Below are 144,179 nucleotides of genomic sequence, written 5' to 3'. Positions count from 1 at the left end.
TCTCTCCACAGTGAAGAGAGGTCTCAAGGAGAGAGGAGAGTGGGCCCAGACATCTGCATCATCCTCATCATCCTTCAACATGGAACTCAGACCCCGAAGCTGCACAGTGTGGGGTATCTCTTTGCTTCCATTTTTGTCCACAGGTACCATCATTATAGGTGAGAGGCTATGCCCTTCAGGCCTAACCAAAAAATAAAAATAAAAAAATAAAAAAAGAAAGAAAAAAGAAAAGAAAATAAATGAAAATGTAAATAAAATGGAAATACATTACCCAGCAAAGATTTCATAAGAAATAAAAGAATACAGGTTTCCCCCTCTATGTAGTCAAGTAAATACTCCCTTAGCCTAATGACACTCCCTCCCCCACCAACACACACACCCAGAAGGCACTTTTAGTACATGACATCCCATAATGGCTGTCCCCTGTGCCTGTTTAATTCCTTTTCAATCAAAGGTAGTACAAACAAGTGCCTAGGGGACAGAAAGTAACAGATCTTTCAAGTTCTTATATGATATATAACCCACTAAGGTCAGAACTCTGATTCCAGCAGTAATGTTATGAGAAGTCTCTGGGAGTAGGCACAGGAACACAACATTCTATTCTTTCACAGAAGTCAAAGGAAGCTTAGTCATTCTCTTTAAACATTATATTTTTTCTTTATGATTCATCACAGATTAGAAACAAAATGTATTAAAACTTCTTTTAATCCATATCAAGATCTATTAGTGCAACTATTTCTTCATAATTTATATGTTTACAATCAGTAATCGTATCTACATATATGCTCTTTTAACTTTTGCCTCCTGATCCATTTGTCCCTGTCCTGGTAACACATTAATAACACCCAAATGGTTTTTATGCCTTGAAATTTAAACTGAGTTCAACTCAGTTTTGTACTTACCCATTTTCAGTACAAGCCATGTAGAAATAGTGTCAAGCTTACTTTCATGAGGTGGAAGAACAAATCAGCTGAACACCAGCACCAGCCGACTAGTCTGGAGAAGTGATCTTTGCTTTTGCCTCAGAGATCTTTGACAACTGGGAATGAAGGCAGGAACCAACTGCTTTATTCTACTCCCAGAGTTTTGTTAGTGAAGTCATCAGTTGCTAGGCAAAGGAGTGAGGAAGGCTGACAACAGGGAAGGGGGAGGAATAAATCTGTATACTCCTTTGAAGCTAAATGTGGAACTGCTTTCGACCCAGTAACAGTTGGACACAAAAGACATTTCCTAAGTCAACTATGCTACAAACCGGTCAGGATGAGGAAATATTTCAAACAGGGTTTAAAAGTCATGGAAGCTTGGTTTATTTCTCTTTTTAAAAGTTTTACTAGTGTTTGTCATTCTTTGACTTGTCTTGTTTTTATTTAATGAAGCATTATTTTTTGTCTAAAATTATTTCTGGATACTTTTATACAAAAGATTTGTCAAATATCCAACTTGATGTGCAAACACATATTTTATTTATTAATTATTATTACTTTGTATAATGTTCAATGATTATTATTCAATATGATCATCTCTTTGGGGAATCATGTTACTCTAAGAAATAGAGGTTAGTGAGCAAAACTGTCAAGTTTTGACAATGAAATAAAGAAGCATTATGAAAATCTCCCATGATAATTATTGTGGATTTTGCTTTTGTGTATTATACTTCTTTGCTTCATACGGGATTATAGTTCATCATCTCTCTATGTGTGTCTATATGACTGTGTTTTTCCTTTAATTGAGCCAGAGAGATGTTTTAGTGTGGAAGAAGTGTAAATGCCATAATGTGTATAACTGTTTCATGAATAGTTGACGACACTTTGCTTTGCAACTCTTACAGGTGGCAGTTTTAACTCTTCCAGCAGAAATATCTTCCGCATTGCCTATTTTTTTTTACAAGGCATACTTTCCTGTGGGTTAATTGCTGTACAATACAGAGGCTATGAGATTACCATGATTGCTAAGGCCACATATATAGACCAATTCTTCCACTGTACCTAAAATTCATGTTGTAAAACTAGACCTTGGAATCTGCCTGTTCTTTAACTCAAAATCAGTTAAGTATATCCTGCTATATTTTAAGTATTATATACTTCATTTTTTCCTTCATGAAAGATAAAAGACATTCAAATATTATGTGTTCTGATATTTGTGCCTAAGGGAGACAAGAGGAGGGAATAATATCAGTACACAGTGCCAGTAGAAAGGGATGGCCACTGCTGGAAGCAACATAATTTATCATGGAAAGGATCTTTGGGGGGTCTCTCAAGCCCCATCTTCCTTATCTCTGTGTATACTATTAAATGCTTTTATACAATTGACAAATGAAAGTGACATGCTCTCAACACATTTCCCAGGGGGATCTGTTCACTTGCCCAGCATAGGTTAGTATTAAGAATCCTTTTGGTTCCCAGTTTCAGTTTATGCAAGTGTTAATTTCCTCACGTAACAGAAAACATGCTATTAGCATTGTCATAGATTTTTTAACTTCATCTTGTATTTATCAAGCAGAGGAAAATATAACCTTTAATATTTACTAATTCTTGGTAATTCATATTTGCATATATACTTTATATGTGAGAGATTTTGTGGTTTCATCTGAAAAATGATAGTAAAAGCTCTGCAAACTAATATTTATTCAATAAGTTATAATATTAATTTTGTTTCATGAAAGAAAAACATAACTAACAAAAACCAAGTAAGTGAGAAGATTGCTAAAGCCTGTAACACCACAAAAATGTAAAGTCCATTAGGTAATAACTAGTATTATACTTTAGAAGTTGTTTTTCCATGTGTACTGACAGTGTTTAATTATTGCAGGTATTTACTAACGTGTAGATAATAAAATAACACATAATCTCTAGTACTTCAATGTATTTATTTTTTTCTAGAGAGAAAATATGCTATCTATAAAATAAATAATATCAGATTAATTAATTTGAGTGAAATAAAAATCTGATAACAATAATTTCATGATTTAAAGCAAAATAGAAACCTATGCTTCAGATCTATAATGTGGTCTAAAATAGTTCCCATACAGCATATGTGTGATTAGAGGCTTTGCTCTCATTCAAAGGCTGGATATATTTTTATGATCATATCTGGTTAAATGGGTAAAATAAAATTTATGAACAAAACAAATGAAAGAATTGAGAAAATATTAAAATTTTATAGCTCAGATTTTTAATATGAACTAAAGCTTCTATTTGATATAAGAAAAATATAAAGATCTACTTGGACCATCTAGAGATAGATGTTAACAACACATTCAGTAAAATTTTGTAGGTGATAGTGCATTTAATAGCAGTGAATTCTAAAATTGAACTTAATTAAAAGACAAGTTAAATTAAGTTGATTAAAAATTAAATTAATAAAAATTTTAAAAGCCTAGAATCCTCTCTAACATATCTGTAAGAAAATAAAAACAGAAACAAAACTGCCAAGCTACCCAAACAATCCAGTTTCTTTGAACAACAAGTCATAACATTGATGTTTCTCTATTACTTGCTAGATGAATACTCAGAGAAGGTGCAAATGAATAATAAAACATGGTAATTTGACAAAGCCTACCATTGTTGTGAAATCTGCTAGGCTCTCTAGGACTTTCATTACCTTCCCTTCCTGTCACAGCTCCCAAACCACTCTTATCTCTCAAAGATTCTGTTGAGATGCTAATTGAGGACAGTATAAGTATATGTTTGCTTTTGCATACTAATTATGTCATCATTAAAATTTTACTTTTCTGCCAAACTCTAGTTGTGTGTGTGTGTGTGTGTGTGTGTGTGTGTGTATGTTTGTGTGTGTGTTTGTGTGTGTGTGTGTGTGTGTTGTTAAAGAGACTTTGCAGCTAAATAAGGTTTGGCAAAGTATTATTTAAAATATTCTTTTTCTCTTCAGCTTCAGAAAATATTTCAAGAACTGGAAACACAAGGGTTAATTTTTCTGTTGCAGTGGGGCTAATAAGGTGATGGGAAGGTTGGCATGTTGATCTCCTGGGAGGCAGTTGTCAGAAAATCCTATCCTTTAACTCATCTTCAAATGTGTGCATGCCTGTAGAATGGTTTCTAAGTTTAGGATGTCTAAAAAGTACTCCTGGAAACTAAACTAGTTATTTTAAGAGCAAATGACTATTTAATTCTCTACAAAAAAAGCACAGGAGTCATGAAAGCATGGCATTAACCCAGAATAGGCTACAGTGTTTCTTGCCTGTATGTTAGTGTTCTGCTCTATAACCATGGGTCATGATTCTCTCCCCTCTGCTGCCAGTTGTTCTGGTTTTGCTGTGTGATGAGAGATGGGAATGAACAGGTGAGAGTGAGTCTCTCACCAACACTATAGGCAAAAGCAATTTTCAATGCGTTCCTCACTCTGCATCAGTTTAATGCTTTGCTTCTCCCCTCCCTCTCTGTGTATAGAAGCATAAAGAAGAACAAAAAATAAAATAAAATAAAATAAAATGAAACAAGTTTTTCTTCATTATGTATTTCTTTCTGACTGTCCTAGAATTTTCTATATAAACTAAGCTGTCCTTGAAAGCAAAGCAATCTACCTGCCTCTGCTTCTTGAGTGCTGGGATTAAAAGCAGACAAGACCATGCTTTGCCTAGGAAATTTATTTTAAAACACAGTTTAGAATAATCTATGTATGCTTAATCATATATTGAAATTTTATGTTTATCTACCTAATGTTTATATTAAAAATAAGGCATTTGTTACTAATATATCCATTTTATAAATATTAGAAACAAAATTGTATACTGATAATAAGAATCTTCTGATATCACAGATAATAAATGGCAAACAGCATTCAAAGTCTATTGAACATCAAAGGAGACACTTCATTGTTGCTACCATATCCGACCAGCAGAAAAGGAGCAAGGACACAAGTTCTTCTCAAAGCGGTTTATTTAGGAACCTTACAGCATGCCAGTGAAAATCTTTCTGTCTCCTTTCTGTCTCTCTTTCTGTTTCTCTTTCTCCCCTCTCTCCACCCCCAAGCGCAGTCCTTTTATCCTCTCTCAACTCCACCTCCTCAGTCCATGTTGCGTGGCTGCAGTTCATAGGTCTGGGTCATCTGGTCTGATCTCTCATCATGGGTGTGCCTATGCAGCTCGCATGGTGGGAGTGGCTAAGCTGGGGGAGGGGGAGTCAGGTGCTAGTCACAAGACTTGGCTGGAGACCCAAGTACCATCTTTGGACTGCAGCCACACCCGCTCTCCACACCTCATTCTTTTTACCATGTGGTTCTCATAAATCATATGGATGTGTGCTTTAGCATATGTAATGTATGGTCTTATAGCTATTCATCTAGAGGTAGTTCTTCAAAGAAAAAAATAATACAAGCTTAAATACTTATACCTCCATGTTATGTCTCTGTAAATATGTAAAAAGTCACTTAAACCTTGTACAGTTGGTGATATTTCAACTAGACAGTAAGAACTGCAGGCACTGCCAAGAAGAAACTGAATTGGAGTCAAATGGAAGAATTTGGGCATGGCAAAACATTAAACAAATACCCATGGGGAATAAGCAGCGGTATCATACTAGAATTACCTACATTAAGATGAAATGAAACTGAGAATAGGAGAAAATTCCAACAACAGAAACATGTTGCAGGTTGGTACAGGAAGAAAAAAACTGAGTCCAGCAAGGACAATGCAGCAACTGTCTTAAAAATGAATAAATAAATAAATAAATAAATAAATACATTTTTTCTTTTTATTGTTTCTGAGTTTGACATATGTATAAACATGTCTTGATCAAATTTATTCATCATGTCTTCTCCAGTTTCTTATAAAAATATTTTGAAGAAGCTGGATTTTAGAACCAGTGGGTCACAATGCCCTGTAAGTCAAACAACCTTTTCCCAGGGGTTGCCTGAGACCATTTGCATATCATCCATTTACATTAAAATTTATAACAATTGCAACATTGCAGTTAGGAAGTAGCAATGAAAGTTGCTACAGGGTCACCATAACGAGGGGAACTCTATTAAGGTTTGTAGGGTCCCAACTTCTAAGTCTCATTAGGTGGACTGACAACCACTGTTCTGGAGAGTTTGGTGTTTAAAATCACTGACTACTATTAAAGTACCAGAATTTGATTTCAAGCAACCACATCCCTGATTTCAACTATCTGTCCTTCCATTTCTTAGCATTTAACACCCTCTTCTAGGTGACACGGGAACCTAGGTATATAGATAGTGTGCTATCATACATGTAAGGCAATACACCACACATAAAATAAAATTACATAATTTTAATCATATCAAATATTGTACTAGAAGTTAAATCTTGAGAGGTAAATTTAAAGGATCATCCTGGAACAACTAAGCTTATCTTCATGGTTGAACGATGCAGATGGAAAGATTAGAGTGAAAGGGAAATATCTCTGTGTATAGATGTGTTTATTGTGTTGAATTAGATGACTTTTTCTATCTATTGATGTGTTAATGGTAAATCAGAAGAATGTGTTTATAAATTAGGTAAACTTTAAAATAAAATAATGCTTTATATACATATTTTATAGACATAAATTAAGATAAACACAAGCATAAATAAAATGAAGGAAGCTAATTTACAAAAATATTGTATGAAATTCTCAAGGAATGAGAGCAACAGTTTTAAAGAAAAATAATAAAAATAAAAATGCATTCTCCAATTAGAAGTTAAAAACCTTACTGTTTAAGGTAACCACTCATGGCATAAATTTCTATTGGTATCATACAGACAGGCTTAGATAAAAATATAGATAGAGAGGTCAATGCTATATTAAAATTAATTGCTAAGTAAAAACTCTGAAGTCATACTTAAATCCACTAGTATTTTATTTGTAAAAGATATTTTAGACTAATTTCTTCTTGTTTACACTGAAGACATCAAAATTCATGTTAATATATTTTAACAGTTCACTAAACATTAATCATTCGGATGAATTTGTTTAGATATTTGATGACTCTAGACTTAAAAATGCTTAGATAAAGATTGCAACTGAGTTTTACCAATTAGTAAGCATGAAAATTGAGATATAAACATTTGTGAATAATATTTGCCTTATCTATAAAGTAACATATGAAGAAAATTATATTAAGTGATAAGCGCTATGTTAAAGGGCACTGCTTATAGTAAATGATTAAGTATAATTTTTACTTGGACATGTATGTATGTGTTTATTTTCACAGATGATAATACCATAGAAATCTGTTTCGGTGTAGAGAGAATTATGCATTATATTGAATATTTTGGAAATTGTAAATTCCCTCACATGTTAGGCTAATATCCCTACGTGTTATAATTCCTGAACAAGAAGAGTATTTCACGTTTGAGTATCACCATGTACATTGCAACAGACTTCATCCACGGGTAATGTCATTTTTCATTTCCTTTATCATTAAGATGAGATGAATTGACCACATTAAAAATATGATGTGAACTGGGTTCAACTTTATGATCACTGCTGTATATATTTCATCAACTGTTATATTTAATAGACTAACCCTATTTAAATAAATACATTGCATTTTTATTTTACTACTTATTTAATAGGGCTTCAGAACTGTTTGTTTCACAGCAATTATCATGGAAGTTTCTAAGGTAATTAGAAAACCTTGGAGGGTGGGGAAGGAAGGTTGTCTGGATTTCAAATGGTGAAGACTGGCTAATTTCTCTCAATGATTTGTTTCTTTGTCTCAGAGAAAAACAAGCTGTTCCACCCTTGCTATTCCAAACCTTTCTCAAGTAGTCAAATAGATAGCTTGTTGGAGTAGGCCTGACACTTTTACAGACTGACTGTAATTTAGTGTGGAAAAAAGTTGCTGATGAAACACAAAATTAAAACTTTAAGAGACTGATCTTAATTCTTTTCTGAACTATTGTGTCTGCCCATGTTACTAGCATAAATGTTTATTTAAAAGGCTTTGATGAACACAAGACCCTGCAGTTATCTATTTATAAATGAAGCCATTTCTTTGTTTTAATTAATGCAGGTCTTCCAACAACAGTTTTTAAGTGTAACAAATTGACACATGTTTTTATTTAAAGGAAGAATTCATTATCAAAACACTATTGTGGAGAGCCAGGTAATTGAAAAGAGCAATGAAGAAAAGCCATGGATAATAGGAAGATTCAATTGTGGTGAGGAAAGTCTCAACAGCTGTATAATAATTTAAGAACCAATGTTATAAACATACATTTTTGAGGACACTTGGCCATCTTACATAATGTTAAATGAGAAAAATTAAGGTGAGGGACAGCGTGCTGAGTATAAATGATCTTTATTACATTTGAGCTTAAAATTTTTTACTAGTTGCAAATTAACCATGTCATTCTAGCAAATTTCCATGGTCTACCTGTGATACAATGACACAATTGGTATGTTCTGGGCCCTGTTATTTTCAGTTTAAATATTCACTGTCTCTTTCCATAAAAAATAAATAAATAAAAATAAAAACAAAACAAAAAAAAAAAAAAAAAACAACAGATGTTCCTAAATTTCATATGGAGTTACTTCACAATAAAACACTATTATAAGCAGAAATCAACTAAAATACATTTTATAGATCTAAATGGTATAGAAGCACACTAAACAGTAAACTGCAATTTTTATGAACACTAAATGTCACTGAAATCATTTTGTCTTGGCCAAAAGGAAAGTACTTTTCAGAGCCTTATCAGGGGAATTGTTGATCTTGGTGTGAACAGAAGAGGTTCTGAATAATCCAAAGTAAAAGCTTTAGCATTTGCAGGTCTAGGCTGTGATTGATTTAAACACAAGTTTCAATATCCAGGCAGCCACATGATATAAGAGCTGGGATATAAAACTTGGGTCTTTTGCAAGAGTACTTTGAGATCGTAAGTGCTGAACCATCTCTTTTAACCTGTCAAGTCATCTTGCATATTTTCAGTAAAATGAGCCAAGCCAGTAACAAAGAACAAGCATAGTTAAACATGAAGCTGAAAAAGTCAAGTGTCAATAGCCAGGGGGTGTTGCAGAGTGATGCAGTCAAGGCATCCATCTTTCTGACAGTTGTAAATGAAGCAGCTAAATAATCAAAACCAGAACAGGGCAAGAAAATAGAAACATCAGAAGACATCAAAGAAGACACCGATTGGAGCCTTATGAGCAATAAAAGTTTGCAGGAAGCAAATAAATAAATAAATAAATAAATAAATAAATAAATAAATAAAATAAAAATTCAAAGGCCCTAGTTGTTGCAACAAATTTCAAAGAGCTCTCAATTAATTAGCAACAAGAATACCAGAAACCATGTAAGAACTACAACACTAAGGCATTACAAATTTCTATGTCCACATCAGAGGTATAACACTGGCTGCTACCAAGTACTGAGGAATCTTCAAACTTAGGCTGGTCTGCATGCTACAAAAGTCCACTAAACACCAAAGCCTGTGGAGCTATAGGACAAAAGCCCAGACACAAACCCCCTGTTGTTGATGATGCCAAGACATGCTTGCAGACAGGACAGGCATGGATGTCCTCTGAGAGGCTCTACCAGCAACTGATTGAGACAGATGCAGATACTTACAGCCAACCATTGGGCTGAGGCAGGGGACCCAAATGGAAGAGTTAGGTGAAGGGACTGAAGGAGTTAAAGGAAATGACAACCTCATAAGAAGAACAACAGTATCAACTAAGCAGACCCCTCAGAGATTCCAGAGTCTAATCCACTAATCAAAGAGTGTATCTTTGCAGGTCAGTTGCCCCTGAAACTTGGAGCAGAGGACTGATTTGTCTGTCATTGGCGGGAAATGAGTTTGGTCCTGTGGAGGCTTGATTCCCCAGAGAAAGGGGATGCTAAAGGGGTGAGGTGAGAGTGAGTGGGTAGGGGGCATCCCTGTCAGGGGTAAAGAAGAAGTGTTGGGTAGTGGGGCCACATGGATGGGGAGTTCAGAAGGGAGACAACATTTGAAATATAAATAAATAAAATAATGAATAAAAAGGAAAGAAAAAACAAAGAGATTGACTAATACCTCAGGTATAACACTCTGTGGAGCAGTGCTTCTTGCAGTTCCCACCTGACTACTGCCTATATTTGTCACTAGTACCCACTAAGAGAAATTATATTCCTTTAGTATACAACTTGATTCCCTAACAATGAAGGTTATCCATGTTTGAGTGGCAGACAAAGTGACAAACCAGAGAAAGGTTTGACAGAATGAGCCAAAGATATGATATTCTCAGCTATCATGGGAACAGATAGGAAAGAGAGATGAGGATAGAAAGGAGGAGAGAGAGACAGAGAGAGAGAGACAGAGAGAGAGAGAGAGAGAGAGAGAGAGAGAGACAGAGAGAGAGAGAGAGAGAGAGACAGAGAGAGACAGAGAGAGACAGAGAGAGACAGAGAGAGACAGAGAGAGAGAGAGAGAGAGAGAGAGAGAGAGAGAGAGAGAGAGAGAGAGAAGAGAGAGAGACAGAGACAGAGAGAGAGAGAGAGAGGGAGGGAGGATGAGAAGATAGTTTTTCTGGGACAATTTTAGTTTTACAGAGACAGGTTGCAGGGGAAGACAAAATGAGCCAAAAAATAAATGGAAAGGAACCAGAAGAATAGAACAGATTTCCAGAATTAATTTGTGCCAAGCAGAGTAATTCAATCAGAAACAGAGGAAGTCAGTTTGAATCAGTTAGATTGGAAAGGAGTTTGGGCTAAAACAACTGACTTAAATGAGCCTAAAAGAGCTAGAAAGGATAAATTGCATCTGGAATAAACCCCCAGTACAACAATTAACAGTTGGCAAATAAAAGTTAGATGACAGGGGTGGAAGCGATCACTGAGTGGCGGCGGCTGCTGATTGTGTTCTAAGGGTCGGAGTGGGGTCGACGTTTGCGCTGCCAGGACAGCTTAGCTCATCTCTCCTCTTCCATTACCCGTGGCGCGGAGGCTTGGGGAGGCGGCTGCGTCAGCAAGGGCGGTGGCGGCGGCGGCAGCTGCAGTGACATGTCCAGCATGAATCCCGAATATGATTATTTATTCAAGTTACTTCTGATTGGCGATTCTGGGGTTGGAAAGTCTTGCCTTCTCCTTAGGTTTGCAGATGACACGTATACGGAAAGCTACATCAGCACAATTGGTGTGGATTTCAAGATACGAACTATAGAGTTAGATGGGAAAACAATCAAGCTTCAGATATGGGACACAGCAGGCCAGGAAAGATTTCGAACAATCACTTCCAGTTATTACAGAGGAGCCCATGGCATCATAGTTGTGTATGATGTGACAGATCAGGAGTCCTTCAATAATGTTAAACAGTGGCTGCAGGAGATAGATCGCTATGCCAGTGAAAATGTCAACAAGTTGTTGGTAGGGAACAAATGTGACCTGACCACAAAGAAAGTAGTAGACTACACAACAGCAAAGGAATTTGCAGATTCCCTTGGAATTCCATTTTTGGAAACCAGTGCTAAGAACGCAACGAATGTAGAACAGTCTTTCATGACGATGGCAGCGGAGATTAAAAAGCGAATGGGTCCTGGAGCAACAGCTGGTGGTGCAGAGAAGTCCAGTGTTAAAATCCAGAGCACTCCAGTCAAGCAGTCAGGTGGAGGCTGCTGCTAAAACCCGCCTCCGTCCTTTTCTCACAGCAATGAATTCGCAATCTGAACCCAAGTGAAAAAACAAATTGCCTGAATTGTACTGTATGTAGCTGCACTACAACAGATTCTTACCGTTTCCACAAGGTCAGAGATTGTAAATGGTCAATACTGACTTTTTCTTTTATTCCCTTGACTCAAGACAGCTAACTTCATTTTCAGAACTGTTTTAAACCTTTGTGTGCTGGTTTATAAAATAATGTGTGTAATCCTTGTTGTTTTCCTGATACCAGATTGTTTCCCGTGGTTAGTTAGAATATATTTTGTTTTGATGTTTATATTGGCATGTTTAGATGTTGGGTTTAGTCTTCTGAAGATGAAGTTCAGCCATTTTGTATCAAACAGCACAACCAGTGTCTGTCAGTTTCCATGCATAAAGTTTAGTGAGACGTTATATGTAAGATCTGATTTGCTAGTTCTTCCTGGTAGAGTTATAAATGGAATGATTACACTATCTGATTAATAGTTTCTTCATACTCTGCATATAATTTGTGGCTGCAGAATATTGTAATTTGTTGCACACTATGTAACAAAACTGAAGATATGTTTAATAAATATTGTACTTATTGGAAGTAATATCAAACTGTATGGTGATAAGTATTGTTTTAATTTCTGTGGTTGAAGGGAAATAGAGCTTTGCAGTATACTCAACAGCCATGTGTGTGCAGCACGGGCACTGTAGGCCTGTCTATCTTAATATGCAGTATCCAGGGTTTGCTTTCCAGTATCAGGTCTGATGAGTGACCTAGAAGCTTCTTGTGCGGTGTAGAGACTTCACCAACTTCATTGGTTCAAGGAACAGAAACTGTATGGATTGTTTCCTAGTGCTTCATCTCCAGCCCAAACCATCTGACCTGGCTCCACCAGCAACACTTTCTCATGCCCCTGTGGTAGAGATGGAGAGCAGCACATGCTTCTTCACAGCAGTGATCTGGTAATATGTGCTGTTGTTTCCTCATGCTCAGTCTGATGACACACACACCCTTTTTTTATTTTGGCTTTTGGAGACAGGGTTTCTCTGTGTATCCCTGCTGTCCTGGAACTCTCTCTGTAGACTAGGCTGGCCTTGAACTCAGGGATCCATATGTCTCTGTATCTGAGTGCTGAGATTAAAGGTGTGTGCCACCACACCTGGCTCTTTTTCCCCCCTTTCTTTTTGAGACAGGGTCTCACTATGTAGCCCTGGCTAGCCTGGAACTTAAGTATACACAACAGGCTGGCCACCCACAGAGATTCACCTGGCCTTTTCCCCAGAAGTGCTGGGATTAAAGGCATATTCCAGACTGCACCAATTTTTTTTGAGACAATGTCTCACATAACTCAAGAGGCCTCAAATTTACTTGTAACCAAGGATGGCCTTGAACTGATTCTCCTGCCTCTACTTTGAGGTGTCACCTTTATCCTTTCCAATTATATAACTCATGTTGGAGGAGAGAGGTTAAGCATTAGAATAGAAAGCAGGAAATGCTGATTGCCCTAATTGTAGAAATTCTATTCCCAAATTAACTGAAAACATGAACACTAGAAGAGAATGATGGGAGAAATATATTTATTTCAGTAAAATTTTGCATGTGTAAAAGTTTTGTTAACTAGGACTTTCGAGATCCTAGACTTTGCTTTTGTCTTACTATGGGAAACAACGTCTCTTGTAGACACTAGCATTTTAAGGTGACAAAGGTCAGAGATTTTTTTTTTTTGGTTTAAGCAGCAGCCAAGCATTCTTCAATTGGGAGCTTAGGGTGTGGCTGTTGACAACACATTTTATTATGGGGTCTTTAATGATAAAATATCAAACTAAAAATAAGCCAAAAATTACAGGTTTATTTTTCACTAAACAGACAATTGAAATACATGGTACAAAAATAAGTGGTAAGATCATTGTAAAATGAAAAATGGACAGAATAAATATTCAATTTAATTTTCCATCTAAGAGAATTTCACAATAAAATCATAGTTTACTTTGTATTATAAAAAAAAAAAGTTAGATGACAGAACTCTTTCTCAATCTCAATACATTATGAGTATAATTATATTAGGACAAACCAGTCTTAGAATATGTGTTGTTATAACAATGACAAGATATAAAACAATTAATATAAATTGTCATTAATATTCACATACTTTATGAAAATATGGGAAAGACTTAAAGACTATGCAGCTTGCTATGTTGGCCTTTTCTTTAGGAATCTATGAGATTGATTTAAACAGGCTAAAAATGAGTCACATGTAAATGAATTGTTCTCATACCACACCAACTAAAATAAATGGTACCAAATGTATTCTGGATTTATTGTAATTTGGAGAAGATAAAGCTAAATATCCTCAGGTAAATGCATAATTATTGAGTGTTGGCCTAATTTCCCCCAGATATTAACTGAAAGAAGAGATGCATTAGAGGTAAATAATCTCTTTTCAGGATTTCAATATGAAGCAGAACTAAAGCTCTATTTTGATAGATATAAATATGAAAATAATAAAGAACCCTTTCATATTAAATTTCTTCCAGTGGCTAGTTTCATTGGATTTTCATTGTTATTCTTGTATCTTTCTGTGACACAGTCCTGTCTATCTGTCAGAACTCAACAGAAAAGATTTTTCTTGTAGTAGATAGTCCTCAACACTAAGGGTCACAAGTCGACAATGTGCAGGAAATGAGAATCTTTTGAGCACTCAACCTTAAAAGGGATGTCTTTGTAGAATCTCTTCTGTCAAAGCTTAAGGATCTATTTGGAAGAGAAGCCATAAAGATTTTCAGAGTCAGAGGTAATAGGTAACTCCAAATAAAAGGAATTTTCAAGAAACAACAAAGGTGATACACATATAATCTCTTAGTAATTGTGACAGCATGCAGAATGCCTGCATAAGTACAATCAAGACAAAAATCCCATCATAGATGAGTGGCAGTAGGTATAATCTTCTGCTCCTAAACAAAAAGTCATTGGCAATTGATAACTGTTGGGAGTCGAAAAGTAATTTCCTTTCACTAGAGCAACATTTGGTATATTATTACACTCCAAATGAAGCCACAAGCCCATGAGAACTTGCTCAAAATGATCAGGACTCAATATTTTTTAGAAGAGAACAAAAAACAAATTACATGATTAGGAAAGTGGTAGACAAACATGCAGGAGTTGGAGGGATATAATGACCATCATCAAAAATGATATATGAATTCCTTGAGAATAAATTAAAACAAAGTTTAATAGAAAATAAGTTTTTATAGAATATGTTTTAATTACAAGTTCATCTCAACCATCTCCTTCCAGACAGTCCTCACCTCTTCATCCATCCTCTCTCTCTCTCTCTCTCTCTCTCTCTCTCTCTCTCTCTCTCTCTCTCTCTCTCTCTCTCTCTCTCTCTCTCTCTCTCCTTTCTCTTACTTTTTCTTTTTAGCAAACATGTGGGAGAGGGTGGTTGGGAGAGGGGCAATGGGATGGGAGAGAGGAAGGGATTGGGGGAAAGGGGATAACACCTGAAATATAAATACATACTGTCCAATTAAAAAAGAAAAACAGAAAAAAACAAAAAAAAAACAAATAAATAAAAACAAGTATAATTTAAAATAAATAAATAAAAAGAACAAAAAAAAAACCCTCCAAACCACAAAAACAGAAAATCAGGAACCACAATAAACAAGCAAAAATAAATAAAGTAAATAAAATGCCTAGACACAGCACTATGAAACAAAATATTTCTCCAAGAAAAATATCCTTTAGTTTTATATTGGCCATATATTGGTGAGAATGGGTCCTGACCTTAAATCTTGATTGTATAGCCAGTGAGACTCCATTAGATAAAACTAAAATTTCCTTTGCAAGGGGTTGTCAATTCAAGATAATTTCTGGGTTATGGGTTCTTATTTCCACTTCCCTTCACAGCTCTGGGATCCTATCGTGCTATGACCTGTGTATGCCCTGTGCATTATGGCACAGTCTCTTTGAGTTTGTGGTGCATTATCCTTGTTTTGTCTAGTAGGCTTTGTTTCCTTTGTGCATTCCATCCCAGCTGGCTCTTACCATCTTTCTATCTCTTCTTTAGCAAAGTTTCCTGATCTCTACGGAAAAAAAAATCCGTAGGGACATCACATTCAGGACTTAGTATCCCTACATGTGTATTGTCCAATTGTGTCTCTTTGTGTATTGTCCAGCTGTGAGCTCTATATTTGATCCCATCTACTACAGGAGGAAGCTGTTCTGATGATGTCTGAAAAAGTCACTTATTTATGTGTGTAGCAGGATGTCATTGGAGGACATTTTATTCTTTGGTTCCTTTAGCAGACAAGTAATATTGAATTTTTCTTTAGGTTTATGACCTATGGAGTCTCAAGTTCTTGGCCACTAGAATAGTTTTGGGCTTGGATTATGTCTCTTGACATGGGTCTAAATGCCAATCAGATAGTGGTTGGTTAGTCACACAATCTTATTCTACCACAATATCATGTAGACAGGTCACCATTGCAGATCTCCTCTGCTGGTCTGCAGAGTACTTTTCTCTACCATGAGCACCAGCCTCTATGGGTGAGAGCAGCAGTGAGGCACCAGGATGACTTCTCTGTGTCCAATGAGATATAAGTGTTGCTTCTACCAATATAACCTTAATATCAGTTTGTGGAACTAAACAATACACTTGGAAATGCCATGGATTTTTTTCTGGGTTCCCATGGTACCCCTTTGGGACAACAGCTCAATAGTATTATTTTAAAATTTTACTGAAAGTGGAAAAATACTACATTCATGAAATCTAGCTATATTCAGGTTACTCATATTTAATAAACTGAAATTTTTCCCTTCATATGTAAGAAATAAAAGGTGAATCATTTTTCCAGTAGAAAATTAACTCAGACATAAGATATCTTTGTTTCTTCCTTTTCTCCATGGCTGGATTCATTCATTTATATGTACTTATGGATGTTACATTTTGATTTTTCACATGGTTTCCTGCGTCTTTTTAACGGTTCAAATTCTTTTGAATGAGAGCCATGTGTTCAGACTCAAGTACTTCCTAGGGAGCATCGGATTATATGATATGTGGCATATGCAGTTATTGAACGGTTAGAAATGAATGCTGTTTCAGGCCATTGCAAGATATTAAAATACTCAAAATAAAAATTCAACATCTTAGGCAGATGACAATACCTTTTTATAACAATAACATGAATTATTTTTACTAAAATTTTAACTGATTGGATCTTTGGGGTATTAAAAGATTCACCTCCTTAACAAACTTGTAGATTCAGCATTGTTGAGAAAGGGGCTGGAGAAAGTTTTTTCAAGGCTTTCTAACTGCTCAGTTGAAAAAAAAAACTGTTTCTATAATACTGTTTCTATGTTTACTGTGCATCATGTTTCATAATTATTTGGTTTCCATAATAAAAATAATCATTCTGATTTATCTGCTTCTCCAATCTGTGTTTCCAAGAAACATTCACTGAATTGGAAGAAACAGCAGGGGAAAGAAGTTTTAATTATGCAAATATGAAATTCATCAAAGGGAGTGCATTCCAAGGTAGATTTGATAAAAGCTCAGGCTGATTTTCAATATTTACTGCTTGATACCAAATTAAATTTCAGCTAATATTTAGTAAGAGGATTACAACATTTAAACAAATAATAACTTTACACAGGAAAACCTAATTAGATTTGTTTAGCCATGTGCCTGGGATCACTTGCAAGAAAGAGGTTTGGACCTGCCAATAGAAAGTGCTCAGTATTCATCGTATTGTATTCTTTGTTATTTGCTAAGAGAGGTCACATTTTAAAATCTTGGGAATATTATATAGTTTGAGTATAAATCCAGCTGAATGTAGTCACCTGGCAATATACAAGAATATATCACTATATAGCTGAGAAATTACAAAAAAGGAAGAACTTACTTTATGGTACTTAAAGCGTAAAAGAAAATTTATTAATAAAATATACCACTGCATGTCATCAGCATCTTAATGTGAACATTAACATCATAATAAACATCCTCCATGCATCTATATAAAATATTAAATTGAATAACTCACTATCAATTAGCTTTGAGGAAGGATCTAAAATTGTTATACACATAATTCATATAAATATTAATATTCAGAAACAGAAATTAAAATAAAAAACCCAAGTTCCTAGATAACTAAATATATTACAAAGAAATATCCTAAAAATATGATCAGATTGATAAAAGAAAGATCCTGTAGTAAATTTTGGACTAATATTCAACAAAGAGAATTTAAGAACTAATAGATGACTTCAGTGAAAACATGGTTTTAGATAGGAGATTGCTGTTGCACATGAATTCACAGTGGCTTTGACTATCTATTCAACACCCACTCAAGATCATATCAGACAAAATCTCAGCGTAGACAAGAGCAAGTTAGGAAGTCCTGCCCTTAGCTAAGGTACTATTGGCAATGGATAGCTGCTACACAGGGGCAGTCAGTTTGTTTTGTTTTCCAGGAATGTCGCCACTGAGGTGGTATCCATGCTTCAATAGATAGTCTTATACCTATACATATAGAGGAAGCAACAGTTGGACTTAGAGGGTTTAGAAAGCACAAAGTACACATGAACGTGAACTTGGAACTACATAACTCTGGAGTCCTATTTGCTTATGGTAACTAGTGGGATTTCAATGCATGCTATCAAACCTCTAAAAGAATTAAGTACTGACAAAAATATTCATATAATATTATGCCAAAATGCCTTTAAAAATCTGTATATGTATCCCTCTTTTTTTAAAATAAAATGGTAAGAAAAGAAAAAAAATGGAGGAGAGGTCATAAAGGAAGATGTTAAGTTTGATAATTTGTTTTGATAAAACATAAAAATTAAGTAAAAATTAAAAAATACACTTTATGCACAAAGCCTCTGCCTTGTTCCAATGCTACTTTTATAAATATGAACCCAATAATATTTCTCACACTCTACACTCACCCTCACTGATTATTTGATGCCTCGATTAACCCAGGTCTCTGTCAAACTCTATAGACATGTGCTACCTCTCCATACTTGTCAGTTGCACATTTCCATTCATTCTTATGGCCATCTGGCTGGCCAACTCTCAGCACACCTGATTATGAACCCCCATTTCCCTCCCTCCATCTGCCTCTTATGACTATTTTATTCTATCTTTTAAGTAATATTCAAGAATCCTCAATTTAGCCTTCATTCTTGTTTAGCTTCGTTGCATCTGTACAGTGTAGCATGGATTGCATGTATTTTACGGCTAAATCCCACTTGTTGTGATATATATATATATATATCATGCATAATCATTAGGAACTGGGTTACCTGTCACAAAAGAACAGACATAATATGCAGTCCCTGATAATTGGATACTAGCCTCACAAAGCTCCGAATACACAAGAAACAACTCTCAGACCATATGAAGCTCAAAAAGAAAGAAGACCAAAATGACCTAAATGTTGGAATAATTGGTCTAGGAAAACAGAGAGTGGAGAAAAATCTGTTAGTAGCCCACCTGTTTTTCTGGCAGATATTGTCTGAGGTTAAGGAGGAGCCATCTGTTTGATTTGGGAGCTATGACACAATGACAAGTGTAGGGGTTTAAATAGGAAAGGTTTGTGGAATACGTTTTATTTGTTTATTAATTCATAGATTCATTCAGTCATTTGTATGTTTATTTCTTTAAGGAAATAGGAGATAATTTATTAGGGAGCCATTTAGAGTGAGCATATCCTCAGGACACAGATTTGGTTTACCTCACAATCCATTTACCCAACATGGAAGCAGTTTCATGAAGCTTTACAGAACAAATAAATTTATAAAACCAGGTAAGTTTAAAATACCTTAGTAGTTACATCATTCAGATGGATACAGCAAAATGGGGAAAGCTTTCTGTGGGCTCAAGGAGCCTTCTGATGACCTTCTTACATTTTTGGGTGGTGGAGGTTTATTGTCTGCTAATTTAAAAGTTTCTATTATTTTTAAATCTATTATTCACAATTATATTAGTTCAGATACAGGGGTAAGCAAGGAATAGCTGTTCTGTAGCAAAGAGAGTGTATATGTGAAGTAAGTATTTCTTGAATGGATAAACCATTCAATTTCAGAAACAAGAGAATAGATGCAATGTATATTTTTCAGAACAGACACTGTATCTTTCTTATTCTATTTGTAAAGAAAGCTTCATATTAAAGATTTTATAACATATGATTGGTTGAAATCTGTGAGACTTCATTTGCTTCTACTTAAATTTCAGGCTTCTAATTTCAATCAAAATAACTTGATCTCTTGGGTTGATTTTTACCTATAACAGTAACACTCATAGAAACATTTGCTGTTGGAATAGCAAAAGCTAAAGCTCTTTAGCCAGTCACTTCTTTAGTATTATTATTTTAATTCATTTTACTTTTTCAGTTTCTATCCTTTTCTTTGCTCCCTTCCGATTCCACCCTCCCACAATCCTTCCACCACCCTCTTCTCCTCTGAGATAGTTGGCCATGCTGAATATTCCCCAACTCTGACATCTCAAGTCTGTGCAAGGCTAGGCACTTCTTGACCGTGGAGGAATCTATACAAGGCAGCTCAACTTGTAGAACTTATTCCCGCACAGGCAACTGCTTTTGAGATAAGCCCCATTCCAGTTGTTCAGGACCCATATGTAAATAAAGCTGCACATCTGCTGCATGGGAGCTGGGAGGCCTAGGTCCAATGCCTACATGTCCTTTACTTGGTAGTTCAGACTCTGAGAGCCCTAAGGGTCTAGGTTAGTTTATTTTATTAGTCTTCTTGTGGAGTTCCTATCTCTTTCTGGGCTGCAATCGTTACTCTTATTCTTCCTTAAGAGTCTCCAAGTTCCATCCACTGATTGGCCATGGGTGTCTGCATCTGTCTAAGTCAGTTTCTGGGTAGAGCCTCTCAGAGGACAATCTGCTCATGTCTGCAAACATAAGATCAATAGTGTTAGGCATAGGTGTTTATTTATGGGATGGGTGTCATGTTAGGCAGGTTATTGGGTGGCCATTCTCTCAGTCTCTGTTTCATTCCCTGTGCCTACAATTTTTGTAGACAGGATAAATTTTGGGTTAAAAGTTTTATGTGTGCATTGGTATCTCTATCACTCCACTGGGTTTCCTCCTTGCCTACAGAAGGTAGCCTCTTTAGGTTCCATATCCCAAATGTAGTAGGTCACAGTTAAGGTCATATCCATGGATTCTTACTAGATGGGAATATACAGATAGTTTCAACCTCTAAAAATCACAGGTACTAGCCTAGACTACCATACCTAGGTAAATCTAGCTTAACAGAAGACACTATAAGGAAAACCGCAACTCTAGGAGGATAATCACACCTAAGAAAAGTAAACTTTCAAAAAATTACACAGGAAGTAAGTAATTCTATTCCAGGAAAAATAAGGGCATTATACACACACACACACACACACACACACACACACACACACACACACACATATACACACACACACACACACACATACACACACACACACACATACACACACATTACCAACACCAAAATAACAATAATTGCAATCACTGGCCATTAGTATCTCTCGACATCAAAGGACTCAATTCACAATGAAAAGACACAGGCTAACAGAATGGCTGTGAAAACAGGTTCTATTATTTTGTTGTGTACAATAAACATGCCTCAGCAATAAAAATAGACATTATCTCAGAATAAAGGTATGAAATAAAATTTTCCAGGCAAATCAACCCAAGAAGCAAGTGTGAGTAGCCATTCTAATATCTAGTAAAATAAACTTCCCACCAAAATTAATCAAAAGAGATAGGGAAGGACACTTTTATACCAATTAAAATGTATTAGTATACTTTTATGCAAAAATACCTAATATCTGAACATTTATGTTTGTTCTTTAAAATAAAGGTGTTCAATTAAAAAATCTCTCAAGATGCTATCTCAGTTTTAAACATTTATGCACCCAAGTTTGTTTAAAAAATGTTGCTAAAGCTTAAATTTTATATTGAACCCCACACATTAATAGTTGGAGACTCCAGCACACCATTCTCACCAATTGACAACTCATCCAGACAAAAATTAAAAAGCTGAATAATGAAACTAAAAGACATTTTTAATCAAGTGGATATAACAGACATCTATAGAATACTTCACCCAAACACAAAAGAATGAACATTCTTCTTAGTACCTCATGGACACTTCAATAAAATTAACCACATATTGGATCATAAGCAAGTATTGAGAGATACAAATAGAACAGGGCTAGGTCCATCTGCCACCTGAAAACAAAAGGTTAAGGCCTGGTGAGAAGGAAATCTGAGCAGCCAGAAAACAGAGAGATCTCTGCCAAGTGAACACAGAAAGTACACCCCTGCACTGCCTGATCCAGAAACCAGGAACCCAGCATTGGAACCTCTGTTCCCACGCAGCAGCTTTGGGGAACAGAACAGGGCTCAGACCATCTGCCAGCTGGACCAGTGGAGATACAGGGAGACCAAGTGCCCAAAGAAAAGAAAGAATACTAAAGCAATAAAGGGAAAAGGTCAGGTAACATATAAAGGCAGACCAATTAGAATCAAACCCGATTTCTCAACAGAGACTATGAAAGCTAGAAAAGCCTGGACAGACATCATGCAGACCCTAATAGAGCACAAGTGCCAGCCAAAGCTGCTATACCCAGCAAAACTATCAATCACCATAGACAGAGAGATGAAGATATTTCAAGACAAATCTAAATTTACACAATATCTGACCACAAACTTAGCACTACAATGAATTATAGGTGGAAAACCCAATACAATGAGGCAAACTATATCCTAGTAAAAACAAGAAAACTCCTAAGCAAGAAAACCAAAAGAAGAAAGAGACACAGACACAACTCAATCTAAAAAAGCAATAATAGCAGGAAACAGCAACTACTATTACTTGATATATTTTAACATAAATGGGCTCAACTCCCCAATAAAGAGACATAGGTTATCAGACTGGAAACATAAACAAAATCCAGCATTTTGCTGCATACAGGAAACTCATCTCAGAGACAAAGACAGACACTATCTCAGAGTAAAAGGTTGGGAAAAAAAGTTCCAAGCAAATAGCCCCAAGAAGCAAGCTGGAGTGGCTATTCTAATATTGAATTAAGTAAATTTCCAACCAAAAGTTATCAAAAAAGATAAGGAAGGTCACTTTTTACTCATTACAGGGGAAATCTGTCAGGAGGAACTCTCAATCCTTAACATATATGCTCCAAATACAAAAGCACCCAAATTCATAAAAAAAAACCTTACTCAAGCTCAAAAAATACATTTCATCCCACACAATAATAGTGGGAGACTTTAGTACCCCACTCTAGCCAATGGACAGATCATGGAAACAGAAACTAAACAAGGACACTGTAAAACTAGCAGAGTCTATGAACTAACTGGAATTAATAGATATCTACAGAACGTATCATCCTAAAGTAAAAGAATATACCTTCTTCTCAATACTCCATGGCACCTTCTTGAAAATTGACCACATAATTGGACACAGAACGAGCCTCAATCGCTATAAGAAGATTGAAATACTCCCATGCTTCCTCTCAGATCACCATGGTCTAAGTATGGTCTTTAACAACAACAAAGACAAAAAAAAAAAAAAAAAAGCCCACATAAACATGGAAACTAAACAACAATCTGTTAAACAATAGCAGGAATAAAGAAGAAATGAAGAAAAAATTTAAGGATTTTCTAGAATTCAATGAAAACGAAAACACAACATACCCAATTCTATGAGATGCAACGAAAGCAGTACTGAGAGGAAAACTCACAGCCCTGAGCGCTTCCAAAAAGAAACTGGAGAAAGCATACATCAGCAACTTGACAGCACAGCTAAAATCTCTAGAACAAAAGGAAGCAGATACACCAAAGAGTAGTAGACAGCAAGAAATAATCAAAATTAAGGGAGAAATAGACCAAATAGAAACAAAAAGAACCATTGAAAAAATCAAAAAAAAAAAAAAAAAAAAAAAAAAAAAAAAAAAAAACAAGACATGGTTCTTTGACAAAATCAACAAGATTTATAAACCCATAGCCAGACTAACTAGAGGGCAAAGAAAGAGTATACAAAGTAACAAAATCAGAAAGGAAAGTGGAGACATAACAACTGAAACTGAGGAAATTCAAGAAATCATCAGATCCTACTACAAAAGCCTATACTCCACCAAGTTGGAAAATGTGGAGGAAACGGATGAATTCTTAGACAGATTCAAGATTCTGAAGTTAAACCAGGACCAGGTAAACCATCTAAATAATCCCATAGGCCCTAAAGAAATAGAAGAAGTCATCAAAAGCCTCCCAACCAGAAAAAGCCCAGATCCAGAAGGGTTCAGTGCAGAATTTTATCAGACACAACACCAATACTCTCCAAAATATTCAACAAGATAGAATCAGATGGAATACTTACTACCTTACTCATTTTTTGAGGCTACGATAACCCTCATTCCTAAACCACACAAGGACCCTACAAGGAAAGAGAACTTCAGACCCATCTCACTTATGAACATTGATGCAAAAATACTCAACAAAATCCTTGCAAACCGAATCCAAGAACACATCAAAATGATCATTCACCAGGACCAAGAAGGCTTCATCCCTGGGATGCAGGGATAGTTTAATAAAAGAAAATCCATCAGTGTAATCCACCACATAAACAAACTCAAAGAACAAAACCACATGGTCATTTCACTAGATGCTGAGAAAGCATTTGAAAATATTCAACACCCCTTCATGGTAAAAGTCCTGGAATGAAGAGGAAACCAAGGTCCATACCTAAACATAATAAAATCAATATACAGCAAACAAACAGCCAACATCAAATTTAACGGTGGGAAACTTGAAGCAATCCCACTAAAATCAGGGACTCGACAAGGCTGCCCCCTTTCCCCCTACCTATTCAACATAGTGCTGGAAGTCCTGGCTGGAGAAATTAGACAGCAAAAGGAGATCAAGGGGATACAAATCGGAAAGGAAGAGATAAAAACATCACTCTTTGCCGATGACATGATAGTGTACTTAAGTGACCCCAAATATTCCACCAGAGAACTCCTACAGCTGATAAACAAGTTCAGCAAAGTGGCTGGAAACAAAATTACCTGGAACAAATCTGTAGCCTTCCTATATTCAAAGGACAAACGTGTAGAATGAAATTAGTGAAAAGATACTTTTCACAATCGTCACAAAAACTATGAAATAACTTGGTGTGACCCTAGCTAAGCAAGGGAAGGACCTGTATAGCAAGAACTTCAAACCTCTAAAGAAAGAAATCGAGGAAGAGCTCAGAAAATGGAAAGATTTCCCATGCTCATGGATTGGAAGATCAACATTTAAAAAATGGCCATCCTACCAAAAGCAATCTACAGATTCAATGCAATCCCCATCATAATTCCAACCCAGTTCTTCATTGAGTTGGAAAGATCAATGTGCAATATCATATGGAATAACAAAAGACCTAGAATTGCAAAATCCATCCTCAACAACAAGAAAACATTTGCAGGAATCACTATCCCTGACCTCAAGCTATATTACAAGGCAATTGTGCTGAAAACTGCATGGTACTGGTACAGAAATAGGCATGTGGATCAATGGAATAAAATAGAAGATCCAGAAATGAGCCCTCATGTATATGGTCACCTGATTTTTGACACAGAAGCTGTAAACATTCAGTGGAAAAAGGACAGCCTATTTAACAAATGGTTTTGGTCCAACTGGCACTCAGCGTGCAAAAGAATGAAAATAGACCCTTTCTTATCTTTTTGTACAAAGCTCAAGTTCATGTGGATCAAAGGTCTCCACATTAAACCAGGTACACTGAAACTATTAGATTATTAGATGAGAAAGTAGGGAAAAACTTAGAACTGATAGGCACTGGAGAAAATTTTCTGAACAGAACACCAATGGCTAGAGCTCTAAGGTCAAAGATTGACAAATGGGACTTAATGAGATTGCAAATTTTCTGTAAGGCTAAAGACACTTTCAGAAAACATAACAGCAGCCAACAGAGTGGGAAAAGATCTTTACCAACCCCACATCTGATAGCGGCCTAATATCCATGGTATACAAAGAACTCAAGAAGCTAGACACAAGAGAATCAAAAAACCCTATTAAAAAATGGGGTTCAGAGCTAAACAAAAAGTTCTCAATTGAGGAATATCTAATGGCTGAGAATCATCTAAGAAAGTGCTCAACATCATTAGCCACCAGGGAACTGCAAATCAAAACAACCCTGAGAATCCACTATACACCAGTCAAAATGGCTAAGATCAAATTCAGATGACAGCAAATGCTGGTAAGGATTTGGAGAAAGCTGAACACTTCTCCACTCTTGGTGGGGTTGTAAACTGGTACAACCACTCTGGAAATCAGTCTGGCAATTCCTCAGAAAATTGGACATAATACTACTCGAAGACCCAGTTATTCCACTTCTGGGCATATACCCAGAGAAGCTCCAACATACAACAAAGAAATATGCACCACAATGTTCATAGCAGCTCTATTTATAATGGCCCGAAGCTGCAAAAAACCCATATGTCCTTCAGTAGATGAATGGATACAAAAATTGTGGCATATTTACATAATGGAGTACTGGTCAACTATCAGAAACAATGACTTTATGAAATTCCTAAGAAAATGGATGCATCTAGAGAATATCATCCTGAATGAGATAACCTAGTCACAAAAGAACACATGTAATATGCAGTCACTGATAATTGGATACTAACCCCAGAAAGCTCTGAACACCCCAGAAACAACTCACAGAGTATATGAAGTTCAAGAGAGAGAGAGAGAGAGAGAGAGAGAGAGAGAGAGAGAGAGAGAGAGAGAGAGAGAGAGAATAAAACAACATTATGATTAATCTTTATATACCAAGAAAACTTTTTCTATTTCCAGGTTACATCTTGTTTTACATGTACTTTATTCTCATTGTAACTAGTAAGCTCTTAGTGCACACCATCACACATTTATAAAACCAAGTACTGACAAAAATGTATTCGTATATTTTATGCAAAAATGCTTAAAATCTGTACATTTATCTTTGTTTTTTAAAATAAAGTTGTTCAATTAAAAAAACAACAACAGACTTTGGGGAAACTAAAAAAAACTCATTATGTATAACATCAAAAGCCTGTAGTTATCAAAATTCGAAATATTAATGAAGTAGACAGTTTTCTAGACAGATTACATTTACCAAATTGAAATCAAGAATAGGTAAACTATTTAAATATGTCTATATCACCCAAAGAAGGAGAAGTCATCATTGAAAACTCCCCACTCCACCCTCCAAATATTTAAAAGAAGAAAAAAATAAAGAAAACTTCTGATCCAGATTATTTTATTGCAGAATCCTGTCTAACATTCAATATTTTAATACAGTAACCACTTTTGGAAAATATCAGAAAAATAAGATGCTAGCAGAAAAAGCTAAATTAATTTAAAAATAGCAGCTATATTTCAAGCTATAATAACCAATTAAAATATAGAAATTAGAAAAACTCATCATAAAAGGATATTTTGATTAACTATGTCATTGAAAATAATTAAATAGTGGCTCAGAGTTGGTTGCTATAGCAAAATCCTTTCAATAGTTCAAAATCACCATCCCCTGAGTACTTTATTGACATTTAAGACAATATAATCTATTTGAAATCCTCAGTTAATGTATAAAAACTTAGGAAATAACTTTGTGAATCTAAATGGGCTATTTGCCTTTCTTGAAATCTAGTTTTTTTCTAAATATACAATAATATTGCTGACTTTCCTTGTTGATGTTAGAATTCAATTGTATATATAAAATATATACCAGTGTTTACTAAATTGTAATCATTCAGTGATCATGTTTTAAATCCTAGCAGAAATTTTTCAAAATCTTAATAAATTCCATTCAATAATACTTGTTTTGAACATAAAATACACATTGATTATTTTGAGGGACCTTATTTAAGTTTGCATCGAAAATGCTCCCTAATGTGGTATCAATGTAGTTTCCAATGTAGTAATAGTTCTATTTTTTTTTCTTTTTCTTTTTTTTTAAAACGACTTTATTTTGCAAAACAAAGATAAATGTAAAAATTTTAAACATTTTTTGCTAAAAATTATACATTTTTGTCAGTACTGTTTTTTCAGACATTAAAATAAATTTTACATAAAACCATGTGAATATGTTTTTTAGTCAGTACTTGATTTTTTTCAATGGCTTGACAGTATACATTGAAAACGTACTAGTTGCAATAAGCGTAAAGTACATGCAAAACAAAACGCAACATGGAAATAGTCAAAGTCTTCTTGTTTTGTGAATATATGTATATTTTTGGTTTTCTTTATTTCTTGGACTTCATACAGTCTGTGAGTTGTTTCTGGGGGAGTGCAAGCCTCTGGGGTTAGCATCCCACTATCAGTGACTGCATATTATGTCTGTTCTTTTGTGACTGGGTTATCTCACTCAGGATGATCTTCTCTAGATGCAGCCATTTTCTTAAGAATTTGGTTAAGTCATTGTTTCTGGTGGCTGAGTAGTATTCCATTGTGTATATGTACCACAATTTTTGTATCCATTTGTCTTCTGAAGGACATCTGGGTTCCTTCCAGCTTCTGGCTATTATAAATAGAGCCGCTATGAACATTGTGGTGCATATATCGTTGTTGTGTATTGAAGTGTCTCTGGGGTATATGCCCAGAAGTAGAATAGCTGGGTCTTCAGGTAGTACTATATCCAATTTTCTGAGGTATCACGGGACAGACTTCTAGAGTGGTTGTATTAGCTTGCAACCCCACCAACAGTGGAAAAGTGTTCCTCTTTCTCCTCAGCCTCGCCAGCATCTGCTGTCATCTGAGTTTTGGATCTTGGCCAATCTGACTGGTGTGAGGTGGTATCTCAGGGTTGTTTTGATTTGCATTTCCCTGATGGCTAAGGATGTCGAGCACTTCCTCAGGTGTTTCTCGGCCATTCGGTATTCCTCAACTGAAAACGTTTTGTTTAGCTCTGTACCCCAGTTTTTAATAGGGTTATTTGAATCTCTGGTGTCTAGCTTTTTGAGTTCCTTGTACACCTTGGATATTAGGCCTCTATCTGATGTGGTGTTGGTAAAGATCTTTTCCCATTCTGTTGGTTGCCGTTTTGTTTTCTTGACGATGTCCTTAGCCTTACAGAAGCTTTGCAATCTCATTAAGTCCCATTTGTTAATCTTTGACCTTAGAGCTTGAGCCATTGGTGTTTTGTTCAGGAAATTTTCTCCTGTGCCTATGTGTTCTAAGGTTTTCCCTACTTTCTCATCTAATAGTTCCAGTGTATCTGGTTTAATGTGGAGATCTTTAATCCACTTACACTTGAGCTTTGTACAAGGAGATAAGAACGGGTCTATTTTCATTCTTTTGCATGTTGAGTGCCAGTTGAACCAGCACCATTTGTTGAATAGGCTGTCCTTTTTCCATTGAATGTTTACTGCTCCTTTGTCAAAAATCAGGTGACCATATACATGAGGGCTCATATCTGGATGTTCTATTCTATTCCATTGATCCACTTGCCTATTTCTGTACCAGTACCATGCAGTTTTCAGCACAATTGCCTTGTAATATAGCTTGAGGTCAGGGATAGTGATTCCCGCAGATGTTTTTTTGTTGTTGAGGATGGATTTTGCTATTCTAGGTCTTTTGTTATTCCATATGAAATTGCACATTGATCTTTCCAATTCCATGAAGAACTGGGTTGGAATTTTGATGGGGATTGCATTGAATCTGTAGATTGCTTTTGGTAGGATGGCCATTTTTAAGATGTTGATCTTTCCAATCTATGAGCATGAGAGATCTTTCCATTTTCTGAGATCCTCCTCAATTTCTTTCTTTAGAGGTTTGAAGTTCTTGTCATACAGGTCCTTCACTTCCTTAGTTAGAGTCACACCAAGGTATTTCATAGTTTTTGTAACTATTGTGAAGGATACCTTTTCCCTAATTTCTTTCTCCACATGTTTGTCCTTTGAGTATAGGAAGGCTACTGATTTGTTTTAGTTAATTTTGTATCCAACCACTTAGATGAACTTGTTTATCAGCTGTAGGAGTTCTCTGGTGGAATTTTTGGGGTCACTCAAGTACACTATTATGTCATAGGCAAAGAGTGATGTTTTTATCTCTTCCTTTCCAATTTGTATCCCCTTGATCTCCTTTTGCTATCTAATTGCTCCAGCCAGGACTTCCAGTACTATGTTGAATAGGTAGGGAGAGAGTGGGCAGCCTTGTCGAGTCACTGATTTTAGTGGGATTGCTTCAAGTTTCTCGCCATTAAGTTTGATGTTGGCTGTTGGTTTGCTGTATATTGCCTTTATTATGTTTAGATATGGGCCTTGGATTCCTGTTCTTTCCAGGACTTTTAACATGAAGGGGTGTTGGATTTTGTCGAATGCTTTCTCACTGTCTAGTGAGATGACCATGTGATTTTGGTCTTTAAGTTTTTTTATATGGTGGATTACATTGATGGATTTCCTTATGTTAAACCATCCCTGCATCCCAGGGATGAAGCCTACTTGGTCATGATGAATGATTGTTTTGATGTGTTCTTGGATTCGGTTTGCAAGGATTTTGTTGAGTATTTTTGCATCAATGTTCATAAGTGAGATTGTTCTGAAGTACTCTTTCCTTGTAGGGTCTTTGTGTGGCTTAGGTACGAGGGTTATTGTAGCCTCAAAAAATGAGTTGGGTAATATTCCATCTGATTCTATCTTTTGGAATAGTTTGGCGAATATTGGTGTTATATCCCCAATAAATGTCTGATAAAATTCTTCACTGAACCCATCTGGACCTGGGCTTTTTTTGGTTGGGAGGCTTTTGATGACTTCTTCTATTTCTTTAGGTGTTATAGGGATATTTAGATGGTTTACTTGGTCCTGGGTAAACTTTGGGACCTTGTATCTGTCTAGGAATTCGTCCATTTCCTCCAGATTTCCAAATTTGTGGAGTATAAGTTTTTGTAGTAGGATCTGATGATTTCTTGAATTTCCTTAGTTTCAGTTGTTATGTCACCACTTTCCTTTCTGTTTTTGTTAATTTGGATACGCTCTCTTTGCCCTTTAGTTAGTCTGGCTAGGGGTTTATCAATCTTGTTGATTTTCTCAAAGAACAAACTCTTTGTTGATTTTTTCAATGGTTTTTTTTGTTTCTCTTTGGTCTATTTCTGCCCTAATTTTGTTTATTTCTTGCAGTCTACTCTTTTTGGGTATATCTGCTTCCTTTTGTTCTAGGGCTTTTAGATGTGCTGTCAGGTTGCTGATGTGAGCTCTCTCCAGTTTCTTCTTGGAAGCACTTAGGGCAATGAGTTTTCCTCTCAATACTGCTTTTATTGCATCCCATAGGTTTGGGTATGTTGTGTTATCATTTTCGTTGAATTCTAGAAAGTCCTTAATTTCTCTCTTTATTTCTTCTTTGACCCTGCTATTCATTAACAGAGTGTTGTTTAGTTTCCATGTGTATGTGGGCATTTTGTTGTCTTTGTTGTTGTTAAAGACCAGCCGTAGACCATGGTGATCTGAGAGGATGCATGGGAGTATTTCGATCTTCTTATATCGATGAAGGCTCGTTCTGTGTCCAATTATGTGGTCAATTTTTGAGAAGGTGCCATGTGGTGGTGAGAAGAAGGTGTATTCTTTTACTTTAGGATAGTATGTTCTGTATATATCTATTAATTTTAGTTGGTTCAAAGTCTCTGCTAGTTTTGCAGTGTCCTTGTTCAGTTTCTGTTTCCCTAATCTGTCCATTGGTGAGAGTGGGGTGTTAAAGTCTCCCACTATTATTGTGTGGGGTAAAATGTATTTTTTGAGCTTTAGTAGAGTTTCTTTTATGAATGTGGGTGATTTTTTATTTGGAGCATATATGTTAAGGATTGAGAGTTCCTCCTGACAGATTTCCCCGGTAATGAGTAAAAAGTGTCCTTCTTTATCTTTTTTGATAACTTTTGGTTTGAAATTTACTTCATTCGATATTAGAATCCTACTCCAGCTTGCTTCTTGGAGCTGTTTTCTTGGAAGTTTTTTTCCCACCCTTTTACTCTGAGATAGTGTCTGTCTCTGTCTCTGAGATGAGTTTCCTGTATGCAGCAAAAGGCTGGATTCTGTTTATGTATCCAGTCTGATAGTCTATGTCTCTTTATTGGGGAGTTGAGACCATTTATGTTAATAGATATCAAGGAATAATTGTTTCTGTTTCCTGCCATTTTTGCTTTTTTGGGTTGAGTTGTGTCTGTGTTTTTTTCTTCTTTTAATTTTCTTGTTTAGGAGTTTTCTTGTTTTTACTAGGCTGTATTTTCCCTCCTTGTATTGGGTTTTCCACCTATAATTCGTTGTAGTGCTGGGTTTGTCGTCAGATATTGTGTGAATTTTGATTTGTCTTGAAATATCTTTGTCTCTCCAAAGATGGTGATTGATAGTTTTGCTGGGTATAGCAGCTTGGGCTGGCACTTGTGCTCTCTTAAGGAGTGCATGATGTCTGTCCAGGCTCTTCTAGCTTTCATAGTCTCTGTTGAGAAATCGGGTGTGAGTCTGATTGGTCTGACTTTATATGTTACCTGACCTTTTTCCCTTACTGCTTTTAGTATTCTTTCTTTACTTTGGGCACTTGATGTTTTTACTATTATGTGTCGGGAGGTATTTCTTTTCTGGTCCAACCTATTTGGTGTTCTGAAGGCTTCTTTTATGCTCGTGGTCATCTCATTCTTGAGGGTAGGGAAGTTTTCTTCTATGATTTTGTTGAAGATATTTACTGTGCCTCTTAGTTGATACTCTTCTCCCTCTTCTATTCCTATTATCCTTAGGTTCGGTCTTCTAATTGTTTCTTGTATTTTCTGGACATTTTGGGTTAGGAGCTTTTTGTTTTTTGCATCTTCTCTGGCTGTTTTGTCTATGTTTGCAATGTTGTCTTCTGCCCCCGAGATTCTCTCCTCGATCTCTTGTAAACTGTTGGAAATGCTTGCTTCTGTGACTCCTGATTTATTTTTTTGGTGTTCTGACTCTAGGGTTATCTCTTTTAGCGCTTTCTTTATTGTGTCAATCTCTGTTTTAATTTCCCTCTTCCATTTCTTTATTTCTTTGGTTCTGTTTTCCTCTAGTTCTTTGAGTTCTTTGAGTGTTTTTCTTGTTTCTTCTTTAAAAGCTTCTGAATCTTTTTGCTTTTTCTCCCTTTCTTGTTTAAGTAACTCTATCAGCGTCTTGAGGCATGATTTCAGGTCTGTGTCTTCTTTCTCTGGAGTGTTTGGAATTCCTATGTTTGCTACTATCGGAGAGCTGGGTTCTGGTGTTGCTAGATTGTCTTGGTTTCCTTGGGATATACTCTTTCTCTTTCCTCTTGCCATTTTGTTGTCAGTGATATGTTCTTGCCTTTCCCTTGTATCTGGTCTGTGTCCCTGGTACACTTTCCGTGTGCACTCCACAGAGATCTCTCTACTCCCTGGCAGCCCAGGTTCCGGGTGGCAGCCGGGCCAGGCTCCGCTCTGTGTACTGAAGTTGCCTCCGGGTGGGAACAGAAGTTCCTAAGATCTGTTCCTGGTCACAGATGCTCAGCCTCTCCGAGCCACGTTTCCGGCTGGCAGGTGGGCCAGGCTCTGCTCTGTGTCCTGAAGTCATCTCAGGGTAAGAACAGAAATTCCTAAGATCTGTTCCCGGTCACTGGATCGGGGAGGACAGGGCAGGTCAGGGCAGGGGGTGCCCTTTCTGTGTGCACTCTGCAGAGATCCCTCTGCTCCCCCGCAGTCTAGGTGTCCCACTCACCAGTTGCTCAGCCTGTTCGAGCCGCCTTTCCGGCTGGCTGTTGGGCCAGGCTCCGCTCTGCGTCCTGAAGTCGTCTCCGGGTGGGAACAGAAGTTCCTAAGATCTGTTCCAGGTCACAGTTGCTCAGCCTGTACGAGCCGCCTTTCCGGCTGGCGGTTGGGCCAGGCTCAGCTCTGCGTCCTGAAGTCGTCTCCAGGTGGGAACAGAAGTTCGTAAGATCTGTTTCAGGTCGCAGTTTCTCAGCCTGTACGAGCTGCCTTTCTGGCTGGCAGTTGGGCCAGGCTCTGCTCTGCGTCCTGAAGTCGTCTCCGGGTGGGAACAGAAGTTCCTAAGATCTGTTCTAGGTCACAGTTGCTCAGCCTGTACAAGCCGCCTTTCTGGCTGGCGGTTGGGCCAGGCTCCGCTCTGCATCCTGAAGTCGTCTCCAGGTGGGAACAGAAGTTCTTAAGATCTGTTCCAGGTCGCAGTTTCTCAGCCTGTACTAGCCGCCTTTCCGGCTGGCTGTTGGGCCAGGCTCTGCTCTGTGTCCTGAAGTCGTCTCTGGGTGGGAACAGAAGTTCCTAAGATCTGTTCCCGGTCACTGGATCGGGGAGGACAGGGCAGGTCAGGGCAGGGGGTGCCCTTTCCGTGTGCACTCCGCAGAGATCCCTCTGCTCCCCCGCAGCCTAGGTCTCCCACTCACCAGTTGCTCAGCCTCTCTATTTTTTTTTCTATAAAAACAGGACACATATATATTGATAGCCAAGCAACTAGATTTAAATATTCAGTTGCTTAGGCAATACATATTTCCTATTTGATATGGTAATGTAGATATTGTTAGAAGAAGAATACACTTTCTGCTATTTCATGTTTCTATAGAGGTCTGTTTTGAGGAGCTTGGCTAGATAGAATCTTTTAGTTGTTTAGTTGAAAACATGATATTAAACATTTATGAATTCACCAAATATTAATTAAAGATGTCCTCTCAATCTGTAATTTTTCTCTGCCCCTAAGGAATCAGGTAGCACTGACAAACCTAACAATACATAAGTATAAATAGGAAGAAAGAGCAACTGTAGAATCTACCTTTAAGTGAGCTGTGATATTTGAAAGGAAAATAAATATGTCCTCCACACTGCTAGTTTTCAATCAGTAGATTCAAACCCTAGCTATTATGAATGTTGAAAGCTAGTGAATTTTCTTGAACCTGAGGAACTACTTGCTCCCTAGTTGCTGGGCAGGTATTGAATAAAACTGATGTTCAACACAATTATTTCATGCAGCTTTCTCAAATACATGTAAATAATGTGGTTAAGATAATATTCTTTTGGTAAATTTTAACAAATAATAAAGCTTATTTTAGACTATGTAGCTCCTAATATTATCTTTTATTACTTCTTTTAGAACTTATACATATGTGCGAGTATAATTTTTTCTTGGAAATTTTATGTATTTACATTTAAAATGTTATCCATTTCCCAGTTTCCCTTCCAGAAACCCCCCATCTCATCCCCACTCCCTCTGCTTCTATGAGAGTGCTCCTCCTCCCACTCACTCCCTCCTACCTCACTATCCTGGGATTCCCCTACACTGGGAAATCAAGCTTTCACAGGACCAAGGGCCTTTCCCCCTATTGATGCAAGACAATGCCATCCTCTGCTACTCATGCAGTTGGAGCCATGGGTCTCTCCAGGTATACTCTTTGATTGGTGGTTTCATCCCTGGGAGCTCTGGGGTCTGGGTGGTTGATATTTTTGTTCTGTCTATGGGGTTGCACACACCTTAATCTCCTTCAGTCCTCCCCTAACTCCTCCATTGGAGACCCCATTCTCAATCCAAATGTTGGCTGAGAGCATCTGCCTTTCTATTTGTCGGGTTCTGGCAGATCCTCTCAGAAGACAGCTATATCAGGCTCCTGTCAGCAAGCACTTCTTGGGAACAGCAATACCCCTTGAGTTTGGTGAAGGAATATGGGATGGACCTCAGGTGTGACAGTTTCTGGATGGCTTTTACTTCAGTCTCTGCTGCACACTTTGTCCCCATATTTTCTCTAGAGAGGAGCCATTCTAGGTTAAAAATTGGAGATGAGTGAGTGACCCCATTCCCAATCCACAGTTCTTGCCTAACCTCTGGATGTAGGCTTTATAAGATCTCCCTCCTCTTTGCCAGGCATTTCAGCTAATCTCATCCCCATCTGGTCCTGGAAGCCTCTTGCTTTCCTGGCATTTTGGACTACTGGAGGCTACCCCTAGTTCCCATCTCCCATTGCTATGCACCTCTGTTCAAGTTCTTGATCCTGACCCTCTGTATGTGTTCCCTGACACCTTCCATACCTGATCCTGGCCCCCCTTTTACCGTCCTCCTTCTCTCCTCCTCCCAAGTCCCTTCCACCCTCTATCTCCTGTGAGTAATTTGTTTCCCCTTCTAACAAGGACTGAAGCATCCACATTTTGATATTTCTTCTTCTTCTTCTTCTTCTTCTTCTTCTTCTTCTTCTTCTTCTTCTTCTTCTTCTTCTTCTTCTTCTTCTTCTTCTTCCTCTTCTTCTTCTTCTTCCTCTTCTTCTTATTCTTATTATTCTTCTTATTCTTCTTCTTCCTCTTCTTTTTCTTATCCTCCTCCTTCTTTTTCTCCTCCTACTCCTCCTCCTCCTCTTTCTTCTTTTTCCTCTTCCTCTTCTTCATTATTATTATTATAATTAGAGACTCTCTGTGTTTACATTTGAAAGGTTTTCCCCTCTGTCCACCCCGCTCCCATCTCTCCTCCCCCTCTACTTGTCTTCATGAAGATACACTAGCTCCCAATCACCCTCTCCACCTCAATGCCTTGGCTTCCCCTACATTGGGAAAATGTGTCCTCACTGGACAAAGGCCTCTTTTCACATTGATGCCAGACACTGTTATTCTCCTCTACATATGAAACTGGAGCCATGGGCCTCTCAATACATGCTCAGTGGTTGGTTTTCTAGTCCATGGGAGCTGTAAAGGATTTGGTTGGTCGACAGTGTTGTTTTTCCCATGAGGCCACAACCACCTTCAGGTCCTTCATCCCCTGATTCCCTAGGACCTTCTTAAGGGTCCCTGACCTCAGTCTGATGATTAGCTATAAGCATGCTCAGCTGCATGACTCTGGAAGAGCCTTAAAGAAGCACCCCTATCTGGTTCCTGTCAGCAAACACCTCCCAGCATCAGAGATAGTGCTTGGGCTCAGGAGCCCATGAACTATCCAATCTTCAATCCCTGATCTTCCACTTGATCCTGTACCCCCTTTTGTGCGAGTGTTTTGTTCTCCCTTCTAAGAAGGACTGAGGCTTCCACAATTTGGCCTTCCTTCTTTTTGAGCTTCATAAGGTCTATGAATTTTTTCTTGTGTATTGTTATTATTTATAAAACAACCTATTCACCAGCAACAGAAAACATTCTTTTTAAGTTCATGATGGATATTTAACCATTCTATTTTTTTACACTACATTCCCTTTCACAAATTTAAAATAATATAAACAATGTACTCCTTCACAGAATAAAAGTATTATGGTATAAATATAAAAAAGTATTAATCTATTACCAAGTAAGTAAACCTAAAATGTATACTAATTAAATTTGCAATGAAGTTAACTGATTAAATGATATGTACATCAAAGGATACAGTTGAAGATAAATTTAAAATTTAAAAGAAATTTTAAGTACTTGATGGCTGTAAAAATAATAAGGAATACTTGTGCACTATTTACAGAAAAAACCATTTTATGTATAAATATATTTTATTTAATGTAACCATTAAAAAAGATTAAAAACATTTACTATAGGAAATAAAAAACAAGAATAATTTAATATTCAAAGGACCAGCAGATACAATATAAGCAAAAAACTTATAGCCTGTTTAGCTAAGGTTTAAAATAAGTACATATTATATAGGAGTAGATAATCTTAAAAGGCACATTTCTCCTTTATAAACTTAGAAAAATATCATCTTCTAAATGCTATCTCCTATGTTCTGAGTGCTTTGCTAAGACATGCTCTGAACCACTGAGGAAGAAATTATACTTATTTCACCAAAACCCTTTATAAAATTAAGAAGAAAGTATATATATTAACTCACATTGTGATGACAGTATTATAATCTGTATAAAACATGTGGGGGAGAGGAACTATATCAAAAACGTACTACTGTAAAAATATGCCATTTGGGAATATTGGTAATGCCAGTGAATGGAACTTAAAAGAAGAACAGGTACATAAAGATAACTCTGACCTTCATGATGCTTTTTACAAGAAGCAGAGGAAATTCCGAGGTGAAAAGCATTCTCTTCATGCTGTATGGAATGGGAAGGGCCAACTTAAAAAGTTCTGTACAGTTTCTTAAAAAAACCATCCCAATATGTTCACTGTCATTCTTGATACTCATGAAGTTATTCATAGCTAGTTACAACTTTTTTCTTCTTAGCTGAATTAATGATTTTGTAATCTTAAAACATATGTAAATCTTCATAGTAATCAGGTAGAGAAAAAGTTATATTTCATTTATTGTTGGCTGCTCTGGAAGCATAACTACCCTAATTAAGTTAACAGTACTAAAGTGGTTTTCATATTTACTGGAAAATATTCCAGATCATGTAAATACAGACAACCTTTAGTCTGGCTTTCATTATTTTGTTGTCCGAAAATTAGCACTTTGTATAAGAGACTCTTTAAAAAGATACTTTCAGATGTAAATATGCAAGTTTGAAATACATTCCTGCTTCAATTATGACAAAATTAAAAAATATATAAGATGTTTTGGCTAAAGATCAATAAGCTTTCTGTGGCTTTACCATGGAAACAAGAGGAGTACCATCAAAGCAGGTATAAATGATGCAGTCCCTTTCAACATCCAACGTTTCTCCCTGATATATCCTCCAAAATCAATTTCTCTTGTTTACAATGTATTTACAGTATGAAGAAATATAGAAACCTCACAGAGAAAAGCGATGAGAACCTTTTGTTTTCACATTCTAAGCAGGTCAAGCTCCTAGTAGCCTAACACATGGCTCTCTAGTACAGGGAGTAGTACCTCCATTTCATTCAGGACTGAGAATATGCAATGAACTTGAGTCAACATAGATTTAAATGGAGAGAAACATACTAGGATATTGCTCAGTGATGGTCAGGTTTTTAAAGTGTGTGTGTGTTTCTGTCTGTCTGTTTTGGAAACATATATAGAGGTCAGAGAACAACTTTGTGAAATTTCTTCCCTCCTTGCATGTTTATAACAATACTGGGAATTAAATTCATTCAGCAGACTCAATCAAGTACTTTTTACCCACTGAGCCCTAGAGTTTGTTCTTAAAATGCATGAGTCCCGAAGGAAAGAGTAAGAGAGACAGAAACAGAGACAGAGACAGACAGACAAAGACAGAGAGAGACAGACAGACAGAGACAGAGAAAGAAAGACAGACAGAGACAGAGAGGCAGACAGAAAGAGAGAGAGAGAGACTAACAGACTGACAGACTGACAGACAGACAGACCAAGACACAGAGAGAGACAGAGAAACAGAGACAGAGGGAGGAGAGAGGAAGATGATTTGTAATTCGGAATTGGCTGGCAGGGTAAGTGAGGAGGGAACATCCTCCTGGGGACAGCAGGTGTGGGGAGGAGGTATGTGATATGGAATAGTCAGGGAGGACTGGGAGGGGAATAAATTCTGGAATGTAAAAATTAAATAACATGCTTAAAAAAGAAAAAAAAAAACACTGTAAATCTCATTGAAAATGGGAGTTAAATAGTAAGTAGTAAATAACAGCTGCTAGAGAGGTCAAGGAAGGAGAAATAAGAAAAGGATCCATAACAGTAGCATAAATGATAGAAGTCCTAGTGAAATATGGCGTTCTGATGTGGTTATAGCTATTTTATACTTCTAAAACATCGATGAGAAGATTTATTTATTTACACCATAAGAATTGATAACTATTTGAGAAGATATTTGTCAAAATAGGTCTAAATGTTGTACGATATACATTTATATTAAAACATCACATATTATCCTAAATATCTAAAGAATTTCACATTATGCATCTATTAATAATAAATTACACTGCAATATGCAGTAAAATGTTTACAAATCAACTTTTTAATAATATAAAAGCTCTCAGAACAAAACTAATACTTATGCAAACAGAGTAAATTACTTCTGTACAGAACTTGGGTTTAACTCTTAAGTAATGAAGAATCAAATTATGTGATAAGTTTGTAAAGATTATCATTATTTAAACAGAAGTTTCATGTGTCAATTCTTGTGCTTGATGAAAGTTCATTACTTTGGGTATCAGAAAATCTCACTTTGAGAATTTCATATTTGTTTACTTGTTTGTTTTAAAGAAACAGAATTAAGGCTACAGTGATCTTTTTGCTGTTCTTCAAGGGTATTTGGTTTATGTAGCCAGTATATAAGAATAATACATTTACAGTCCTTTACAATGATCCCTAACACTCAAAGATAGGGAAATGACTCATTCAGAGAAGAGTCAAAATGTCTAAATATTTCAAGGAGCAAATTGTACAGTTTTTAGCAAATAGAAAGCACAGCTCAAAAAATTTTCAACAATAACGTAACACCAACACGTATTAGTAAAGTACTAACATAAGCTGTCAAGTATGCGAAACAACAAAACCACATTTGTCACTAATATAATTAGTATAGACAATAGTAATTCAATTTTAATTTTCACACTGACTTGTATATACATATAATAAATTTTAAAGATTTAACTGTTTAGCCAAACAGTTTGAAAACTGCTGTCTTCATAAGGAGAAGCCGAATTGTATATATATATCATCATTACAGATAATATTCCATACAGATAACTAATATGTAATTGAAAAATTGAATGAATGAAAAATGAAAACCTCTGACTACATATTGGAATATTATACTGTTAAAAAGAAAGTAACTGTTAAATCATGGAAAGGCTGAATTTACCCTTTCCACTTATTCTAAAATTACAAAAAAAAAGTGATTCAGCAAAAAATTTTATGTTAGAAAGTCCTCTTGTAAATAAACAAATAAATAAACCAGCACACTAACACATACTTTATAACTGAAGTTCTGACAAAATTATAAGTGATTTAGTTCTGACAAAATTATAAGTGATTTAATAGGTGAAGACGAAGAGTAGTGTTTCCTGGTACCGTAAAAGCTATCCATCTGAGAGGTAGGCACATCTGCAGTCAGCTTCTGAAGTGTGTGTTATATGTGTTCAACAATAGGAACATATTATTTACTTCTAGGTAGATAACCTAGGACATCAAGAGGAAGCTGTCTATTTAGGGGATCACTTGAACAGCCCTGTCTAGCAAACTAAAAGATGTCTTCCCATGCCTGATATTGGAGTTTTGGTAGGTAATCCTTGGTTCTTGGATTCTCAACTCAGATCATTAAAGTTCATTAAAGTTCATTTATGTGATGGATCCTCAGGTGTAGCAGTCTCTGGATGGCCTTTCCTTCAGTCCCTGCTCCACTCTTTGTCCCTGAATTTCCTCCCATGAGTATTTTGTTTCCCCTTCTCAGAAGGACTAAAGCATTCACATATTGGTCTTCATACTTCTTGAGCTTCATATGGTCTGTAAATTGTATCTTGTGTATTCAGAGCTTTTGGGCTAGTATCTGCTTATCAGTGAGTACATACCATGAATGGGTTTTTGTGACTGGCTTACCTCACTCAGGATGATAGTCTCTAGTTCCATCCATTGGCCTATGAATTTCACGGACTCATTGGTTTTAATAGCTGAGTGGTATTCCACTGTGTATCTGCACCACATTTTCTTTATCCGTTCCTCTGATGAAGGAAATCTGTGTTCTTTCCAGTTTCTGGTTATTATAAATAAGGCGGCTATGATCATGGTGTGTCATGTGTCTTTGTTATATGTTGTAGCATCTTTTGGGTATATGCTCAGGAATGATATAGCTGGACACTCCAATATGCAGCCACCAAATCCAGTCACTATTGCTGAAACCAAGAAGTGATTGCTGACAGGAGCCTGATATGGATGTCTATTTAGAGGCTCTGCGAGAGCTTTACTGATACAGATTAAGATGGTTGCAGCCAACCATCAGACTGAGCTTGGGGACCCCAATGGAGGAGTTATTGAAAGGACTGAAGGAGCTGAAGAGGTTTGCAACCTCATAGGAAGAACAACAATATCAACTAAGCAGATGCCCCAGATTCCCCAGTGACTAAAGTACCAACCAAAGAGTACACATGGAGGGACCCATGGCTCCACCTGCATATGTAGCAGAGGATGGCGTTGCCTGGCATCAATAGGAGGAGAAACCCTTGGCCCTGTGAAGGTGCGTTTCCCCAGTATACTGAAATGCCTGTGTGTTTAGGTGGGTCTGAGTGGTAGGGAGGGGGAACATCCTGATAGAAGCAAGAGTAAGGGAGATGGGAAAGAGGGAAACCAGGAAATGTGATTTTTTTTGTAATGTTAATACATAAACTATCCAATAATAAATGAAAAGACTGCATAGGTATATTTACACAAAGAATTATATTTATTAAAATTTAAGAAGGTATATATCTTATAGTATGATTTCTTATTTTTTTCAGAAACCATTTTTAGGTTTATGTTAAGGCAATTCATGATTAGACAGGGAGAGGACGTGGGAAAAAGAAGAGGAAACTGAAGAGGAGGAGGCAGGGAGTAAAAAGGGAAGAGGAGGAGTCAGAGGAGAGTGAGGAGAAACAGAAAGGGAGCAAGATGATGGTTCAGGGCAAGTGAGAGAGATTTTCTTATGAGGGGAATAGAGAGTTTAATGGTAAATCTGCCCAAAATAGACCTCAATTTGTTTTCCTAATTACTGAGTGGTGTTTTCATTGAATGGGTTTATTTGGGTTGAAGAGAAAAATGCAACAAATTGGCGATTGGGTTGAAAAGTATATTGCAGCAGTTGGCGCCCAACATTTGGTTTAAAACCTAACTAACCTGAGTCTAAAGTATACTGCTCCCTGACCCCAGCCCCTAGAACAAGGATCTGGGCTGTACCAGTGTTGGACTGAAAGCTGACTGGGTCTGAGGGGCCTACAGAGAATGGCAAAGAGGCTCCCTCCCTCAAATCCTAGACAGAGAGCTACAGCCAGAAGCAGTAATCAGGAAACACAGGGAAGAACATAAGTCTCAGGGCACAACTGCCTGTGAGGTAGCCTGAGACCAGCATACAACCAAGCGCTGCCAGCTGCAACCAAAAAAGGCAACTCTCTGGGACTAAAGAATTGGAGAGGACTGCAGTGTTCTTAATTGAACAAGAGAAAACAGGTACAAAGAGTTCCAGATCTGGTATTTTGATACTTAAAGATGAGAAACACAATAAATACATTTTGGGCTTTATGGGATGATATCTTGGATGGTCTGACAGGGATGAATTTTAAGGAAATAGACAACTTATCATTTACCATTATTGTGATCATTATTTTCTTGATTTACTATGTCCTCTCAAGAGATAAAGCCTTAGATAAAAAAAATTCCTTGCCTTAGAAAAGAAATTACAGGTAACACTAGAACTAAAGGATCCAAGTTTCATAGGTCAAAATAAGCAACAGAAAGAGGAGGATGAAGTCTGGGAACAAAAGCTAGTGGAGAATCTAGAAAAAAGAATTCAATAATTCACAGATCAGACTGAATGGCAAGGTGAAAGAAACAAAATCTGGAAGCAAAGTCTAGAGGATAATTTACTGAAGCTCGCAAAGCAGAATAAGGCAGATGCTACAATATCAGAATTGCAACATAAAGAGAAGCTAAGATTATGGAAGCAGGGCTCAGAACAGAAGATACAGGAGATTATAGCAGAAAGTGAAACTTGAGACTTGGCAACACAGCCTAGGAGAAACATTAGAAAGGAAGACACAGAAAATTATAGATCAGAATGACAGACAGAAAGATGAAAATAAAGGTGGGAGACAGGAGCTAGAGAAAAAGTTAGAATAAAATACATAGCAGCTTACATATCAGACTGAGCAGCAGAGAAAATAATGAGCTTTGGAAGCAAGACTTGGAGAATAACTTTTTTAAATTAATCAGTCAAAAATTAATGGACAGTAGACTATCAGAGTTGCAATATAAAGAATAACTCAAAATGTGGAGACAGAACCTTGAACAGAGAATACAAGAACTCAAGGAGCAGGAGGAGGCACAAAAGGAGAGATATGAGATGTGGTTATGGAACTTAAGGGAGGAATTTAAAATTTCAATCAATGAAAATATTTAGGTAGAGACAGAAGATAAAATTATAGAAAGCCAACCAAAAGTTGTGAGAAAGGAAACTTTAGTCTATCTGGTTAATGTACAACAAAGACCTCCAGACAATGACCATCCACAAGGTTATGAAATAGTTGAGTGACAACCTGTGGTTATACTAGAACTGAGGAAATTTAAGGAAAGTGTTACTAATTTTGGAATGTACTCGCCATTGGTAAAACAAATCCTGATTTCTTGGGCTATTAAAAATAGAATTATTCCCCAAAACTGGAAAAATATGGCAAGAGCAATACTAGATCCTGCCACAAATCTACAGTAGTTTTCATGGTGGAGAGAAGAGGCAAGGGGGACAGTATTACAAAATAGATCCTGGGTAGAGAGATTTACAAAATTGACAAGGTCAAGCATAAATATCTAATAAGATGAAGCAGTTTTTTGAATATTATAATATAAAACATGTCACAGGCATATCACATAATCCTAAAGGACAAGCTATTGTGGAGAGATCTAATCAAACTCTAAAGGAGATGCTTAATAGGCCAAAGGGAAATAGGCAAAGCCCCCAGACATAGATTATATAGTGCCTTATTAACCTTAAAATTTTTAAATACTAATGGACAAAATAGCACAGCTGCTGACAGACATTAGATTGTGGAAAAAAAAAAAAACACTGAATTAAACTAGCCTGTTTTTATTAAGGATATTCTAACATCAGAATGTGAAATGGGGAATTTATTACACTGGGGGAGGGGTTATGCCTATGTTTCCACAGGAAAAGTAACGCTGTAGATTCCTTCCAAGTTGATAAAGACCAGACATGACCAAGGGAGACCTTCTGAAGACCTCGCTGACCAAGAAGAAAAGGGAGACTGACACAATCAACAAACAGGTAATATATATGTGGTAATATTTATATCTCCATATATAGAGAAAGCTCTGGAACTGGCTGAGACTAAAATGTCTATACACAGCCAGTAACATTTATTGGGCACAAATTTCTCATGACTTTTTTTTTTTTAATTTTTTTTTTGATTTTATTTTTTTTATTTTTTTTAACGACTTTATTTTACAAAACAAAGATAAATGTACAGATTTTAAACATTTTTTACTTAAAATTATACATTTTTGTCAGTAATGTTTTTTCAGACATTGAAATAATTTTTACATAAAACCATGTGAATATATTTTTTTCGTCAGAACTTGATTTTTTTCAAGGGCTTGACAGTATGCATTGAAAACCTAATAGTTGCAATAAGCGTAAAGTACATGCAAAACAAAACGGAACATGGAAATAGTCAAAGTCTTCTTGTTTTGTAAATATATGTATATATTTTTTTTGTTTTCTTTATTTCTTGGGCTTCATAGAGTCTGTGAGTTGTTTCTGGGGGAGTGCAAGCCTCTGGGGTTAGCATCCCACTATCAGTGACTGCATATTATGTCTGTTCTTTTGTGACTGGGTTATCTCACTCAGGATGATATTCTCTAGATGCAGCCTTTCTTAAGAATTTGGTTAAGTCATTGTTTCTGGTGGCTGAGTAGTATTCCATTGTGTATATGTACCACAATTTTTGTATCCATTCATCTTCTGAAGGACATCTGGGTTCCTTCCAGCTTCTGGCTATTATAAATAGAGCCGCTATGAACATTGTGGTGCATATATCTTTGTTGTGTATTGAAGTGTCTCTGGGGTATATGCCCAGAAGTGGAATAGCTGGGTCTTCAGGTAGTACTATATCCAATTTTCTGAGGTATCACCGGACAGACTTCTAGAGTGGTTGTATTAGCTTGCAACCCCACCAACAGTGGAGAAGTGTTCCTCTTTCTCCGCAGCCTCGCCAGCATCTGCTGTCATCTGAGTTTTGGATCTTGGCCAATCTGACTGGTGTGAGGTGGTATCTCAGGGTTGTTTTGATTTGCATTTCCCTGATGGCTAAGGATGTCAAGCACTTCCTCAGGTGTTTCTCAGCCATTCGGTATTCCTCAACTGAAAACGTTTTGTTTAGCTCTGTACCCCAGTTTTTAATAGGGTTATTTGAATCTCTGGTGTCTAGCTTTTTGAGTTCCTTGTACACCTTGGATATTAGGCCTCTATCTGATGTGGTGTTGGTAAAGATCTTTTCCCATTCTGTTGGTTGCAGTTTTGTTTTCTTGACGATGTCTTTAGCCTTACAGAAACTTTGCAATCTCATTAAGTCCCATTTGTTAATCTTTGATCTTAGAGCTTGAGCCATTGGTGTTTTGTTCAGGAAATTTTCTCCTGTGCCTATCAGTTCTAAGTTTTTCCCTACTTTCTCATCTAATACTTCCAGTGTATCTGGTTTAATGTGGAGATCTTTGATCCACTTACACTTGAGCTTTGTACAAGGAGATAAGAACGGGTCTATTTTCATTCTTTTGCATGCTGAGTGCCAGTTGGACCAGCACCATTTGTTGAATAGGCTGTCCTTTTTCCATTGAATGTTTACTGCTCCTTTGTCAAAAATCAGGTGACCATATACATGAGGGCTCATTTCTGGATCTTCTATTCTATTCCATTGATCCACATGCCTATTTCTGTACCAGTACCATGCAGTTTTCAGCACAATTGCCTTGTAATATAGCTTGAGGTCAGGGATAGTGATTCCCGCAGATGTTTTTTTTGCTGTTGAGGATGGATTTCTTTCGCTATTCTAGGTCTTTTGTTATTCCATATGTCTCATGACTTTTTATCACATGCCATTCTTTAAGATGGCATGTATACAGAAATATATTATGTGATCAAACTAACCTGAAGAAAGTTATCTTTATTAATCTTCATTAACCAATATGTACACCCTGCACACTCCATGTGAATGTCTTTACAGAACTATATGATTTGCTTGTAAGTTTTGTGTGCGCATGATAAAAGAAGAGAAAGACAGCCCTAAAAAGATCCACACTCTGGAATATTGAGATTCTTGGACCTTCTATTCCTCCTCTATGTTTGATTCTACCTCAAATATTTTGAAGCTGTTTATTTTCAAGTTTTACTTCCAGAACTTTTCCAGAACTGCTTGGCTTGCCTGTTCAGCCTTTCAGACTGTCATAGTCAAGATGTCATCTAAGTAGTAAACTTTCTCAGCACATAGTGACTGGAAGGCAAGCTCTCCTGTGACAAAGTTAGTTTTCCTATTTTCCCCTGGGCCCCCTGAAGGTGATTCTTCACCCCAGTTCAGCTGGAAGCAGATAAGAGAAGATCTTCTTCCCAATTTCTTATGTGGGGGTGGATGGTTCTGGTTATTTTTTTAATTTTGGATACATTACAAATGCAGCTTTGGACATGGAGGGAACTAGAGAGTTTAAACTCAGGGATGGCTACCTTTCCCCTTTTTCTTTATCCTTCCTTCTTAGGTGGGGAAAACAGGGTGGAGGAGATATTGGGTATATGGAAGTTAGAGACATAATGATATGTTAGTAAATTTATTTTCAAACAAGTTATTACATAGCTATATCTTACATTAATAGAAATCTTTGTAATTGATACAAGGTTGAGGTTGTACTATTGATTTAAAATTGAGATTAATATTGTTACTTTCATATAGGCATTGTGCCAATACAATACATTTTGGAATATAAGACTTCGATCCAGCCTTATAACTGTTATTATACACTGTTTCTAGTTGATTAATCAATGCTAGCTAAAGGATAGACAGTAAACTCATAGTTTAAGTCACGAATGTTTTTTGTAGTTAGATAGATTTCAAGAATGTCAGAAATCCACAAATAATGACAAAGAACTTGAGCATCTCTACCTTGAGGTGAGGTAGTTGGTGACTGAGCAGCCATTGGGCAAAAAACTGCCAAATGTATAACAGACTATTACTGTCCAAAAGAAGACACCTTGTGCAGGATAGTTGACTGATAATCTTTGCCAAACCAAAGATATCAGCACTTCAAGATTTCTGCATTTTTAGGTCTGTCAGTGATCCTGGGCGAGAAGGCTGAAGACATACTCTCACATGTTGCTAATATGGGACTACTGGTGGAGATTTGTCTCTACAACCTCTGTAAGTTCTGGAAACCCTTTTAGGCTTCCTATGTTTTTAGATATTTGGTCATTCTCAGATTTCTGATGGAGTTGAAGACTAACTTAGTTTGATGGCCTGCCCAAGATAATTAACTTTGAGAAAACATAGTCATTTAGAATATTTTCAAGTGATAATAGTCATATATAGCTTAAAGGCAAAGTTTTTTTTTGTTGTTCTGTTTTTTAAAGTAAACAAAAAGTGATATGTAGATTTATGTTATGGCAATACATAATTAGACAGGAAGAGGAGGTGGGAAATAGGAGAGGAAACGGAAGAGGAGGAGTCAGGGAGTAAAACCGAAAAGGAGGAGTCAGAGGAAAGGGAGGAGAGGACAGAACGGAAACAAGTCAAGTGAGAGGGATTTTCTTAGGAGGGGAATAGAGTGTTTGAAGTTTGTTTTCCTAATTATTTAGTCCTGTTTTCATTGAATGGGTTTATTTGGGCTGAAGTGGAATATGCAACAAATTGGTGATTGTGTAGAAAATGATATTGCAATAACCCTTATTTTTCTACTTCCCTTTTTCTTTTGTGTTTACCTCCCTCCCCCACTTTAAAGAACCTTCACTTTTTTGTTCTTTCCTCATATCAGATAGGTTACAAAGAATTATAGGCCATTGTTAAAATTTTGGAGAAGTGGCCTTTTCCTGTAAAGACCACACATATTGTGCAGTGCTAAATGATTATTAGTGACAACATATGTGAAAATAACATTATACAGTCTGAATATCTATATTTATGAATACATACATATACACACATATATATAAATCGTGCAATAAAAAATTGATAAAAGGCCATGAATATGAAGTAGAGTGGGAAGAGGTATACAAGAGGTTTTAAGGGTGGAAATGCAAGGGAGAAATGTTGTAATTATAATCTCAAAAATAAACTTAAAAAATAAATTGAACATTCCTTCACCAATAGTTTAGTGTGATGTATACAATGTTATAGCCATGAATTCTAGTAGGGAACACAGAATAAAACAAAACTCCCCTAAATATATATCAATGCATAGAATAATCTCAGTGAATGGTATAAGAACAATATGTTTAAAAACTATGTATATTTGTGAGGATGTAAGGAAAAAGGAACACTCCTACATGAGCGGTGAGATTGCATATGGCTAAAACTACTCTGGAAATTAATTTGGAGGTTCCTCAGAAAATTGAACACAGTACTACCTGAGGACACAGCTATATCCCTCCTGGGCATATACCCAAAAGATGCCCCACCATGCCACTGGGGCATGTATTATACTAAGTTCATAGTGGACTTATTTGTGATAGCCAGAAGTTAGAGATGACCCAGATGTCCCACAACAACAAAATGGATACAGAAAATGTGATTCATTTACACAGTAGATTTTTCAGCTATTAAGAATAAGGACATCCTGAGTTTTGCAGTCAAATGGATGAAGCTAGAAGATCTCATCCTGAGTGAGGTGACTCAGACCCAAAAGGACATGTATGGTATGTACTCACTAATAAGTGGATATTAGCAGAATAAAAAAAGCACATAATACCCAGGATACAATCCACAGAAACTACCTCCAGTAGAAAGACAGGGCATTATGTTGAGGAATGAGGTTGTCATCTCACAGTCAAAAACCCTCACCCAAAATTATTTTTGTATAAAAGAACTGCAGGGACAAAAATGGAGAAGAGACTGAAGGAATGACATGCAGTGACCAGCTCTAGTTCAGATTCATGTCAATGGGAGGCTCCAAGACTTGAAAGTATTTCTAAAGCTATGGTGTGCTTATAGACAGGAGCCTAGCAAGTATCTGAAAGAGTCAGATGCAGATATTTACACCCAACAAATGAACACAACTAGTGACTCCTGTGGTTGAATTAGGAAAAAGTTCATAGCTGAAGAATAAGGCAACCCTATAGGAAGACCAGCAGTCTCAGCTAACGTGGACCTCTGAGATCTCTCAGACACTGGATCACCAACCAGGCAGCATACCCCAGCTGATAAGAGGCACCCAACACATACTCAGCAGAGAATTGCCTGGTCTGGACTCAGTCAGAGAAGATGTACCTAACCCTCAAGAGATATGAGGCCCTAGGGACTGGAGAGTTCTGATGAAGTAAGTGGTGGTGGAGAGTTAGGGACTTCATCTTGGAGACAGGGTAGGGGAGTATGTACGGAATGCAGAACAGTCAGAGGGCAGACCAGGAGGGGGGTAAAGACTGGACTGTAAAACAAAAGTTTAAAGAAATAAATAAAATTATTAATATAAATTATATATTTTTAAAATAATTGAAAATAAATATCAAGTAAATTATTAAATATTTATTTAACTCTGAATAAATGAAATAATTTATTTAAAGATTAAATTATATAATAATATTTAATTAAATTAAAATAAATAAATTATTTTATTTATTTATATATGCTGCTCTAGTGAATAAAGTTCTTTTCCAACAATGTTGTAAACAATCTTATTGTTACACATCATATGTATTGAATCTACCCAATCACACATACACACATACACACTATAATATTTAATTTACTATGAAAATATATAAAATATATAAAATGTTTAGGTACTTTAAAGCATAGATTATTATTTGTATGTCTCTCCACACTTTGATTGATGGAAGGGACAAAGAGAAACAAAGTTTGTTTTCTAATACCATTGTCAGAAAAAAGAGAAAGAGTTCCATGGACATGCAGAATGGTGCAGTAAATGGCTAGAGTGAGATTGTTGAATCTTCCAGAAAGAAAACAATTTCAAACTCTAAAAGAGAAGGTAAAGCTCCTTAGGAAAAACCAAATGAGCACTGTATTCACTACATTTTCTAGTGACCAATGTCTGACTAGTTTGAACAAACATTATCTATAACCCAAAACATAAAATAAACTTCCGTACTAATATCAACTTAATATTTAAATGTAAATAAATATTTTGCCTAAGTAAAACATCTATAGGTATGGACAGCAAAACCTTTCAGTATGTATAGGAATTGATCATGGTAATATTCTTCTAAAAAATAAATTGTAAAAATGAGAACAAAGAAACGAAGAGTACCTCAATCGTGAAAATAACTGCAAAATACGACCTCAAATTTGAGATTAAATTTAATAGTAGCACACAGAAATAATACCAATAGTATGTGTTTAATTCAATTTGGTGAAAATATGCTTTACTTTTGTGATCCTTGCTTACTTACAAAGTAAGAGACCACTTATTTTGGTTACCTCAAACCATTTCTAAAATAACAAAAGATAAATATGACTATATGATAATTATATGATGTAGAAATAATAATGACAAATATTTCTTTAGTGTATTTTGTAGCATGGTAATGACACCAATATTACAATTTTGATCTTATTTTGCAGCAAATAGTTTTACATTAATTTTCTACCAACTCTCCAAGCATAGAAAGATTTTAAAAAGAAGCGTATTATTCACTTTGAAAAAAATCTAACATTTTCCTCAGCACACAAAGAGCAGTGATTTATAATGTATGTTGGTGGTTTAATAAACTGCTATTGATGGTCACAGTCTTGGGCGTTTGTGTAGATTCTTCACTTAGTATCCAAGAATTGAAAATAATGTTCTAATTATGCACAAATATAAGATGGTAAACAGGGAATTTCCTAACACGTTTACTAGAGGAACTAGTTTTTCCTTACTTCACAAGCTCCCAATAACAGCTCATGTTTAATGGGTTTTTCTAATCTTTCTACCAAGATTTTCTGTGAATAACACTGGAACAAAAACTGTCTGAATTTGATTACCAAAGGAAATTCATAAAACTGTTCAAGGATAAGAATATATGTAGACCTTGTAGGTGTGGATTGGAGGTGGTTTAGATGTTAGGTGTGTTGTTTGGATAGGTTGTATGTTCATATTATATGTCAGTGAAGAAACTAGGCTGCTAAGTACATTATTACAAGAGGAGGTAGTCACAACCAAAACCAGAGAGAGTCACACAATAAGCTGTGTTATATACTTTGTACACTTTGCTGATTGACCATGTCAATTATTGTTATATTGTTCTTCATTTTAATCCCACTAATACATATCATTAAATACTCTTAGCATATGATATGAAATACACTGGCTATTAAGGTACAATTCAAAAATAAGAAAAAAATTAAATATATATTCAGATTTGATGTCTCTATAAAAGAAAAAGTAAAAACTGAAAAGAATCAACTAGGTCCCAGTGGAGCTGCAAGAATTAGCAAAGGATGACAAAGCTTAAAGCATGAAGGCAGGTGGCAATCAGGAAATAGGCCTACCTCAAGAAGCTGAAAACAAATGCCGAAGGTGAGCAGATGTTAAACAATAATTTCTCTATCTGCTAAAGAAGAATTGTAACTTGAACAAGAAAAGTTCCATGATAAAGTCAAGTAAAAAATTCTGCACTTTCTTTAAAATGTGTTGTTAAATACAGAAAGTTGACTATGCATTTTGTGTTACTTTTTAACGTTTTCGGGTTTTATTTTAAAACACATTTTAAATGAAAATCAAGCTATCTCTTTTCCCCTTCCACTGCCTTCTTTCCAATCCCTAGCCTACCTAGCCCACTCATAAATTGATAACTTCCCTTGCTCTGATTATTATTATTATATGTGCTGACATTTTTTAAAATTAGGCCTGGGGACAATGAGCTCAAGTTTGGTGTAAAATTGAAGAAATGGTTTGTCCTACGTTCTAAAAGTACAGAAACTTACACTGAAAGGGAGTGTAGAGTGTTATAAGCATTATTTCTTTTCATATTTCTAGGCATGACTACATTAAAATAATTGTCTTTTTTGATAATTTTGGTATTTGTTGAGAAGGAATCAGTTGCACTGAAGTTTTATTAATTACTTTATAATTGAAAGTATTTAATCTCAGTAACATCTCATAAAGACATATATTATGGTGGTCTTGCGTTCTAACCAAGGTATGGGCTTGATTGTCAAAAAATTAACATAAAATTAATTTACATATAAGTTTTATTCTTTGTAAATGGAGTAAGCTTTTGTTTTATTTTTTAAAAGTGCTTTAAGATTATAATATAATAACAAGATGTGTTCCTGCACTCTTCTCTCTAAACCGTTTTAAATGACTTCCTGGCTCTCTTTCAAATTCATGGCCTAGTTTTTCATTAACTGTTATTATATATATATATATATATATATATATATATATATATATATATATATAACCTGTTTATACTGTATAATGTTATTGATATATATATTTTTCTTTTCTGATCATTTGGTTTTGGATAACCAGTTGGTGTGCTCTTCCCTGGGGAAGACTATTTCTCCCTTGTACTTGTGCTTCCTCGGAACAGTGATATTTTACAAAGGGGGTGGAGAAACATTACCATTATTTTCCCCTAATATTAATGATCAGGGCTTCACAAGTCAGATTCTTAAATTCAAGTATATGTGTATATTGCTCATGAAGGACTTCACATTGTTCAAAAAGGATTTCAATCACTGACATTATACTGTTGGAAACCTTCACTTTTAAAGCACGAAATCACCTTTAATGATGAAACAGAATATGAGTGTTAATAGTCATATTCCAAACAGGAAGCATATTGACACTCAAGCAACATATTAAATAAAAAATGAGCAATTGACTATTAGAAGGGAGGCTAAAGAGAACAGAAGCAGATGCCAAAGGAATAAATTTAATCAAATACATGGTTCATTCTGGAAGTCAAAAGTCTCTTCTTTAAATTCTTTGAAATGCTAGTTTCTACATTCTCCTCTCTATTTTTAGCCCTATTTACACGAATAACCTCAAATAATATCTACCCTTTGGATATTTGAAATTATGCATGTTTTCAAGTCTATTATCTCAGTGGAATTTTTCTCATTAGCTTCTTCCTCTTTTTTCAGTATGAAATCTTCAATTAAAAAGTATCCCTAATACTGTAGTTAATACTCTTATTCTGAACTGAATTAAGCTTGCTATGGCAAGGCTTTGTCAGTCTATTTTACGTACCAAATATCCCTTTAAGACAAGACCACAAGATGAAACACAAGACAGCAAGTTATGTTTAATTCTGATGTAAATAGTTTCTTTTGATTGTCTCCAAATATACATAGGTTCATGTCATAGTTAAATGAATTATTTATCTGACACTAAAACAAAAATAACCCCTGGATGTTGAAGTGTTGTTAAAGTAAGAAATAATTATCCTCACTTCCAGTTAGAGGAAAGTGCCATTTAATGCACCTTCAACTTACATAATATTCTTCTATTTGATTCTTATACCAGCTCTGTGATAAATGAATTACCACCATATTAGACAACCAAGACAGAAGCTCAGAAATGTGGTAAACAGTATACAAATAAAGTTTTATTGAGACTGGCAGCCTTCCCACACATTTCTGGGCACCTAGAGAAGCCAAAGTAGCACTCTCACTCCTGAGCCCACAGGTGTGTCCACACTCCTTCTCCACTGAATATCCGAGGAGAGACCACCCAGAACTCTCAGGGTGCAGGTAGCTTGGTGCTGACTGGGAATGGACTATTCAGGACAAAACCCTGAACAGCCCATTGACATCAGAGCTCACAGCCTACCCAGAGAGCCGACCGAAAACCCAGGAACAATCTTCCTCTGGAGCCCTCGGGGCCAAAGACCCACAGGAGAGACAACCTATAGTCAGAGACTATGAGATCACCCAGCATCACTGATACCAAGATGGTAAGAGGAAAGTTCAAGAAACTAAGTAATGAAAACAAAGACACCAGAAACCAATTTTCCCACCACAGCAAATTATGGATATCCCAACTCACAAGATAAACAAGATTTAGTCTTAAAATCATACTTCATGATGATTATGGAGATCCTTGAGAAGTGCATAAATAACATATTTAAAGAAGTACACCAAAGACAGGAGAACACATGCAAACAAGTTGAAGCCCTTAAAGAGAAAATGCAAAAATCACTTAAAGAGCTACAGAAAAGCACAAAAAAAAAACAAAACAGGTGAAGGAATTGAAAACAAAAATAGAAGCAATGAAGATATCACAAAAAGGGACAACCATGTTGTTGGAAAACCTAGGAAAGACATTGGGAGTAATAGACACAAGCATCACCAACAGAATACAAGAGATAGAAGAAGGAATCTCAGGGGCAGAAAAGACAATAGAAAATATTGACACAAAATTCAGAGAAAATGCAAAAAATCTAAAAGTTTCTAACCCAAAACATCCAGGACATCCATGAGAAGACCAAATCTAAGAACAATAGATATAGATGAGAGCAAGGACTCCTAACTAAAAGGGCAGTAAATATCTTCAATAAAATTATGGAAGAAAACATCCCCAAACTATAGAAAGTGATGACCCTGAGCATAAAAGAAGCCTACAGAACTTGAAATAGAACCAGAAACAGAACTCGTTCTCTCACATAATAATCAAAACACCACATGTTCAAAACAAAGAAAGAATACTGAAAGCTGTAAGGGAAAAAAAGACAGGTAACATATAAAGGCAGAGCTATCAGAATTACAACATACTCTCAACAGAGATGATGAAAGCTAGAAAAGCCTGGACTGACTTCATATAGATACTAAGAGAAGTCAAATGCCATTTCAGGTTACTATATCCAGCAAAATTCTCAATGGAGAAACAAGATATTTCACAACATAGAAATTTATACAAAATCTATCCACAAATCCAGCCCTACACAGTCTAATAGATGGAAAACACCATCACAAAGAAGGAAACTTCACCCTAAGAAAAGCAAGAAAATAGTCTATTGAAAAAAACTTCAGTGCAGAACAGGGCTCAGACCATCCGACACCTGGACCATCGGAGCCCCAGAGATAAGGGCCTGGTAAGAAGGTGATCCTAGTAGCCAGGGGGCAGAGAGATCACTGCCGAGCACACAGGGAAAGCACACCCCTACCCTGCCACATCCAGGGACCAGAAACCCAGTATTGGGACCTCTGTTCCCAGCCCCAGCAGCTTTGGGACACAGAACAGGGCTAAGATCATCCGCCATCTGGACAAGCGAAGATCCAGGGACACAGGCCAGGTACAAGGGAAAGGCAAGAACATATCACTGACAACAAGAAGGCAAGAGGAAAGCGAAAGAGCATATGCCAGGGAAACCAAGACAACCTGGCAACACTAGAACCAAGCTCTCCCATCCCAGCAAACAGCAGAATGCTAAACACTCCAGAAAAAGAAGACTCAGACAAGAAATCCTGCCTGAAGATGATAATGGAGATCCTTAAACAAGTACAGGAGGAAAAGAAAAAAGAATTAGAAGCTTTTAAAGAAGAAACAAGAAAAACACTCAAAGAACTCAAAGAACTAGAAGAAAACAGAACCAAAGAGATGAAGGAATGAAAGAAGGAATTTAAAACAGAAATGGACACAATAAAGAAAACACTAAAAGAGACATCCCAAGAAGTAGAAATCCTAAAAAAACAAATCAGGAGTCACAGATGCAAGCATTTCCAACAGACTACAAGGGATGGAAGAGAGAATCTCGGGATATGAATACAACATTGAAAACATAGACAAAACATTCAGAGAAGATGCAAAAAACAAAAAGCTCCTAACCCAAAATGCCCAGGAGATCCAGGACACAATCCAAATCTAAGGATAATAGGAATAGAAGAGGGAGAAGAATATCTACTAAGAGGTACAGTAAATATCTTCAACAAAATTGTAGAAGAAAACTTCCCTACCTTTAAGAATGAGATGACCACAAGCATAAAAGAAGCCTTCAGAACTCCAAATAGGTTGGACCAGAAAAAAAATTCCTCCTGACACATAATAGTAAAAACACCAAGTGCCCAAAGTAAAGAAAGAATACTAAAAGCAGTAAGGGAAAAAGGTCAGGTAACATATAAAGGCAGAGCATTCAGAATCACACCAGATTTCTCAAAAGAAACTATGAAAGCTAGAAGAGCATGGACAGACATCATGCAGACCCTAAGAGAGCACAAGTGCCAGCCTCAGCTGCTATGCCCAGCAAAACTATCAATCACGATAGATGGAGAGATGAAGATATTTCAAGACAAATCTAAATTTACACAATATCTGACCACAAACCCAGCACTACAAAGAATTATAGGTGTAAAACCCAATACAATGAGAAGAACTACATACTAGTAAAAATAAGAAAACTCCTAAGCAAGAAAACTAAAAGAAGAAAAGGACACAGACACAACTCAAACTACAAAAGCAATAATAGCAGGAAACAGCAACCACTATTCCTTGATATTATTAACAAAAATGGACTCAACTCCCCAATAAAAAAAACATAGGCTATCAGAATGGATACATAAACAAAATCCAGCATTTTGCTGCATACAAGAAACTGATCTCAGAGACAAAGACAGACACTAGCTCAGAATAAAAGGTTGGGAAAAAAACTTGCAAGCAAGCAGCTCCAAGAAGCAAGCTGGAATGTCTATTCTAATATCGAATAAAGTAAATTTCCAACCAAAAGTTATCAAAAAAGATAAGGAAGGACACTTTTTACTCATTACAGGAGAAATCTGTCAGGAGAAACTCTCAATCCTTAACATATATGCTCCAAATACAAAAGCACCCTCATTCATAAAAGAAACCCTACTAAAGCTCAAAAAATACATTTCACCCCACACAATAATAGTGGGAGACTTTAATACCCCACTCTCACCAATGGACAGATCATGGAAAAAAAAAACTGAACAAGGATACTCTAAAAATAGCAGAGACTATGAACCAACTGGAATTAATAGATATCTACAGAACATATCATCTTAAGGAAAAGAATACACATTTTTTCTCAGCACCGCACAGCACCTTCTCAAAAACTGACCACATAATTGGACACAGAATAAGCCTCAATCAATATAAGAAGATTGAAATACTCCCATACATCGTGTCAGATCACCATGTTCAAAGGCTAGTGTTTAACAACAAGAAAAAGCCCACATATATATGGAAACTAAACAACTCTCTATTAAATTATAGCAGGGTCAAAGAAGAAATAAAGAAAAAAAATTAAGGATTTTCTAGAATTCAATGAAAACAAAAACAACATACCCAAACCTATGGGATGCAATGAAAGCAGTACTGAGAGGGAAACTCGTAGCTCTGAGAGCTTCCAAAAAGAAACTGGAGATAGCATACATTAACAACTTGACAGCACAGCTGAAAGCTCTAGAATAAAAGGAAGCAGATTCACCAAAAAGATGTAGAATGCAAGAAATAATCAAACTTAGGGCAGAAATAGACCAAATAGAAAGAAAAAGAAACATTGAAAGAATCAACAAAACCTACAGAAACTCAACAAGATTGATACACCCTTAGCCAGACAAACAAGAGAGCAAAGAGAAAGTATAAAAATTAGGAAAATCAGAAAGGAAGTTGGAGACAAAACAACTAAAACTGAAGAAATTCAAGAAATCATCAGATCCTACTACAAAAGCCTATACTCCACAAATTTGGGAAAATTTGGAGGAAAGGGATGAATTTCGAGACAGATACAAGATCCTCAAGTTAAACCAGGAACAGGTAAACCATCTAAATAATCCCATAACATCTAGAGAAATAGAAGAAGACATTAAAAGCCTCCAACAACAAAAAGCCCAGGTACAGACAGGTTCAATACAAATGTTATCAGACATTTATTGCAAACATAATACCAATACTCTCCAAACTATTCCACAAAATAGAATCATATGGAAAATTACCTAACTCATTTTTTGAGGCTAAAATAACCCTCATTCCTAAACCAAACAGAGACCTTACAAGAAAAGAAAGCCTCAGACCAATCTCACTTATGAACATTGATACAAAAATACTCAACAAAATCCTTGCATACAGAATCCAAGAACACATCAAAACGATCATTCATCATGACCAAGTAGGCTTCATCCCTGGGATGCAGGGATGGTTTAATAAAAGGAAATCCACCAATGTAATCCACCATATAAACAAACTAAAGACCAAAATCACATGGTCATCTCACTAGGTGCTGAGAAAGCATTTGACAAAATTCAACACTCCTTCATGTTAAAAGACTTAGAAAGAACAGGAATCCAATGTCCATACCTAAACATAATAAAAGCAATATACAGCAAATCAACAGCCAACATCAATCTTATCTGTGGAAAGTTTGAAGCAATCCCACTAAAATCAGGGACTCGACAAGTCTGCCCACTCTCCCCCTACCTATTCAGCATAGTACTGGAAGTCCTTGCCAGAGCTATTAGATATCAAAAAGAAATCTAAGGGATACAAATTGGAAAAGAAGCAGTAAAAACATCACTTTTTGCAGAAGACATGATAGTGTACTTAACTGACCCCACAAATTCCACCAGAGAACTTCTACAGCTGATAAACTAGTTCAGCAAAGTGGCTGGGTATAAAATTAACTCAAACAAATCTATAGCCTTCCTATATTCATAGGACAAACATGTGGAGGAAGAAATTAAGGAAAAGATACCCTTCAGAATAGTCACAAAATCTATGAATTACCTTGGTGTGACTCTAACTAAACACTTGAAGGACCTGTATGACCAGAACTTCAAACCTCTAAAAAGGAAATCGAAGAAGATCTCAGAAAATGGATAGATCTCCCATGCTCATGGATTGGAAGGATCAACATTTCAAAAATGGCCATCTTACCAAAAGCAATCTACAGATTCAATGCAATCCCCATCAAATTCCAACCCAGTTCTTCACTGAGTTGGAAAGATCAATGTGTAATTTCATCTGGAATAACAAAAGACCTAGAATAGCGTAATCCATCCTCAAAACAAGAAAACATCTTCAGGAATCACTATCCCTGACCTCAAGCTATATTACAAGGCAATTGTGCTGAAAACTGCATGGTACTGGTATAGAAATAAGCACGTGGATCAATTGAATAGAATAAAAGATCCAGAAATGAGCCCTCACATATATGGCCACTTGATTTTTGATAAAGGAGCTGTAAACATTCAATGGAAAAAGGACAGCCTATTCAACAAATGGTGTTGGTACAACTGGCACTCAGCATGCAGAAGAATGAAAATAGACCCTTTCTTATCTCCTTGTACAAAGCTCAAGTGTAAGTGGATCAAAGATCTCTACATTAAACCAGATACACTGAAACTATTAGATGGAAAAATAGGGAAAGCCTTAGAACACATAGGCACAGGAGAGAATTTTCTGAACAAAATAACAATGGTTCAAGCTCTAAAGTCAAACATTAACAAATGGGACATATTGAGACTTCAAAGTTTCTGTAAGGCTAAGGACATTGTCAAGAAAACAAAACGGCAGCCAACAGAATGGGAAAAGATCTTTACCAACACCACATCAGATAGAGGCCTAATATCCAAGGGATACAAAAACTCAAAAAGCTAGACACCAGAGAATCAAACAACCCTACTAAAAAATGGGGTACAGAACTAAAGAAAACCTTCTCAATTGAGGAATTTGGAATGGCTGACTAACATCTAAGGAATTGCTGGACATCCTTAGCCATCAGGGAAATGCAAATCAAAACAAGCCTGAGATTCCACCTCACACCAGTCAGATTGGCCAAGATCCAAATCTCAGATGACAACAAATGCTGGCAAGGTTGTGGAGAAAGAGGAACACTTCTCTGTTGGTGTGTTTGTAAACTGATACAACTACTCTGGAAATAAGTCTGCCAATTCCTCAGAAAATTGTACATAGTACTACCTGACGATCCAGCTATTCTATTTCTGGGCATATACCCCAGAGACACTCCAATATACAACAAATATACATGCACCACAATGTTCATAGCAGCTCTATTTATAATAGCCAGAAGCAGGAAAGAACCCAGATGTCCTTCAGTAGATGAATGGACACAAAAATTCTGGTACATTTCCACAATGGTGTACTACTCAGTTATCAGAAACAATGACTTAACCTAATTCTTAAGAAAATGGTTGCATCTAGAGAATATCATCCTGAGTGAGATAACCCAGTCAGAAAAGAACAGACATAATATGCAGTCACTGATAGTGGGATGCTAACCACAGAGGCTTGAACTGACCTAGAAACAACTCACAAATTATGTAAAGTTCAAGAAAAAAAAAAAAACAAAATAACATCATGCTCAACCTTACACACTAAGAAAACGTTGACTAATTCCAGGTTACATTCTGTTTTATATGTACTTTTTGCTCATTGTAACTAGTAAGACCTTAATGCAGAGTATCAAACCTTAAAAAAAATGCTTAAAATTTATACATTTATCTTTGTTTCTTTTAAAATAAAGTTTGTCAATAAAAATGAAAACTTCAAAGAAGAAAATCACATAAGCATAGTTCTAACTCTAACCCAAAAACCAAACAAAACAAACAAAAAACAAAAAATCAGGGACCAACAATCACTATTATTTAATATCTCTTAACATCAATGTATTATTTTCCTCCACAAAAAAAAAAAATAGATTATCAGAGAGGATACTTAAACAGGACCCATCATTTTGTTGCATACAGGAATCTCATCTCAGCAACAAAAACAGGCACTACCTCAGAGTAAATGTTTGGGAAAAAACCTTCCAAGCAAATGGTCCTAAGGAACAATCCTAATATTGAACAAAATGGATTTTGAACTAAAAGTCAACAAAGAGAGAGGAGGAGCCACTTTTTACTCATCAAAGGAAAAGTCTATTTATATGAACTCTCAATCCTAAATATTGACACCCAAATAAAAGGGTGGAAACATTCATAAAAGAAACTACAGTAAAGCACAAAGTATATATTGAACCACACACAATAATAGTGAGAGACTAACACCCTACTCTCCTCAAAGGACAGATCGTGGAAGGAGGAGCTGAGCAGAGAAACAGTGAAACTAACAGAAATTATGATCCAAATGTACTTAACAGACATCTATAAAATATTTCATCCTAAAACAGAAGAATATACCTTCTTCTCAGAACCTCATAGTACCTTCTCAAAAATTTGTGATAGATTCTTTCACAAAACAGGCTTCAACAGGCAAAAGAACATTGAAATAATCCCATGCATCCTATGAGATCAACATGGACTAAGGCTGGTATTCAATATCAAAAGAAACAACAAAAAGCCCACATAAACATGGAAGGTGTACAATGTTCTAATCAACAATTGGTTGGATAAGGAAAAAAATAAAGAAAAAATCATAGACTTTTTAAAATTTAATTAAAAACAACAGACTCTAATTTATCAGATATAATGAAAGCAGAGCTAAGAGGAACACTTATATCTCTGGGAGCCTCCAAAAAGAAAATGGAGAGAGCATATACATACCACTTGACAGCACACCTGAAAGTTCTTGGACTAGAGAGATACCAGGTACCAAAGTTAAATCAGGGTCAGATAAACTATATAAACAGCCCCATAACCACTAAAGAAATAGAACCAGTCATCAAAAGCCTCCCAAACAAAGTCCAGTACCAGGTAGGTTAGGTGCAGAATTCTATAAGACCTTCATAAAAGACCTAATACAATGTTCTCCAAACTGTTCCACAAAATATAAATAGAGGGAACACTACCCAACTCATTCACCAAAGCCATGATTGCTCTCCTTCTGAAGACACACAAATACCCTACAAAGAAAGAGAACTTTAGACAATTTTCCTTCATGAACATTGATTTTAATATACTCAATGAAATTCTTGCAAAGAGGATCCAAGAGAAATTATAGAACAATCACCCCTTCAAAATAGTCAAAAAATATAAAATACATTTGTGTGTCCCTAACCAAGCAAGTGAAGGATATGTATGGCAAGAACTTCAAGTCTCTAAAGAAGGAAATTAAAGAAGGTCTCAGAAGTTGAAAAGATTTCCCATGCTCATGGATCAGAAATATCAACCTAGTAAAAATGGCCATCTTGCTTAAAGCAATCTACAGATTCAGTGCAAGCCCCATATAAAATTACAACTCAATTCTTTATAGAGGTAGAAAGAGCAATTTGGAAACTCATTTGTAATAATAAAAAACTCAGGATAGCAAAAACTATTCTCAAAAAAAAGTTCTATGGAAATCACCATTCCTGAACTCAATTTGTATTATAGATCAATTATAATAAAAACCAGATGATAGTGGTACAGAGGCTGGCAGGTAGATCAATATAATATAATTTAATACCCAGAAATGAACTCACACACCTATGGTCACTTGTTCATTGACAAAGAAACTAAAAACATTCAATGGAAAAATGACAGCCTCTTCAACATATGGTGCTGGTACAACTGGCAGTCAACATGCAGAAGAGTGCAAATCAATCCGTTCTTATCTCCTTGTACAAACCTCAAATGCAAGTGGATTAAAGACCTCCACATAATACCAGGTACACTTAAACTAATAGAACAGAAAGTGGGGAAGAGTTTAGAACACATAGGCACAGGGGAAAAATTCATGTACAGAATACCAGTGGCTTCTTCCCTAAGATCAAGAATTGACAAATGGAACCTCATGAAATTGCAAAGCTTCTGTAAGGCAAAAGACACCATGAAAAGGACAAAATGGCAACCAACAGTTTGGGAAAAGCTCTATAACAATCTGACATTTGGTAGAGGGCTAAGATCCAATATATACAAAAATCTCAAGATGTTAGATTCAATAATCCTATTAAAAATGGGGTACAGAGCTAAAAAAATAATTCTCAACTGAAGAATATTGAATGGCTGTGAAGCACCTAAATAAATGCTCAACATTACTAGCCATCAGAGAAATGCAAATCAAAACAACCCTAAGATTCTACCTCACACCAATCAGAATTGCTGAGATGAAAAACCCAGGTGACAGCAGATGCTGGTGAGGATGTAGACAAAGAGGGATGCTTCTCAACTCTTGGTAGAATTGCAAGCTGGTACAACCACTCTGTAAATCAGTCTGAAGGTTCCTCAGAAAATTGAACATTGTACTACTATACCACTCCTGGGCATATACCCAAAATAAGCTCCAACATCTAACAAAACACATCCTCCACCATATTCATAGAAGCCTTACTTATAATAGCCAGGAGCTGGAAAAAAATATATATCCTTCAATAGAGTAATGGATAAAGAAATTGTGGTACATTTACACAATGGAGTACTACACAGCTATTAAAAAACAATGACTTCATGAAATTCCTAGGCACATGAATGGAGCTACAAACTATCATTCTGAGTGAGGTAACCCCTTTCACAAAAGAACACTCCTGGCCTGTACTCACTGATAAGAATATACTAGGCTTAAAAAAAGCTCAGAATATCCAAGAAACAATTCACAGAACTTTTGTAGCTCAAAGGGAGGAAAGGCCAGAAAGTGGATTCCTCAGTCTTTCTCAGAAGGGAGAACAAAACACTCATGGGAGGTAATAAAGGGAAAAATAGAGGAGCACGGATTGGATAAAAGATCATCCAGAGACTGCCTCACCCAGTGATCCATCCCATATGCAGCCACTAAACCCATATACTATTGCTGATGCCAATGAGTGCTTACTGGAAGGGACCTGGTATGGATGCCTCCTCAGAGGCTTTTCTAGAGCCATAGTGATACAAAAAAAGATGCTTGCAGCTAACTATCAGACTGAACTCAGGGACCTGAATGAAGGAGCTATAGAAAGGACTGAAGGAGCTGAAAGGTTCTGCAACCTCATTAGAAGAACAAAATTATCAACTAAGGAAACCCACCACACCTCCCATAGTCTAAAATTCCAACCAATGAGTTTGCATGGAGAGACCCCATGGCTCCAGGTGCATATGCAGCAGAGGATAACATTCTCTGGCATCAATAAGAAAAGAGAGGCCATTGGTCAGGGGGAAGGCTCATTTTCCCAGTATAGTGGAATTTCAAAGATCTGAGGTAGGAAATGGTGGTTGGGAGAGGGAACACCTTCATGGAGGCAATGGAAAGATGATGGGGGATGGTATTGGAGAAAAGGGGATAACATTTGAATAGTAAATATAGAGAATATTCAATACAAAATGTATACAAATAAGGGCAGAACATTTGATTTTCAATTACTGCAAAAACCCAGAACTCAATTCACCTTTCCCTCCACAACAGTCTTTCCTCACCTTTGCTGTTCTAGTTGAAAATCCGAAGTCATATAAAAGTTCTAACTTTCTTGAACCAAAATACTTGAATATTATTTCCTTATTTGAAACTTTAATTTTGAAAACATTCAAGCTTTTGCACAATGTATATAATCTACCTGTACTCTTTATTTTTCTTTAAATTAATCTACCTTTTCAAGATGATTTCACCTTTCCACTGTCTTTCTCTTTTCAGTATTTTAATATGAGTAAGATCACATGTCATTTAATCTCCTACACTATCTTTTGCTTATAATTAAACAGTTGACTAAACAACCATATTTACTTACCTTCTTGAAACAATTCCTGTCTTCTGATAATCCTTTTTTCTGTCAGTCAAATGACTTCATTAACTTGGAACTAGTTGTATTTTGTAAAACTAGGACTTTTCAGCATGTTGAATAATCTATAAGCTACTATAAAGATGTGGCTAGAATTTTCTTTTATCAGAATTAAATCAAATGTCAATATTATAAAATCACACAGTACAGGGCATAGTAATTAAGATATTATGACTTTGTTGTATTTCATCAAAATAAAAAACAATAGTAAGAAAGTAGTTTCATGACCAAAAGAACATAGAAATATTAACTGGATTTGTTTTCTCTTCTTCTGCACAGTTTAAAGATTATCAGAACTTTAAACTAGCCATGATGATCCAGGCCTGCCAGGTTACAACAATGAAATTTCCAGGAATACCTGAAATGTAGATCAAGTTCAAAGCCTCTTTGTAATGTAGTATAATATCATCTAAATTGTTTAAGTAAAATTTAAAAGGATTATGCATTGTAATTCAGTGGTAATGAGATTATCTAGAATATATAAATCCATGAGTTGAATGCTCAGGAACATGGAAAACAAATGACCCTAAAGCAGAAAGCCATCAGGCACCATATAAAACTCTTTTACTCTGTTGCCTGCCACTATATTTGATCAGAAAAAGATAAAAAGATTGGTGAAGGGATAAAATGTGCATTTTGCAAAATGCTTAGGCATTCTTTAATAAATAAAATTAATACTGTCATTAGTGGCAGCTCTAAGCAAAACTTTTATCTTCTTTTTTTCCTATGGATAAGCACTCTTTGGGGAGATGAATATTGCTGCAGTCATATTGTGCTTTCAGTTAATGAGATGTGGTTTCTATTTGTTAGAGTTTTATGGTAATGAAGCTTATAATTTACTGACAAACTGGCTTGCTTTCAAAACATTCTCTTATTGCACAGACTTTTTTTTTGCATCAGAAACATTGATGTGCTAATTTGTGTGTTTATGGCAGCAGATGTGCACCTTCAGTAAAAGGCTGGCAAAGTGAGGGAAAGGGACAGAAAAGAAAAGGAAGAATACAAGAGGTGCTCAGAGTTTTCAGTAGGTCATAATATGCAGAAATAGATGAAGCAGTGGCTCAGCTTCTTTGAACTAGTCAAGACTCATTAAGTATGTTTTTTGAAATATCAAATATTTATCGAAAAAAATTTTGGTTGAGTTACTAATATGCTACATGCCAAATCCTTTTATCCAGTATAAAAATTGAAGGGCAAAAGCTGTCATTGAAAATTCAGAAGCTGTTACAGGAAGTCATTAAATTAAAATGAGGAGAAAAGCACATCCCTATCCCAAAATGTTTTTCCAAGTAAGGCATAGTACATTTATTAACAATGGTTTTCTAGTGCAGTTCTGTGTTTTGTATTCAGTCCAGCGTCAGAATTTTATTGCTCATAAGAGTCAAATATTACTCCCCAATTCCAACTCCACCCTTGTCAATGCTAGTAAGACAGCTGAATAACAAAAATCACAACATCTTGAAATTTCCTTGAGTAGGAAATTGAAATATTCTAATCACAACTTTATCATCTGTAATAGAGGACATAAAACCATGATTGTTTTGCAGACATCCTCATTAAACACAAAGCAAAATACAAATCTTGATGTAACACATGTAATGAGGAAAAAAATCAAGGGAGGGTAAGCTGTTTATAGTGCTTTGTCTCTTATTGCAGGATAGGAAGTGAGGAGACGGGATTGAGAAACAAAATTTTATCTATGACTGGAAAGGAATTCAAAGACAAATGTTCATCATCTTAGTTTTAAAGAAGCTCCCCAAAAGTACATCATACAGGGATGCTTTAGTTCGACCTGGGAAGGAGAGGAATGAGGGCAGATTAAGGAAGGGAACTGGGTGGGAGAGGGGAATAGGAAAAGGGAACATGATCAGGTATTGGTGGGGAGGGGGAGGAACAGGAGTGAAGTTCTGAGGGCCAACAGAATGAGTGGGGATGGGAGCGGGACAGGGGAAATGGATAACATCTCAAATGTAAATACAGGCTATCTAATATCCAATAAAAAATAAAAATGTATGAGCAAAACAAAAAGAAATATGCGACCTCAGTAGGTGGAATCGGAGTCCCTGTAGAATGTACCATGGACCTGATCTGTGATTGAATCTCAGGACTCAAAGGGAGGGACCTGAGATGAAATGCCCTACAGTGGAGAGAGAGAACATTAAGAGTCCACTACCAGTATCAAGTGAAGACATGGGGTTGCCTTCCCAAAGTAAAAAACTTTGATTCACAATTATTCCTGTCTAAAAAAACTGAAGGAGCAAAATGAAGAAGAGACTGAGGAAATGGAGGTACAGCGACCAGCTCAAATTGGGTTGCATTTCAATGGAAGGCTCCAAGGCCTGACACTATTACTGAGGCTATGTTGTGCTTACAGACAGGAAGCTAGCAAGGCTGCCCTCCTAGATACCCATTAAGCAGCTGACTGAAACAGAAGCACATACTTACACCCAACCAATGGACAGAAGCCAAGGAGGGACCCCTGTGGTTGAATTAGGGAACGACTGGAAAAAGCTATGGAAAAGAATAAACCCGTAGGAAGACCAGCAGTCTCAACCTACCCAGACCCCTGAGATCTCTGAGGCACTGAGCTACTAACCAGGCAGCAAACACTAAAACAGGTCCAAGACACATTCACAGCAGAGGACTGCCTGGTCTGGCCTCAATAAGAGAAGACACATTTAACCGTTGAGAGTCTTGAGGCCCCAGAGTGTGGGGAAGCCTGACAGGAGGGGTTGTGTGGGGTGTGTGGTGAGATCTTCTTGGAGACAGAGAAGAAGGAAGGGGATGAAGAACTTAGGGAGTGTAGGATGGGATGGGGATAATGACTGGACTGTAAAAAAATTAAAGGTATGTAAAAAAAAACAAACACAAATACGTTAATAAATAATACTGGTTTGTACTTTCAATTAATATGCTTTTATATATATCACAGACAAATATTTAACTATGATATTTTCTTTGCATTGTTTTTAAAGATTTAAAATCTGTTCATAAATAGAGTCCTTAAAATATTCAAGCATATTTAAAATATGCCCTGGAAAATTTTCAAATATAAACAAGGTATTCTCATAAAATTTCACTAGTAGATACATACAACAACATATACCAAGGATGTGAATTCATATTTTCTTTAAGGATATATTTTATACAAGTGGGGTATTAGATGACATAAACGTATATTAATTTTATTCTTCAGTATAATTTCTTCTTATAAAATATTTTATGGCTATGAACTTATAGTATAACATTCTTATGATATTGTTTTTATATGGTGTCTCTTATAGCATAAACCTAACATAATTATTAAACGTTAGACTCTTAAACTTACGTTTCAAGTAGATATTAGCTTGCAAAATATCTCAGGGGATAAATGTGCTCTCTACCAAACTTGAGAACCAAAGTTGTGTCCCTTAGACTCCAATGGTGAAAGGAGAGAAGGTGACACTACTACAAGTTGTCTTCCAATATTTATAGGAATACTGTCCATCCTCACTTCCTTTCCTCACACACTAAACAAATAAGTAAGTGTTAAGAAAAATAAGAATGCACTGTTACAAAGTATAAAGTATATGAGAACTTCTATAAGAGATATTCTTTTAAACTTAATTATAAATATCTTGAGATTTTACATAATCTTAAATATTAACTATAGCTACTCTGAAGATAATATATAGATCACACCTGATAAAATATAAATGAGGGCTTTAGTGAAGTTGTCTTGTGAAATTTCTCAGGCCCTTTCTATATATTTAATCATTGATAACAGAGAGATAATAACCAGTGGAAAAGAATATTTTAGCTGAGAAGTAATTTATAAGTATTTAAATGAAAATGACCTTCATGCATAACCTCTACAGACTATGCACAGGCATCATTAGTAGAGAGATAGATGGGACAGAGACAATGCTAGTGGTAATTATGAATGGTTCAGAAAATAGAATAGATGCTGTTGCCCTGGCTTAAACCGTTCTTTACATCTCACTCTGTCCATTTAAATTATTATTCTTTAGAACAGGATAGAGAGAAACGTTAAGACTACAGTTACCTTTAAGACCCCTACTGACTAAGAGTCACTTTTGTCACTTGTAAAAATTGAAATAATATGGCTATTCTTACCTGTTTCATAAACTGTCAGTGACTCTCATTATATAATAGATTAATAATCATCTTCTTAGTGTTACATAATAAGAGATTGTGCCCTGATTGAAATCTTTCCACAATTTTATTTTTTTTTTCAAATAAAAAACAAGATATGAATTATCAAAATTAGATGATTATCATGCTTGAAGAAATTTTTGTGCTGTAGATTTTATAAGGACTTAACTTTTAGATTCACCTGGAGATAACAAAATTGCTAACATAATTTAAAAAAAAATAAAGTTTGAATATTTTCTAATGTTATATTTTTCTTCCAAATGCAAGCTTGAAGTCACATACTCAAGTATTTTATTTTGTTGTTCAACTATAACTCTTTTCATCACATAAGAATAATCAAAATGGTACCCATTTATACACATACATAAATATCTTGAATTGTAAATGCTGTAAATAAGGACAGATTATGTACCTCTATGAAAGATAATAGTATGATATAAAATATACTTTTCTTTGTAATTATTAAATTAGTGACCTCTGGGACAAACAACTCCTAATTTTCTCATTTTCTGTGCTTCATCCAGTATGGAGCTCAGTCAAAAGCATTTTCCGTTCCTTTAAGGCATTTTCTTAACATTAAGCAGTTTTGTTTACTTTTTCTCACTTGCAGTTAAAACTAGTGTAGTTAGATTGACAGTACGATTGCTTGCAGTCGATTTAGTCTGTGATTAAGTTTTTATTTCTACAAAAAACAATAGTTCACACAAAATCAAGTCATAAAAGGGTTTTTTTTTACTTAAATATATGGGGAAATGATTATCTTTACTTTTATATAAAATATTCCCTTTGTCATCAGTTTATTTTATGGTTATTTTTATCATTCTTAATCATTAGGGGTGGAATCAGGGACAGATGAGGGTAACTTTCCTTATCTTTGTTTTTATAAGAAAGAATTTGCTAATTTGACATGATAGTGAAAAATGAAAATTCTCCGAAATGATTATGATTCCACTCTGTCGTGCATAATTATTTCTTTAATTATTATTTTACAAAAAACATTCTAAATTCATTTAAGAAAAAGACAAGGGGTGAGTGAAATAGTTATAAAAATAAATTACCAAAATCAAGTATTTTTAGTTACAATTTCAAATGCAATTTATTACTAAATTCAAATTAACATTTCTATAGACTTTTCATGCCTTCCCTCAAGCCATCATCAGAAATCTACATATTAATGAATATTTGCTCTCATTTACCTATAAATGTGAAATAAAGTCAGTAGGTACAGCTTTCTAGACAATGGGCAAATTCTAGGGGATTTGGAAGAAACTTTGATAAGGTTTCCTTCACAGAAGTTAAATTTGTACTTTAATTATATTTTTTCTATAAATGAAATCATGCATGAGCAATGAGAGTCTCTTTGAAGGGAAATAATGCTTTACAATAACTGCCTTTGGTTGACAAGTTAAGCAATTGATGCATGTTTAATTATAACACCTTCAAGCTTTTAAAGAAGTGTCGTAGCTTTAAGCAATCAGAACCTCTGAAGCAAGACTTTCTATTGCTTTTTGTCAGATTGATATAAATTTGCCTCAGGCAGTGCTACTGGCCAAAAAACAATCCGAGTAGATTAAAAACCAAGGCAGATGTGCTTCTATAAATTGAGAGTGATCAATCCATAGATAATTTTCATTGTAAGCAGTTTTGACCATTATTTAAAGCATAATGTATTATTTAACTAAGCTCTTTTTTATTAATGGCTCATTTTAATGAATTCTTTATTAATAGCTCAGGAAGAGCAGAATGATTCTATAGAGAAGCTACTATTAGCAAGGAAAAAATAAATCTTTAGGTCCACTACTTATTAAATTCTCTCTCTCTCTCTCTCTCTCTCTCTCTCTCTCTCTCTCTCTCTCTCTCTCTCTCTTCCCTAGTGTGTGCACTAATTCACTAATACATGTATTCGAGTTGAAATATATTTCTTATGTTAATTGTTAAATATGTGCCTATCTTTTACTACTCAAATGTCATTTTATGGTGCACTAGTGCTTAAATCAGTAAAATTTATTAAAAACTCTAGAGACAGTAAAAATAATGTAGAAAAGGAAAGAAACAATCCAGTACTGAAACAGTCATGTTTCAGTAATTTATGTATCTAACACAGAAAATAGATCGGATCACATGTATAAAGATATGGGTTTTAATAACAGTAATTAAATTATAATTGGAACTGCATTTATTAAGGCAGAAAATTATAATGCATATCTTCATCCTACCACTTGAAAAATTATCAAATAAGCAAAACTGACAGTCAGAGGATGGACTATTTATTTCCTGCAAGATTTTCTTTCATATTCTTCAGTTTAGCTCTTTTCTAATATCCTCAAAATGTACAACAACTTCATGTCTTTCTATGCAAAGTCAGCACTTATCAAGACTTCTAAGGTATGATCTAAAATCTGATTCATTCTCAAGACATTTAATATATTGATTCAAAATTTATTCTTCTATTTAAGAATCGTTTTTGGACCTTCATGATATACAATGTCAAGAAGTGCATTAGAGTGTTATAACGTTCTGAGAACACTGATAGGTCTAGTTAATAAATAACATCACAAAATTATAAATAACATGGATATGTTTGACCTTTAAAGGTGTATATAATTGAAAATTCCACAAGTTTAATCTCCATTAGCTTAAAAGTATTTATTTCACCTTATGTCTTGGGCACAGAAAAAATTCTTTTCTCATAGAACTAAATTATAATGTGGGTAGATACAAAATAAACAAAAGTTAAATACTAATAAATACAACTAAAGTTGACTCATAAGGATGACAGAGAATAGTGATGGAGATAGTTTGTTTGTGGCCCCTGTGAAAGATATCTCTGAGAAGGTGACTTAAAACAAATATTTGAAATATTAATGGATTTGTCAATAGATGCATGCAGACAGGGCTCAAACTGCAAAATCCAGACACCATGAATGATTTAGCATGCTCCTAACAACATTCAAATTAGAGTACAGATGAGAAAATATTCAAATTATTGTATATATATGGGCAGAGAGTTATCACACTGGGGGTCTTATAATATGATATAAAATTGTTAAAACAATAAAATATTTTGGTTTATGTTTATTATATTGATGGTGGAAGGAACATTTGTCTTGTTGTTGTTGCAAGAGACACAAGTTCCATAGATTGTTCAAGTATTACTTTTGCTGCTATGATCATAATCATGACTGAACCTGAAGCCAGCTGATATTTGCTGTTAGACTCCCTTTTTAATTTAATACTATGAACAATTTCTAGACATGAGGTCACTTCTGCTGTCACGCCTCCATATCCCATTCTATTTTCTACTATGTATTTAGAATGAACTTTTATATCTGTGATGGTTTGAAAGAGAATGGTCCCCAAGGGTTCATATATTTGAGTGCTTTGTCCCTAGTTTGTGGACTGCTTGAGGAAGGATTAGGAGGTGTGGCCCTGTAAGAGGAGGTATATCAATGATTGTGGGATTGGAGATTTAAAAGCTTATGCCAGGTTCAGTGTCCCTCTCTGCCTCAAACTCTCAAACACTATATATATATATATATACATTCAGGTACTATCCAAGCACCATACTAGCCTGTGTGCCACTAGCTCCCCACCATAAAGACACGTATCATGAAACAGTAAGCAAGCTCTCATTTAACTCCTTTCTTTTATAATTTTCCAATTCCTAATTTTATGATGGATTGAGTAGAGTTAAGTCACTGGTTTTCACTAGAGTCAAACCTTTGTTGCAGATACTAAAACTCCTCAGGACCTTCATAGCAGCACGAGCTGATATGAAAACATTATTTAAAGTACTTTCTTGTCTACAGGCACAAAAGTAGAAGATATACTCAGCAATCAATAAAGTTAAGTTTAATGCTAATAATAATAATAACTGTTAAAACAGTTGATGAAACACTGTCTACCATAACCTCAATTGATTTCATATCTTCTCAAAAATTACCAATTTATGAATCCAATAAAGACACATCTTGAGAAATCATAATAAATAGAATATCTCAAACTTTTCTATAGGATGAGTCTTTATAATATTCATTTTCTAATAAAAGTTAAACTCATTTAATTCTACTTTTAATTCATTCTTTTTAAAATGTTTATTTTACTTTATTTTATTTTATTTTATGAACGTGAATGCACTATTGTTCTCTTCAGAAACAAAAGAAGAGAGAACTGGATCTCATTACAGATAGTTATGATTCACTATGTTGTTGCTTGCAATTAAAATCAAAGGACGCAGGCCTGGTGAGACTGCACTGCTAGTAGCTGGGGCACAGAGAGGGCTAGGCCTGGCACGCTGAAATCACGGACCCCAGATTGGTTCAGGGGAGCAGGAACTCTGACATAGTGACACATTTTCCACCTGAAAGGCCCTTGGGTATGGACCACAAGCTCAAGCCATTTGCCACCAAGAACAGCAGAGATCCAGGGATGCAATCCCGGTACACAGGAGAGACAGGAACAAATCACTGACAACAAGACCACATATAATCACAAACAATAAGATGGCAAGAGGAAAGCGAAAGATATTGCCCAATGGAAACCAAGACAACCTGGCAGCATCAGAACCCAGCACTCCCCTCACAGCAAAGAGCAGAATGCCAAACTCTCCAGAAAAAGGAGACTCAGACCTGGAATCATACCTCAAGTTGATGATAGAGATCTTTAAAGAAGGGTGGAAGGAAAAGCATAAGTAAATAAAAGCTTTTAAAGAGGAACCACAAAAAACATTCAAAGAAATCAAAGAACTAGAGGCAAACATAACCAAAGAGATTAAAGGAATTGAAGAAGGAATTTAAATGGAAATGAAAACAATAGAGAAAGCACTAAAAGAGATAACCCTGGAGGTAGACAACCCCAAAAAGAAGTCAGGAGTCACAGATGCAAGCATCTCCAACAGACTACAAGAGATAGAAGAGAAAATTTCAGGGGTTGAAGACAACATTAAGAACATAGACAAAACAGAGAAGATGCAAAAGCCAAAAAGCTCCTAAGCCAACAGTCCAGGAGATTCCAGTAAACAATGAGACCAAACCTAAGGATAATAGGAATAGAAGAGGACAAAGAATACTAATTAAGAGGCACAGTAAATCTCTTGAACAAAATCATAAAAGAAAACTTCCCAACCCTTAAGAATGAGATGACCATGAACATAAAACAAGCATACAGAACTCTAAATAGGTTAGACCAGAAAAGAAATTCCTCCCGAAATATAATAGTCAAAATGCCAAGTGCCCAAAGAAATTAAAAAATACTAAAAGCAGTAAGGGAAAAATGTTATGTAACATATGAAAGTAGAAAAATCAGAATCACACCCAACTTCTCAACAGAGACTATGAAAACTAGAAAATCCTGGACAGACATGCAGACACTAAGAGAGCACAAGGGTCAACCCAATCTGCAATACCCAGCAAAATTCTCATTCACCATAGATGGAAAGAAAACGATATTCCAAGACAAAACTAAATTTACACAATATCTGACCATAAACCCAGGAAACAATTGTACAAACTACAAAGAATTATAGGTGGAAACCCCAATATAATGAGGGGAACTACATCCTGGTAAAAACAAGAAAACTCCTAAGCAAGAAAACCAAAAAAAGGAAGACACACAGGCACAATTCAACCTAAAAAAGCAATAATAGCAGGAAACAGCAACCACTATTGCTTAATATGTGTTAACATAAATGGACTCAAATCCCCAATAAAAGGACATAGGCTATCAGACTGAATAATAAACAATCCAGTGTTTTGCTGCCTACAGGAAACTCATCTCTGAGACAAAGACAGACACTATCTCAGAGTAAACAGTTGGGAAAAAAACTTCCAAGCAAACAGTCCCAAGAAACAAGCTGGAGTAGCCATTCTAATGCCCAATAAAGTTGATTTTCAACCAAAAGTTATCAAAAAAGATAAGGAAAGACACTTTAGACCCATTACAGGGAAAATTTATCAGGAGAAATTCCCAATCCTTAACATATATGCTCCAAATACAAGAGCACCCATTTTCATAAAAGAAACCCTACTAAAGCTCAAAAAATACATTTCACCCCACACAATAAAGTGGGAGACTTTAATTTCCCACTCTCTCCAATGGACATATCATGGAAACAGAAACTGAACAAGGACACTGTAAAACTAGCGGAGACTATGAACCAACTGGAATTAATAGATATCTACAGAACATATCATCCTTACGTAAAAGAATACACTTTCTACTCAGCACCACACGGCACCTTCTCCAAAGTGACCATATAATCGATCACAAAACAAGCAGCAATAGATATGAAAGGACTGAAATACTTCCATACATCCAATCAGATCACCATAGTCTAAGGCTGGTCTTATTAACAACAAAGAGAACCATAAGCATATGTACACATGGAAACTAAACAATGCTCTAATAAATAATAGCATCGTCAAAAAAAATAAATTAATTAATTAATAATTTCCTAGAATTTAATGAAAATGAAAACACAACATACCCTAACCTATGGCATGCATTGAAAGCAGGACTTAGAGGAAAGCTAATAGCTCTGAGTGTTTCCAAAAAGAAAACGGACAGAGCATACACTGGCAACTTGATAGCACAGTTGAAATCTCTAGAACAAAAGGAAGAAGATACAACATAGAAGAGTAGATGGCAAGAAATAATCAAACTCAGAGCAGAAATTGACCAAATAGAAACAGAAAGTACCAGTCAAAGAATCAACAAAACCAAAAGCTGGTTCTTTGAGAAAATTAACAAGATTGATAAACCCTTAGCCAGATTAACTAGGGAGCAAAGAGAGAGTATCCAAATTAAAAAATCAGAAAGTGGAGACAGAAAAACTGAAAGTGAGGAAATTCAAGAAAACACCACATCCCACTACAAAAGCCTATACTCAACAAAGCTGGAAAATATAGAGGAAATGAATGAATTCCTAGACAGATACCAGAGAATGAGAAGCAGTCATCAAAGGCCTTCCAAAAAAAAAAAAAACAAAAAAATAAAAACAAACAAACAAACAAACAAACAAACAAAAAGCCCAAGTCCAGGTAGGTTCAGTGCAGAATTCTATCTATCAGACATTTATTAATGACCTAATAACAGTAGTCTCCAAACAATTCCACAAAATAGAGTCAGATGGATCACTACCTAATTCATGGCTATGGCTACAATAACCCTCATTCCTAAACCATACAAAGACCATACAAGGAAAGAGAACTTCAGATCAATCTCACTTATAAACATTGATGCAAAAATACTCAAGTAAATCCTTGCAAAGTGAATCCAAGAACACATCAAAATGATCATTCACCTTGATCAAGTAGGCTTCATTCCTGGAATCCATCAATGCAATTCACAATATAAACTAACTCAAAGGAAAAAAAAACACACATTGTCATCCCACTAGATGCTGAGAAAGCATTTAACAAAATGCAGCACTCCATGTTGAATGTCTTGGAAAGAACAGGAATCGAAGGCCCATATTTAACATATTAAAAGCAATATAAATCAAACAAATAGTCAACATTAAACTTAATGGTGAGAAAATTGAAGCAATCCCGCTAAAATCAGGGAAAAGACAAGACTGCACATTCTCCCCCTACCTATACAACACAGTACTAGAAGTTGTGGCTGGAGCAATTAGACAGCAAAAGGCAATCAACAGGATACAAATTGGAAATGAATAGTAAAAACATCATTATTTGCAGATGGCATGATAGTGCATATAACTGACCCCAAAAATTCCACCAGAGAATTCCTACAGCTGATAAACAAGTTCAGCAAAGTGGCTGGATATAAAATTAACTCAAACAAATCAGTAACCTTCCTCTACTCAAAGGACAAACTTGTGGAGAAAGAAATTAGGGAAAAGATATCCTTCACAATAGTCACAAACAATATGAAATACCTTGGTGTGACTCTAACTAAGCACGTGAAGGACTTGATTTAAAATAACTTCAAATCTCTGAAGAAGGAAATCGAGGAAGATCGCAGAAAATGGAAAGATCTCCCATGCTCGTGGATTGGAAGGAACAACATTGTAAAAATGGCCATCTTACCAAAAGCAATCTATAGATTCAACGAATTTGAGATCAAAATTCCAACCCAATTCTTCATAGAGGTGGAAAGAGCAACATGCCATTTCATCTGGAATAACAAAAAACCTAGAATAGCGAAATCCATCCTCAACAAGAAAACATCTGTGGAAATCACCATCCCTGACCTCAAGCTATAATACAAGGCAATTGTGTTAAAAACTGCATGGTACTGGTACAGAAATAGGCATGTGGATCAAGGGAATAGAATAAAAGATTCAGAAATGAGCCCTCACATATATGGTCACTTAATTTTTCACAAAGGAGCTGTAAACATTCAATGGAGAAAGGACTGCACCTTCAGAAAATGGTGTTGGTCCAACTGGCACTCAACATGCAGAAGTATGAAAATAGACCCTTTCTTATCTCCTTGTACAATGCTCAAGTGCAAGTGGATCAAAGATCTCCACATTAAACCAGGTACACTGAAACTATTAGAGGAGATAGTAGGGAAAACCTTAGAACACACAGGCACAGGAGAAAAATTCCTGACTAGAACAACAATGGCTCTTGCTATAAGGTCAAATATGGACAAATGGAACTTAATGGGATTGCAAATTTTCTGTTAGGCTAAGTACACTGTCAAGAAAACCAACAGCAGCCAACAGATTGAAAAAAGATCTTTACCAACCACACATCTGAAAGAAGCTTAATATCCAAGGTATACAAAGAACTCAAGAAGTTAAACAGCAGAGAATCAAACAACCCTTTTTAAAAATGGGGTACAGAGCTAAACAAAACAGTTCTAAATTGAGGAATATCGAATGGCTGCAAAGCATCTCAGGAAGTGCTCAACATCCTTAGTCATAAGGGAAATGCAAATCAAAATAATGCTGAAATTCCACTTCACACCAGTCAGAATGGCTAAGATCAAAAACTCAGATGACAGCAGATGCTGGTTAAGATCCCGAGAGAGAGGAACACTTCTCCACTGTTGGTGGGATTGTAAACTGGTACAACCACTCTGAAAATTAGTCTGGCAATTAGTTCCTCAGATACTTGGACATAGTCCTACCTGAAGACCCAGTTATTCCACTTCTGGGCATATACCCCAGAGAAGCTCCAACATACAACAAAGACACTTGCACCACAATGTTCATAGCAGCCCTATTTATAATAGGCAGAAGCTGGAAAGAACCCAGATGTCCTTCTGGAGATGAATGGATACAAAAATTGAGGTATGTTTACACAATGGGGTACTACTCAGCTATCAGAAACAATGACTTTATGAAATTCTTAAGAAAATGGATGCATCTAGAGAATATCATCCTGAGTGAGATAACCCAGTCACAAAAGAACAGACATAATATGGTGTCACGGATAGTTGGATACTATCGCCAGACAGCTCTGAACACCCCAGAAACAACTCACAGACTATATGAAGTTCAAGAAAAAACAAAGCCCCCCACTCAAAAAATCAAAATGAAAAACCATTATGCTTAATCTTTACACACCTAGAACACTTTGATTATTTTGAGGTTACATCCTGTTTTACATGTACTTTATGTTCATTGTAACTAGTAGATTTTAATGCATAATATCTATAGAAGATTATAAATCTTAAAATCAGGTTTATTATTAATAAGCCTGTCAACAAAGACATATTGTCTATTCTGGTAGATTTAAGTTTTCATTAAGCAAAGTAAGATGTGGTAAATAAATATCTTTAAAAAAAATCAAGTACTGACAAAAATGTAGTCATATACTTTTATGCAAAAATGTTTAAAATCTGTACATTTATATTTGTGTTTTTTAAATAAAGTTGTTTAATTTATATATAAATAAATAAATAATAAATAAAATTATGAGTATAAAGATACAAGAATCATATAGAAGACAAATATTGGTTGAGATAGAAAAGAAATTCCTTATGCAATATATCAATCAAACCACTACGCACATTTAACAAAGAATATTAGAATCTACATGGATAATGAACAGTAACATATAAAAATAGACCTCATAGAATTATTCCTTACTTATCAATAGAGTATCTAAAATTCAGGAGGTCCTGACCAGATGTGCTGAATATTCTAAACAATCAGAGATGCCAACCTAAAATATTATCCAGCATTATGCCCAGCAAAATGTTGCCATTGACAGAGAACTCAATATATCCCATGGTTAAGTTAAATTTAAGCAGTATCTAAAAATCTATCTACAAATCTAGCCGTACAAAAATGGTAGAAAAAAATTAAACCCAAGGAAATAAATAATCTCATATAAGCAAGGGCAAAATAAGAAGAATACACCTAACTCTCACACACACAAACACACAAACACACACACAGAGAGAGAGAGAGAGAGACAGAGAGACAGAGAGACAGAGAGACAGAGACAGAGATTGAGACAGAGGACAAACAGGGAAAGAAATACATTATTACAACCACCACCACCAAAAACAATTACAACTACCCCAGTAACAAGTACCTGAATAACAACAACAAAAAAGGAATTAACCATTATTGGTTGATATCTATCATTATTAATGAATTTAATTCCTCAAAAAAAGACTAAAAGAATGAAGAAAAAACAGGATCCATCCTCCTGCTGCATCCAATAATCACAACTCAGTAACAAGGAAAGCCATTACCTCAGGGTGAATGATCATAAAAGGACATTCCAAGCAAATGGACATATAAACGAAGCTTCTATGAACATTTTAATATCTAACTAAATAGACTTCAAAGAAAAACTAATAAAAATGGGGAAAGGGCACTATCTAGTCATAAAAGGAAAACTACAGCAAGATGAAATTTTAATTTTTAACATATATACCCAAAACACAAGGTCTCACAAATTCATAAAAGAAATACTACTGCAGTTTAAATCAAATATAGACACCTATATACTGATAGTGTGAGACTTCAATAATCCAATATCACTGATGGACAGGTCATTTAGGCAAAAGCTATGCAGAGAAATACTGAAGCTAAGAGAAATTACAAACCAAATGTACTTAACTGCTATTTCCAGATCATTTCAGACAGTTACAAAGAATATAACTTCCTCTCTGTATTTCCTGGAACTTTCTCCAAAACTGGCTGCATACTTGAACATGGACCAACAAATAAAAGAAAACTTGTTTTATGTCAGGCTACCATTAAAGCTGAATATCAACAACAGAAACAAAAGTAAGCTTAAATCCTCAGGAAAACTAAGTATCTCTCTGCTGTATAAAACATGGATCAAGAAATTTCAAAAAGTAAGAATTTTGTAAAATTCAATAAATATTAATATGCAGCATATATAAAAATGTAGAACAAAATAAAAGTAGTGCTAAGCGGTTTGTTAATATCAATTAATGCTCACTTAAGTTTGAGAGATTTGATTCTTGCAACTTAAAACCACACCTGAAATATTTGTTATACTGGTTGTCAACATGTGTATCATGACCCCTTTGGAGAATGTGATGACCCTTTCACAGAAGTTGTCTAAGATCACCTAAAAACACAGATGATTACATCAAAAATTCACAGCATATGCAAAGCTAAAGTTATTATGTCTCAATGAAAATAATTTTACTGGTATAGGTCATCACAATATGAGGAACTGCAATATACGTCTCAGCATTAGGAAGACTGAGAACCACTGATCTAGAACAAAATAAAACATAATCACACTAATAGGCATAGATTTCAATAAAAAACAAAAATGAGGGCTGAAATCAGTAAAATAGAACTAAAGAGAATGATACAAAGAATCCGTGAAACAGAACGTTGGGTTTTATTATTTTTTTTTCTGAAAAGTAAACAAGACAGACAAATTTGTATACAAACTAACAAAAAGATAGAGAAAGAATGCCCAAATTAACAAAAAACAAAAACAAAAAACAAATAGGAGGACATACCATAGGCATGGAGGAATACAGAGAATCAAAAGAACATACTTTAAAAAGTTGTATTCTACAAACTGAAAAAAAAAACTAAAAGAAATGGATAATTTTATCCTTAAGTATTACTTAGCAAATTTAAATCAAAATCAAGTAACCTATAACCCCCAGGGAATGCAAAATGGACACTGAAAGTCTCCCAACCAACCAATCAGAAAAACAAGCAATGAATGAAAACAAACAAACAAAAGATAAAGCAAATTAATAAACAAGAAAAATTAAAACACAACAACAACAACAACAACAACAACAACCTCAGGCAGTTTTAGTCAAGAATTCTACCAGATTTTCAAATAGGAGTTAATGGCTCAAGTTGTTCAACAAAATAGAAACTAAAGGAATATTGTCAAAATCTTTTTATATGACCACCAATACCCTGATACCCAAATCACGTAAAGTCTAAACAAAGAAAGAGAATTACAGACCAATTTCTATTGTGAATATAGTTATAAATGTAAAAATATTCAATGAAATACTTTCAAAACAAATCCAATAACAAAATCCAATCAAATTAAAACAAAAAGAAAAAACCATCATGATCATGATTCATCCCAGAGATAATGGGATGGTTCAATATATGGATACTAGTAAATGCAATCAACTATATAAACAAATAGAAATTAAAAACAACACAAAACAAGACCCACATAATTATCTCATTAAATGCAGAAATGCTTTTATCAAAATACTACAACTGTCATGATAAAATTTGTTGAAAGTTAAGGACTACGAAGGAAATATCTAAACAAAACCAAGGCAATTTGAAGAAAGTCTATAACCAATATTAAATTAAATGGAGAGAAACTTTAAACAATTCAAATAAAATAAAGGAAAATGACAAGGCTGTCCACTTTTCCCATATCTATTCAATATAGTAATTGAAGATTTAGCTAGAGCAATGAGACAATTGGAGGAAATCAAGGGGATACAGATTAAGAAGGAAGACATAAAAGAATGACTATTAACATGTGATACAATAGTATACATAAGTGATCGTAAATTTTCTACCACAGATCTCCTGTCTTTGATAAATACTTTCAGCAAAATGGCTGAATATAAGATTTTTTTTTTAAATCAGTAGACACCCTATATACAAGAGACAAATGTAAGTAAAGGAAATCAGAATAACAAGGGCTTTTATAAAAGCTTTAAACAATATGAAATATATTGCTGTAGCTCTAATCAAACTACTGAAAAATGTATATAATAATCACTTCAAGTCTTTGAAGAAGATATCTGAAGACAGAATGATTTTCTAACTTCCTTGGTTGGTAAGTTTAACATAGTAAAAAAGGCCATCTTACCAAAAGCAATCTACATATTCATCACAATCTCCATCAAAATTGTTTTCAGACACTGAAGAGAGAACACTCCACTATATATATATATATATATATATATATATATATATATATATATATATATATATATATATATATGTGTGTGTGTGTGTGTGTGTGTGTGTGTGTGTGTGTGTGTGTGTGTGTGTGTGTGTGTGTGTGTGTATGTGAATAGTTTCCATATTTACATTTCAAATGCTATACCTTTATCCTGTTTTCCCCTTTCCCTGCTTGTATGAGGATATTCCACCTCTACCCACCTACTCCTATCTCAACACCCTAACAGTCACTAAAACCTAAACCTAAAGGAACATCACAGGACCAGGGACTTCTCCTTCTCTTGATGTCAGAAAATGCCATCCTCTGCTACATATGTGGCTGGATTCATATGTCCCCCAATGTGTACTCTTAGGTTGATGGTTTAATCCCTGAGAGCTCTAGGGCATCTGGTTGGTTGATATTGTTGTTCTTCCTATGATGTTGCAAACCGCTTCAGCTCCTTCAGTCCTTTCTCTACCTCCTCAATTGTGTTCCCTGTGCTCAGTGTGATGGCCATCTGCAAGTATCTTAATCTGTATCAGTAAAGCTCTAACATAATCTTTTAGGAGACATTCATATCAGGCTCCTATCAGCAAGCACTTCTTAGTATCAGCAAAAGTGACTGGGTTTAGTGGCTGCATAAGGGATGGATCTTCAAAAGGGAAGTCTCTGGGTGGCCTTTTCTTCTGTCTTTGCTCCAATCTTGGTCTCTATATTTCCTGTCATGAATATTTTGTTCCTCCTTCTATAGTTTAGCTATATTTTTTTCTTGCTGGAGACATATTTGAGAACAAATATTGATTTAAAACTAAAGAAAATAAATGTAGAAAATAAAAAAGTGAGGAAAAAATAAAAGAACTACATTGGCATTTAAGAGAAAAGAATTAGTTAATATAAAACCAAATTATTTTCCAGTATATGTTATTTAAAATTGAGCATGTTTTTCTTCCTATTATGTAATTCTATAGTTATTTAAATAAACATGTATATGTTTAACATAATATATATTCTTACTTTTACCTATTAATTTTACATATTTTTTTCTTATTTAGGTTGCTATTACTTTCCATTACCCAGTAAGGCATGTCTAATACAAGATAAGGAGTCATATAAAGCTCAGAACAACTACAAATGTGACCCTCTTAAAACTGGTAAAATTATTTGAAACTTCATGAGAATTGTTTAACTTTCTTTTGTAACTTGAGTGTATAGTATTAGAGAATGTACTTTGTAATTGAAAACATTAACTTTGTTTCCCAACAAATTGTCTAGTCTATTGGATACAATTCATGAATACTAACAATGTAGTATAGCAACCTTTACTAACCACATACAATCTATCTATAGAAGAATTTTAATCTAGCAACATGGTTACCCTGCACTTGATCCTAGCCAAAATGCTGAAAATTGATACCATGGCTACTCTGGCTGGAATACAGATATACCTTTAATCCCAGGAGAGAGAGGAAAATAAATCCCTGAGTTCAAGGTCACCTTTGTATAGAGAAAGTTCCAGGTATGTGGTTGTACATGTCTTTAATTCAGCATTCTGGGATTACCTGGGAGGCAGAACAGTAGACTTGAGTATAGCAGTTTGGTTAGTGGTAGTTCAGTTTGTGGAGTTCCGGGACAGTTTTTCACCAAGACAGTTTTACATAGAGAGGTAAATGAATAAACTAGACAGAGGTGAAGGCAGAACAAGCCAGAAAATGAGAAGGGGCATAAAGATTAGAATAGATTGCCAGAGTTAGTTTGAAGCAAATCACAGCAATTCATTTATAAGTCAATGGAATCCAAATTTTATATGTCAGCTTGAAGAGGAGTTTGAGCCAGAAGATGTGAGTTTAACCAGCCAGTCATAGTTCAGAAAGAACTAGAAAGGGTGACTTTATTCAGCCATAAGCCCCCAATATGACAATTATATCATGTGAGTAAATGTTAATTTTACACTTATGTTAGTGATGAATTAAAGACTAGGACTACTAGATTATGGCATTGTGGTCTAATTGTTGACACAAAAGGAACTTACTTTTCTCTGATTAATTTTTTTCTTACTCAAACGTCTTCTTCTGCACTTCTTTTTTTTTTATTTTTTTAAACGACTTTATTTTGCAAAACAAAGATAAATGTAAAGATTTTAAACATTTTTTGCTTAAAATTATACATTTTTGTCAGTACTGTTTTTTCAGACATTAAAATAAATTTTACATAAAACCATGTGAATATGTTTTTTAGTCAGTACTTGATTTTTTTCAAGGGCTTGACAGTATGCATTGAAAACGTACTAGTTGCAATAAGCGTAAAGTACATGCAAAACAAAATGCAACATGGAAATAGTCAAAGTCTTCTTGCTTTGTGAATATATGTATATTTTTTGTTTTCTTTATTTCTTGGACTTCATACAGTCTGTGAGTTGTTTCTGGGGGAGTGCAATCCTCTGGGGTTAGCATCCCACTATCAGTGACTGCATATTATGTCTGTTCTTTTGTGACTGGGTTATCTCACTCAGGATGATCTTCTCTAGATGCAGCCATCTGCACTTCTTTTAATTTCATTTTGTTTTTTTTTTTTCCTTAAGACAAATTAACTAGCATAAGAGACACAAAATGACTGCACTAAAGGGCTAAAAAAATTTTACTTCACAATTCATATATATATATATATATATATATATCAACTTCAGTTTTATATTTCAGTGTAGAATGGTGCTCAAGCAAAATGTAAACTCTAAGAAGTATTAAATATAAGCAAGTCTAGTTAGCCTTTGTGAGAAAATAAATTTATATTGATTGCATTCTTTCTTAAACAATATGACAATCCCAGTGATGTTAATAGTCCCATTGCTTACATAGTTAAAACAAACTCTACCATTGTTCACTTACCTTTTCTGAGTAGATGCTTGAGAATTGATCTTGGCTAGTTTTCTGACTAGTATTATAAATAACACTGAAGTATTCTTTTTTTTTTTTCTAGTACTTCAAAGTAGCTAAGTTTCTAAAGTTGCCAATGTAAAGCACATTATAGGCTTCTGACTGTTTTTTTTTTCCTCATACCAGGTAAATTGTAGTCAATAAGGCACGACAGCAGTCTCTTGGACACTACATACAAAGTACAATTCAAAGAAATCTAAAGAAGGGTATTATTGTGTATGTAGAAAGAGGTTGTTAGGCAGGTAGGATATAAATCAAAAGCTTTTATATAGGGATAATTAGAGAAAAGCATTTGCACAGTTCCAGTGGCTAATAAAAAGGATTACTTTAAAGGAACAAAACTAAGTAAGCTTTTATGAAAATAATGGGATCTGAAAATACTTCATCTAAGAGAATCTATGTTTAACTTAACAAGCTCAAATATTAGCTGAGGCTTATCAAAATTTCCATCGGTAGGGGAGGAAGTTATTTAGCCTTATACTTGAAAATAGTTCACCAAGAAGATTATCAAAGAATCTAACTAGAGTTAGATGATAAAATCTGTAGGTTTCTTTGGAACAATAAGACAAAGTATGACAATTTAGAATTTGTAGTATACATACTACCTGCAACCCTGGGCCTTTCTGCCTGTGTGCCAGTTCCCAAAATAATGGCTCTGAGACTTACTATTTATGAATAAATGACTTGGCCATAAGCTAGAGTTTGTTCCCAAAGTAGCTCATACTTTATTTAACCCATTTATTCTATTCTATGTGTGCCACATGGCCAAATATCTCTTTCTGGTTTCTTTGGTCTGTCTCCTCAGTGTTCATGGAAAATCTTGTCCCATGCCTGACTCTATCCCAGAGTTTCTCTCTCCATATTGGACCTCTTATTGCATATTTCATGCTTTGCCTGATAAATCATCAACTTTTAATGAACATGTTATGCTGCCTTAAAGTACATAAGAGAAACTCTGTCCCATTAACTATACATGGACAGATATAACAATGGAATTTTCATCTTACAATTACAAAACTTCCTATACCCTGTTTTTTATGGCATGAAATACAAAGGAATAAGAAAAGAAATAATTATGATTTACTTTCATAATAATAGCACACAAAAAGGGGAGACAGGAAGATTGCTAGTTTAGGGTCATCTGGAAATATATAGCAAACCGGATCTCCAGATCTAAATTATACCTTTCATTAAAAAAAAAAAAAAACAAAAAAACAAAAAAAAACATTTTAACAACTTCTACAAATTTGTCCAAATTAATGGAAAAATCAATTACTTGTTCATTATTAATAAATTTCATGGCAAAACAAAATTTATCTCTTAATTAGAAAAATATGAAATAGGGTGCATATCAAAACTCATAAGTTTGGTCTTGCTCTGCCATTAGTAACATATGTACTATTAAAGCATTATCCTATCTTGGTCTCTGTTTTGTCCCTGTGTGAGTTGCACCTTTTAAAAATACTAAAGAAATGCATCATATGGTGTCTATGGTTATTTTCTAGGTCATTGATGTTTGTTAAAACACAAAAGAACAAAAGGCAGGATGTAGTCAAAACTATACTTGAGAAAAATAATAAATAATAAATGAAAACAGTACAACCACTACTCAAGTAAAACGAGAAATATGTCCTGGTTTTTCTCGTAAAGAAATTAATTAATCAAATTAATAGAATGGCTATTCTCCACTACTAATAATTTGGAAAAGTCTTTGATATGTTCTATACTATCAGTCACCAATGATGGCTGTATTGTCCTTTGTAGATAACTGGTAACCACATTTGTAAAAAAAAAAAAAAAGTTCATCAATTCAGGAAAACATGATAAGGGTTAGGTTATATACATAAATGAATAAAATGGTTAATTAAAACTTCTGGGTTAATTAGAGATTTCCATGAGACAGTTGAAGCAGAAACTCTAGTTTTAAAAATTAATGATTTGTCATATGTGTGTATGTGTGTATGTGTGATACCTGTTTTCTATGAAGAAGAAGAAATGATGATATGATACTGAGAAATCTGATAGTATAATTATACTAAAAATTATAAAAGTCAAATACTACTGTCATTAAGGAACAGTAATGGGGTGACTGCCATCAGGTCTCAAGGCCTACACACAGATGGCTTAGCTTTCAGAACAGCCTCACAAGTGCTATCCCACTTGAGCACACAGTGATCCTGCCTCACACCCCCACCAGCTATGGCTTGGTACACTCTGGGATCATGTCTTTTCTGGGCCAGAAGGTCTCGTCACTGTAATCAGGACCTGCACACAGACTGCTGAGCTCACAGAACAGGTTCACAAGCCCTCTCCCACCTGGGCCCTCAAAAACAGAACTGAAATCACTGACATCAGAACTCACTGCTTGCCTGTAAAGAGCCAGACACTCAGGAGCCATCTCCCACCTGAGGTCGTGGGCCCTCAGACCCACAGGAGAAACAAGAACCAGTCAGAGACAACAAGATCCCCTATAATCACAGATAAAAAGATGGCAAGAGGAAAGCCCAAGAACCTAAGAAATAGAAACCAAGACAACCTGGCAACATCAGAACCAAGCTATCCTACAAGAAGAAGTAGTGGGTTTCCCAACACACCAGATAAACAAGATTTAGACTTAAAATCATACTCTGTGATGATGATGGAGATCTTCGAAAAGTCCATGAATAACTCCCTTAAACAATTACAGTAGAATCAGGAAAAAAAAAAACACTTAAATGAATAGAACTCCTTAAAGAGGAAGCATGGAAGTCACTCAAAGAACTACAAGAAAGCACAACCAAACAGGTAATTGAAAACAGAAATAAAAATGGTAAAGAAATCACAAAAAGAGACAACCCTGGAGATAAAAATCCTATGGAGGACATCAGGAGTCATAGATGCAAGCATCAGCAAAAGAGATGGAAGAAAGGAACTCAAGGGCAGAAGACAGGATAGAAAACATTGACACAACAGTCAGAGAAAATGCAAAAACTAGATCTAGGTGGGATTAATTGGCATTAAATAGCTATGAACACTTAAGGATTTTATAGGTCTAGTGTCTCATATAGAAGGGCAGTTTGTATCTTTTTCTATTTGATGTATTCTTATTGTGTAGAGGGTTTGTGAATTGATAATTGAATACATAAACCTGTATAAAAAGCTATCAGGCATTAGAGTTGTGTTTGTGTTGAGTTTAGTGGAGAGAAAACACCCTGGGACAGAGGGAGGAATAATTCCTGCAAAGGGAAGGGAGTCCTGCAAATGGAGTGAGACCCAGTTGGCAGCTTGGACTGGGTAACAGAGGTTTGTGGGGCTTGGTACTAAGCAGTCCTGCTGAGTAGTACGGCAGGGCCAATAAAGAGATAAGCAATTTTATTTTTTTTAAAATATTGCTGCAGCAACCCAACTCCTTCTTCAAAACCACAATTATGCTCATACCTAAACTACACAAAGACCCTACAAGCAAAGAGAACTTCAGACCAATTTCCCTCATGAATATCAATGCAAAAATACTCAATAAAATTCTTGAAAATTGAATCCAATAAAACATCAAAATGATCATTCAACATGATCAAGTAGGCTTCATCCCATCGATGCAGAGATGGTTCAATATAAGGAAATTAATCAAGGTAATCCAATATATAAACAAATTTTTAAAAAAGATCATCTCACCCTTCATGTTATAAGTTTTGGAAAGATCAGTAATCCAAGGACCACACCTAAAAAAATAAAATAAAATAAAAGCAATATATGGAAAAGTGGTAGCCAACATAAAACTCAATGGAGAGAAATTTGAAGCAATCCCACTAAAATTTGGGTCTAGACACGGCTGTCCACTCTTGCTCTACCTATTCAATATAGTACTTGAAGTCCTAGCCAGAGAAATTAAACAACAAAAGGGGTCAATGGGATATATATCAGAAAGGAAGAAATCCAAATATCACTCTTTGCAGATGAGATGATAGCATATTTAAATGACCTTAAAATTCTACCAGAGAACTTTAATAGCTGATAAATAACTTCAGCAAAGTTCCTAAATATGAAATTCACTCAAACAAATCAGTAGCCTTCCTCTACTCAAAGGATAAACATGCTGAGAAAGAAATTAGGAAAAAGACACCTTTCAAAATAGTCACAGATAATATAAAATTTCTTTGTGTGACACTAACTAAGCAAGTGAAAAATCTGTGTGACAAGAACTTCAAATCTCTGAAGAAAGAAATTGAAGAAAATCTCAGAAGATGGAAAGATCTCCTATGCTCATGGATTGTAAGAATCATCATTGTAAAAATGTCTATCTTGCCATAAGTAATCTACAGATTCAATGCAATCACCATCAAAATTCCAACTCAATTCTTCATAGAGTTGGGAAGAGCAAATTTCAAATTCATCTGGAATAGAAAAAAAAAAAAAAAAAAAAAAAAAACTAGGATAGTGAAATCTATTCTCAACAATAAAGGAACATCCAGGGGAAATCACCATCCCTGAACTCAAGCTGTATTACAAGGCAATTGTGTTAAAAACTGCATGGTATTCATACAGACATAGGCAGGTAGTTCAATTGAAGAGAATTGAAGACAGAAAAAGTAACCCACACATATACTGTCACTTGATCTTTGACAAAGAAGCTAAAAACATTCAATAGTTAAAGGAGAGTCTCATCAACAAATGGTGTTGGTTCAACTGGCAGTCAGCATGGAGGAGAATGCCAATTGATCGTTTCTTATCTCATTGTACAATGCTAAAGTACAAGTGGATCAAAGACCTCCACATAAAACCAGGTACACTGAAGCTATTAGAAGAGAAAATGGGGAGGAGCTCAGAACACATAGACACAGGGGAAATTTTCACTAGCTGAACAGCAATGGCTTATGCTCTAAGATCAAATATCGACAAATGTGACCTCATGAAATTTCGACTTTTCTGTAAGGCTAAGGACACTGTCATGAAGACAAAATGGCCGTCCACAAATTGGGAAAAGATCTTTACCAATCCTACATTTGATAGAGGACTTTTATCCAATATATAAACAAAGAACTCAACAAATGGGACTCCAGAGAATCAAATGATCCTATTAAATATTGGAGTACAGAGCTAAACAGAGAATTTTCAACTGATGAATATCAAATGGCTGAGAAGCACCTAAAGAAATGTTCAACATCTTTAGTCATCAGGGAAATGAAAATCAGAACAAACCTGAGATTCCACCTCATATCAGTCAGAATGGGTAAGATAAAAATACTCGGTGATAGCAGATGGTTGACAGGATGTGGAGAAAGAGGAACATTCCTCCACTGTTGGCAGGTTTGTCAGCTGGCACAACTTCTCTGGTAATCAGTCTTGCGTTTCCTCTGAAAATTGGGCATTGCACTCCCTGAACACTGAGCAATTCTACTCCTAGACATATACTCCAAAGATGCACCAACATATAACAAGGACACATGCTCCAACATGTTCATAGCAGCCTTATTTATAATAGCCAGAAGCTGGAAAGAACCCAGATGTCCATCAACAGAGTAATGGAACCAGAAAGCATGGTACATTTACACAATGGAATTGTATCAGCTATTAGAAACAATGACTTAATAAAAGACATCACATTAAAGCTGAGCAGTCTAAAGTTTCTCAGTTGGTCGTTGTTCTTTAGGTGTGGGTCTTTGTGTTCATTACAGTCTATTATAAGAAACCTTTTTTCTTATGAGGACTAAGTAATATACCATTCTATGAGTATAGCAATATGTAGGAATCCTTTTTATTGTTTATGTAAAAGTGAAAATGGGTGACTCAAACATATTACAGAGAAGTGCCCATAGTCAAAAGTAGCTAGCCAATACAAATTGCACTCTGTGATTTATAGTGGTTAATTTTCATTTGATTTTGTTTTAATAGAGATAAAAAATACAAAGTTGGATGTGTAGAGATGGGTAGGATCTTGGAAGAGATAGAGGATGAGAAAGAATGTGATTAAAAAGATGTTATGAATTTTTTTTCGTATAAAAGTTTACTTATTTTTTTAATTGAACATTATTTTTAAAAGCAGAGATAAATGTACATATATTAAAATCATTTTTGCATAAAAGTATATGAATACATTTTTGTCAGTACTACTTTCAATGCATTGCACATATTTGGGTATGGTGTGTTTTCATTTTCTTTAAATTGTATAAAGTTCTTAAGTTCTTTATTTCTTCTTTGACCTTGTTATCATTTAATAGAGGATTGTTTAGTTTCCATATGTATATGGGCTTTTTGCTGTCTTTGTTTTTATTAAAGACCAGTCTCAGACCATGGTGATCTAATAGGATCCACATGTTTGTCCTTTGAATAGAGAAAGGCTACTGATTTGTTTGAGTTAATTTTATATCCAGCCATATTGCTCAATTTGTTTATCAGCTGTAGAAGTTCTCTGGTGGACTTTTTTGGGTCACATACATATAATATCATGTCATATGCAAAAAGTGATGTTTTTACATCTTCCTTGCCAATTTGTATCCCTTTGTTTTCCTTTTGCTGTCTAATTGCTCCAGCCAGAACACCCATTTCGATTTTGGATTGGTAGGGGGAGAGTGGGCAGCCTTGTCTAGTCCCTGACTTTAGTGGGATTGCTTCACTTTTCTCACCGTTAAGTTTGATGTTGGCTAGTGCTTTGATGTATATTGTTTTATTATGTTTAGATATGGGTCTTGGATTCCTGATCTTTCTAAGACTTTTAACATGAAGAGGTGTTGAATTTTTTCAAATGCTTTCTCAGCATCTAGTGAAATGACCATGTGTTCTGTTTTGTTTTGTTTTTTTTTTTGGGGGGGGAGGCTCTTGATGACTGCTTCTATTTCTGTAGGAGTTATGGAATTAGTGAGATGGTTTACCTGGTTCTGGTTTAACTGTAGTATCTCATATCTGTCTAGGAATTCATCCATTTCTTCTAGATTTGACAGTTTTGTTGAGTATCCACTTTTGTAGTAGGATCTGATGATTTCTTGAATTTCCTCAGTTTCAGTTGTTATGTCTCCATTTTCATTTCTGATAGGATGCATGGGAGTATTTCAATCTTCATATATCTATTGAGGCTTATTTTCTGACCGATTATATGGTCAATTTTGAAGAAGTTACCCTGAAGTGCTGAAAAGAAGGTGTACTCTTTTGTTTTAGGATGATATGTTCTGAAGATGTCTATTAATTCCAATTGGTTCATAACCTCTGCTGGTTTCACTGTGTCCTTGTTCAGTTTCTACTTTCATGATCTGTCCATTGATGAGAGTGAGGTGTTGAGGTCTCCCACTATTATTGTGTGGGTTTCAATGTATTTTTTGAACTTTTTTAGGGTTTCTGTTATCAATATGGGTGCTCTTATATTTGGAGCATATACATTAAGGATTGAAAGTTTCTCCTGACAAATTTTCACTCTAATGACAAAAAAAGTGTCCTTCCTTATCTTTTCTGATAAATCTTGATTGAAAATCTCCTTTATTTGATATTAGAATGGCCACTACAGCTTGCTTCTTGGGGCTGTTTGATTGGAAGGTTTTTTTCCCAACCTTATACTCTGAGATAGTGTATGTTTTGTCTCAGAGATGAGTTTCCTGTATGCAGCAAAATGCTGGATTCTGTTTATGAATCTAATCTGATAGCCTTTTCTTTGGGGGGGGGATTGAGTCCATTTATGTTAACACATATTAAGGCATAGTGGTTGCTGTTTCCTCCTATTTTTGCTTTTAGAGGTAGAATTGTCTCTGTGTGTCTTTCTTCTTTTGGTTTTCTTGCTTAGGTATTTTCTTTTTGACTGGGATATAGTTTCCCTCCTAGAATTGGGTTTTCTACCAATAATTTGTTGTAGTGTTGAGTTTGAGGTCAAATATTGTGTAAATTTAGTTTTGTCTTGGGATATCTTTTTTCTCTCTATCTATGGTGATTGAGAGTTTTGCTGGGTATAGCATCTTGGGATGACATTGTGTTCTTTTAGGGTCTGCATGATATTTGTTCAGGATCTTCTAGCTTTCATAGTCTCTGTTGAGAAATCGGGTGTGATTCTGATTGGTCTGCCTTTATATGTTTAACGACCTTTTTCCCTTATTGCTTTTAGTATTCTTTCTTTTCTTTTGCCACTTGGTGTTTTGACTATTATGTTTCAGAAGGAATTTCTTTTCTGGTCCACTCTATTTGGATTTCTGTATGCTTCTTTTATGCTCATGGTCATCTCATTCTTAAGGGTAGGAAAGTTTTCATCTATAATTTTGTTGAAGATATTTACTGTGCCTCTTAGTTAATATTCCTTGCCCTCTTCTATTTTTATTATTTTCTTTTGGTTTGGTCTTTTCATTGTGTCCTGTATCTCCTGGACATTTTAGATTAGGAGCTTTTTGGCTTTTGCATCTTCTCTGATTGTTTTGTCTCTGTTCTCAGTGTTGTCTTTGGCCCATGAGATTCTCTCTTCCATTTCATGTAGTCTGTTGGAGATGCTTGCATCTGAATCTTTATTTCTTTCATTGGGTTTTCTATCTCCAGGGTTTTCTCTTTTATTTTATTTTTTTCTTTGTTTCCATTTCCATTTTAAATTCCTCTTCAATTCCTTCATCTCTTTGGTTCTGTATTTCTCTAGTTCTTTGATTTCTTTCAGTGGTTTTCTTATTTCCTTTTTAAAAGCTTCTATTCCTTTATGGTTTTTCTGCTCTTTTTGTTTAAGGATCTCTATCATCATCTTGAGGCATGATTTCGTGTCTGAGTCTTCTTTTTCTGGAGTGTTTAGCATTCCACTCTTTACTATGATGGGAGAGCTGGGTTCTGGTGTTGCCAGGTTGACTTGGTTTCCCTTGGTTACGTTCTTTTGCTTTCCTCTTGCTATCTTGTTGTCTGTGATTATATGTGGTATTGTTGTCAGTGATTGGTTCCAGTCTCTTCCGTGTACATCGCTTGTGTCCCTGGATCTCCACTGTTCTCGGTGACAGATGGCCTGAGCATTTGTCCTACATGCAAGGGCCCTCCTGGTAGAAACCGAGTCCCTACAGCAGAGTTCCTAGTTCCCTGAACCAATGGGGGGAACATACTTTCCATGTGCTCGGCCCAGACCTCTCTGTGACCCGTCTACTCACATTGCAGTCTCACCAGGCCTGCATCCCTGCATCTGTGCTGTTCCTAGTTGCTGACAGCCTGATTGCCTCTTCGGCACACAGGGGCCCTCTGGTTAGAAACCAAGTCCTTACAGCAGAGTTTCTGCTCCCCTGAACCAATCAGGGGTGGTGCTTTGTGGGTGCTTGGCTGATTCCTCTCTGTGCCCTGGCTACTTGCAGCACAGTCTTTCCTGGTCTGTGTCCCTGGATCTCTGCTGTTCCTCGTAGCAGATGGCCTGAGTGCCTGTTCTGCATGCACGGGTCCTCCTGTTGGAAATCGAGTCCTTAATATACAGTTCCTGCTCCCCTGAACCAATCCGGGTGGCTGGCTTTCCGGGTGCTTGTCCCAGACCTCTCTGTGCCCCAGATACTCACAGCACAGTTCCACCAGGCCTGTGTCCCTGGATCTCATCTGTTCTTGGTGGCAGATGGCCTGAGCACCTGTTCTACAAACATGGGCCCTCTCAGTTGGAACCCGAGTCCCTAAGGAAGAGTTCCTGCTCCCCTGAACTAATGGGCGTGGGGGCATGCTTCCCAGGCGCTCGGCCAAGAACACTTTGCACCCCAGCTACTCTCAGTGCAGTCTCACCAGGCCTGCATCCCTGGATTTCCACTGTTCCTAGTGACCATCATTTTATTTATCTTACCTTTTTTTTTTCTTCTATAATTTTTTTGAAAATATTTTCTGGGCCTTTGAGTTAGGATACATCTCTTTCCCATACTATTATTATTCTTAGGTTTAGCCTTTATATAGCATCCAAGATTTTCTGAATATTTTGTATCAGGAATATTATATTTAACATTATTAACAGATGAATCCATTTTTCTATTATATCTTCAATGTCTGAGATTCTCTCTTCTCTCATTTGTATTCTGTTTCTAAGTTTGCCTATATAATTTCTGTTCTAAATCCTAAATTTTTCATTTCAAAAAGTTGCAATTTATTATTTTTTTACCACTTTTACATCTTTAGAGTCCAGTCTTTCCCTTGCAAATCACAGAAGAAATGAATATATTAAAAATTTTTTACAGTTTTACAAAAATGAATCTACAACATATCCAAACTTATGGGACTCAAAGAAAGCAGTGCTAAAAGGAAAATTCAACACTTGTAGTGCCTCCCAAAAGAAACAGGAGTGAGTATACACTAGTAGCTTGACAGCACACATGAAAGCTCTAGAACAAAAAGAAGCAAATATACCCATGATGAGAGGAAAAATGGCAACCAACATATTGGGAAAAGATATTTACAAATCCTAAATCCGATATAGGACTAATATACTTTATATACAAAAAATTGAAGAAAGTAGATGCCAGAGAATCAAATGATTCTAATAAAACTTGGGTACAGAGCTAAACAAAGAATTATCAACTTAGGAACATAGAATGGCTGAGAAGCACCTAAAGAATTGCTCAACATTTCTTTTCATCATGGAAATTCAAATTAAAACAATATTGAAATTTCACCTTACACAAGTCAAAATGACTAAGATCAGTAACCCCGGTAATAGAAGATGCTGGCAAGAATGTGGAGAAAGAGGAACATTACTCCATTGTTGTTGGGGTTGCAAGCTAGTACAGCCACTCTGGAAATCAGTCTGGTGGTTCGTCAGAAAATTGGACATAGTGCTACCTGAAGACCCAGTTATTCCACTTCTGGGCATATACCCCAGAGATGATCAAACATACAACAAAGACACATGCACCACAATGTTCATAGCAGCCCTATTTATAATAGCCAGAAGCTGGAAAGAACCCATATGTCCTTCAGTAGATGAATTTATACAGAAATTGTGGTATATTTACACCATGGAATACTACTCAGCTATCAGATAAAAATGACTTTAAGATATTCTTTAGAAAATGGATGCCTCTAGAGAATATCATCCTGAGTGATGTAATCCAGTCACAAAAGAACCGACATAATATGCAGTCACTGATAATTGGATCCTAACCTCAAAAAGCTATGAACACCCCAGAAACAACTCACAGAGAATATGAAGTTCAAGAAAAACAAAGGCCAAAAAATGATGAAAAATCATTATGTTTAATACTTACACACCATGAAAACTTTGACTATTTCCAGGTTACATCTTGTTTTACATGTACTTTATGCTCATTGTAACTAGTAAGATTTTAATGCATACTATCAAATCTTTGAAAAAATCAAGTACTGGCAAAAATGTATTCATATACTCTTATGCAAAAATGCTTTTAAAATCTGTACATTTATTTTTGTTTTTTTTAAAATATAGTTGTTCTATTAAAAAAGAACCAATTAAAACTTCTTTATGCCTTTAAAGACAATAAACCCTGTATTTTATTATCATAATTCCTGGGCATGAATCTACTATGCCTTGTTTACTTATTTCTTCATTTCATTCTAGAAGGCAACAATTATTCTGTCATAGATTATTTAATATGAATAAAATTTGTTTATTATTGCTTATATGTGTATGTTTTCAGAGTGGACCACTTATCACTGGATAACCAAATAGGGAACGTATTCCTCCAGAGGACTAAATTTAGAAATAGAGGGTGACTTTTCATGATTTCTTATGTATCAGTTCCTCAATATTCATGCAGGTTTGGTTTCCATCTCATCTCATTTGTACCATTATTTGAATATACTGAAAACCATTATATAAAATGATATAATAATATATGCATTGCCTTGTATTTTTCCTCATTTCCTAATAAATCCTAATAAAATATAAATATAAAGACTTATTTTTCTTGTTTAGGAAATAAAAGTAAGAAGTGATGAATTGTTTACAACTCAGTACAATGACCTCTAAATTCTAACTATATAACACACAGAGACACTGCAGGGTAATTCATACTTGGCAATCAGAGGGAGAGATAAAAAAGGTATGTGAGAAGGTGAGACGGCGCAGAATATGCTCATACAGCAGTCTAGTTTCATGGATTCAGCCTATTATTTAACATGCCTCAAATTTTTCTTTCAGAACAAAAAAAATCCTAACATTTTTCTTATGTGACTGGATTCTGTAAATACAGTACTCCCACATATAGAGAGATGAATTTACAAAGACTAATTCTGAAATCTTACTGTGGTACATGATGTTTCAGCCATCTCAGCTAGACATGACAAAATTACATATTACTCTTATTTATTCCAAACACATCTATATATAAAGTACTTTAAAACTCTCATCTACTCTTCTAGTATTAATCTAACACACAGAGCCATCAATACTCAGTGTTATGTGAACTTGCAAAAAATAATAATGTTTATAAAAACTTCTCCATATTACAAAACAAGAAAAATTCAAATAAGAAAATAAAAAAGAAGAAAAAAATGTGTGGATAAATCCCTACTAGAAATATAAATATAACTGATAACTCCATAAGAAAGTCAAGAACTATTTCTGTGTTTGACATTTGTTGGAGAAGAGAACACACTCAGAACATACTTCTTTTCTCAGAAAGTATTTAAGTATTTACTGCTAACCAACAGCAGCAAAATTCTATTATTCAGCTTTTCAAAGACAAGTACACCACAAAAACATTAATAATATTCATGCAGTTCAGTGTTGCATAAGGGAAGATTAATGTGGAATTATTTTTCAAAACAAAGTAATTCATTCCTCAGGCCATTCTCTTTAGTAGAAAAAGGAAAATGCTTTTGAAAATGTCTGAGTGATAGTTCACAGCCCTAAGTAAATCTAGTATACTACAATAGACACAGTATTTATATCAAAATAGATACAAAATAAGCAAATGTGAATTTGAATATAGTCTTTTACTATTGGGCATGCTTTAAAATTTGTATAAGAATGGATTTATTGACCAGAATTCATCATTTATACCTCATGCTTTTTCCATATTTTTGATCTAGCATGATTCATAAAGCTTATCTTGGGCTCAGTACAGCAAGTTAAACTTCCTAATTCCACTCTGCCCCAGAGATGAGTCCCCTTGTTGTATTCCAATATAGAGGGATCATCCCAGAAACATATATATATGTGTGTGTTACAATAGTGGTTAAAGGAGAGAAGAAGCCTGGAATTTCAGAGGAAACTGGAAACACATGAGAAGAGTAGAATGAAGACAAATGAGAGAAAAATATTATAATTATATTTTAATTCAAAGGAATGCTTTTGTTTGGAAATAAACAAATAAAATAGGAATACCAAGCCACTCTTCCTGAGCCTACCTATGACTGTTATTAAAATTAGCCTAAAATGAGTGGAAAGATGATCAAATAAATTTTCCGTGGCAATTAACAGCTGGCCAGATAAAACTTGGTTAGAATAAATAATGACTTCTGCAGATACAATGAATTAAAGGTAAAGTTTAATATGTCTCAATTTTCCTTGCTTTACATCTATTGCAATTTGATGACATATTAGCATCTGTGGAATATATGAGCAAAATATTATCTTTTATATATAGTTTGAAACTATATTCTGGCTTATTAAAAAGAAGTTGATGTGAATATCACTGTATATCCTTTTCTCTAAAGTAAATTATTTTTAAATCATAGTTAGATGATCAAATGACTGTAATAATAAATAAGGACTTCCTGTCTCCATACTGTGACTTTGGATATAAGTAAAAACTATATGACTTGGACTGTTTCATCTATAATACTAAGAGAACAATGTAAAAAAAAAAAAAGAAAATTCTATATAATCCAGTTCTAGCCTCTACTATGCTTTGGTTTCTTTTTTTGTTTTATGAGAGAAAATTCTAACAAAAGCATTTTCTCACAACCAATACAATGGGAAACTTAAGGCAGCAGAATGCTTGAAACAGCTGGTCACATAACATTTCCAAGCAGAATGTTGTGAGCAATGAACAAATGCATGCTAGTATTCATAGAACTTCCCTCCATTTTCAATGTGCTAGTACCACATTGTGATTTTCCCAAGAGACTGAAGTTGGACCAACTGACACAGTCAACATATTCATCAGGGGTAGGCCTTGGTAACTATTTTTATATGGCTTCAGATTCTGTCAAGTTTGGTCTCAGTAAACAAAACACAATAGGACTAAATAATAAAGCAAATATGAAAGACCAGAAATGAGATCCCAAGTATATCATGGATATTAGAAAAGAAGACTCATAGTAGAAATGAAAATGAATATAACTGTAAATATATAAACTATTATAAATATTCACTGTATGTATATGTGTAAATAGTAAACAGCTGTATAACTATACAAAGAAAAAGGACAAAAATCAAGATTAAAAACAATTTGACCTTATAGTATGTCTATGAAACATATATGTATCATCAATAATTTGGGGGAGTAGTATCTGCCAATGGAAGGCATTGCACAAGAGAGCACACTCTTAGAGGCAAATGGGAGTGTGAGGATTGGGGATTCATGGAGAAAAGACCAGGAAGGGGGATAGCATTTGAAAAGTAAGTAAATAAAATTACTGATACAAAGAAAATATATTTGTAAACATTAAAATTAATTACAAATGGCTAAATACTATAAGAAACTTGAATTATGTTAGTCATACTTTTCTATGTCATTTAAGTTTTTAACATCCTTTAGGTGCTTCAGATGTAAATAAATCTGACTTAATCTGTAACATAACTATGGTCTTCAATGAGTTGTCCTATTAATAAACAAAATTCTTCTATAGTTGAACAAGTGTTATATTACTGATTTAAGTATATTTTTATTTTTAAAATTATATTTTCAGTTCCATAATTTTTTTTAAATTTAAACAATTATTTCTTGTCTTCTTTTAAATGAAAAAAAATCTGACTCTACTGAAGAAATTGGGACTTGATGGTTTGGAATAAAAAGTCTATCAACTGCTTAATAAAAAAATATATCAGAAAAAAAAAGTCTTTCCTAAAATTGTGAGTGTCTGGGAAAAGTATATAAGAAGAGCCAAACGCAAATAATTGTTCTTTATAAATATTGTACCTGGAAGATCTAGAGACACTGGCCTGGTAAGACTGCCCTGTGAGTAGCAAAGGAGCAGAGAGGTATGTTCCTAGTTCTCCCATCAAAGCAAAGAATGGAATGTCAAACATCCCAGAAAAAGGAGACTCAGATCCCAAATCTTACCTCAAGATAATGATACAGATCCTTAAATGAGGAGAGGAAAAGCATAAAGAAATAGAAGCTTTTAAAGAGGAAACAAGAAAAACACTTAGAGAAACCAAAGAACTGGAGGAAAACAGAAACAAAGACATGAAGGAATAGAAGAAGAAATTTAAAATGGAAAGGGAAACGAAAATGAAAACACTAAAAAAGATAACCATAGAGGTAGAAAACCTAAAAAAGGATAAAAAGTCACAGATGCAAGTATCTCCAACAGACTACAAGAGATGGAAGAGAGAATCTCAGGGGCTAAAGACAACATTGAAAACATAGAAAAAAGAGTCAGAGAAGATGCAAAAACCAAATAGCTCCTAACCCAAAATGTCCAGGAGATCCAGGACACAATGAGAAGACCAAACATAAGGATAATAGGAATAGAAGAGGGAAAAGAATATCAACTAAGAGGAACAGTATATATCTTCAACAAAATTGTCGAAGAAAACTTTCCTATCCTTAAGAATGAAATGACCATGAGCATAAAAGAAGTATACAGAACTACAAATAGAGTGGACCAGAAAAGAAATTCCTCCTGACACATAATAGTCAAAACGCCAAGTGCCCAAACAATAGAAATAATACTAAAAGCAGTAAGGGTAAAAGGTCATGTAACATATAAAGGCAGACAATCATAATCACACCCCATTTCTCAACAGAGACTATGAAAGCTAGATGATCCTGGACAGAGAGCATGCAGATGCTAAGAGAACTTAGGAACTTCTGTTTCCACCCAGAGGCGACTTCAGGACACAGAGCGGAGCCTGGCCCATCTGCCACCCGGAACGGCGGCTTGTAGAAGCTGAGCAACTGGTGGGTGGGAGACCTGGGCTGCCAGGGACCAGAGAGATCTCTGCTGGGTCCACACGGAAAGTGCACCCCCTGCCTTGCCCTGCCCCGCCCTGTCTGATCCAGCAAACAGGAATAGAACTTTGGAATTTCTGTTCCCACCCGGCTACTCTGAGGCATAGAACAGGGCTCGACCCATCTGCCACCTGGACCAGTGGAGATCCAGGGACACAGACCAGATACAAGGGAAAGGCAAGAACATATCACTGACAACAAAATGGCAAGAGGAAAGCAAAAGAGTATATCCCAAAGAAACCAAGACAACCTGGCAACACCAGAACCCAGCTCTCCCATACCAGAAATCATCAGAATTCCAAACACTCCAGAAAAGGAAGACACAGACCTGAAATCATACCTCAAGATGCTGATAGAGATACTTAAACAATCACGGGAGGAAAAGCAAAAAGATTCACAAGCTTTTAAAGAGGAAACAAGAAAAACACTCAAAGAACTCAAAGAAATAGAGGAAAACAGAATCAAAGAAATGAAGGAATGGAAGAGGGAATTTAAAATGGAAATTGACACAATAAAGAAAACACTAAAAGAGATAATCCTAGAGGTAGAACACCTAAAAAAGAAATCAGGAATCACAGAAACAAGCATTTCCAATAGATTACAAGAGATCAAAGAGAGAAACTCAGGGGCAGAAGACAACATTGCAAACATAGAAAAAACAGCCAGAGAAGATGCAAAAAAAAAAAGCTCCTAACCCAAAATGTCCAGGAAATCCAGGACACAATGAGAAGAACGAACCTAAGGATAATAGGAATAGAAAAGGGAGAAGAGTATCAACTAAGAGGCATAGTAAATATCTTCAACAAAATCATAGAAGAAAACTTCCGTACCCTCAAGAATGACATGACCACAAGCATAAAAGAAGCCTTGAGAACTCCAAATAGGTTGCACCAGAAAAGAAATACCTCCCGACACATAATAGTAAAAACATCAAGTGCCCAAAGCAAAGAAAGAATACTAAAAGCAGTAAGGGAAAAGAGGTCAGGTAACATATAAAGGCAGGCCAATCAGACTCACACCCGATTTCCCAACAGAGACTATGAAAGCTAGAAGAGCCTGGACAGGCATCATGCACACCCTAAGAGAGCACAAGTGCCAGCCCAAGCTGCTATACCCAGCAAAACTATCAATCACCATCGATGGAGAGATGAAGATATTTCAAGACAAATCAAAATTTACACAACATCTGACTACAAACCCAGCACTACAACGAATTATAGGTGGAAACCCCAATACAATGAGGGAAAATACAGCCTAATAAAAACAAGAAAACTCCTAAACAAGAAAACTAAAAGAAGAAAAAGACACAGACACAAATCAACCCACAAAAGGAATAATGGCAGGAAAGAGAAACAACTATTCCTTGATATCTATTAACATAAATGGACTCAACTCCCCAATAAAGAGACATAGGCTATCAGACTGGATACATAAACAAAATCCAGCCTTTTGCTGCATACAGGAAACTCATCTCAGAGACAAAGACAGACACTATCTCAGAGTAAAAGGGTGGGAAAAAAAACTTCCAAGCAAACAGCTCCAAGAAGCAAGCTGGAGTGGCTATTCTAATATCAAATAAAGTAAATTTCCAACCAAAAGTTATCAAAAAAGATAAGGAAGGACTCTTTTTACTCATTACCGGGGAAATCTGTCAGGAGAAACTCTCAATCCTTAACATATATGCTCCAAATAAAAAAGCACCCACGTTCATAAAAGAAATCCTACTAAAGCTCAAAAAATATATTTCACCCTACACAATAATAGTCAAGAGACTTTAATACCCCACTCGCACCAATGGACAGATCATGGAAACAGAAACTGAACAAGAACACTGCAAAACTAGCAGAGACTTTGAACCAACTAGAATTAATAGATATATACAGAACATATTATCCTAAAGTAAAAGAATATACATTCTTCTCACCATCCCATGGAACCTTCTCGAAAATTGACCACATAATTGGACACAGAGTGAGCCTCAATCGATATAAGAATATTGAAATACTCCCATGCATCCTCTCAGAGCACCATGGTCTAAGGCTGGTCTTTAACAACAACAAAGATGACAAAAAGCCCACATACACATGGAAACTAAACAATGCTCTGTTAAACCATAGCAGGGTCAAAGAAGAAATAATAAAGGAATTAAGGATTTTCTAGAATTCAAGGAAAACGAAAACACAACATACCCAAATCTATGGGATGCAATGAAAGCAGTACTGAGAAGACAACACATAGCCCTAAGTACTTCCAAAAAAAAAACTGGAGAGAGCTTACATCAGCAACCTGACAGCACAGCTAAAAGCCCTAGAACAGAAGGAAGCAGATATACCCAAAAAGAGTAGACTGCAAGAAATAATCAAAATTAGGGCAGAAATAGACCAAATAGAATCAAAAAAAACCATTGAAAAAATCAACAAAACCAAAAGTTGGTTCTTTGAGAAAATCAGCAAGATTGATAAACCCCTACCAAGACTAACTAGAGGGGAAAGAGAGAGTATACAAATTAACAACATCAGAAAGGAAAGTGAGGACATAACAACTGAAAATGAGGAAATTCAAGAAATCATCAGATCCTACTACAAAAACTTATACTCAACAAAATTGGAAAATCTGGAGGAAATGGACGAATTCCTAGACAGATACAAGATACCAAAGTTAAACCAGGACCAAGTAAACCATCTAAATAACCCTATAACACCTAAAGAAATAGAAGAAGTCATCAAAAGATTCCCAAACAAAAAACGCCCAGGTCCAGACGGGTTCAGTGCAGAATTTTATCAGACATTTTTTGGGGATATACCACCAATACTCTCCAAACTATTCCAAAGATAGAATCAGATGGAGTACTATGTGACGCATTTTTGGAGGCTACAATAACCCTCCTACCTAAACCACACAAAGACCCTACAAGAAAAGAGAACTTCAGACCAATCTCACTTATGAACATTGATCCAAAAATACTCAACAAAATCCTTGCAAACCGAATCCAAGAACACATTAAAACGATCATTCATCATGACCAAGTAGGCTTCATCCCTGGGATGCAGAGATGGTTTAATATAAAGAAATCCATTGATGTAATCCACCATATAAACAAACTCAAAGATCAAAATCACATGGTCATCTCACTAGATGCTGAGAAAGCATTTGACAAAATCCAACACCCCTTCATGTTAAAAGTCCTGGAAAGAACAGGAATCCAGGGCCCATACTTAAACATAATAAAAGCAATATACAGCAAACCAAAAGGCAACATCAAACTTCATGGCGATAAAGTTGAAGCAATCTCACTAAAATCAGGGACTCCACAAGCCTGCCCACTCTCCCCCTACCTATTCAACATAGTACTGGAAGTCCTGGCTGGAGCAATTAGACAGCAAAAGGAGATCAAGGGGATACAAATCGGAAAGGAAGAGATAAAAACATCACTTTTTGCCAATGACATAATAGTGTACTTGAGTGACCCCAAAAATTCCACCAGAGAACTTCTACAGCTGATAAACAAGTTCAGCAAAGTGGCGGGATACAAAATTAACTCGAAAAAATCAGTAGCCTTCCTATACTCAAAGGACAAACATGTGGCGAAAAAAATTAGGGAAAAGGTACCCTTCACAATTGTCACAAAAACTATGAAATACCTTGGTGTGACTATAACTAAGAAAGTGAAGGACCTGTAAGACAAGAACTTCAAACCTCTAAAAAAAGAAATTGAGGAGGATCTCAGAAAATGGAAAGATCTCCCATGCTCATGGATTGGAAAGATCAACATCTTAAAAATGGCCATCCTACCAAAAGCAATCTACAGATTCAATACAATCCCCATCAAAATTCCTACCCAGTTCTTCATGGAATTGGAAAGATCAATGTGTAATTTCATATGGAATAACAAAAGACCCAGAATAGCTAAATCCATCCTCAACAACAAAAATAAAACATCTGCGGGAATAACTATCCCTGACCACAAGCTATATTACAAGGCAATTGTGCTGAAAACTGCATGGTACTGGTACAGAAATAGGCAAGTGGATCAATGGAATAGAATAGAAGATCCAGAAATGAGCCCTCATGTATTTGGTCACCTGATTTTTGACAAAGGAGCCGTAAACATTCAATGGTAAAAGGACAGCCTATTCAACATATGGGGCTGGTTCAACTGGCACTCAGCTTGCAATAGAATGAAAATAGACCCTTTCTTATCTCCTTGTACAAAGCTCAAGTGTAAGTGGGTAAAGATCTCCACATTATACAAGATACACTGAAACTATTAGATGAGAAAATAGGGAAAACCTTAGAACATATAGGCACAGGAGAAAATTTCCTGAACAAAACACGAATGGCTCAAGCTCTAAGGTCAAAGATTAACAAATGGGACTTAATGAGATTGCAAAGTTTCTGTAAGGCTAAGGACATCATCATGAAAACAAAACGGCAACCAACAGAATGGGAAAAGATCTTTACCAACACCACATCAGATAGAGGCTTAATATCCAAGGTATACAAGGAACTCATGAAGCTAGACACCAGAGAATCAAATAACCCTATTAAAAATGGGGTACAGAGCTAAACAAAATGTTCTCAGTTGTGGGACACCGAATGGCTGAGAAACATCTGAGGAAGTGCTCCACATCCTTAGCCATCAGGGAAATGCAAATCAAAACAACCCTGAGATTCCACCTCACACCAGTCAGATTAGCCAAGATCCCAAAATCAGATGACAGCAGATGCTGGAGAGGCTGAGGAGAAAGAGGAACACTTCTCCACTGTTGGTGGGGTTGCAAACTAATACAACCACTCTGGAAATCAGTCTGGTGATACCTCAGAAAATTGGATATAGTACTACCTGAAGACCCAGCTATTCCACTTCTGGGCATATACCCCAGAGACACTTTAATACACAACAAAGAAATATGCACCACAATGTTCATAGCTGCTCTATTTATAATAGCCAGAAACTGGAAAGAACCCAGTTGTCCTTCAGAAGATGAATGGATACAAAAATTGTGGTACATTTAAACAATGGAATACTACTCAGCCACCAGAAACAATGACTTAACCAAATTCTTAAGAAAATGGCTGAATCTAGAGAATATCATCCTGAATGAGATAACCCAGTCACAAAAGAACAGACATAATATGCAGTCACTGATATTGGGATGCTAACCCCAGAGGCTTGCACTCCCCCAGAAACAACTCACAGACTGTATGAAGTCCAAGAAATAAAGAAAACAAAAATATATATATATATTTACAAAACAAGAAGACTGACTATTTCCATGTTGCATTTTGTTTTGCATGTACTTTATGCTCATTGTAACTATTAGGTTTTCAATGCATACTGTCAAGCTCTTGAAAAAGTCAAGTACTGACTAAAAAATATATTCCCATAATATTATGTAAAAATTATTTTAATATCTGAAAAAACAGTACTGACATAAATGTATAATTTTAAGCAAAAAATGTTTAAAATCTGTACATTTATCTTTGTTTTGTAAAATAAAGTCGTTTAAAAAATAAAAAATAAATAAATAAATAAATAAATATATTAGTTCTCAAAGTGTGCCATATATCTAATTATATTCACATACCCTTAACTTCTTCTCCACCCAGCTTTGATATTTAAAACTAAAAACGAATAAACTTTCAAGCACAATTTTTGCTGCTTCTATATTCTTGGATTTGTGATCTTTCTTGGAGTGTGATCATATTGCAAAGGGCGATTCTCAGTCAAAAATTGATTATCTGTTCCGATTGCTCACAATTTATAAGATCACCATGACTACGGGTAGATATCCATGCATATCAACCCTATCTATGCTGGATTTGGTCTGGTTTGGACTTGCAAACGTTTTGTGCACTAATGAATGGCTGCTGTGAGTTACTATTTTCAAATTTTCTTCTGTCATGAAAATGTTTCCTTATGGTTATACAGTCCTCCTGGCTATATTGCTTTTTCTGCCATACTTCTGCTGTGATTTTGGAGCTGTGGGAGGAAATATTTAAAATGTAAGCCCCTGCAGGGCTAAGCATCCTGAAATCTCTTATCCTCTGCAATGTAGCTAGTAGTGAGTCTCAGTGTTAATTACCATCTACTGAAAACAGAAGCTTCTATATTAGGGTTGAGTCTGAGGGTATAAAGGTAAAGGCACTAGAAGTTGGTTTAATACTATGCCCATTATGCATCATAACAGTAATAGTTTTACTTCTAGGGACTATGATAGAACTACTCAAGAATCTGTCGCCAAATAATGGTAAGATATGTGGCTTTGATCTTTTACATCAGTCCTAACATCCACTTAGAAAGTTTTTGTTTGCTCTATAACATTTTGCTGCTATTGAAGAACTGGGCATATCTTGCCAGGCAAGCAATTAACTGTTGTATATTGTGGAGGGCACAGCTGGTAAGACTGTACCAATAGAGGTGAATCTTCCAGGCCCTTATCAGCTTTACTTTGTCATGTTCTGTTATTCAAATATGTGTTATATCTGACAGATCTTAACTATTTTATCTCATAATTAAAGTTATAGTCATTTGAGTCATGATTATTTCACAAGGAGTTTTAGAAATATGTTGAAGGGCTGAAGCGATGGTTCAACAATTAACTACTTTAAAAGACTTTAATTCTGGAAACGATATAATACTAGCTTCCACTGGGTGTAGAGATTGAGACAAGATGCTTGCTAAGGTTAGCTTTTCTTTAGTCTACCCAAGGAAATGCAATACCCAGTTCTAAGGAGAGGCTGTCACAAGGAATAAGTAGAGAGTGATAGATGGATATATATTCAGTGCTCTCTTCCAGCTTCTGTGCTTCACACACACACACACACACACACACAATATCAATTATTGAAAGAAAAATGTTATGTTATAATAAAATGAGCATTTTGTATATTGTTTAACATGTGTAATCATCAACTGTTGAAGTCCAAAGTAAGAATATTTAAGATTATCAACTATTATTGGTTCTTTTTTATTATTAAATGTAGGGGGTTTGTTTTGTTTTGTTTCATTTTGTTTTGGAAGGAAGGGTCTCAGCATATAATAGAGATGTTTTCATAACATTTATATCTAAGTTCCTATTGGAAAAAAAGGTATTTCTTTTTCAGTTTTTACAATGTTTTTTAAAGGACAATTATCATTTTAAATATTGTTCTCTGAGAAATCGTTCAGGCACAGTTTTTGTTATTTTTTGCTTAAAAATGTTAAAAGCTTATTTTTACTAACAAATAAAAACATAAAGCTATAATAAATGTCACTCATTGCCAGGCTCCAACATGTTTTTTTCAATCTTGTTTTTTGCCTGTAGGTCTTTCAGACAGAAATAATGGCTCTTATATGTGATCTTTGGAGTATTCTCACAAATAATTTTGAGAACAATTAACAAAGCCTTTTATAAAGGTAAAATCTGCATAAACCGAATATTAGGCATTACTCTTACCTTTCAGGTGGAATCTTAAATGTTTGAAGGCAGTTAATTATTTTACTGTGATTATAAAGTCTCTCATCCAATCTAGATTCATTTTAATCCATTTTGTCTTTTATGATAAAATATTTTTTAAGGACAGAATGGCTTAGTTTTGTTGCATAAGTTTGAGGGTCTCCATTCAGCACCAAAATAAAAGCTGGGATTCATAGCACATGTCTTTAATCCCAGACTTAAGAAGGGACAAAAAGTTAGTAAGAGGGTATTGCCAATCAGTCTGGTTGAACTAGAAAACCTAGATATTCAATAAGGCACTGTTGTCCTAAAAAGTAGCATAGAATCCCCACAATGGGAACCAACCTGCCTTGACATATCAAATCCCCAAAGACTAAGGACTATGCATATTTTCTTGCACTGAGTCCAGATAAGGCAGTCCAGCAAGGGGAACAGGATACAAAGGCAATGGAGGAGGGGCACTGTGAAGGTGTGACTGGAAAGAGAGCAGGGAGGGTGGCTGAAGTCATGATGTAAAGTGAAGAAATTCGGTAGAGAAAGAAAAAATTAGATGACCTGTAAGTTTATGATATGTTAAGGTCAATAAAATTTCTACGAGAGCTGTACAACTCAGTGATTACTAGAACACAATTCACTGGACACATTACATGGATAAATTTTATGGTATGCAATCCATACTTCAATGAAATTTAAAAAAACATTAAAACAACATAGTATGGAGAAAAGAGGGGTGGGGGAGAATCAAAGAAGCAATTAATGTTGATTTCTGGTCTACATAAAGTCATTCATGTGTGTGAATGGGTACTAACATGTACATATACACATGTCCATTTATACAACACACACACACACATAATACCACAAAATAAGATGAAAACTTCCTATAAAGAGGATTCTTTTATTTATTATTAAATGCTACTTTTGTATGATGTTTGTGATACTATAGTTTCTTTATTGTTATTGCTTCTTGTTTTGTAGGAAACACTTGATATTTTCTTGTGTACATCTTCAAATTAATGAGTCCTAGTGGACAACAGAAAAAAGTATCAACTCAAGTAATTGAAGAAGAGGATAAATGAAAACTGGAGAATTGGCTCAGGTGAAGGTCTTTTCCTAATCTTGGGTGAAATCCTGAGGTGACATCATTTAAAATGTATTATCAAAAAAGTGGAGAGTGATATAATTACATTTTACTTAAACTATGTAATTATTTAAAAATGAAATAGACTTTACTGATTTACTGAATGCATAAATGATATATATTAAGGTTAAGTACATTAAAGGCAATACTTAAGTAGTTTTTTCAGATATTGCCTGTGGCCACTTATCAGTGCTTTGAGAATCCATTACCAGAAAATATTCAAGTAAACCATACTTGCTTTACATTCACAGGTGACTTATCTGATAAAGACTACAGAATGACATTAATTATGCACGGGAGCACTGGAGTATATTTCATCCTAGGCTCTATCAAAGCAAGTCACTGTGAAATGAGCAGAATGATTTAACAACACACAATGCATAAATGGCCCTCTCCACCTTAAAGGTCTTCAGGACAGACTCTTAATTTGATTTCTGTTTTGTTGTGTTATCTTCATTTAATGGTCTTTAGTTCTCCTTATTATAAATGTAATTTTTAAGGGTCAAATTCATTTAATTTCACTTTGGCTTCAGAATACCTAAATGCAAGGTTGTGGAAACCACTAGCTTAAAACATATGCACTGCAAAAAATGTCTGCCAAGGCAACCAAGTCACTAGGACAATTTTTCTAAGGAGAGTAAACAAAGGAGAGCTCTCATCTACAATGTGATAGAAAATTATAAATATTTGAGCCAATATCAACACTCAAAATCATATTGAGTCTGTTTCCATCCCTTCTTCCAGCACTAGAATGATTTTCTCATTCTATCGTACTTCACAATATTATGCTTGCTCAAGGAACAGTCAAGTTTGCTTTCTGCTGGAATATCTTTCCTTGATAACTTTTATCAAATATTTATTTCTCTAAGTCACTTGCTTAAACCAAAGCATCTCTTTCCTTGGCTTTAGTAGTCTTTTGAGCCCTTTGGTAATTTTGCTCAGCAAGAGTTTGTGACTTCTTGGAGGGCAGGGTTCATGCACTTCAGTGAGTTTTTATTCACCTTTCAAATATTATATTATATTTATTCTTAATATCTTTACCTTCATATAGTATATAGTATTTACATGATTTTGCTACCTCTATCTCCTCTCCACTCATTTCCATCTACATGTTCCTTCTTAAATTCATGACACTTATTGAATTACCATTAATACTTGTATTATGATTTTAAAAAGCATTTCTTCACTATTAGTAATCATGAGTAATGCAAAAACCTTAATAGAAACAAAGTTGTTTACAGAAAAAAATTCTAAGAGACTATAAGATCCAACAGTACCTCCCTAATATTTATTTTAACTGTGGAGGCCATGTTAACTACTAACTGAACTTACGGTATACATCTTTCTATTAAATCTCTGCTCAGCTAGTTCTTTGAATTCATTCTGTGATATTTGACATGTTTGTATATCTTATATGTCTCCCTTTTGTTATATGAATGCAGTCTGTACATCATATGGTTTAATAATCCTGCTTTCCTACCACAAACTTGATCATGGTGTTTCACCTACAATGTTAAAACTACTCCTCCCCCATCCATCACAAAATATTTTTCTCAGGGTATAGAAAGCACATTTTATTCTATTATTTTTATTATATATTTTACTCTTTATAACATTTTTAATTTAATTATGCATTGGCAATATTTTTCTGCTCCTACAAGGCACTCCAGGTCTTTTCCCATTCCATAGCCACCTAGCTTTAATTTTTCTTCTAAAAATAATAATAATAATCTCAAGGATAACAAGAACACCTCAAAACCATGACACACCCAAGTAAACCTTACCAAACTGTAACCAACCCTTACAGACAGACAGACAGACAGACAGACAGACACACACACACACACACACACACACACACACACACACACACACAAATCCATAAAAAATAAAGCTTGTGAATTCCATATGTTGGTTGGCTCTTCTTGAACTCAGGGCCTGTCTGTGAGCATTGAAGATAAGGAGTGTCACGATATTAGAAAAAAAAAATTATTCCCTCTTCCAGAAGGTGTAAGTGAATGTTCAGTTGTTAACTTTACTGGAGTCATTAGGTTTTCATTCATCCAATGATTCACTCACTCATTTTGTTATAGTAAGGTAAACCAAAAATAATCCTATCACATTGAAGTTGAGCAAGTAAATTTAACAGAAGGAAGACAGGCCTAAAGAGGGTGGAAAAAAAACCCAGAGACTGAATTACTAGCACATTCCAGAATCCTATAAAACAATGCACTGGACATCATAATACATACTCAGGAGCCCTGATGTGCAGCTGGGCAGATCCTATGCTAGTTGCTTCAGTCTCTGTGAGTTCATATGAGCTTTACTCATGCTGGTTTAGAGGGCCTTTTCTTCTTAGTGGTTGCCCTTTATCTCCTCAGGTTCTTACACTTTCTTCCTCCTCTTTTGTGGGGTTCCCTGAGCTATAAGGAGATGATGCTATGATGAAAAATGTGTACTTATACCTGCATTTTAAGTCCCCTCTCTCCATAAAGAGAGTCTCCATAAGTCTCTCAATTTTGTTCCCATCTGCTGGAGAAAGAACCTTCTCTGATGAAGGCTCAATAAGGCACTGATGAGCATAGCAGATTATTTTATCACTATATTTCTCTTTCTTTTTAGGCATGTATTATTTGGTTTACTTTAGGTCTCCGGGCTATCTAGTCTCCAGTCATTCAGGCAGTGTATGGTTTCCAAATGTACTACAATCCTACCTGAGTTTTTTTCAAATCAAGGTTTCACTGCTCTTGAAAACTCTAGTTTGTGTGAAGGTGACACAAAGTTTAAGAGTTCAGGGATCTACTTTTGTTCTTCTACTTGTAGCTACCAAGTGTGACCAGCTCAATTGGTTGAACATGTTGTTGGTATTTCAATCTGAACTTTGGCTTCTGTGAAAGTTAGATGGCTATAGGAGTGTAGGTTTAGACATGGATCCTCCATTCTATTTCATTGATCAGTCTATCTTTATACCAGTGCAGTACTTATTTTATTACTATAGCGCTAGAGTACAACTTGATAAATCCAGCATTTTGCTATTCAAGATCATATTGCTTATCCTGGGGGCTTTTCAGTTTCTATAAAGAATTTGAGGTTATGTTCACCATATCTATGAAGAATTAATCTTGAATTTTAATGGACATTGTATTGAATATATAGACCACATTGTTGGTACAAGGAGGATCTTACTGAATAATTCCAGAAACATTGGTATTATTTCTTTTTTGAAAGTCTGGTATAATTCTATGCTGGGTACATATAGAAGTGGGATTTTCTTAGTTTAAATATTTTACTAATTTCATCTCCTTGTGTGTTACAAATCTATTTTAATTATTCATTGCCTTAATGTAGTTTTGGTAGGCGTATGAATGAAGACATTTTAGAATGTACAGAGTACTAAAAGTCTAAAAAAGTATATAAAAAAAACTCAGTGAAATATGGTGTATGAGAATAAACACAGCATTCTCAAAAGATGAAATACAAATGAATAAAAATATCTTTAAAACAAACAAAAAAACTTGAGTTACACCAGCACCAGTGGCCTGCCCACGCACAGGTCACTGGCAGCTCAGAAAAACTGCAGGAGGACTCTCCATTCTAAGTGGAAAAGTAAGTCAACATCTTCTGCCCACTCTCTACACCAGGAGAGCCTCCCAGAACTCTTGCAGTGCAAGCGGAGGTACTACCTAGGAGCACACACTTCCAGCCCAAGGGCAGATCAAACCCAGCTGCATCAGGATTGGGCTCTGCCATCAGAACTCACACACTACCCAGAGAGATGAACACCCAGTAACAATCTCCCTGTGGAGACCACTAGCGCACAGACCCACAAGAGAGACAGGCTCCAGTAAAAGACAACAAGATCACCTAGCATCACCTATAATAAGATGGCAATAGGCAAGCACCAGACTCTAAGTAATGGAAACCAAGACAACCTGGAAACATCAAAACCCAGTTTGCCCACCACTGCAAATAGTGGATATCAAAACTCACCAGAAAAACAAAATTAAGGCTTAAAATCCATCTTCATGATGATGATGGAGATCTTTGAAAAGCACATAAATAACACACTTAAAGAAGTACATGAAAACCAGAAGAATACATGCAAACAAGTTGAAACCCTTAAAGAGGAAACAAAAAAATATCACTTAAAGAGCTAAAGGAAAGTACAAACAACTAGGTGAAGGAACTGAAAACAGAAAGAGAAACAATGAAGAAAACACAAAAGCAGAAAACCATGAAGTTGGAAACCTAGGAAAGACATCAGGATTCATAGATGCTAGCATCACCAACAGAATCCAAAAGATGGAGGAGAGAATCTCGGGAGCACAAGATAGCATAGAAATCATTGAAACAACAGTCATAGTCAATGCAAAAACCAAAAAGCTCTTAACCCAAAACATCCAGGAAGTCCAGCACACAATGAGAAGACCAAACCTAAGGATAACAGGTGTAGAAGAGAAAGAATCCCAACTGAAAGGCCCAGTAAATATCTTTAAGATAATTAAAAAAAAAAAAAAAAAAAAAAAAAAAAAAAAACTTTCTGACCTAATAAAAGAGATGACCATGAACAAAAAAAAAAAAAAAAAAAAAAAAAAAGCCAACAGAACCCCAATTAGACTGGACCAGAAAAGTAATACTTTCTGATACATAATAGTTGAAACAACAAATGCTCAAAACAAAGATAGAATACTAAATGCAGTAAGAGAAAAAACAACAACAGGTTACATATAAAGGCAGACCAATCAGAATCACACCAAACTTTTCAACAGAGACTATGAGAGCTAGAAGATCCAGAACTTACATAATACAGACACTAAGAAAACAAAAATTTGAGCCCAAGTTAATATATTCAGCAAAACTCTCAATCACAATAGATGGAGAAACTAAGATGTTCCAGAACAAAAATAATATCTGTTCACAAACCCAGCCCTACAGAGGATAATAGATGGAAAACCCTTCCACAAAGTGGGAAACTTCACCTTTGGAAAATCAAGAAACTAATCCTCTTGCAAAAAGAATGAAAGAAGAAAAGCACACAAACACAACTTTACCTCTAACAAGAAAAAGAGCAGGAACCAACAATCACTAGTCCTTAATATTCCTTAACATCAATGAACTCAATTCTCCAATAAAAAGACATAGACTCTCAGACTGCATATGCAAACAAAATCCAGCATTTTGCTGCATACAGGAAACTCATTTCAGCAAAAAAGACAGGCACTACCTCAGAGTAAAAGGTTGGGAAAAACTTTCCAAGCAAATAGTCCCCAAAACAAGCTGGTGTAACCATTCTACTAGCAAATAAAATAGATTTTCAACCAAATGTCATCAAAAAAAGACAAGGGAAGACACTTTTTACTGATCAATGGAAAAAACAATCAAGATGAACTCTCAATCCTGAAGATCTATGTTTCAAGTACAAGAACACCGACATTCATAAAAAAAATAAAAACCTCTACTAAAGTTCAGATCATATACTACACCACAAACAATAATAGCGAGAGACTTCAACTCCCCACTCTCATCAATGGACAGATCATGGAAGCAGAAACTGAACAGACACAGTGAATCTAACAGAAGTTATGAACCAAATGGATTTAATAGACATCTATATAATATTTCATCCTAGAACAGAAGAACATAGTTTCTTCTCAGCACCTCATGGCACCTTCTCCAAAATTGACTATATAGTTGGTCACAAAAGAAGCCTCAATAGATATAAGAAGATTGAAATACCCCCATGCATCCTATCAGATCACCATAGACTAAGGCTGGTCTTTAATAACAACAGAAACAACAAAAAGCCCACATAAACATGGAAGCCAAACAATGGGCTAATCAATGATAACATGGTCAAGGAAGAAATAAAGAAAAAAATTGAGGATTTTCTAGAGTTTAATAAAAATAAAAGCAAAACAGACCCAAACCTATTTGATAAAATGAAAACAGTACTAAGAGGAAAACTCATACTTTTTTTGTTTTAAATTGAACAACTTTATTTTAAAAACAAAGATAAATGTACAAATTTTAAACGAATTTTTGCATTAAAGTATATGAATACATTTTGTCAGTACTAGATTTTTTAAAGGTTTGATAGTATGCATTAAAATCTTACTAGTTACAACCCTGAGATTCCACCTCACACCAGTCAGAATGGCTAAGATCAAAAATTCAGATGACAGCAGATGCTGGTGAGGATGTGGAGAACTAAGAACACATCTCCACTTTTGGTGGGGTTGTAAACTGGTACAACCACTCTGGAAATCAGTCTGGTGGTTCCTCAGAAAATTGGATGTAGTCCTACCTGAAGACCCACTTATTACACTACTGGCCATGTACCCCAGAAAAGTTCTAACATACAATGAGACACATGCACCACAATGTTCATAGCTGTCCTATTTATAATATTGAGAAGCTGGAAAGAACCTAGATGTCTTTCAGTAGATGAATGTATACAAAAATTGTGGTGTATTTACACAACGGAGTACTACTCAGCTGTCAGTGACAATGACTGTATGAAATTCTTAAGAAAATGGATGCATCTAGAGAATATCATTCTGAGTGAGGTAACCTAGTCACAAAAGAACAGACATAGTATGCAGTCACTGATATTTGGATACTAACCCCAGAAAGCTCTGAACACCCCAGAAACAACTCACAGACTATATGAAGTTCAAGAAAAACAAAAGCCAAAAAAAAAAAAAAAACCTCATACTTCTGAGTACCTCCAATAAGAAAGCATACACTATCACACTGACAGCTCAGCTGTCAAAAAGAGCAAAAAGAAGCAGATAAATCGAAGAGGAGTAGACTGGAGAAAATAATCAAACTCAGAGCAGAGCATTGCCAAGTAGAAACAAAAAGAACCATTCACAGAATCAACAGACCCAGGAGCTGGTTCTTTGGAAAAATCAACAAGATCAATAAATCTTCACCAGACTAAATAGAGGGAGCAGAGAAAGTATTCAAATTAACAAAATCTGAAATGAAAGGAAAAGAAAGAAAAAAGAAAGAAATTAAGGATTTTCTAGAATTTAATGAACATGAAAGCACAACATACCCAAACCTATGGGCTGCAATGAAAGCAGTACTAAGAAGAAAACTCACAGCTCCGAGCGTCCTTTGTTTCCTGCATATCCAAGAGTATGACAGTATGGCCATAGCTAAAGACACTATTTATTTGCTTTATGGAACATGAAAAAATAAAACCGGAACTTACCTAGAGTCTTCATCCATATTAGCCAGCTTTCATAGTGCACAAAGGTGTTGTGCATGCTCCTAAAGTATACAAGTAACCATTTGTTTTACTCATTGACATATCAAATTATTCTAGACATAAAGGTTGATGAAATAGTGGTATGAACATTAGGGGATGGGTAAACATTTTTTTAATCGCATTTGAGTCACCAAATTAAACCAATGCAGGACATCATCACTGATACCAAAAACCTGTGGGTAAATAGTCCATAGACCCTAATTGAGAACTTATCACAAATATTCTGATAACTGAATAAAGTATTAAATTGTACTTTAAGATTAGTACACCTCCTCACCAGAAAATTTTTTTTCTTTAAATATAAACATTTTATTGTATTTTCTACAATGTATTTATTTATTTATTATTCAGTTTATGTCATTCTTACTGATCTCTCTTGGTCATGCTTTTTACAAGCCTTACTGTTCTGCCCTGGCCTTCTTCCTGAGCAGGTGACACGCCCAATCCTCCCACCTTGGCATATCAAGTTTGGTAAACTAAGCTCTTCCTCTCCCACTGATTCCAGACAAAGCAGTTTAACTAGAAGAATATATGCCACATATAAGCAAAAGCTCTTGTGTTAACTCCCATTCCAATTGTTGATTAAGACCAAACTGCACATCTGCTATATATGTCTGGGAAAATCTAGGCCCAACCTATGTATGTTCTTTGGATGGTGGTTCAGTTAGAGATGATTCTCTGGGCAGTAGATATGGCTTAACACCTAAACCCAAAATTGATCAAGATTAAGAATTTTTTGAAGTCATTTTTCTTACTGGGACATTTATACACATATAATGGTGAAAATGAAATAAATTTTCTAGGTATAATATGCCATTCCTATGTATGGGCTTCAGTAGTTGTGACTGCATTCACAACATCTGTGAACGTTCAAGCCAGACAAATATCACAGCATCGAGCTGGGTGATAGGCATGCCATTTCACCCCTAGCTAAGAAGCTATTGGCAATTAATGACTGCTGGGAATGGAAGGGTCGGTTTTCTTTAATTGTATGTCCATTGGTATGTCCACCACACTCTGGCAAAGTACACATCCAAAATTATATTGGCAGCATAAATTAGTATTGAGTACAGAGAATTATGTAGATAAAGTGTATGAATCTGGAAGAGATTGCTAAAGTAGTACAAAATACAGTGCATTAAATTCTGTAAGAACTAATTAAAATATTAAAAAGTGAACAATACAAGCGAATGAAATTAGAAACTGAGTGTACTGTTTAGCTCTTAAAATGTACTATCATATAGTTAGTGTGCTACTGATTTTCTCATGTAGAATTAAATTAACAATATAATTAGGATTTACATCTATGTTTTTCTGAATGTCAGGCCAACTAGGATACAAATATGGGACACATTTCTAAATGCTTTACCATAATTAAATATGTTAGGTGTTCCCAAATAAATTACTAAGTATTCCAAATTAGAATGTATACTATTTAGAGCATTGGTGTGTATAGCTAGAATACAGGAAAATATCTGAAACAATACAGAAAATATGCATAAGGCTATATAAAGGATTTTACTGATTGTATTGTGAAGAAATAAATGAGAGTGATAAATAATAAATAATGTATAGTAAGTGAAGTATAATTAACCTGTACAGGCTTGAATACAAGAGTCAGGAGACATAGAGAAGTTGATTTAGAAATACTACTTTAGTTACTGGAAGCTAGCCAGACCCTCACACATTGTTCCTTCTACTACCCCTAATTTATATTCCCAATTTATCCACTTACTTTCAGATCTTCAAATGGTTTTATTATCTTAGTTTTTGTTTGACTTTACTGATTTTCTAATACTATAGCACAATCTCAAGCTGAGCAAAGTGCTACTTCAGCATGTAACCACCAAATAGCAATATATATTGACTCTCTGTCAAACATCAAACCGATCTTTTAAATTGCTTTGATGACTTATAAGGCTGTGTTTTCTAAAGGCCTAGGTTTATTATATAATGACTAGCACTTGTGGCTTATAATGGACTGTACAGATTTTTGGAATTGAGTAAGACACTTTATCACTTGCAAAAAATAAAATAAAAATCTGATATCACATTTGACCTTGGACTTGGTTGAAGAAGAAACACCTTTAACTTGCCACTGGACAACTCGCCACTGGACAAATTACAGTACACAATTAATGAACAGATTATTGTAAGGATATCACGGGTAAAAATAAATGAATGAGTAAGCACATTTTCTATTCTCACTGACTTCATTACTACAAGATAATGAAAATAGGTGATTAGGATGAATATTTGAAAGTGCAAGCCTTAAAAAAAGGGTATATTATAGAGTTAATACTCTCCATAAGAATGCTGGGAATATGCATTAAGTTTATTCATCTTTATTTGTAGGAAGTCTAACTTTCACTATTGAATTTGCTATTGCATTAGTTTCTTTGCCGAAGCTAACACGTATTAATCCAGCCTGAAAATGTGTCCTCCTGTAGTTTTCTGTACGCGTTATTCATTCTGCTTATAATACGCTATCCTAAACTCTGACTATTTAGCAGTTGTCTACTTCTTGGTTTGTAGTACAATGACTATTTTAAAGAAACCTGCTTTAAACTTAATCCATTTAATTTTTTTTTACAACAGCCAATATAGTAACAGCATTGTGTTCTTAGATGTAATTTTATTTTTACATAATCATATTCTTCGGCAAATGAAATTAAAAAGTATGTTTTATTAAAACTTTACTTTTAACTTCCTATACACAAGTATATAATCACATATACAAACATATACATGAACATGGACATACAGAGAAAGAAAGAGGGAGGTTATGAAAAAAGAGGAAAGTTTACTTTCTGGTAACAGGATAGAGTTTATCAACTTCTTATTTTAAAGGCATAATTAAAAAAAATACTAAATACCCCATGACTTATTATTATGAACTGTATCATGTGAAAAATGTCAAATGAGTACTCAATATTGTGAATTTAATAATTCCATAACTTCAGAAGTATATATAGGGAAAATATTTATAAGTGATTAATATGCAGATGACATACAGTCATGAGTAGACAATAAAAAAGTGTATACATATACACATCCATGTAGATAAAGTTGACTTACATGGGCATAAATTTATATGGTTCTGGAAGGGGAATGACGGAAACCAAAGCCTTGAAATTCTTGGTATGCATTTGTGTCTAGGTTAACAGACTTAGAATAAAGAAATCAGATAGTATAGCTTTAATTCTGAGATTGAAGGCTTGAAAACCTAACAGCTGCTAGTCAAAACACTTTGACTCCAAAAGCCAGAGAAATTTAAGTTTTGATGTCCATAGATAACATGGTATTTCATAGCTCCAGGAAAAAGAATTATGATTCATCTTTTCTCTAGCTTTTGTTCTCTCCAAGCCACTAGGTAATTGGATGATTTCAACACACACTGAGAAAATACAGGCCACTTATAGCCATGTCCTGAGATTCTGTTATAATTTAATTAGCTATTCCTTAATTTAGACAAATTGACACTTAAAATTAACCAATAAAAATCTACTTTTATTTTTCTTTAAGTATTTAAAACTGAGACTTAAAGGAGCAGTATTAGAGACAAGGAATGAAACATTTTTGTCCATAATCTTGCCAGTGAAATAGAATCAAATCTTAAATTGTGCCTAAATTCAAATATAATAATCAGAGACCATATTTTTCTCATAAACTTGTCAATGGTGTGAGTGAGAAATAAACTACTGAGTTTAAATTCTCCTTTCTCACTTTGACTGGAAGACAGGGATTGATTTATTCATAAAAGAAACTGCAGTCTCTCAAAAAATCTAAATTTTATAAAAAATTTTTCTTCTCTGTAGGATGTACATGCTCAAACCTGTGGACAATGTGTTAATTGAAAAGTTCAGAGAAGAGAATTAAAGAAACCCTACCAATTTAGTCTCAATAATAAATTCTACCATCTTCAACAAGACCTTTAATATCTCTCAATTTTGTTATATTAATTTGTCAAATTCAATTTCTCAGCCATGCTTACCTACAGGGTATAAATGAAATGTTATATATGAAAACATTCTCAAAAATGAGAATTGTCATTCAAAAAGAAACATGATATAGGACTTTTGCCATGTGCAGAAAACTAGTTCACTATGCTGCAGAGAGTTAATTTCAAACTAAAAGAGACTGAGGCTCATTCTCTGAAGCTTGGGCTAACTTGCATAATCATCCTTTTATCCATCTGCAGAGCTGCTTCCAGCATTGAAAGAACCCTATAAATCTCCCAGTTCCCTTCTTGCTTTACTTGCTGAATCAGTCTTTGTGAAATAATCCCCTCTAGTGTGTAATATTTTGAAGAAACTTTAAAGAAAACTCTGTGTCCAGAAATTGCTGATTCAGGACAATGAATGAGGTGACAGAGATGTATTTGGAGCACTTTTTTAACAGGAAGGTAGTCTAGCCAATACTATGTGAATAAAGAGACACCTGTTTAGCAAAAGAATGCACATACTTACAAATCACATATATGGTTCTTATTTGAAAACATGGCATGTGGAATGAATATATATCATTACACTTTAAAGTGACAATTCTCTGTATTCAAATAGGCCCTACTGAATTTATGGTATATTATAATCTCGTATCCTTATGCCTCCATACATAATAAATAGATTCTAGCAAATGCACCCTGCAGTGTGCTATACCATAATGCCACTGGATATAAAAACAAAAAGTACCCTTTTCACCAGGCATAAAATAAATCACACTTATTCATAAACACAACTGACAACAAATAACTCTTTCTAGCTTAAGAAAGTCATTATTCAACTATTTTATTCAGAGTCATAGAGTTTTACTGGCAGATCCATATATACAAATACATGTATAAATACACATACATATACACATACATATATATTAGTAATTCTTATCTTTCAGAAAAAGGAGCTATCCTGAATCTTCTTCACATTTATTAGCTACTACACCAAAATAATTTATTAAAATATTATGTTGAAAGGAATCATCTTTTGAGAATAAAACACACATATTAGTCGTAAGTGGTAGACCCTGAATGGTGACATCAGAATATAATTTGCAGAGCTTCTTAATACCAGCTTGCTGAAGAAATTTACTCAAGAAATTATCAAAAAGAGAATACTTCTTGGAATCATCTGTACTAGTTTTTAAAAGGAAGACACAAAAATACATTCCATAAACATAGTGAAACCCTTGCCCCTGTGGCATGCTGGGGCATCTTTTGGGTATATGTCAAAGAGTCGCATAGCTGAGTCTTTAGGTAGATATATTTCCAACGTTCTGAGTAACTTCCAGATTGATTTCCATAGTGACTGTACCAATTTTCCATACCACCAACAATGGAGGAATGTTCCTCTTTCCATATTCTTGCCATCATCTGAGTGAGTTTCTGATTTAGCTATTCTGACTGGTGTAAAGTGGAATCTCAAGGTTATTTGAATTTGCATTTCTCTGATCACAGAGGACTTGGAGCATTTGTTTAGGTTATTCTCAGCCACTGGAGATTCCTCTATTGTAAATTCTCTGTTTAGTTCTATACCCCAATTTTTTATTGTTTTTTTTGGGGTTTTTTTTTTTTTGTTGTTGTTTTGGTCATCAGCTTCATCCATATATATAATATATATAATATATATATATATATATATATATATATATATATATATATATATTAGCCCGTTATTAAATGTGGGGTTAGTGAAGTTTTTTTTTTTTTTCCCAGTCTGCAGGTTGCTGATTTGTCTTATTTCCAATCTGTCTTATTGACTATGTTCTTTCTAGTTACATGAGGTTCCATTTATTAATTCTTGAATGTAGAGCCTGAGTTATTGGAGTTCTGTTCAGGAAAATTTGCCCTGTAGCTACGTGTTTGAGGCACTTCCCCACTTTCTCTTCAAAATGGTTCGATGTATCTGGTTTAGTGTTGAGGTCCTTGATTCACTTAGACTTGAACTATGTGCAATGTGACAAATATCGATCTATTTTTATTTTCTTTTTTTTCTTTTTTGTCACAACTTTATTTACTGGATAAAATTACTAATAAAGAGAGCGGAGCCTGGCCCATCTGCCACCCAGAACGGCAGCTCGTAAAGGCTGAACAACTGTGACGTGGAACAGAACTTAGGAACTTCTGTTTCCACCCGGAGGCCACTTCAGGATGCAGAGCAGAGCCTGGCTCATCTGGCACCCAGAATGGCGGCTCGTAGAGGCTGAGGAACTGGACACAGAGCGGAGACTGGCCCATCTGCCACCCGGAATGGCAGCTCGTAAAGGCTGAATAACTGTGACCTGGAACAGAACTTAGGAACTTCTGTTTCCACCCGGAGGCGACTACAGGACGCAGAGCAGAGCCTGGCTCATCTGCCACCCAGAACAGCGACTCGTAGAGGCTGAGCAACCGCTACCAGGAACAGAAATTTCGAACTTGTTTCCACCCGGTGGCGACTTCAGGACACAGAGCGGAGCCTGGCCCTTCTGCCACCCAGAACAGCAGCTCATAAAGGCTGAAAAACTGGTGAGTGGAGGACCTAGGCTGCTAGGGAGCAGAGGGATCTCTACGGAGTGCACACAGAAAGTGCACCCCCTACCTTGCCCTGCCCTGCGCTGCCCGATTCAGCTACCAGGAAAAGAAATTTTGAACTTGTTTCCACCCGGTGGTGACTTCAAAACGCAGAGCAGAGCCTGGCCCATCTGCCACCCAGAACAGCAACTCGTGAAGGCTAAGCAACTGGTGGGTGGGAGACCTGGGCTGCCAGGGAGCAGAGAGATCTCTGCTGAGTGGACACAGAAAGTGCACCCCCTGCCTTGGCCTGCCCCACACTGTCTGATTCAGACACCCGGAATAGAACTTGAGAACTTCTGTTTTCAGCCGACCACTCTGATGCATAGAACAGGGCTCGACCCATCTGCCACCTGGACAAGTGGAGATCCAGGGACACAGACCAGATACAAGGAAAAGGTAAGAACATATCACTGAAAACAAAATGGCAAGAGTAAAGCAAAAGAGTATATCCCAAGGAAACCAAGACAACCTGGCAACACCAAAACCCAGCTCTCCCATAACAGCAAACATCGGAATTCCAAACACTCCAGAAAAGGAAGACAAAGACCTGAAATCATACCTCAAGATGCTGATAGAGATACTTAAACAAGAACGGGAGGAAAAGCAAAAAGATTCAGAAGCTTTTAAAGAGGAAACAAGAAAAACACTCAAAGAACTCAAAGAACTAGAGGAAAACAGAATCAAAGAGATGAAGGAATCGAAGAGGGAATTTATAACAGAAATTGACACAATAGAGAAAACAATAAAAGAGATAACCCTAGAGTCAGAACACCTAAAAAAAAAAAAAATCAGGAATCACAGAAGCAAGCATTTCCAATAGATTACAATAGATGGAAGAGAGAATCTCGGGAGCAGAAGACAACATTGTAAACATAGACAAAACAGCCAGAGAAGATGCAAAAAACAAAAAGCTCCTCACAAAAATGTCCAGGAAATTCAGGACACAATGAGAAGAATGAACCTAAGGTTAAAGGAATAGAAGAGTGAGAAGAGTATCAACTAAGAGGCACAGTAAATATCTTCAAAAAAATCGTAGAAGAAAACTTCCCTACCCTCAAGAATGAGATAACCACGAGCATAAAATAAGCCTTCAGAACTCCAAATAGGTTGGACCAGAAAAGAAATACCTCCGACACATAATAGTAAAAACATCAAGTGCCCAAAGCAAAGAAAGAATACTAAAAGCAGTAAGGGAAAAAGGTCAGGTAACATATAAAGGCAGACCAATCAGACTCACACCCGATTTCTCCACAGAGACTATGAAAGCAAGAAGAGCCTGGACAGACATCATGCACACCCTAAGAGAACGCAAGTAGCAGCCCAAGCTGATATACCCAGCAAAACTATCAATCACCATCGATGGAGAAATGAAGATATTTCAAGACAAATCAAAATTTATACAATATCTGACCACAAACCCAGCACTACAACGAATTATAGGTGGAAAACCCAATACAATGAGGGAAAATACAGCCTAGTAAAAACAAGAAAACTCCTAAACAAGAAAACTAAAAGAAGAAAAAGACACAGACACAACTCAACCCACGAAAGCAATAATGGCAGGAAAGAGAAACAACTATTCCTTGATATCTATTAACATAAATGGACTCAACTCCCCAATAAAGAGACATAGGCTATCAGACTGGATACATAAACAAAATCCACCCTTTTGCTGCATACAGGAAACTTATCTCAGAGACAAAGACAGACACTATCTCAGAGTTAAAGGGTAGGAAAAAAACTTCCAAGCAAACAGCTCCAAGAAGCAAGCTGGAGTGGCTATTCTAATATCGAATAAAGTAAATTTCCAACCAAAAGTTATCAAAAAAGATAAGGAAGGACACTTTTTACACATTACCGGCCAAATCTGTCAGGAGAAACTCTCAATCCTTAACATATATGCTCCAAATAAAAAAGCACCCACGTTCATAAAAGAAATCCTACAAAAGCTCAAAAAATTCATTTCGCCTCACACAATAATAGTGGGAGACTTTAATACCCCACTCTCCCCAATGGACAGATCATGGAAACAGAAACTGAACAAGGACACTGCAAAACTAGCAGAGACTTTGAACCAACTAGAATTCATAGATATATACAGAACATATTATCCTAAAGTAAAAGAATACACCTTCTTCTCAGCACCCTATGGCACCTTCTTGAAAACTGACCACATAATTGGACACAGAGCGAGCCTCAATCAATATAAGAAGATTAAAATACTCCCATGCATCCTCTCAGATCACCATGATTTACTGCTGGTCTTTAACAACAAAAAAGACAACAAAAAGCACACATACACATGGAAACTAAACAACACTCTGTTAAATGATAGCGGGTTCAAAGAAGAAATAAAAAAAGGAATTAAGGATTTTCTAGAATTCAACGAAAACAAAAACACAACATACCCAAATCTATGGGATGCAGAGAAAGCAGTACTGAGAGGAAAACTCATAGCCCTAATTGCTTCCAAAAAGAAAATGGAGAGAGCTAACATGAGCAACCTGACAGCACAGCGAAAAGCCCTAGAACAGAAGGAAGCAGATATACCCAAAAAGAGTAGACGGCAAGAAATAATCAAAATTAGGGCAGAAATAGACCAAATAGAATCAAAAAGAACCATTGAAAAAAAAAAAAAACAAAACCAAAAGTTTGTTCTTTGAGAAAATCAACAATATTGATAAACCCCTAGCAAGACTAACTAGAGGGCAAAGAGAGAGTATACAAATTAACAACATCAGAAAGGAAAGTGAGGACATAACAACTGAAACTGAGGAAATTCAAGAAATCATCAGATCCTACGACAAAAACTTATACTCCACAAAATTGGAAAATCTGGAGTCAATCGATGAATTTCTAGACAGATACAAGATCCCAAAGTTAAACCAAGACCAAGTAAACCATCTAAATAAACCTATAACACCTAAAGAAATAGAAGAAGTCATCAAAAGTCTCCCAACCAAAAAACCCCAGGTCCAGACGGGTTCAGTGCAGAATTCTATCAGACATTTATTGGGGATATTACACCAATACTCTCCAAACTATTCCAAAATATAGAATCAGATGGAATACTACCTAACTCATTTTTTGAGGCTACAATAACCCTTGTACCTAAACCACACAAAGACCCTACAAGGAAAGAGAACTTCAGACCTATCTCTCTTATGAACATTGATGCAAAAATACTCAACAAAATCCTTGCAAACCGAATCCAAGAAAACATTAAAACGATCATTCATCATGACCAAGTAGGCTTCATCCCTGGGATGCAGGGATGGTTTAGTATAAGGAAATCTATCAATGTTATCCACCATATAAACAAACTCAAAGATCAAAATCACATGGTCATCATACTAGATGCTGAGAAAGCATTTGACAAAATCCAACACACCTTCATGTTAAAAGTTCTGGAAAGAACAGGAATCCAAGGTCCATACCTAAACATAATAAAAGCAATATACAGCAAACCAACAGCCAACATCAAACTTAATGGCAAGAAACTTGAACCAATCCCACAAAAATCAGGGACTCGAAAAGGTTGCCCACTCTCCCCCTACTTATTCAACATAGTACTGGAATTCCTGGCTGGAACAATTAGACAGCAAAAGGAGACCAAGAGGATACAAATCGGAAAGGAAGAGATAAAAACATCACTCTTTGCAGATGACATGATAGTGTACTTGAGTGACACCAAAAATTCCACCAGAGAACTCATACAGCTGATAAACAAGTTCAGCAAAGTGGCTGGATACAAAATTAACTCGAACAAATCAGTAGCCTTTCTATACTCAAAGGACAAACATGTGAAGAAAGAAATTAGGGAAAAGGTACCCTTCACAATCGTCACAGAAACTATGAAATACCTTGGTGTTACTCTAACTAAGCAAGTGAAGGACCTGTAGGACAAGAACTTCAAACCTCTAAAGAAAGAAATTGAGGAGAATCTCAGAAAATGGAAAGATCTCCCATGCTCATGGATTGGAAAGATCAACATCTTAAAAATGGCCATCCTACCAAAAGCAATCTACAGATTTAATGCAATCCCCATCAAAATTCCAACCCAGTTCTTCATGGAATTGGAAAGATCAATGTGCTAATTCATATGGAATAACAAATGACCTAGAATAGCTAAATCCATCCTCAACAACAAAAAAAATCTACGGGAATCTCTATCCCTGACCTCAAGCTATATTACAAGGCAATTGTGCTGAAAACTGCATGGTACTGATACATAAATAGGCAAGTGGATCAATGGAATAGAATAGAAGATCCAGAAATGAGCCCTCATGTATATGGTCACCTGATTTTTGACAAAGGAGCAGTAAACATTCAATGGAAAAAGGACAGCCTATTCAACAAATGGTGCTGGTCCAACTGGCACTCAGCATGCAAAAGAATGAAAATAGACCCTTTCTTATCTCCTTGTACAAAGCTCAAGTGTAAGTGGATCAAAGATCTCCACATTAAACCAGATACACTGAAACTATTAGATGAGAAAGTAGGGAAAGCCTTGGAACACATAGGCACAGGAGAAAATTTCCTGAACAAAACACCAATGGCTCAATCTCTAAGGTCAAAGATTAACAAATGAGACTTAATGAGATTGCAAAGTTTCTCTAAGGCTAAGGACATCTTCAAAAAAACTAAAGGCAACCAACAGAATGGAAAAAGATATTTACCAACTCCACATCAGATAGAGGCCTAATATCCAAGGTATACAAGGAACTCAAAAAGCTAGACACCAGAAAATCAAATAACCCTATTAAAAATGGGGAACAGAGCTAAACAAAATGTTCTCAGTTGAGGAACTCCGAATGGCCGAGAAACATCTGAGGAAGTGCTCCACATCCTTAGCTATCAGGGAAATGAAAATCAAAACAACCCTGAGATTCCACCTAACACCAGTCAGATTGGCCAAGATCCAAAAATCAGTTGACAGCAGATGTTGGCGAGGCTTCGGAGAAAGAGGAACCCTTCTCCACTGTTGGTGGGGTTGCAAACTAATACAACCACTCTGGAAATCAGTCTGGCAATACCTCAGAAAATTGGATATAGTACTACCTGAAGACCCAGCTATTCCACTTCTGGGCGTATACCCCAGAGACACTTTAATACACAACAAAGATATATGCACCACAATGTTCATAGTGGCTCTATTTATAATAGCCAGAAGCTGGAAAGAACCCAGATGTCCTTCAGAAGATGAATGGATACAAAAATTGTGGTACATTTACACAATGGAATACTACTCAGCCACCAGAAACAATGACTTAACCAAATTCTTAAGAAAGTGGCTGCTTCTAGAGAATATCATCCTGAGTGAGATAACCCAGTCACAAAAGAACAGACATAATATGCAGTCACTGATATTGGGATGCTAACCCCAGAGGCTTGCACTCCCCCAGAAACAACTCACAGACTGTATGAAGTCTAGGAAATAAAGAAAATAAAAAAATATATATTTACAAAACAAGAAGACTTTGACAATTTCTATGTTGTGTTTTGTTTTGCATGTACTTTATGCTCATTGTAACTATTAGGTTTTCAATGCATACTGTCAAGCCCTTGAAAAAATCAAGTACTGACTAAAAAATATATTCACATAGTTTTATGTAAAAATTATTTTAATATCTGAAAAAACAGTACTGACAAAAATGTATAATTTTAAGCAAAAAAATGTTTAAAATCTGTACATTTATCTTTGTTTTGTAAAATAAATCGTTTTGAAAAAAAGAAGTAAAAATATATAAGCAAAATACCAATAAGAAAAAATATTCCCAAGCAATGCAATTTAAGTAAAAAAAAATCTACAAAAATGTTATTGAAATTAATGTGGGCACAATTTATACCATCACATGTTATTAATATATCCAATGACATTTTTTTTGCTGCCAGGCAAATACATTCTTGGTTATAGGTAGGACCCTCTGTCCGCACTCCCCTCAAAATGCTGTCAATATACTTCTATTAGAAAAGGATTGTTTTAATTCAATTATGTTTTGGTCCATAGTAGATAAAAAGAGAAACAATTTATGAACAAATGAGAAGAATAGATACTAAAGGATAGTTTTTTTTCTTTGTTTTTTCTTCTTCTTTACAGAGAATATATCTATACTTGATTTTAGGAATAAGTTGAATCTTTGTGTACTAATATAAAATATGACAAAAATGCTAAGACAAAAGAAATGTTTCAAACTATTGGTATTAATGTTGTTTGTATAAATAGATGCAAAGGTAATAAAGCTGGAATTTGGGTGATTTTAAGTGTACATTAAGAGGGAGAATTATGCATTTTTTGTGAAGCTTTTACATTATTAGAACTACTTTCTTTGTTCATAGTAAGCATGACATTTTGAGGAATTAGAATGATCGAAAGGGAAATTGGGACAAATTGAAATAATGTTTTTGAATACACCTTAAAGCAGTAGGCTCTGTCACATCTCTCACTTTGCATTTTTTAAAATCTTTCCAGATAAGCAATTTATCCTCTTCATGAATGAAGAAAATATTGACCACAGATTTTATTTTATTTTAGTAAATTATATGATTGTATTTCCAAAGTACAGTATCACGGACTTATTTATTCTTAATGAAACGGGGTTTTAAAAAATCTAAAAATATCATTAAATATGACAAATTTGTGGAATGAATTTAGTCCAGTCTATTTCTGATCATTATCTATATTGTTTCCCATAAATTATGGAGTTAAATAGAGAAATGTGATACTACACAATTCAGTCCATCATATAATAATTTGTGAGATTTTTTAATGATAAAAAAATAGAGGCAACAAATAAGTCATAGTAAGCAATTAAAACATATTCTTTGATCCAGAATGCATTGATCATGACAAAAATATTGAAATATTTTTTATAAAAACTATAAAAATATTCACATCAAAGAAAAATAGTTGGGAAAAGTCATGTTTATCTATGTTGATTTTCTGATAAATGTAGTACACCTATAAACAGCCACTATTAGATGATGGAATGTTTCTGTCCTTTTACTATAATTACCCAGGTCATTAAACACTATTAAATGTTTTTACATTCCTGTTCCTTTATTTTCTCTTATATTAAAATTTCTATAATAATTATGAAACATTTATCCTCTCGGCCTAAAACTTTTTAATAGAGCTTTAATCTGGACTCTTTTTGGACGCTCAAGATATCGAAGCAAGGACATGGTGGGTCCTAGGGAGCAAAATTCCGGATTTCCCTGGGTCTTCCGGTAGGAGTTGTGATCAACTGTGCTGACAATACAGGATCCAAAAACTTGTACATCATCTCTGTGAGGGAACCAAGGGACGGCTGAACAGACTTCCTGCTGTTGGTGTGGGTGACATGGTGACATGGTGACAGCCACAGTTAAGAAAGGCAAACCAGCGCTAAGAAAAAAGGTACATCCAGCAGTGGTAATTTGACAACAAAAGTCATATCAAAGAAAAGATGAGGTGTTTCTTTATTTTGAAGATAATGCAGGGGTCATAGTGAACAATAAAGGTGAGATAAAAGGTTCTGCTACCACAGGTCCAGTTGCAAAGGAGTGTGCCAACTTGTGGTCCAGGATTGCATCCAATGAATTAAATGATTCTCCAGTGTATTTGTAAAATAGATTCATTAAAAATTCTTGAAAAACAAGGAAATTTAAATTTAATTAAAATGTAATTGTATCAACTCTTGTCTTTTATATCTCCAGTACCTCCAAAATTTCCCCCTTCAAAATCCTCCCATTTCTCATCTTACCCCTGTCCAATAGATGATTTTTTTTTCTTTAATTATGTGTTTTTTCAATACTTTCATACATTTTATAATATAATTTAATCATATTCACTTCTCATTTCCACCTCTCTTATCCTGATCCTATTCCCACTGGAATGGTTCCACGTATTTAAAAAATAATAATCCTCTGAATTTAGCATACATGTACATGAGTCTGAGACTATTTATTGGATAGTAGATAACTGCGCCATGCGGAAAACTTAACTTACTTCTCTAACAACCATTAGGTGTCAGTAGATACTCATTTGGTCACATGTGTCCCTCCCCCATCCCAGTGGAAAACTAAATGCTTCCATTTATGCAGGATCTTCTAAAAGTAACAACAGATGTTGTATTTCATAATTGGAGCATCTACACCATGCCAAAAAGCAGAATTTCATGGAACTTCTATTCATCCTCCATCTATCTAATTTTCTCTGCCCTCTTTACTTCAGTGTCCCACTAGTGTTCTGAGGAGACCACTACTAGTTAACATTTCTGGCTAAACTAAGGGTAATTGCAAAGCAAATCTCTTTGCTGAAGGTCTACTTCTTTCTTGTGTATGACCCCCTGAAAAGTCTTTATATTATTTAAAGATATTTTTTTATTGTTCAAAAATTACTACACATGAGGAAATTAAAGGTAAATGAAATATAGAATGTATATGGCACCATAATGAAAAAGGAGACTCGCAAACATTCTTGCTAGCATTTGTATAGAGTAGTCCTTTTTACCATCATGAAACTAGTAGTGCTTTCTACTACAGCAGTTGTTACAAAGAAGTAGAATGCATGACATATTTGGGGAATGTAAACTTACAAGTGGTAATATATTGAAAGAAAGAGAAACTATGTAAAAGAATTGGTTATTTTACTATATTGTCTATTTGGGGAAAATAATTGCCTTTTAGTATGTTTTATCATTATTTAAGGTAATGTTTAGATGATTTACTTTGGTACACTATGTCTTCCAAATTTAGAATCTAATGTTGTAATAATAATAATAGTAATACCAGCTCATCTTGTCTATAATATTATTGTTGGTTTTGCTCTAGGTGTTATTAGATTGCAACCAGCTATTGTTTAACTTTTCTATATATACTATATGAAAAATATAACCACATATACACACATATATATACATATCTACATGTATATCTATATATATATATTAGAATGTTTAGTTTACAAACATATTTACTGCCTTTTCAAATTTTTATTAAATATATAATCTTCAATAAAATTTTATTAGATTTATTAACCAGTGTTCAGGATTTAGGGACTGCTAACATGCTTGGACTTCTGTTTCATATGCATCCTAACTGGGTACAAATGTTATTTGATTTCATCCTTTGGAAGCTTGAACAATGACTTTTGTACCATTAAAGCTAGTTCTCAGGGAGGAAACACTTATATATATTCTTGCTGAAGAAACTGATTACCTTGTGACTGAAGCATGTGGTGTCTTTAGCAATACGGAGTTTTTTTCCACCTCTGGGGTTCAACTGATGGCAATAGCCATAGACTGGCTGGATGATTTGGGATTCCCTTGCATAGTCTAACTACCAACTACTCTGAGAACTTCTCATGTATGGTATTGATATCCAAGTTTTTTTTACATGGTTTCTGGGGTTTAAAAAATATTTATGTTTGCAGACCAAACAATTTACAAATAGCACTTTCTCCTCAAACCTGGCTATGCGATTCTTGCAAATATTTTTTTAAAAACCATATATTTTAATATGCTAGATGAGCATTACTCCATTCTTTGTTTCTATCAGTCACTCAGATATAAACAAACTCTTAAAGCCTTATTTGTGAGTTCTTGCTCTTGGCACTCTGTCTTAACAGACTATTCTCTGACCTGTGAAACAATCTTAGTCCTTGCTCTAATAGGTTACTTAAAGTCTTGTAATGCAATTGAGCACAACAAAGAGAAACACGTTTAATAAGTATTTAATATATGATCAATGGAAATTATGTACTTGAATAAAATGAATTTATAAAACATATTGCTATATAGAATTAATACATGCTTATTGAAACCAATTTTAATATAAAAAAGTCGGTTTGCAGAAACAACTGTAACACTTCATAGAGAATAATACGACTTTTCACTATACCTTAGAAATCATGTTTAATCAATACAAATAGCCATTGCTTAATTATACATAATTTGTTAATGTATAGTAAGTTTAGAAATTACTTATTCGAATTTCCGCTATTGACCTACAAACACAAACAATTTGAAATATATAAACAGTCAGTGGAATTAATAAGCTTCAGTCAAAGTTGAATTTTTTAGAATTATTGCTTTCTTAGTGTGCCTATTGAGGAGGCAAAATTAAAGAAGATAAGATATATTAAACTTAACCAAAATGATTCTCCAATATAATTTTCCCAATTCTAAGAGAATACGTAAAAAAAAAAAATAAAAAGATCCATTTTTTCCATCATTAACAATGTTTTAAATCAACTCTGTCATCTCAAGAGAGCTATTTTAGCTTAATGCAAGCAATTATTAACAGTTAACAAAAATGATAGGGGAGAAACTGAATGAAACAACATTCAAGCTTGTGAAGTAGTTAATCCTTTTCAAAGCACTGCATTCTTTCTTCATGAATGTTTCCAAAATAATACTGCCTCTGCTTTTTTGTCTGTTTTACAAACAAAAAGACATCAATCACTTGTCAGCATTACGTGAATGTAGTTCTAAGTTATAATTTAGGAGAATTTTGGGTGTATAAAGCAACTCCAGATAAAACTTACTTAGAAACAATAAATAAACACCATGGGAAAATAATATATAGTTGTTGAACATGAGTCAATTCATCATCATTTTCTTTTATCTCATAAAATATTGTCACTGAAAAACTTAGCTTTCACCAGAGCAAGATAAGGGAAAAAATTCAGCTAGCTAAAATAATACTAAAATAATTATTATTGAAAGTAAGAAGATAAAAGTATAAATATTTTTGTAACATTTTTAAAATTATGAATTTGAAAATTTTAATTGATTCCTTGATATTGAGTAGGTATAAGTTTAGTATCATTGCCCATCATTTCTAGTATATTTACATTGAAATGATATGGGACATACCTATCCCTTACTATCATTCTTTAACTCTACCTAGTGCTACCACCATATCTATTTTTCATCTTTCTGGGTTTTTTTTTATTATTTGTTTTGTTATTAGTTCCAAACCTTACCCTGGAGTCTACTGAGTGCAGCCTCTGTATGTTCTCACTTTGTCATGAACCAGGACATGAGCAATTTTCTAGTGCCACCAAAGGAAAAGTGACTTTCCTTCCCAGAACAGCCATCGATTATTCAGAGCTTTTGTGACAGGGGTGGGATCTTGGGGTTTCTTCCTCCATTCATCATGGAATCCTGACAGGCTTGGCCTTGTGTAGGTAACCACAAATGCTGTGAGTTGATGGGTGTAGAACCCATATTATGTCCAGATGTCAGCACTCCAGAATTCTCAACATGATTCTCTCTGACTTACTTTCCATAAGTTGTCTTAGAATTAGACTGTAAAAGGTTGATATAGATTACTCATCTACATCTGCATCCTCAGAGGTACTTGTACCTGCTGCTTTTATGAAATAAGAGTTTATGCATGAACACTACCAAGAGCAGAAAGAAACTTCTCTGACCAAAGTTGAGAGTAGTACGGATCCATTTAGAAGACTTTTTGACAGCATGACCATTTAGTAAAATCAGTTTGGATCAGGGCCTGTAGTCTCCACATTCATGGGCATCTGACAAGGTTTATATTTCCATTAATGAAATCCTTCATGTGGAGGAGGCCTCATATTCAATCTATGTATATATATATATATGTATATATATATATATGTATATGTATATATGTATATATAATATAATTATATATATATATATATATATATTATGTATTATATATTATTACTATACCCATAATGACAGAATTATACCAGTAGGCACATAGTTTTAGTTTGATCAGTGACTGTTTTTGTTTTTGTTTATTTTTGTTTTCATCACTCATAGCCCAGCACTGTGTAAGACCACTGATTGTTTTTGTCTCCAGAAAATTACATAGCATTTTGCTGTAGTTGCTGCTATGTAAACTAGTTATCAGTGAGAATGATTTATGCACAAATCCATGTTGATTTTGCTATGGGTTGTAATAAATATGTGTAATCTCTTCAGCTTTGGGGTCTTACTACCTAAGTACAGTATACAACCCAATAGCTATAGCTGGTGATGGTTTGGATGACACTCGGGACTTCTTTACCAATAACTCATAAAGAAATATCCTATGAATGTCATTATCTCACTATCTATATCTTCTGCAATATTGTATATGGTATTTCTGATATTCTACTTCTAAATTTCCTTTCTTTTTCCTTACTCCTTTTGAATGTGCATTCCACCACAAATCATGTCTATATACATTTGGAAATACATTTGTATATATGTATTTACACATGTGTATATGTTTCTATATATGTATTTATACATGTATATGTTTATATTGCAGATATACTATGCTGCCAGGCAGATTGGCTAGTATGCAGTAGATGCTCAATACTAATTACTTTAAAGAATAAATATTTCGCAAACAGAGACTCCAATCAAGTAAAAGTAGTAACAAAGCTAAACGTTGAAGATATAAAATAATCAGAGTACCTAGAGAAATTTTCAGATGTCATAGTGAAAATTAGTGTGGGTAGAGTCTATTAAACTGTGGTATTCTTCACAAACCCACTACCCAATGAAATTTTCTATTTCTCATCTAGTAAGCATTTTCATCTCTGCCTGAAAACCAAGATAACTTCTGTAACTTAAACAGAAATCTGATGCCAGGGTTCATTTCCCAGAAATTCTGATATGTCTGCAACAACATTTCATTGTATCCCCTACCACAATAAATTAATATTTCAATAGTATACTTAAGTAGCACAGTGTGCCAGATTAAAGAGTTACTTGTGAAACACTGCTTCATTCAAAACTCTTTTGGGCTGAAAAACAATGTTATGTAACTCTAGGTTTAGTGACCTGTGAAACCAAGAACTTACCAAAAATAAATCAGAAAAAAAAATTGTTTTAGAGATGAACAGATTAGCCATTTATCAAAGAGCTCATCTTCCAAGCATGAGCATCTGAGTTTACATTTACAACAATCATGGACACCAAGATTTGTGCTTGCGATTACTATACTAGGGAGAAACCTGCAAATTTCTAGTCACCTAATTTAGCAGAATTTGTGAGCTCACGAACAATGAAAGACTGTTTCCTAGGCAAAGATGGAAATAGATTGAAAAAGACAACCAACATAGAAGTTCGGACTATATCTACTCACATATGTGTACACAAACACACAAACTAAAATACCTACAAACATATATACACAGACACACACTAAATATTTTAATTACTTAATATTTATGTCTTCTATTAATTAAAGATAAAAGCAAAATTGTATGTGTAGTAATGTGGATATTTGTGCTGACATTATATATGCTGATGAATCATGATGGGAAAATATGAGTCTTTGTTTTCTGTAATTAAAGTATTACAACTTAAGATAGTAAAAACGCTATAATTCATAACATACAATAATTTCTAATTGGTGCCAACATGTTTCAGGCAATATTTGTGAGCATTTGTATTATAGAGGCCTACACTGTGCAAAGTACACACAGCAGGTGTTTAAAACCAACCCTGCAGCAAAGTTTCACGATACAACACTAAAAAATGATGCTAGAAGCACTTCAGATTCATTAGATGTTTGCCTTTAATTAATTTTCAGTTGTTTCCTAGTTCTCATGACAACCACATTCAGTTGTGAGGCTCCTGGTTATATGAGAAACAACTGGGCTCAACTCAAGCTATTTAATTATGGAAATAATTCATCCTTGAAGCTTCAAATTTTGTATCCCCCATGTACAGATGGCACTACTAAACATGTAGTAAAATACATGAACAAAATGAGATAATAGATATTAAAGAACCAAACAGAAATAATTGTTCAGTAATTGTGTTTTGTTTTTCTTTTTGTCACTTTCTTCCTCTTTCCTTCTGGTAATAATGATACTTATTATTTCAAGATACAGTTTTATCCAAAGAACACTGTTTATCTGTTTTTGTTTCAATGTCTAAAAGCCTTTTTGAATTCCAACTGTTCTTACATACCTTCAGTTTCATTATACTCATACAGTTGGTTCTCTGAATCAGACAAATTGTTTGCAATAGTTAATGCTGCATGATTGTAATTGTCCTTACATGGCTTGGGCTTTCTAAAGATCTGTATCTGCATGAGGTATTGAAATAGATGCTTCCCACATCACAGCAACATATTTATATTAAAACAAAAACAGTAGTCAGGGACTTGCATATTTTAATTTTATTGCTTATTTTATATTAAAGTGTAAAGATTTAGAGGAATTTATAATTATGCTAAAACTTGTTTCTGAATACGTTTCACCTCCAATTATATTAGTCATTTAGATTTTATCAAATTTCTGCCTGTCATGTATTTCCTATCATTTTCTAAAATGTAGTCATTTATTCATTCTTTTAACTTTTTGTACTGATTTTGATTATCACCCAATTTGTAACACGCATTGACATTAAAATTGCTTCACTTCTCAAAAAAATATACATAAAGTGTTTTAATTAGTTGCATAATTACTTACATAAACTTCAAACTTAATTTATCTTTAACTTAGTGGTTTATTACATCAGAAGTTTTCTTTTTTCCTTTTCTTCTTTCTTTCTTTCTTTCTTTCTCTCTTTTTCTCTTTCTTTTTCTTTTTGTTCCTATCTTTTCTCCTTCTTTATTTTTTTCTCATCCCAAATGCTGCCCTTTAACCCCTCACAGAGCCCATCCCCCATTCTCCTTCCCCATCACTTCCGAGAGGACAGGCCCACACCCTTGGTATTCTCCTACCCTGGCACAGCACATCAATTCTCTGAAGAAATACATGCATCCTCTCCCACTGATGTCAGACAAAGCATCCCTGTTGGGGCACAAATTCCACAATTGACTATAGCTTTAGGGACATCCTAGCTCCAGTTGTTAGGACACACACATGTAGACTGGACTGCACATCTGCAACATATCTGTTGGGGGACTTTGTTCAGCTCTTGTGTACACTTTGGTTGATAGTTAAATCTATGAGAGCATCCAGGGGTCCAGGTTACTTGACTCTGATGTTCCTTCTTTCGGCCTCCTATCTCTTTCAGGACCTTTAACCATTCCTCTAACTCTTCCAAAAACATCCCCAACCTCTCCAATGTTTGACTGAATATTTGTTTCTGTTTCAGTCAGCTGCTGGGTAAAGCCTCCAAGAGCACAGTCATGCTAGGCTCCTCTCTGCAATTATAAGAGAGTATCATTAATATTGTTAGGAATTGGTGCTTGTCCATTGGATGTATCCTGAGTTGGGCAGGTTATTGGTTGGCAAATTCCTTTAGTCTCTACAATTCCTATAGTTACAAACTCCAAAAGTAAAACATTGTGGGAACACATTGTCATTAAAGTTCTTTACAGAAAGTTCTCCTTATTTGTTTTTTTCCTTTATTTATCTATCTATCTATCATATATATATATATATATATATATATATATATATATATATATATATATATACATTTTCAAAATTGTATTACATTGTGACATTTTAACAACCATGTTTGATCACATTCATTTCCTATTATACTTTCTTTTTTTACTTGTCAAGAAACCTTACTTGGACCCTTTCTCTTTTTAAATAGTAGTCATTATTCTTTCATGTATTTCAATACAGATACCACTTAGAAAAGAAAATGTACAACATGTGCGTTTTTGAGACTGGACTGTTCCCATTATCATTATGTCAAGTTCTGTTCCTTCACCCTCAGTAAATGTTATTTATTTCTGCCATAATCTTTTTGTTTCTTCTTGGCCACAAGGCTACTGGTTATTTTCAGTATGTTATTGCATCTAAGCAACCCTCTGATTTCATGAAGTTTTGGCAAGTACTGATATTCTCAGGATTATTTTACTGTCTATCTCTCTGTTATAACAGTGTCTAAAATTTTGTTCTAAATAAAACTATTAATTCTTTCATTCCCCCACCAACTTGTTCATATAGTTAATTCTGTGAAACAATAGAATAGTGTTTTCAAGAGTTAATATGGATTGTATTCTATGATAGCAGTCTGACTCAGCATATTTCTTTGTCATTTTCACTAATACTACCCCAATATGTAAAAGGTATTTGATGTAAACTTAATAACTGAGGAGACAAAGTCCCAACTAGACATTGCTTTCCACAATATAAAACCCAAGTGCTAGGAATGCCCTCCATCTAATGGAGTTGTTGACCAAACTGACCCCATGGAAATCTCCACATAATCCAAGCTACATGTTGGTCTTTACAACCTGATAATAAGGCACTATTGCTGAAGTCAACACCTACATGAATCCCGAAATACAGTGAAGTTAAGCGGGTAAGTATCTAAAGCCTTTGTGCATTCTAACTAGTGTTTATGAAACTGGAAGGTAGCCTGCAAATTTCTAGAGAAAAAGAAAAAAAAATTTTTTTGCAAACTCTTTGATCTACAATGATGACTTGCCCATGTGATGAGTTAGAACAATAGTGGCATTGTGAAAGTAAATTGCCATTATCTGATTAGAATTAAAGTCCACTCCACAGATGGTATGCATTTCTAACAGTTGCTGGGTGGCTAAGAACCTAGGACTTAGAAAGGCCAGAGACCTAGGGGAAAACCAAATGCTACTGTTCTAACAGACAGTGAAATGACTTCTAGACCCACCTTGCCAAGCTATCATTAAAGACTATACTCTTGTAATAGATAGAAACAAATACAGAGACACATAGACTGGCAATGTCCAGAGATAAAGAGACCTAGGTACACTCAGTTTTAAATGGGATGTTTCCAACAATTCCTCCCCTCCGTTTACAGTAAGTTTTAGAAGAAGAGGCAGAACAATTGTAAGAGATAGTGAGGATAGAAGACACAAAGAAAACAATACCTTCTAGATACAACAAGACAAATGCATACACTCTTCCAGAGGCTGGGGGTACACAGGGCCTTTGAAAACTTAAGTCATAGGGGTCTAAATGATGATCTGGAAAATAGATGCAAGTCCTTATCCCTAAACCGAAAGCTATGTCTAGTTGGTAAGTACTAGCAAAGGAAAAATAATTCTCTAATAAAGTCTCACTAAGGAAATAAACCATACTTAAGGGAAAGCCCAATGCCCAACAATTGATATACAACAGAAAATGAACTCAAAGGTATCTTTGAAGTATTTTTGTATCACAATATTTTGTCTAGGTGTTTGGTTTTTTGACCTTACATATAATTAGGCTATATGTTATAGTGTTTGATTTTATTTTTATTGGCTTTTTGTGTATGCATATGTGTGTTTATATTTGTCTCTTGTGCTTTTATGGTTCTATATGAGAAGGGGAGAGAGAGAGAAACAAAGGGTGTTGATTTCGGCATATGGGTAAGACTTGAATTATGAAGTGATTGAGAGAGGGGAAACAATCATCACTATATATTGTATGAAAAATATCTATTTTCAATAAAAAACATGAACATCTTTTTCTTTTTGCTATTTCATTGTATAAGTACATCATTTTACACTTGATTTTTGTATATATTTAATCATCTCTCCTATTCTATTTTGGAAAGATAGGTTCTATTTTCATGTTTGGAGAGGTTCATATACTAGGACTATATTGACATCACTTTATATCATTCATCTAACTTCTTCCCTGTTCCCTCCACTCCCTCTCAACTTCCAGAAGTGTTCTTTCATTGATATTGACACAAACATATACATATGTAAACATTTGTATGTACAAATAAAAAGTCTAAGTGCATTTAGGGTTTTACCCACATAAACACACACATACACACACACACACACACACACACACACACACACCCTCACATAGGACTGGACAACGCACCATGGATCCATCCTAGAGAAGACTAATCTGAACACAAATTTCTCAAAAAAAACAAAAGTATTTATGAAAGATTTTAATAGCTAATGAAGATAACCAATATAGCTTAGTTATTCACTAGAGATTTATAATTGATAGCTATCTCAAACAGAAAATTAGTTGTTGTTTTTTTTTTGTTGTTTTGTTTTTTTTTCCCAACAGAGTCTCCCTGGGTACACAAACTTGTCTTAAGGTCAGGTCTCATGCCTAGCAGTAACTGCCAGCAGAAAACAAATTCAACGGCATTTGGAGAATTTAGTTACATAATAATATATCAGGGCTTTTTGTAAACTGACAAGACTTTGCATATATATTAGAGCTTCATATTTTGTGGGTTTTATGGGATTTCTGTAATTGCAAATGTATTTGTCTCTGAATTTAAATGTGTTTTTTGAGATTTTTCTTTGGACTCTTACTTTTGTTTGTTTGTTGCTTGTTTGTTGTTTATTAGTTTTGTCTTATTTTGGCTTGTATTATCCTCATTTTCTTTACGTATAATTAATATTTCAAAGTGGCCTTTTGCATACTATTGAAAGAAAAAGAAACAAAGAAACAAAGAAAGAAAAAGAGACAGGCAGAACAGGCAACTGCTCATCAGGACTCACAGCCTGCCCACAGAGAACTGAGCACCCAGAGGAGATTCAGGAGCATTCTTCCTACTGAGCCCACGGGTGAGCCCACACTATCTCTCTCCACTGATTATCTGGGAAAAGAACTCTGGGAGCTTTTAAGGAGCAGGTAGCACAATACTGCTTGAGTCTGTGGCCTTCAGGCCTCCATCTGTACAGAGACCTAGAGCCAGCAGATCACCATCAGAACTCAGCCTGCCCGTAGATAGATGAGCATCCAGGACCAATCTCCCTCCAGAGCCCACGGACTACAGATGGACAGAAGAGAAAAGCTCCACTCAGAGACAACAATGTCAACTAGCATCAAAGATAAGAAGATGACAAGAGGCAAGTGCAATAATCTAAGCAACAGAAACCAAGACAACCTGGCAACATCAGAACCCAGCTCTCCCAACTCATCAAGTAGTGTATATCCCAACCCACCAGACAAACAAGATTTGGACTTAAAATTGTGCCTCATGTTGTTGATAGAGGGTCTCCAGAATCACATATTTAAATCCTTTATAGAAATGCAGGAGAACAAAGATAAACAAGTACAAGCCCTTAGAGAAAACTGAAAAACACAAGCAAACAGGTGAAGGAATTGAACAAAACCATCCACGATCTAAAAATAGAAATGAAAACAAGAAATTAAACATAAATACAGACAACTCTGGGGATAGAAAACCTAGGAAAGAGGTCAGGAGTCACAGACACAAGCATCACCACCAGAATACAAAAGATGAAAGAGAGAATCTCAGGGGCAGAGGATAAGATAGAAGTCAGAGATAAGATAGACAACAGTCAGAGAAAATGTAAAAATTAAAAAGATCCTAACCCAAAACATTCAGGAAATCCAGGACACAATGAGAAGACAAAACCTAAGAATAATAGGTGTAGAAGAGAGCAAAGACTCACAACTATAAAGCCCAGTAAATATCTTCAACAAAATTATAGAAGAAAACTTCTCTAACCTAAAGAAAGAGATAATCATGAACATTCAAGAAATATACAGAACTCAAAATAGATTGGACCAGAAAAAAACAATTTCTCCAGGCACAAAATAGTGAAACGTAGGATGTTCAAAACAAAGAATTTTAAAAGCAGTAAGAAAAACAGAACAAGTAACATATAAAGGCATACCGGTCATAATTACAACCCGACTTCTCACTGAAAAATATGAAAGCTAAAAGATCCTAGACAGACATCATACTGACCCCAGGAAAAAATAAACAAAAGCCCAGGTTACTAAAACTCCCTGTTACTGTAGATGAAGAAACTAAGATATTCTATGACAAGACCAACTGCACACAATATCTGTCCACAAATCCAGTCCTACAAAGGACAATAGATGGAGAACTCCAAGACAAGGAGGGAAACTACACCCTAAAAAAAGTAAGAAAATAACCCTCCTGCAACAAAACCAAAAGAAGAAAGTCACACAAATATAATACTACCTCTAAGAAGAAAAATAACACAAAACAACAATCATGATTTTTTAATATCTATCAGCATAGATGGACTCAATTTCCCAATAAAAAGACAAACTTTGAGACTGAATATATAAATAGAATTCAGCATTTTGCTGCATTCAGGAAACTCATCTCAGTCACAAACATAGTCACTATCTCAGAGTAAAGGTTTAGAAAAAATTTCCAAGCAACTGGTTCCAAGAAACAAGATGGAGTAGCCATCCTAATATTGAATAAAATACATCTTCAACTAAAAGTCATCAAAAAAGACAAGTAGGGACACTTTTTACTCATCAAAGGTAAAATCTATCAAGATGAACTCTCAATTCTGATCATCTATGCTTCAAATACATGGGCACCCACATTCATAAAAGAAACTTTACTAAAGTTCCAGGCCTATATTGCACCACACACAATATTAATGGGAGACTTCAACACCCTACTCACATCAAGGAATATATCATGGAAGCAAAAACTAGATGAAGGCACAGCAAAATTTGCAGAGGTCAAGGATCAATAA

General features: G+C 35.3%; 2 protein-coding genes and 1 pseudogene across 3 annotated transcripts in view; 2 read left to right on the top strand and 1 right to left on the bottom strand.

The window, feature by feature from the left end:
* Positions 1 to 922, bottom strand: part of PRR32 (proline rich 32) — a gene marked incomplete at both ends in the record, with an annotated part of 1,579 nt that extends 657 nt beyond the window's left edge. The window contains 2 exons of the mRNA XM_080911111.1: positions 1 to 181; positions 903 to 922. The exon at positions 1 to 181 is cut by the window's left edge and continues 657 nt beyond it. Of these exons, the coding sequence (XP_080767237.1) occupies positions 1 to 181; positions 903 to 922 (201 nt within the window). The remainder of the gene's footprint in view (positions 182 to 902) is intronic.
* Positions 923 to 10,762: 9,840 nt separating this feature from the next.
* Positions 10,763 to 11,871, top strand: LOC308415710 (ras-related protein Rab-1A-like). Its single transcript, XM_080910803.1, has one exon. It carries the CDS (start codon positions 10,939 to 10,941, stop codon positions 11,554 to 11,556), a length of 618 nt encoding a protein of 205 aa, XP_080766929.1. The 5' UTR covers positions 10,763 to 10,938; the 3' UTR covers positions 11,557 to 11,871.
* A 32,469-nt stretch (positions 11,872 to 44,340) lies between these two features.
* Positions 44,341 to 131,415, top strand: LOC308415148 (large ribosomal subunit protein uL14-like; annotated as a pseudogene). The gene is made up of 3 exons: positions 44,341 to 44,412; positions 47,231 to 47,299; positions 130,941 to 131,415. The product of its transcript is annotated as a large ribosomal subunit protein uL14-like (transcript).
* The last annotated feature ends 12,764 nt before the right edge of the window (positions 131,416 to 144,179 follow it).

This window comes from Micromys minutus (genome assembly GCF_963924665.1).
Source record: "Micromys minutus genome assembly, chromosome: X".
Taxonomy (NCBI): Eukaryota; Metazoa; Chordata; class Mammalia; order Rodentia; family Muridae; genus Micromys; species Micromys minutus.
Note: the sequence above shows the minus strand (reverse complement) of the source record. Positions and strands in the feature narration are given on the sequence as shown.

Bases quoted from the DNA above. Each gene is read 5' to 3' on its own strand.
- LOC308415710 (XM_080910803.1), top strand. From the start codon at position 10,939: ATGTCCAGCATGAATCCCGAATATGATTATTTATTCAAGTTACTTCTG.